General features: G+C 44.9%; 5 protein-coding genes across 5 annotated transcripts; 4 read left to right on the top strand and 1 right to left on the bottom strand.

Moving 5' to 3' along the window:
• The first annotated feature begins 7204 nt into the window (after window positions 1-7204).
• On the top strand, window positions 7205-28046 carry RND2 (Rho family GTPase 2). Its single transcript, XM_082495130.1, has 5 exons — window positions 7205-7393; window positions 7471-7558; window positions 21463-21572; window positions 25543-25677; window positions 26591-28046. The coding sequence occupies exons 1-5, from the start codon at window positions 7292-7294 to the stop codon at window positions 26837-26839; spliced, it is 684 nt and encodes a 227-aa protein (XP_082351256.1). The 5' UTR covers window positions 7205-7291; the 3' UTR covers window positions 26840-28046.
• A 32285-nt stretch (window positions 28047-60331) lies between these two features.
• On the bottom strand, window positions 60332-85733 carry BRCA1 (BRCA1 DNA repair associated; the record flags this gene model as incomplete). The annotated part of the gene is made up of 22 exons (XM_082494770.1): window positions 60332-61505; window positions 62584-62644; window positions 63176-63249; window positions 64463-64517; window positions 64940-65023; window positions 66269-66309; window positions 66812-66889; window positions 68399-68486; window positions 69143-69462; window positions 70041-70207; window positions 70382-70514; window positions 72853-73027; window positions 74668-74747; window positions 75396-78764; window positions 79265-79407; window positions 79838-79883; window positions 80832-80940; window positions 81626-81771; window positions 82688-82776; window positions 83280-83360; window positions 83689-83742; window positions 85654-85733. 22 exons carry the CDS (start codon window positions 85731-85733, stop codon window positions 61402-61404), a joined length of 5577 nt encoding a protein of 1858 aa, XP_082350896.1. The 3' UTR covers window positions 60332-61401.
• Window positions 85734-86812: 1079 nt separating this feature from the next.
• On the top strand, window positions 86813-106745 carry NBR1 (NBR1 autophagy cargo receptor; the record flags this gene model as incomplete). The annotated part of the gene is made up of 21 exons (XM_082494784.1): window positions 86813-86971; window positions 89375-89437; window positions 90946-90964; window positions 91353-91375; window positions 92230-92448; window positions 93023-93097; window positions 94232-94449; window positions 95482-95646; window positions 96140-96346; window positions 97671-97830; window positions 98313-98600; window positions 99047-99199; window positions 99669-99744; window positions 100212-100322; window positions 100811-100999; window positions 101114-101248; window positions 101835-102198; window positions 102483-102577; window positions 103150-103228; window positions 103986-104091; window positions 104450-106745. 21 exons carry the CDS (start codon window positions 86813-86815, stop codon window positions 104624-104626), a joined length of 3081 nt encoding a protein of 1026 aa, XP_082350910.1. The 3' UTR covers window positions 104627-106745.
• A 1769-nt stretch (window positions 106746-108514) lies between these two features.
• On the top strand, window positions 108515-117906 carry TMEM106A (transmembrane protein 106A). Its single transcript, XM_082494970.1, has 7 exons — window positions 108515-108817; window positions 109446-109509; window positions 109911-110070; window positions 110581-110721; window positions 111279-111322; window positions 111962-112015; window positions 117452-117906. Exons 1-7 carry the CDS (start codon window positions 108613-108615, stop codon window positions 117570-117572), a joined length of 789 nt encoding a protein of 262 aa, XP_082351096.1. The 5' UTR covers window positions 108515-108612; the 3' UTR covers window positions 117573-117906.
• Window positions 117907-118894: 988 nt separating this feature from the next.
• On the top strand, window positions 118895-135220 carry DHX8 (DEAH-box helicase 8). Its single transcript, XM_082494929.1, has 23 exons — window positions 118895-119005; window positions 119406-119491; window positions 120119-120191; window positions 120650-120735; window positions 121354-121463; window positions 121571-121882; window positions 122180-122324; window positions 122884-123087; window positions 123612-123699; window positions 124028-124125; window positions 124641-124788; window positions 125254-125435; window positions 127024-127218; window positions 127421-127606; window positions 128112-128322; window positions 128642-128823; window positions 129576-129716; window positions 129997-130152; window positions 130916-131053; window positions 131473-131601; window positions 132665-132861; window positions 132998-133177; window positions 133740-135220. Exons 3-23 carry the CDS (start codon window positions 120158-120160, stop codon window positions 133957-133959), a joined length of 3342 nt encoding a protein of 1113 aa, XP_082351055.1. The 5' UTR covers window positions 118895-119005; window positions 119406-119491; window positions 120119-120157; the 3' UTR covers window positions 133960-135220.
• Window positions 135221-142347: the final 7127 nt, after the last annotated feature.

Raw genomic sequence — 142347 nt, 5'->3', positions numbered from 1 at the left:
TTAGCAAACCCCAGTGTTTCCAGGGGCTTTGTTTGTGACAGCAGTCCTGCTTGTTACGCAAATGCAGTCTGCTGACTGAGGCCAGCAGGAGTTTTGGATGAATGTGGCCTTGTCCTGCAGGGCTGCGCTCCAGGCTGGGCTGGCGCTGGGGCCGTGCAAGCCAGGCGGACTTGGGCAGCTTAGGAAGCGCAGCACAAAGGCAGGAAAGCAGCCAGGCAGGCAGAGGCCTGGAGCGAGCTGCGCATCGTCTGGCTCTGCAGTGTGGCATATTTATGGGTGTTTGGGTGGCTGCAGTGGGCACAAGGAGAAGGCTCATGTCCAGTTGCACAACAGGACCGCGGTCTGGCTTGGGCAGTTACTTTACACCTTTCTCTGCTGTTGCTCAGCTCTCAGAAATAACGGATCTGCCTTCCTGATGTCTGGGCACCTGCCACACCCAAAATCAGGAAGGAGCAGTCAAAGCAGTCCTCTGTCTCCTACTGCTCTTCTGAGCAGCTTTCCCAGCATTTGTCCTCTCAGTGATTTATTTTCACGGTTGCTCTTGTGGTGGATGAAACATGCTGCCCAGGAGGGAGCCCCCCCAGACACCTGAGATACGGGGACGGCTCCCAAAGGCTCAGAGAGCAGTAGATGAAGGCAGTGGGTTTTGGGATTCAGACTCCTCTTCTGCTAGACTGCTCCGGCTGTATGCAGCTCTAAAGCAGATTAGATAGGGCTATTTTTGCGTGTTGGTATGTGTGTTTGATTGGGTGGACTGCTCTTGCTGCCTTTGTCTCTTTTGTGCTCCTGAGTCAATCTTTCCTTATCAGCTCAGTTTAGTAACATTTCCCCTGTAAATCTTACTTTAGCTGGTTCAGTTTGTGTTCTGCTGTGGTAGTTTTTCCACTGTATTTAAGGTGCAGATTTAAGAGGGACACTTCTGGCTAGCTGCTGCTCTGCCCGCGTGCCGGTGGGGTGAAGCGCTGCCATTTGCTGGAGCTGACGGGGAGATGTGGGGGTGTGTGCACAGGCCGGGCGTTCGCAGCTGGCATGCTCTGATCTTGCCGATATGCGGTCCCCAGCACAGCGCGGCACCTGGCTGTGCTCGCCGGGGATAGCACACTGCCGTGGGCTACCAAGGGGAAGCATTAGCCAAATAAAACAAGTTTTCCCAGTGGAATTGGTGCTCACTCCTCCAGCCCGTTTTTCAGCAAGCTCTCCAAACGAGGGCTTTCGCTGCATAGGAGCATGCAGCCGAGGTGCTGGGGCCTTCAGAACGCGATGACTTGTGACTTACAGCCAGAGGTAGGCACAGGCCACCAAGGAAACTCTTCTTACAGTCTCTCTTCCAGATGCTCAGCCCTACACCTCGCGCTCAGCTCCCTGCCTGCTGTTTCGCAGCCTCCTGCACTCCCCCGAGCCTCTGGCAGGGCCCAGGAGAATGTATCATCTGCAGCGGGAGCTGTGCCAGCCCACCCTGCCCGGGTCTTTGTTCCACCTCCCTTTTTTCACACAGGGCTCTAGCGGTCCCTCTCCTCTGCTCCCAAGGACACTGAACAATGAACAGGCTGGAGATAAGAAAGCCTGGCAGGGGTTTGCCGGTCAGCAGCCTGTGGGAGCTTGGCCTTGGCCCCAGGGCTTGCTCAGGGTGGACCCGGGAGCCCACAAAAGCCTTCCCTTACCCGGCGAGGCTGCCTGAGACCCCGCTCGGGGCCAGGAGCTGACTGCCCTGCGGCTGGCTGCCCACCATGGGGCATCTCCACACCCAGCCGCAGGCGAAGCACACAGAGCTGTTTCCCACTGCCGCTCAGGCCCTGAGCTGGTGCTGCCATCTCCCTGCTTCTCTCTGCTGGTGCTGCCCACACTTCCCGAGACCACCCGCTCCCAGTCCCCCCACTGCAGACTAGCACAGTGGCTCTGGAAGGGGCTATGGGGCTGCAATCAGACCCCGTGGGGTGCCATGGCCCACAGGGATGTTTTCAGGGCTGTATATTTTATCATCCTGGGTCTACAGCAGCTGTTGACCTCGATCCACCTATCTGGGTTTGTCGGGAACTCAAGAAAGATTCCTCCCGCCTCTATTCTGCCTTTTCCCCACCTGTGTGCACAGGGTGTTGGAATGTACACAGAGGCAGACAGAGAGATCTCCCAGCTGCATCACACGTCCCAGGAATGCTGTGCCTCCTGGGTGACACCATGCCTGTATCACAGTAAATTACATTTAGATTTGACAGGTAGAGCAGTGGGTGGAAGAGATCTGACACAACCCCTCAGACGTACCTGCCACTCACAGCCACCATTCCCTGCGCTGCTGTTTTGATCACAGAGACAATGGAGGTGATTGTCAAGTGGTAACTGATGCTCAGTGAACATCAGTTCACTCCTCGTGGTGACAACAGACTGAAGAAATCCTCCCAGCGCAGAGTATTGTTCCCACAAGGAACACTGCCTGAGTGGGGCTGAGGCTGCTCTGGCACCGTCCCCCGCACAAACCCAAACAGCGGAGCCTGAGGGAGTGCAGCACAAAGCAGCAGCATATCTGGTGCAGGGCTGGTTTCCAAGTGTGCACAGAGCAGCATCCCACCATGTCCTCCTCTGGAGGCATGCACCCTCTGTACTGCGGTCCTTGGAGCAATCCTGTGAAATGAGAATCCTTTGCCTTAACTTCAACCTTCCACCACAGCATCAATAATTTACTGACAATCATAGTCCCGAAATTACAGGCTTAGCACATCCACATGCTGTGCACCCATTAGAAGCTGATTATTTGGTCAGCATGTCTTCCCTCACTGAAAAAACACAAACTTCCCCTCATGCTCATCATGGCTTTCAAGGGACCAAGTAACCGCATGGCATGTAGGACCGGGCAGCACGGTGTGTGCAATGCAATGGGAGACGCTTTTCTCTGCACCACTGAAAACTCTGCTGCTGCTTAATGGCCATGGTTCCGGCACGTCCCCCCACTGCAGCGCACCAGCAGTGCCAGCTGCCCATCATTCCCCAGGCTCATGGCTCACCCCGGGCACGGGAGCTGCTTTGTGAGGAAAATCAAGCATGGTACCTAAATGCAGCAGGGTGCAGCAGCGCAGCAGTGGAGCCCGAGCCCCCCACCAGCACCCAGCCCCCGGGGAAGCCCCATCCCCCAGACCACACGGGGACCTTCCCTCCAGCCTGCAGCATTGCTGGGTGTGAGGGAGGGACTGGCCTGGCCCCGGCACACGCAGCCTGTAGGATGCTGCCTCGCTGCATTGGGCCTGCTTGAAGGAAGACTAAAAAGAAAACCATTTTTCCCCAATTTGGGTTCGGGCTATGCAACTCACATATGAAATTAAGTAGAAAATAAACTGAAGTTTTGAGGGTTCATTTCTGTTCATTCCCTGCCCTCCTCATCTCCACAACTCTCCACATGAAAAAAAATTGCAAAACTGAAAATATTTCATTTTGACGAGTGGTGCAAACACAAAGGTGGTGGAGATCCCTCCTACTGCTGGAGAAACCGTTTCCACCGAGCACCTCTGCCAGGGAGCATCCAGCTGGGCTCGCCTCATCACCCCAACAGCAGGTGCTGTGTGCCGCAGGCGCCGGCAGGCCCCGCAGAGAGGGCGCGAAGGGAAGGACCGCGTGCATGCCACACGGCCTCCACCCAGACCAAGGCAACGGGAAGGTCAGCACGGCAGTGGAAGCTGCATTTCAAGTGGCTGGATCTGGCGTGGGAGGGCATGTGTGTGACAAGGAGGTTTCCACACACAAGGGGACAGCATCAGCGAATCAGCCATTTTCCTCCCCCCACCCTGGTCCCCTTTGTGTGCCTTTGGTGCTGCGAGTCTCTGCCCCTCCGAGGAGCCTCCAGTTCCCTGCAGGAGAGCCATCGCTCTGCAGCCAACCGGTGGAGTCCCCCAGAGCCTCACCTGTCTCCCCAGCTGGTGCTGGGCCTGATGAATCATAAGGAGAGATGTCCTGAGAAGAAAGGGAAAAAAAGAGCTGCTGACCCCCAGAGGAGTGTTGCAGAGGCTCCAGATCACTTTCTCGGTACAGAGAAATCCGCTGCAGTGATGGAGGTATTGTGCCTCCTCAGCCTGCAACACACGTGCTCTGACTGCAGTCTCTCCAGCAGAAGCCTTGTCAGTCGAATGCCTCCGTGCTTTAATCCCCCAGATTGCTGAAGGATGCTGCTTTCATCTGATAGCATTTATGGACTGTTATAATGAGCTTTGGCTTGCTGAGATAAATTAAATTGCTCATCCAGAGGTGCAAACTTCATTAATGCCAGCAGTGAGTCAGATCACCGTTATTCTAGCACAGAATGTAAACAGGCTGGACACATGAAAGGGGATTTGGCTGGGATTTTTTTCTGTCTTTTAACCTTCCTAATTGCTGTTGATTTGTATCTTTTTGCTGTGTGTGTTCAAACTCTGCTGCTTCTCCACCTCTTCATCTTCTAGGAGGAACCATCAAATAACACACCATTCAGGACTGAATGATTTAACTGCTGAGTGTTAACAGTTAGCAATACTCTCTGCAGTTTTGCCTGACAACTTTCTAGGTCTTTCACATATTTGATAAGTCCAAAAAGATACTTAAGACTAGAGCTGATGAGAAATTAAAGTGTGTCCCTTATTTCTGTCCCAGTTTAGAGGCTTACCAGTAGAAATAAGATGTTGCAGACTGAGACAAATGGCACAGAAAAGATAGGTGTGAAGTTAACAATGCACACGCCATAAAAATCCAGAGAACGTGCCACTGCATAATGCAATGGGCATGATCTCTGTCTGTGTCCTAAGGGGCGGCACTCAGGCACTGCTCATTTGGGTACCTGTGCGCATCTTGCAGGGCTCACAGCCATACAATGGAGTACAGGAGGTTCCTCGCTTGTTACATTCACCCACTTCATCGTGTCTAAAATTGGGTCCAGAGCCTGCGACTGGCTGTAGAGGACTGGACCTTGAGGCTCTGTGCAGGCACAGGAACAAGATGTCACAGGCTCCAGGTTTCAGGCTGTGGGTCCTTCAGTAAAGGCTAGTTTCTCCCAGTATATCTCCCCAGTAGAGGTCCTGAGGATGTATTCTAGCTTCTTTGTACAGGAAATACATATGTACAAATACAACACAACAAAGTTAATTCATAACAGCAATTAAAATCCTTGGGAGCATGGATCAGCCAGGGAGGATCAAGCCACTGGAGACGCATTTTCAGGAGCAAATGTGTGGGAGCCATCTGTTGCCTCACCATACGTGGTGATAGTCACAGCATGTCTCTCTCTGCGTCCTATTCTGAGAATTTACACCGTGGCTGTAGGTTGCCTAACATATTTTGCAAGTGTTGCCTGCCAAAAGGTACAATGCAACCAAATGGGACACCAGGCTCAGCAGTGACAGTCCCCCAAGTGGCTCTGAGCAAAAGGCACTCTCGGCTGCTCTCCCTCCCCGCAGGAAGTCAAATGCGGCTGGTGGGTTGGCAAAGGTCTTGAGCATTCACCACAGAAATTTTCCTGCTTCCTCTGAAGCAGGGTCACAGTAATCTGTCCGTTGGAAGAAAAAAACTTATCCCTATTGAGAAATATGGTGAAAAGCTCTCAGAAAAAAGGTATCGGCCAGGGGAACAGCTTGCTCCAGGTGACACCTATGGCCACCCAACACTCTTTCACCTGCACAACGAGCTTTTCTTTCCATTCCTCCACATAAAAGCTGAGTGATATGCACGTGTATAAGAAGGCCAAAAACCCTACAGGGATTACAAAACATGATACAGTGCTGCACAAGCTCCTTTCCCTGGTGAGGATGGAAGGAAACAAGCATGTGACAGTTACTCATCACATTGCTTAAGGCAAGACTGGGAGGCACAGAGATGCTGCAGCAATAGACATCGCAATGGGTACAGAATGAGGAATTGACTGACAACAGTTTCCTGGTCCAGGTAATGCAGGAGTCAGAGCAGGCAAGGACGTGAGCTATGCTGCCGCTCCGTGATTCCAGGACAGCCTCCTCCCCTCGGCTCTGAGGTCTCATCTGGTACATGATGTTAAGATGAGGGGGGACCCAAATTCTTGTTCAACAGGCAGAATGTGCTGAGGACACACCTTCAGCCCTGCTTGCACTTGGCCCTGCCCCGGGGATGCACCCCAAACATGGGACCTGTATGGCCCGTGGCTGTGCTGAGCAGCGCCGGCAGTCAGCTCTACGAAGTGCACGCTGACCCGGGCTGATACATCCCAGCCCCTGCGTGCTGCCAGGCCCAGCAGAGAGCACAGCAGCACTCAAAACCACTGGGTACCTGTGTGCCTTGCAGCATGGCTCTGCTCCTCACTCATGCCACTTGATGCACAGCACCAATATTTATATATGAAAAATGGCTGCGATTTCAGCAAAAACAAACTGCCCCCTCAGTCCATTAATAAATCCAGTTTCACTGCCAAAACATTTTAATTTCCACTTCTTCAGACTTGCTTTCTCTTCACTGTTTCTATTTTTACTGCAGTTTGTGACAGACAGCTTGTCTCTGACAAATTTAAGTTTGCCATTACAGTAAATCTTTCTGCAGTGTGGCCAGCAAAATATTAGCGGTAGAGGAGCCTTTCCTTTTTCAATAGTTCTGCTAATTAAAATCACTGTCTGTAATTTATAGAGGCACTGTCCGTACGCGGGGAGGGATGGGGAGCAGAGTGCTGTACGAGGGCTGTGCGGCCGGGCTGGGGGTGCTCTCCCGCCCTCCCCACTGTGACGCGGGCACCGGCGCTACGGGTGTTAATACCCGCGCAGAGCTCTGTAAAACTCCGAATGTTTCCATTTCTGCCAAATTCCCCGGGGAAACGCGCCCCGCTCCAGCAGTGCCGGTGCCGGGAGGCCCCGGCGGGGGGGGGGGTGGGGGGAGCACCTCCCGTGCAGGGAACGGCAGCCGCTGGGCTGGAACTGCCCCCGCCGGTGCGGGGCCGTGTCCTGCCGGGGGGCGGGTGCCGGGGGGCGCCGACCGGGTGCGGGCTCCGTCCGCCCCGGGCCCCGGACCGAGGGCTCTGGCCGCCATGCGGTGGGAAGTGCGGGGCGGCGGGCGGGGGCCGTGCCCGATCCCGGGGCGGGGAGAGGGGGGGAGGTCGCGAAGAACAGCGGCTGCCGGCGGTGGGGGGGACGGGGACACCCCGCCGGGCGGCGGGGCCGGCGGGGGGCGGCTCCTGGGGCCGCGGCCGGGGGCGGCGGTGGCGGCGCGGCCCTGCCCAGCGCCGGCGCCGCTCCGCGCCTGGTTGGTGCCGGCGGGGCCGGGGGCGCGGCCAGGCCGGGGCCGTCCCGGTAAAGCGGCGGCGCGGGCGGCGCGGCCCCGCACCATGGAGGGGCACCTGGCGCGCTGCAAGATCGTGGTGGTGGGGGACACGCAGTGCGGCAAAACGGCGCTGCTGCACGTCTTCGCCAAGGACTGCTACCCCGAGGTGCGGCGGCGGCGGCGGGGGGGGCCGGGCGGGGCGGGCCGGGCCGCGCTCACCTCTGCTCTCCCCTCCGTCCTCAGAGCTACGTGCCCACCGTCTTCGAGAACTACACCGCCAGCTTCGAGATCGACAAGCAGCGCACCGAGCTCAACATGTGGGACACCTCAGGTGGGCCGGGGGCTGCGCGGGGGGGCGGCGGGGCCGCGCTCGTCCCTCCGCCCGAGGGTCTCCCCCCTCCCGGGGCCGGGCTGGGGCTGCGGCGGCGCCCCCGCGCTCCGTCCAGCGGCCTGCGGGCAGCCCCCGCCCCCCGGGGGGCTCCAGGCGCGGTCCCGGGAGGTTCCCGGGACGTCCCCGTCCGTGTCCCTGCGGGGACGGAGCGGAGTCAGGACGAGGGCAGCGGCGCGGTGGGAGGTGAGGCCGGGGGGGACCGCGGTGGGGGCGGAGGATCGAGACCTCCCTCGGGGGGAATGCGCTGTGGGAATGCGCTGTCCTTTCGTCGCTCCCTGGCAGAGCGTCTGGGGCTCTTTGGGGATTTTTTTGTTGTGTTTCCATTTTGCCTCTTTGTGTCCTCCGTTGTGATTCTGCGTGAAGCTGCAGGCACAGCTGTCCCACCCCACCGAGACCCTTCCCAAACTTAATGTGCTCTTTCTGGGGAGGCGCGAGCTGCAAGTGAAGTGCTGGATGCAGAGTTAATAAAAATATCGGCACCCAGCAAAGTTCATGTGCACCTTCCCATTTACCTCTGGCAACCTTTTTGGACAGCGGTGTACTCATGCTGCAGCTGAACGCTGTGCTCTGTCGGTATAGGTACATCACAGGCTTGCTGATGCTTCTTCACCATCATTTCTGGAGTCCTGATGACAAATGAAGTCCTCTCAGTGTCCAAGAGCAATAGTACATTAAAACATGACCTAGGACTTTCTTTGCTCTTGTACAGTCAAATCCCTTGCTATAATTTTACATTCATCAAATTACAGCCGTAGGATCAGCACAGCTCTGCCTAGAGTAGTGGCTTTGCTGAGTCTTGGACTAGCTCTAATGTGTAAAATATGTCTGTTGACTCTGCTCTGGAGCTCCCTGACACCAGAGATCTTGCTTTTGCTGCTTTTTATTCCCTGAGACAAAAAGGAGTCTTTTGCTTTGCCCGCACGATGTGTGCCGTGATGTGAGCTATGGGGATGCTGGCTCTTAGCGCAGCTCTTGGTGCTGGAGCTGTGGGTGAAGCATTGGCTCTCGGCGCTTGACTGGGAGCTGTGCTTGAAGCACAGCATGGTGGCTACAATGTGGAAGCCATTGCATGGTGGATGGTTCTGGGCTGACGCGTCTGTGTGAAGTCCCTCAGCCCTGGTAACAGCAAAGCCATCCTGGTCGACCTGGGGGCCTTCCCTGCAGAGGGTTTACTGGAGCTGCTTCTCGGAGTGAGTCAGGACCAGGGTGTGCTGAGAGTGAGGGGTGGCCGACCCGTGTGTCACCGGGGTGCACTTGTGCGTACACCCGCAGCTTGGTCGCCCCTATGGCTGTGGGGGGTTCCAAACTGTGGATGTCAGCAGCCTGCGAAAAGGGACTGGGTGGGGTATCTTTGAGCACTGAATGGCTTTGCCATGAGTGTCTGTATTTGACATGAAAAACTTCACCTTTTGAGGGTGCGAAAGCACATTTGATGCATTGTCTGCTTTTTAGGAATTCTCCAGAATGTTTGGCTTTGATCTTACAAATGTTAAAAGAAAAGGACATGATAAACAGTCTTTAAAGCTGTGTATATGTATCTGATACCTGCATCTGATGCTGTCACGCGTTCATTTTTACCCTTTTCAGCAAAAGATATGTTTGTCTAATATTTATCTCTGTAGACAAGAGGAGGACTCTTTCTGCCTTCTCCTTATGAAAAATGTAAGACCTTTTTAACAGCTTTGTTGTAGATAGAGTTCACTAGATAGTTTTCCAGATGAATTCCCTTCTGTTGCATCTTTGATTTGAAATACACAGGAGCTCGTTCTTCAATAAACAGTCCTGCAAAGCAATACACAGCAATTTTCCTTGGTAATCAAACCGATGTTTTTAGCTGTAGACTGCAAGCTGCTGTTGAATTTCCACTGCCCTTCGGAGATGCTTGTAAACAGGAGCTTTGGTAAAAGAAGTTTTGCACAATAGTGAATTGAACCAGCTGAGCTAAAGGAACTGAGAGTGGCTAATTGCCCTCCTCATGCAGAATGACAGGCACTGGGGTGCACTTTCCCTTGTCTCTGTGCTACCTCCTGTCTCTTTTAAGCAGCTTCACATGCAGGGGCTTATTGTGCACGATAAATTCCATCCCAGCAAGAGTGGGAAGGGGGGTGCTGGGAAACTACTCCCCTCCTCCTGTCAAGATCGCCCTTTGTATTTCAAACACTCACCGTCTCTTATCTAAGTAACTGGAATTGAAGGTCTCCCACAAGTCAGAAAAGAGACCTGGACAGAGGAGCTGACTATTCATTTTTTTTTTTTTTAATTTTTTTTTTTTTATTTCCCCCTGCCCTGTAGTTAGTTGTGAAAGTGGTCGGAGACTCTGGAAGCTGTGCAGGGTGAGCTGAGCATCATCCAGCAATGGGTGCTGGGGCAAGAGCAGTCTGCCTGGAAAACTCCCTTTATTATGACTGAGCGTGGCCACAGCCTACATGGCTGCTCAGAAGTCCTGTTGGTAACTTCTGTACAAACCAGGATGTTGTCTGCTCCCTGGGGCTTGTAGCACTGGCTGATACAAATGCATTGGAAAACGCAGCCTTTCAGGGTGAATTTGCCCCTCCTGCTGAGTGGCAAATGCAGGCAGGGACATGAGCAGCTGGCCGGCAGGTAGTACATCTAGCTAGAGAAACATTGCAATAGGGTGGACAGAAGTGATGGAGAACTGAATGGCCCCCAAATTGTATTGGGACCTCTGATTTCCTTTAAATGTCTTTTAACCCTTTGTCCACTGATTAGTTTTTCTGAGGCTGCAGGGTGACTCCGGCAAGTTTCCAGCACTGAGAGTCCTTCACAAGTGTGAAATCTGTGCTGCTCAGACAGGGCAAACGCAAGGACCCTGCACTGTCTGAAGTGCCTTAGATCTTGGAACCTACCAGGGAGGAAGGTGAACCAAGTTTGACCTTGACCCCTTGTCCATCATTTGCAGGTGCTGGTTGGCTTTCATGTTTGTTTCTGGTTAAATTAGTCCCACCTCAGCACACACTGTGGGAGTGAAATTGCTTCAGGTGCCATTTTACAGCACAGGGGGGGTGTCCCATTCCTCCCGTTCCCCTGAAAGCCTGCACTACACACCGTTTTCTAAAGCCTCCATTAAAAAGCAGTTTGACATCTTTGTGCGTGCGGGAAGGGGTGCAGAGCCAGCCTGCCTGACAGGGTAGACAGGGCTCCAGCTCCGGGGGGCTGCTGTGCGCTGGCACCTCTGCTCGTGAGCCTTACAGAGGACACGGTGCTTTGCTGCTCTTCATGCTTCCGTTCTGGTAAATTCTTTCTTTGTTGCCTGTTGGCCAAATGTGCTCGGCACAGAAACAACTCTGCATGGCGCCAGTATCCTGCAGTGGGAGGAAACTCCTGTTCGACGGGATGCCTGGTGGCTTGGGAGTGCTGTTCCCAAAGGGCTGGGTGCCTCCCAGACCCGCCGTGCCGGTGCCCCAGACCATCAGGAAGAGCTTTCTTCTTCGTGGCCAAGTGGAGGAAGGGTGGATGGTTTTGTGATCACTGGTAATGCTTTGCAGAGAGTAGGCGAGTTTCACTTCCATGCTTCAGAAGTGTGAAAGGGCGTGCAGTTACCACTAGGTGTGCACCAGGCAGGTAGGTTTCCCTCAGCGCTGCCATAGCTGTGTTCCCTGTGGGACTGGGGAGTGTCTGTGGGTCTGCCGCTTTGGGAGGTCTTGTGCCTGGAGTGGAGCCGCTGCGGTGCTCAGCAGGTCTGCATTGGCAAGAGCGTTCAGTGCCAGCCGAAATCCTTCCCAGGGACTGGCTCTCGGTGCGTTCCCGCAGTGACTTGGGCATTGCCAGTGGACCCACTGCCCATGATTCCAGACTTGCCCAATGCCCCTGCTCGTCCCGCCGGCCACACTGGTGGCCCCGCAGAGCAGAGCCCCTTCCCTGGAGCTGGGTACCAGCAGGGGAAGAGATGGGCTCAGGCAACGCTGCTGCCCAGTGCCTTGGCAAGGCCAGGGTGCTACAGCACCAGTGCCAGCAGGTCCAAGGGTTTGCCCTGTACCTAGGTGGGGTTTTCATTTTGTTTCCAGTAATAATGGGGAGGAAGCCACTCTGTGTATGGCAGCGTGGGCTCAGTTCTTTGCTCTTGGTTTATGCTGGAAGGCTCTGTCTGCCCTCTGTGACTGTGGCCTCTAAGCGCGGGCAGGCAGAGCAGCAATGTGACCTGAGGCCATTTATCTGCTTGGTGCATCTTTTGCTGATGCAGTTCCCGGTGCAGCGTAAAGCTGCCCGTTTCTGGTAGGGGCATCTGTGCCATCTGTGCCCAGGCCTGGCAGTGTGCCCTGCACATGATCAATTTCTTCTTGGAGAGCTGCTGGAGAGGACTTTTCTGTCCTTTGTGGACCAGCAGGATGCACTGCTGCTGAGAGGCGCGGTGTCTACCACAGCCCGCGACACTGCAGCGATCAGTGCCCACAGGTTCAGCAGTGACACTTTGTCCCCTCTGTGGCAGCTCACAAGAGGGGCATTGCACGGCTGCTGGTCCTTTGCCGGGCTTCTGTCTCTTAAGCAGATGTGCTTTCAAGACAAGAATAACATTGTGAGTTGCAAATCCCCCTGTGCTCAGCAAACAGTCTGCCTTGGGATGGCCTGTGTGGGAACCTACAGGCTGCGATAACAGATCCTTCTTTAGGGGAACTGCTGAGGAATGTTGATGAGATTAGAGAGCTGAAAGAGGCTGAGTTTAGTGATGGCATCTCCATGGCTGCTGAGGCTGTCTGTGCCTGGATTTCCAGCGTGCAGCTCCAGGATTGCCATGGCTGCCTCTTCCAAAGTGCAAGAGCAAGTTCTGTCTTGGGAAGATTTCAACGCCACTTGCACTCTGAGGCAGAGAAAAAATGTGGAGCTGCCCTTTCCATACCAAAATAGCTCCTCCCATGCTCCCTGTTGAGGCTGGAAGCCCGAAACCAGCATACTTGTGTTCTGCCTCAGCACAAATACGTAGTTAAGCCTAAAAATATGTGCAGCTGGGTCTCATTCTCGGGCAGGTCAGTAACCAGTTGGACAGAAGTTTTAAAGAGTTGCAGCGGAAACAGCATCAGAAATGCTTATGCTGGTGTGGGTGGAGGATGGACATGACATGACATGACATGACATGACATGACAGTCCCTGGGAGGACTGTCTCGCTGGGCTGGGCATAGTGTGTGAATGCTGCGATGCTGTGTGGCTCAGGGCTGGAGGTTGCTTCTCCTGCACCTCCCCGCAGCAAGGGCAGCATGCCCTGTGGCAGCATCCGTCCTTTCTCCCCTGTTGATCTGGGAGGCTCAGCCTCTGCGGGACTGTGGGGTGTCCTGGGAGTCATGGGGGGTGCTGAGTAGGAACATGTAAGTGACAACCAGCCAGCCCTGCTGGCTGCTGTGGCCTCATAGGCAAAGAAAGGCTTTCTGTGGGGTGGGTTTGTTCCCAGCTCTGATGCAGAGCCCTTTCCCACAGCGGGGAGTTGATCCACTCTCTCCTGTGGGCGAGGATGGCACTGCTCTGCTCTCCCCGTTGCTTCTGCCAGACTGGCTGCTTCATGGCACCTGTGGCACCTCCAGATGCTGCTTTAATGACACTTTAATGCATGTTTAGGGCAAGTGGAAGCTGCTTATCAAGGTGGTTGCAGAAACTCCCCAGTGCAGGGCAGTCACGCCCCGTCCTCTGCCTGTAGTGGCTTGCCTTTCTGATAGCCCTCATGCCGTGTGGGGCCAAGGATGCCCCTCTCGCCCCACCGCGCAGTGCTGCTGTGCTTTGGGACAGCTGATGGGGGACGGCAGGAGCCTTTGTGTGAGGGAGAGCTCTGGAGGAGCCGGTTGCCGTGTGCCCCAGGCCCTGTGCGTGCGGTGAGGACATGGATGCAGCTTTCCTTTTGCCCCAGATTCTGAAGATAGAATCTCCACTTGATGAAACTTCACAAGTGTACAGGCCCAGCCTTCCCCTTGGGGAGAAACCTTATCTGGTAGCCGAGCAGTCAGGGAGGGATCTGCTGCTTATGCGCAGCAAACCTGAAATGTGCAACATTGCCTAAAGATAATTGTGTTTGTTCAGCCCTTGGACCTGTTCCCCAAAGCCGAGCGTGTGCTGGCTGCGCTGTGGGAATCTGTGGCCACTCCTGGTCCTGTTGTACCCGTAGAAGGGATGACAGGCAGGCTGTGGCAATGGCAGCTGCCCTCGTGACATGGCGAGAGTGCCAGGGAGTGACTTCTGGCTCCCATTTGTCTCCCTTGTCAGCTGCCACAGGCGTGATTCCCAGTGCGCTTGTGAGAAGCCCGAACGAGGTACCCGGGCTGCCCCTGCAGCTCCAGCCCTCCCGCCCTGGCACTCAGCGGTGCCCCTCCAGAGCTGCCTGTCGGGGCTTCCCCAGGGAGCTCCCAGAGCTGCCTCCCAATTGCCAAAGCAGGGTGTGCACCTGAGCGAGCTCCTTGGGGCCCCCGTGGGCTGGTATGTGCGATGGCACCGAGCTGGGTGAGGCAGAATCACCCCATGCCTGAGCTGGGGGTTCCTCTGCCCGTACACCCAGCAGAACAGCCTCCTCCCAAGTGACGGGTATCCAGTAATAAGGTCTGGAGAGGGGTCCAGAAATGCCACCTCAGCCTGTGCAAATACCATTCCTTTCATCCTGATCATGTCTGTCCTGAATGTATGCAGCTGGGCTGTTTGGTAATTTACTCATTTTTGTATGTGTGTTGTAAGAATTAGGAGCACAGGTTCATTGTCCAAGCTGATTAGCTGTTCTTTCAGTCATGCATTTTCCAGATGATGGCTTGTTCCACATCGTGTTTTCCTCCTTTCCTACACTTCCCTGCACTTCAGGGGTTTGCAGTGATGTTGCACAAGCAACAGACGTCAGGGTCCAGCCATGAGCAAAGCTGTGAAAGTCCCGGGGCCAACAGCCACGCTGCGTTCGGTGTCCCTCGTAGCAGTGGCCAGCAGTTCTCTCTGCTGCTTTGCTCTCCCTCCAGCCCTAGTGGAATGCCTCATCTCTCCTTGTTTTTCCCCGTTTCTCTCTGGCAATCAGAGCTTTGTGCCATTTTGGGACAGCTCTCGGGCCCTGACCTTGCTGCCTCTCAGGGTCAGATTTGGGCCCTCCCCACGGTGAGGCTCCGCCATACCTGAACTTCTGAAGAACAAACCGTGGCCTTCACTCGGGTAAAGCCTGTCAGAGGCCCTGCCTGTCCGGATGACGGGATGTCCCTTTGAGGCGAAGCCTGCCATCGGGGGGCTTCTGTGAGAAGGCACAGGGGACGTGCTGGTGAGAGCTCTGCCCCGTGGGCTGCAGTGGAGATGACCTCTCGGAGGGCACCGGCTGCCTACTTTGCCTGGCTGCGGTGGTGCTGCGGGCAGAGCCAGGGTGGCGCGAGCTGCACGGCACACCTCGTGCGGCCGGGGGTGGTGGTCCGTGCTCGTCAGCCCGTCAAGTGGAACTTGGCATGATGGCGGCTCCATTGGACTCTGTTTCACCAGGTCTGCTTTGCTCTTAGTGCCACTCACTTTAATGTCACTAATTGCAGCTTCTTTCATAATTGTGACCCCAGAGTTGTCGGGTCTGGGCTTCAGACTGTGGTACTGCTGGAGCCTGTCGCTACCAGTGTCTCTGAGCCACAGCAGTGCTTTAATTCCCGTCTCTGCCATTTGTCACTCTTCTGGTCTGGACTCTAATGAGCACTATATTAGTGTCAGAAACATGTTTTTTGTATCGGTGGGATCTGCATTATCCTCCCCTTCCAGACAATAACCAGCCAGGCAGGGTCAGGGATCCTTAACCCGTCTCGGGGCCCTGGCTGAGCAGGAGCCTGCAGGGTGCTCAGGAATATTGCTGCACTTTATCAATCTTCAAACAAAAAAATCCTCTGATTTTCTTTTAGGAGAGAGGGTCTGATTTCACACTGGGAGCATGAAGCTGGTCTCAGAACTCGCAATGGTTCAGATCATTGTCTCCCTGATGTGCCGCTATTGCAGTCTGGGAGGCTTCAATGGCCAATTTCCCTGTCTCCTGTTCATAAAACCCATCAGCACTAATAATACAGGGAACAAGGAGGGCATTTGCATATTCTGGCCTGTTGTATGCCAGGCACACTGAGCTACTGCTCTTCAAACATTGGCTTCTGCCTTTATAAAGGCAATAAAAACCTTGAAGGCAGGGACCCGTGTCTGCGGAGTTCACCATGCGTGTGGTTCCTCCTGGGTGAGAGATCGTCCCTGAGGAGCTCTTCATCGTGGGGATGCCTGTGCTCTGGCTCCAGCCCTGCAGGGGGAGATGGCTGGGGGATCCCGCAAGCGGGATGCACCCGCAGAAACCCTGGGAACTGCGGGAGCCATACTGTGGGCCACGCTGGAGGTGGAGGTGGCCGTGGGCACGACGGCCGCCAGCAAACACAAGTGACGTGTTTTGTCAGTGTGGGCAGCTTCATCCTTGAAAGGGCGATGTGAGCCTGTGGTGTGCTCAGTTGGGGAGCTCTAGGGCCAGGTCCATCACCTGCCCGTTCCCACGGGTGCTGGCTGGGCCATTGTATGGTCGTGCTGAGTTGAACAAAAGGACCACGGAATTAAAATTTCCTTTCTAGTCTGCCCCCAGTAAGATAAAGGGACTGGGCGTGACCTTTGGGGCTGTTTAATGGCCGTTCTTCAGTGTTCCCTAGGGCTGAATTCCTCTTCACCCTCCACTGTGAACTCTGCCATTGTTTCTCTGGGCTGATTCCCCTTTTCTAGTAGTGGGAAATATTTTCGGGTGACTCCGTGCCCTCTTGTTGCATCTGCAGAGGAAATGGCAGCTCTGGAGCGTCCTGGATGTCTCAGAAAACCAGCCGAGATTTTTGCGGGCTCACCATGGGGACTGGCCTCTCCGCACCGGGGTGTCTGGGACAGCTGCCACTTCTGGCCTTTCATTCGCGGCCAGCGTTTCAATCCAGCGTTTTTATGCCTTCCCCTCGGTGGGCCCTGGGAGGAAACAATGGCCAGGCTGTAAGGGGGACATGTGCCTTTCTGATGCTAATGGTGTCTGCACCGGGAGCAATGCTGGCAGCCCCCCCTGGCCCCACGCTCACTCCCGCCGAGGGGCTCTGGCCGCGATGTCCCCAAGGCTGCAGCATCCCCACGGCTGCATTGTCCCCTCGGCTGTGGCATCCCCACGGCCACGGCGCTGTCCAGGGGCGGCTGGGTGGGTTGTCCCTGCCCAGCATGTCTGTGAATTGGCCAGAGATTTCATTTTCAGTCTTAAAGGTGCGATATAAATAGAATATATTATTACTAACAACTTCATCATCTGCCCTGGCAGAGGAACGACTAATCGTGGAAGCCGTTACATTCACATGCACCTCATGGCATATTGACCAGTTCTGGAGTGCTGGCATGGGGAAAATGTGTGGTGATGGTATGGGAGCATCCTGCTCCCATACCAGACCCGCTGCGGCTGTGCAGAGCAGCCCCTGCCCAGCGCGAGAGGGGAGCTCGGAGCCGTGACTGCATGTAGGGCCTTTGCTGCTTGTAAGCGGTGACTCAGAAAGATTTCTCTGCAACAAAAGGCCACTTGGAGCTGAGAATTTCCAGAAAGCTCTGCTTAACCCCAGGAAGCGCTGAGCACATGTGATGGTGCACAGCAGCTCCAAAGGGTTTGAGCCCCCGTGTTGGGAAGCGCTGGGAGGCCACACAGCTGGTGAAATTTGGTGATTTGGACCCCTGGCAGTGGAGGGTATGGTCTCTCATGTCTGATGCTGGCTGAGAGGTGGTACCAGCTTCTTGCCATGCATGGGGAGGGTGCTGAGACAGCTGCACCTTGGTCCTCCTTTGACAGCTTTGTCCTCCAGACAAAGGCTTGGCTGAACTGGTGGTGGGATTCATCTAGCAAAGAAAACATCCTCTGTAGTCTCTAAAGGCTGCTGCTCGTCTGGCAACCCGTAGCTCTTCAGGGTTGTCTATGCAGCACTCCAGAAAGCTGGGATGAATTTCTGCTTCATTCTGTGAAGGATGTTCTTGGCTGTCTCTGCAGAAAGCAGCGTGCGCCGCAGCGTTGCTGGCTCTATGGGGAGGGTTTACAGTGAGCCCTCCAAGACAAGTGCAATGCTGAAAAATTTAGGTCTTGGCAGTGCTCGTCTCTGTTTCAGGCCAGCGCTGGCTGGGGCTGCGGGAGCCCCTTGCGGAGCAGATCATGGCTCTGCATGCATATTTGCTTTCCTGGTTTGTAATGTGCTATTGTTGGATGGAGGGTGCCTGTGTGAGGAGTCTCATTATCACTCAGAACAGCTAATAAGGAACAAATGAAGATTAACACTATGTTGGTGTAGATGAACCAGCACATTTCAGTCCCCTGCCCAAGAGTTGCATCTCTCACACAGTGCCAGGCATTTTGAGGGGCTGCCAGCTGGTAAGAAAGAGGCTGTATCTGCCCCCAAATTTCAGACAACAACCGAATGGATTTTATTTTTAAGCTGGTTTTTGGCTTGCTCCAGTTTTCTCTCTTTAATCATGAACATAGGTCCTCTTTCTTGCAAACTTGGGTGCCAAGTGGGATAATGACTCATGCGGTAAAGGAAGGCTGAATCAGCAGACACGTGAGCTTTGGGTGCCTGTGTGTTCAGAAGTGCCAGACTCCGGGTCTCTGGGGTGTCTTGCTGGAATATCGGAAAGGTGTTGAGTGCTCAGAATCAATAAAGCTCAAGACATGGAGTTGAGGGAACTGAGACTGTTTTGGTTGTGGTTTTGGTTTGTTTTTTTTTTTTAATTGTCATACTCAATGAAAAAGTAATAGATGCAAAAACTAGAAGAATAATCCCCCAAACAGGATTTGCTGATTCAGTAGGGACATCTCCAAAGAAAGAGGTGTCCTAAGTTTGATTACCTGAGCTGGAGATAACCTAAGTTTGGAGCACAGTAGCCCTCTTGCCCTGCTGGGCAGCACTGACCGTCGGTTGCCATCAGTCTCCTGGCATGGGGCAGAGGCTTCTGCAGCTGGGGCCGAGAGTGCTGGCTGTTACCCACTGCCGGAGCAGTTGAACTGCCAGCAGAGGTGCCAGGGGCTGTTCCTGCGCTTTGGAGTTGGAGCACAGAGTTAATGAATGTGAAGGCAATTTTGATCTCATTAAGAAAATGAGGTTCTTGACCTCATGCTGGTGCATCCCTTCCGTGAGGCTTCCCACCAGCATGGGAGTCTCCTCCTGTGGTCCCAGGTGTTTGAGGGCACGATTCCTGGCACCAGGGTGGGGACGGTGGTGGTGGTGCGGGATAACTGAGGGGCTTGTTGGGCTGTGTGCGGTGCTGCAGGCTCTCACCGTGGAGCTGGATGGCTGTGGAGGGGAGCAGCAGGTTGCTATGATACAGTTTGCTGTGGCAATGTCTGTACTGAATGGAGCCAAAACCACCTCTACAAAAGGAGCATTCCTGGGCTGGGAGGGGGCAGATTTATCTGCAGTGTTTATGTAAAACTGAGGAGCTGCAGGGAGAGGATGTGTGTGGGAATGCTTTCCTCCAGCCTGCGCTGGGGGCCCTTGTCTGGAGGCAGATACCCTTACGTGCATGGGTGGCAAGGCACGGCGTGGATAAGGGACCCAGCAAATCCATGTGTGCAGACTGGTGCTGGATCTCACGTCCCACCTGGTAAACCCACACCAGGAGCGAGACTGAAAACTCAGCCCAAAGGGGAGCTCGGCACCTCTGAGCTTGGTGCTGCCTTCAAAAGCGACTTCGTCCCCAGTGGGAGCTGTGTCACCTTGCGGCACTGCAGGAGCACGGGGGAGCGGTGTGCTGGCGGCAGCTCTGCCAGTCATGAGCTGAAGCAGCCTGAGCCCCGAGCGAGGTCAGAAAGGCCTGGGACACAGGGTCGCCCAGGCTCACTGTGGCTCCTCGTGCAGCAGCCTGCAGAGCCAGCCGAGGCACCACAGGCACTGGCGCCTTTCCACACAGGAAATGTGACTTTCCCTTTAGGAAGAGGACGTGCTCTGCAGAGTTTAGGGTCTGTTTCCTCTGTGCCAGATCCCAACTGCTGCTCTTCCTGGTGTCTTTGCAGGGACAGACCCGGACTGCGGCTTTTCTCGCTGGTGGGAGCAGGGGATGCAGGTGCCTTTGCTCCCGCAGGCTGGCAGCAGTGTCGCTGTCTGTAAGAGCTGGAGATACCTGTAGATGATTTTGCTGTGAATCCAAATGTGCATCGAATCCCTGGGTGCCTGCCGCTGGCTCCGTGGGGGCTGCGTGGGCACGGCCGGGGCTGTGCTGGTCGGAGCATGCCCTGAGCTCCGTGCTGTGGCAGTCCCAGCGGGGGCTGCCCTTGGTATGGTGCTGTAGGCAGGAGTCAAGGGGAGAGTGCATGGCCATTCTCGGGAGCTGGTTCGGGTTTGGACAGACAACGCATCTGAGCCCTCAGCCTGCGCTGAGTGGACTCCGGGCAGGGGAAGGAGCGGTCACGGCCAGGTCTGCTCTGGCTGAGTCTTGCAGCGGGATCCGGGGTGTTTGCAGAGCTCCTGGTGTGCGGGGCTGTGCCGGAGGGTCTGTGCCCCCTCTGTGCCGCACATCAGTCGTGAGCCACCCTGCAGACAAGAGCCAGAGCTGGAGCCCCTGCGGAGAATCGGCCTGTTCTCCTCTCACACTTATCCCAGGCAGATTCCTGTCCTCCCGGAAACATAAGCCACTATCATCCATAATTCATCAGGTGCTGAACTTCACCAAGAAGCCACCTGACAGCCGGGCTGGGTGCTCCACGCTCTGCCCCGGGTGGGAAAGCACTGGGTCCGGGCATCCCGAGGGCCAGGGCAGGATGCGCGTCCGGCTTCCTTGGCCTCAGGGTGGGCGATCCTTCCTTCAGAGGAGGCAGATTCAACAAGGACGCTGGTGTCTCTGCTTCTCCTTTTCATAAATAAACATCTGCTTCTCATCCCTCCAGGAAGTTTAAGCCATTGTAAAGCCAAATATAAAACTGAAACACTGTCTTTAAGTAGCAAGGAGCTGACTGCTCCATTACTGTTTACTGAGGCATCTACAATTGCACACAGAATGTACTTCAAAAAAAAACCATTATGGGACAATGACTTCAATGCCTGAAATTTGCATTGAAGGTGTGCATGTGTGCGTGTGCATGTGTTTGGCAGAAGCTGTGCAGGATTCAGGCTGGGCTCTCTGCCTGCTCACTGAGAAATCCTGCAGAATACAGAATCGTCCCCTCCAATTTATAGCTTGCTCACCAAATCCTGTCACATCTTTTATGCACCAAAAAGAATCCATCTGACTTTTTCCAGCACAAGTCTAGAGCAAAAGGCAATTCTTTTTTTACCTGTCTTGAATTCTCACAATTCATGTGAGCAAGCTCTCCTGTATAAAGATAGCAAGAGAGGATAAAAAATAGCAGCAGCATTCCCTGTCTTCTCTCAGCCACACCTTTCCCCCGTTAGTGGTACAGCAATGGCATGACAAGTAATACAAGGATTCATATGCAAGTGGTGGAGGCATGTGCTGTGCTACAGCACCGCAGCCCTTCCAGGCTCTCTTTTCTGCAGCGAGCCAGCGTGTCCTGGCAGCACAGATCCACCACCTCTGGCTTGCCAGGTGCTTTCTAGGGAGGGAGAAGGGGGCAAAACTCACGTTTATTTCCACTATGCAAAGGGATAAAACCTCTGACTTCCACGCCTAAACAAAGGGACCAAATCCTCTGCAGACTAAACTCTGCTGAACCTAATGGTGTCTGGTCACTGGTCAAAAACTTGGGGCGACATCCTTTACTTCCAACAGAGTGGTTTGCATCATGTGGCAATGTCCCCAGTTCTTACTGGAATTAATGATCTCTCTGCCTGGCAGAGCGGGCTGGGGTCCCAGCCTGCCCCTTCGGGTAAAAGGCAGTCGGTGGGATGGGACCTGCTGCTCACCACGCTCCTCATGCTCCTCTCGGCAGGCTCAGCTTATTATGATAATGTCCGTCCCTTGGCCTACCCAGACTCGGACGCTGTGCTCATCTGCTTTGACATCAGCCGCCCAGAGACCCTGGACAGCGTGCTCAAGAAGGTGAGTGCCCTCCGGTTTGTGAGGTGGGTCACTGCAGCAGCACATGGAGCTGCCCTGGGGTTCCTACTCCCTGAGGCTGTCACTAGGGCTTAAAGCTCTGGCCCTGTGGCCAAGCCTTGGCTGGAGTTTGCATACTCAGATGAGGATGGTCTGCTGCTGCTGCTCCCTACATGGTCTGTGCAGAAAGCAAGGTGTTACCATTTGAAAGGAGCTCAGAGAATGGTGTAGCTCATGGTAGCTCGCAGCGTGTCTGTGTGTATGCACACATACAAATGTGAGGACAGAGAGGAATGTAGGGCATTTGTTCTGTTTTTCGTGAAGACCTTGGAAAGTGTTGTGCATCTCTCGTTAGCACAGCCACCAGCAAATGTGCTGTGCATTGCGTGCAGCAGTTGGAAGTGGCCCCTGGTGCCTGTTTCCATGCAAGCACAGAGCTCAGTTATTTGGCTGTCCCTTCAGTTCAGCATCTGCACAGTAAGAAAGACAGCAATCGGTTCTCTATAGCGTGACAACAAGAATAATGAGCTGTGGCACTGAATTTCAAGCCCATGAATGAAAAAAATGAGATGGCACAATGCCACTGGGCTGAATAGCACACAGGACCCTGAACACCATCTGCCCTGCAGAGCTGGCTGGCCATGCTCTCTGCCTTAGCAGCTGAGGGTCTTCTACTTGCAGGTTAGCTCCTTTCAGCAAAGCGGACTTTTCCAGCTGGCAGGTCTGGCCGTCCTGGAAAGCCCTCCCAGCAGGTCCCTGCCTGCCATGCTCTGGGGCAGTAGGTGGCACCCAGGGAGAGGTTTCCACGTGAGGCTGTCCTCCGAGATGGCATGAAGTCCAGCAACTCGGGATGCTGCTCAGGGGAGAGGGTAAATGGCCGCACGCATCCATTGGTTCTGGCCGTTCCCTGCCTCCTTCCATGACATTTGGGGAGCTGTGGTTTCAGTGAGCTCTCACCGCTGTGCAGCAAAGCTGCAGAGAGCTCACTGGTGGCTGCATCCCGCCCCAGAGGCGAGTCTTGGCTCGTATCTCGTTTGTGAAGCTCTCTGAGACACCGAGGCGTGAAAAGTGCTACAGAACAGTGATTCCTGGTGCTGTTCTCCCCAGTGAGCCCCAGGCTGCCGGCGCTGGACTGGCCACTGCCTGAACAAGTCATATTGTGCTGACTGCCCTCTTGGCCTCTCCATATTTTGCCAAATGTTGTGCCGAAGCAAGTGCCTCTTACTCAGCTGCTGGGAGGGCTGAGAAGTGGGTCTGTGTCTCGGAAGTGTCCTGGTGAGGGGACAAAGACCCTTCAGATAACTTGGTTAATGGCTCAGTGTTCATTTCCAAAGCAGGTCCCGGGTACCAGGCGTGATGGGTGGAGGGAGGCGTGTTTCATGTGGACCAAAAGAATTCGCTGCTCAGCTTGGGAGTCAGCAGAATAATAATGCAAGCAAATCACTTGTACGTTAATGAGATGCAAACCCATCTATAATTAGATGGGGTTGGGATTTGTTTATGTCTCTCTGCATGCTCTTCATGTGAGCCTGCACTGCTCAGTGCAAGGTCTTCCCTGTGCAGCCTCGCAGATGCTTTGAGTACTGTTAGGCAATGTCTTTTTGATACGGTAACTTAAAATAAACCCTAAATCACAGGGGATTTCTTAAGTGCCTATGCATAGATGCCTTGTTTCCTTTTGTACAGGCTTGCAGCCTATGGAGGTGAGGAAAATTTCTAAGAGAACATGAAGTTGAAATGGGTTTTAGCATTTGATATCAGGCGAGTAAGGAAACTAACACTCCCTATTCAAGCCTCAGGCAAAAATGCTAATTCAGCAGAGGAAATCTTTATTATTGCTGCCCTTCTGATGCCGAGGCTGCCTGTACAGCATGTACAGTTCAAGGGAAGGAGCCATCTGAGAGAATGCAAACAAGCAGCTCTTCATTTCATACAAAGCGGGTTTTTGTGGGGTGGTGCCCTCATTCTTACAAGCCTTGATAGCTCAGCAAATCTTAGGCTCCCCAAAGAGTCAGTTGTGTGAGAAGAGGGTCACACCTCTCTCCATAAACAGGGGAGCCCCATGTCATTACAGACAGCCGTGACCTCTGCCTGGTAAGAACAGACCCTATAGCTCAGTCCCTTCGATGATTTTCATCCTTCAGGTAAATTAGGATGCTTGCATTCCAGATCCAAAAGCACTGCATCATGCTCTTGTTGCGGGTGTGTGAGCCCTTGATGTTGTGTGGTTGTGACAGCAGAAATCTCCCAGAAGCTGTGCAGCCTGGTGTGATGTCCGGTGCCGGGGAGTTGTGGGAGTGCTGGTGGACAAGGGAGGTTCATCGTGAAGATGCTTGAGCACATCTCTTGGTGGAAAATAAGATTTCCATGTTTTGTAGTTGCTTTGGTGTGATACTCGTTGAATGAAATTTGGGTTGTTCTTGGTAGTTCCTTTCCCCACCAGGTTATGGACAATGGATTGTGGGGTTGGTTTTCTTTCCCCTTCTAGTTGCCTAGGGTATGCGCTTAACCCTCAGCATAGCAGGGAACTGCTAATTACAAGTGACATCTTTAGCCAGGGATAATCTCTATTTATCATCTGCCTCCTACTTCAGAAACTCTAGATAAGTAAACAGAGTGTTGACACACTGATGGGGCTGTACAGGTCTGCCCTGGGGGAGGTCACAGGTGATGGTTTTATTTACTGCTGTGGACACTTTGCTGCACACTGGGCATTCATTTTTGGAGCTCTGAAAGGGACTGTTAGTGCAAAGGAAGTGGATATTTGCCCTGGCCTTCTCCTTCCATTGCTTCAATTCTTCATCTCCCTGGCTGTAGCTACACTCTGAATGTCCTAATGTTTTAGCATGTGGCTCCCAATAATACACAAATAATGAGTGTGCTGTGCAAAGAGCTCCCTGCTGACCGTGGTTCAAAAGGTCCAGCGAGGTTGACCTTCGGTGCCCCAGATGTGTGCACCAGACCATGTGGTCATTATTTTTCCACAGTCATACCCAGGAGTGGTGTCCCCTGTCCTTGCGCCCGGGACTGCAGCTTAGATTTAGTGGGTTTGCAGGGCATGTCTGGAACATGCAAGCATAAAATTATCCGAGAGGCGCTTTGGCCATTGCCGTCCTTGCCTGTGGCAGTCATTAAAGTGCCCTGATGAGCTAATCAGTCTCGAAACAGGTGTGACCCCTGTCCAGAAAAGCCCCACACACCAGCGTGCACAGTCTGAAGCCTGCTTTCCAGACATGATCCCATTAGACCCTCATGTCGTATTCATTCACCGAAGTCTGTCCCTGTGCTTCCCCTCTTCAGCTCAGCCTCTAGAGCTGCTCCCGGCCTGTGTCCTCCCTGGGACCCCCCTCACTGTGGTGACCACCATTGCCTGTGCCCTGCATGGGCGCGCAGGCTGCAGCAGGGCTGTGGCCGGCCCCACTGCTGGCACCAGGCACCGCAGGTCCGAGGCAAGAGACCTAAAAGTGGCATTGTGGTGGCTGCCGGTAGCAGTGCTGGGACCCTGGCTGGTCCTGTGGCAGGGACGAGCCAGCCGTGGCGGCTTGGCAGTGCGTGCTGATGGTCAGGAGGTGGTGGGACCCCAGGCTGCCTCAGTCGTCATCCCGCTGTGGCAGAGGGAAGAGCCACTTGCTGGTAGGAGCAGGAGAGGCTGTGCACTAGGCTCCTGGGCTCTGCTATGGCGGGGAGGCATTTAGCTGGATGATGCTGTCTGGTAGGAACTGGTGGCACGGCTCTCCTGGCCTGTCCTTCCCTCCAGGGCTGGGAGGTCTCGCACAGGGCCCTTGGCCTGGTTGGACGGGTGTTGGGAGTGATGAGCTGAGACCCTGTGATTGCCTTTGTTATTGCAACCTTGACCCTTTCACAGGCTGCCTGCTGCCAAAATTAACTTGACCTGGAGGTGCTGCTGGACCTTTTGACATGTCTGGTACACCAGCAGCCCCCGAGCACGTTCTCCCTCTTGTCTCCTCTGCAGTGGCAAGGGGAAACTCAAGAGTTCTGCCCCAATGCGAAGATTGTGCTGGTCGGTTGCAAGCTGGACATGCGGACAGACTTAAACACACTACGGGAGCTTTCCAAGCAGCGCCTCATCCCTGTGACACATGAGCAGGTGTGTTTCAGCAGCCATCCCTGTGGGGCTCAGGGAGGTGAGGTGGGGACTTTTCTGCAGGACCTACTGCCACAAGGAAGCTCATTGGCAGATGACCCACTGTGCCCGGGTCTTGGTCTGAAGCTGGTTTGGTCTTGGCTCATGGACTCTGAGCTGCTCATGCTTACAGCACTCTTTTCCCCAGCTCTGGCAGACCTTGACTTGTTCCTGATGTTCCGCTGAACAGCCTCCTGGTTAGTAGTTGAAAAGTCTCTCCTCAAAGGTGGTGGAGATGCCTGATTTGACAAGTTGGACTGGCTAAAGGGGAGTGTTGTGCTCCTGCATCTCCTGGTTCAGGGCAGCTCTTTCTGCTCTGAGTGACTCTCCTGCTCGGGTTCTGTGTTGGGGCAATACTGCCAGGGGGGATAAGCCACAGCTGGGGGGGTCTGAGGGTCTGCTGCCGGGCTGCTGCAGCTGCTGGTGGACCAGCAGTGTCTCCAGGCTGGCCCAGGGACGCAGTCTGTGTGGTGCAGTGCGGAGGCGGCTGTGCTCTGGGCTGCTCTGTGCCTGGCTCCGTGTTGTGCAGAGCTGATCCCAGATAGCTGTCGTGGTTGTCCAGGCCCTCAGCTGCAGGGGTGGCTCCACGTTAGTGCCAAAGTGCAAAGGATTTGGGGTCCAGCACCCAGGGGCACTGTCTGCTTGGGAGGACACCCTCACGCCCGGTGCTCTCACAGATGCTTGCACTTTATTTACAGAGGAGATGAATAAACACTGTGAGGGAGTCGCTGCTGGCTGTGCCACGGTGCTCTGATAGGGCTGCCAGCACAGACAGTGCTGACGGTGATGTGAAAGGATGCTCCTTGCAGAACACTGGTGTCCTGGTGTCGCTGGTGTCCTAACCTCCCCTTTCCCTCCCACTCTCTCTGGACTGCAGGGCAGTGCGCTGGCACGGCAGATTGGGGCAGTGGCCTACGCAGAGTGCTCCTCCAAGGTCTCAGAGAACAGCGTACGGGATGTGTTTCATGTGACCACGCTTGCCTCGGTCAACAGGGCGCACAAGAACTTGAAGCGCAGTAACTCCAAGCGGGGACTGAAGCGGGCATCACAGATGCCTGGCAGGACGGACTTACTGAATGACACAGAGATCAGGAAAGACCGAGCCAAGAGCTGCTCCATCATGTGAAAAACAGGCTGTAAATAATGTGTGTGTGTTGTCCATTTTGTACAGTAACTGGCTGAGACTTGGGCATGGTGCTGGCTGCAGGAGCCAGCCCGCCTTTTCAAAGCCTTTCTCTCAGTCTCTTGGGCTGAGAAAGGTCCCAGCTGCAAACGGGGGTGCACAAGTTGCCCCCACTGTGGAGAATTCTGGGTTGGCTGCTGCTGTGTGGATTGCTTGGGGTGAAGGAACCACTTGGCAGGGGAGTATTCAGGTGTTGGAAGGTCTGTGACTGGGTGAAACAAAGTAAAAAGGAGCGATCCTGTGTGTGTGCCACCCTCCCGTACCCACGGCCCAGCCTCTGCGCCTGTGCGCAGCTGTACAGCACGCACAGCGTGGGGCAACGGGCTGTGTGGGATCTGGGCTGGAGGGTGGGAGGTGGGTGGAGGTGCTCACAGCAGAATGCAGTCAGGAGAAGGTATTCTTCCAATCTTCCTTTAGAAGACAAATGATGTTTGAGGTGGTGCTGCCTTCAGCTAGGCTGGATAGTACGTCGCCACGGAAGGTGCAGAGCTGGGAGGGAAGGAGCCCTGGGAAGGAACCTTAACCTGTCGAGACACCACGGTAGACCACCTCCTGCGAAGAAAATAGGTGGCTCTTACCGGTGCTTTAGATACTTGAACTCCATATGAAATGCAGCAGAGTGGATCTGCTTCCAAGGGAGAGGTCTACCCCAGTAGCTGCATCCTGAGAATTGTGGTTCCCTTCAGCAAGCAAATGCTACTCGGGAGTGTGTGTCCCAGCTGCTGACAGCCTGGTTACCCATCAGACTGCTCCCTGCCATGGGCAGCTGCACTTCCGAGGAGCATAGCGTCCAAAAAAGCAGACTGCAATAACTATCCATATCCTGCTCTCCACCTATTTCCAGCTGCAGATTGTGTTGCATGGTGCTGTGTTTGTCTGGTACAAATAACCAAAAAGATGATATGCATATCTGCACCCTGTCTCCACTGTGGTGGTGGGAGGGAAGGTGCTCCCTGCCCCTCTTGCCCTGCTGTACAGCCTCCTCCCAACATCTCTCATTGCTTCTGCTGCTGCCCTCTCTAAATGCCTTTGACTACAGTGTTAGCCTTGACTTAATGTCACATAGACACTTTAAGGAAAAAAGAATCTGCTCCATTGCCAGACCCAGCTGTGTCAGTGGGCTAAAGAAAACAAATAAACATCGTTGGAAAATGCACAGTGCTTGACTCTGTTCATTTTTAATAGTCAAACCAGGCATCCTCTCAAAATGTCTTACTGCCTAACTTCTATTTGTGTCCTAATGTATCTCTCTAGCTCTTGAAATACACTCACATATATACTTGAGTGAAAAACGCAGAGGACTTAACTGCATGTATTCCTTTTGGAGCTGAAAACACCTGCCTTGAATAACCTCTCATGCTATCCTGAATCCTTAAATACCGTGGAGCATTTGCAGGTTGTCTGTGCCCGATCCACCAGTCTGAGTTGACACAAGCTGCCCAAGTCCCCACTAAATAGCTGCAAGTGAGGTAGCTTTTGCCTTAATATTTTGTGTCTACTTAGATGTCAGCTGCATCATGAAGGCTATTTGGGTAACTGGAGCAGCTGAGTTACTTGCACAAGAAAAGCTCAAGTGATAACTGAATGCTGTTGTGCTGGATGCAGGTTGCAAGAGCATGAAAATGCCCATCTGCAGTCTGGGAGGAAAGAAACTGAGCAAGGTGCTATGCCAAGAACAGCCTTCAGCATCAAGATACTTTTCTCTTACTCTGCACGGTCCCCAGAGCTTTTGCAAATGTTACTGAACAAAACCATGTTCCTGCTTGATCAGTAGGAATCAGTGGCTCACAAGTGTCACTACCAAGTCCTCAACCCACGTGCATTTGTTCTCATCATCCTCACGTAATATAATTACTGTGTCTTCCTTCTCTCCACATAAGCACAACAGTATTTGGCAAGCACATCTCCTTTTTCTATCATCTAGCATCTTTTAGGCTTTTGAATTTAATCTGGCAGTCTATACAAATGCAGTTTCTGATCCACCAATTAGTTTAAACTCCCAGTGGCTCTGTACCAACTTCTTAGCTCAGCCTATAAGCAAATCTTCAGTCATGGGTAGCAGTTGTCAAACCTGAGCTGTTCCGAGTATAGGTATATGGAGGAATGGGCTGTTGCTACAGGAGGTGGCTGTAAGCCTCACTGGCATGTCAGCTGGGGGCCCGTTCCCCTCCAGCTCCTGCAGAGAGAGGTCTGGAAACATGCAAGAAAACCAGCAAAGCCTGCAGAGGCACTGCAGGCGTCAGGCTGTTCAACCAGAGTGGAGATGAGAAGAAGCGGCGATGGCTGAAGTATGTGACAGACCCAACAGAGTTTGGCAGGAGAGAGAATACCCCATTTGCCCCCACAGTGGGCTGGGGAGCCGCAGAATTGAAGTGCCAGGCACTAGCTGGTCTCCCTGCCTGGGCAAGGGCTGTGACACCACAAACCCTCCCCTCCCCCGGTTCGGGAGGAGATGCTGCTGCCAACAGTGCTGGGCTGCTGTTTGGGCAGAGCTGGTCCTCGGTGTAGTCAGGCTTGAGCTGCCTGGCAGCTCCCCGCAACGCTGTCCTGTTTTCTTGGGGCGTTGGTGTGGAAAGATAACTCAGTCCCTTGGCTGCGGCTGTTTGCTCTGCTGTGACCACAGTGGTGCTTCCCCTGCTGCTGCAGGGAATTTCTCTTTGTACACAGACTCTTGCTGCTCAAATGGCCCTTGGGGATGGAGTGTGTCAGTGTAAAGGCACACATCCCAGCAGCACCTCTGGAAGAACCAGTCAGAATTAATGGCAACCAAAACCTCTCAAGAGACTAAGGGAAGCAAAACAGTCTCTGAGACCATTTATCATGAAGTATCTGAGCTGGATCCTTGGGCGGGGTGAAGCAGAGATGTTAAAGCCCATGGAGGCAAGCCCTTATATCCTCAGTTTCCAGCAGCAGGCTCCTTTCCTGCAGACATGTGAGCATTTCTGCTGCTGCTCGTGGCCCAGGTACAGAGCCTGGGACAGCTGAAGGTATTTTAAGGTGCTGACCTCTAAGGAAGTGGTTTCCAGGAGGATGGAGCATTGCAGTCCTGCTGTGTCAGTGCATTTACTGCATGGTACCCGGCATCTCTCCAAACCCACTGGGCATTTGCCGTGTGCTGCTGGGAGCACCTTCATGTGGGACCAGGGCTCTCCTCATGCCTTCCTCAGGGGCAACAGCCTGACGTACTCCAGCTGAGGGATGTGGTGGGGCCGGAGGCTGCGACTGGCAAACTCAGAGGGGGCTCCTACAGCCCAAGGCTGCCCAGCACTACACGCGCTGGAGGCCACGAGAGAAGAGAAGGGTGCCCCCCGCTCAGTGAGGGGAGCTGTCAAAAGGCACTACGGAAGCTCTGGGCTCACCTTTTCCCTCTAGAAGCATCTAACTGTGGCACCGGCTGCTCCAGCGGCAGGTGAGCGGTGCCAGAGGAACAGAGGCGCTTGGGTGGGTTTGTGGTGCTGGTGGGGTCTGTCTGGCACAGCACAGGACTGTGCAGACCCGCACAGCCCGGCCATCCCCACCAGCAGAAAGCCACCAGCACCAGAGTGCTGCGGAAACGATCTATATGGTGACGAAAGCCTGCACAGATGGATTTGATGGCCATAGCCTACACTGGGGCCAGTGGTCAAGGTTAACAGGCCCAGGACCAAATGCAAACTGACATCCATGAAGGGTTCCCCCTGCGTACTGGAAATGCGTGGAGACATGGCTGGGTCACTGCTGACAAACAAAGCTTTATAGATCAAAAGCACAAGGCAGGAAAGAGCCTGACCTCTGAATCGGGGACGGGGCTGAGAGGGCAGAGGGCGCTGGGAGCCAGCAATAGTCACAGCTTTCACACAGCAGCCTGTCTTCACAGCCACAGGAATGCAGAGAACTAAGGATGCTGGTGGTCCTTCCCACCTAGTGGCATGCAGGTGACACTCTACTGCTGCCTCTACCTGTTTGCCCTCTAAGCGGGAGAGAGCGGGGAGGAGAACTGTGGGGATGTAGAGGAGGGGCCATCAGGCGAGAGAGCATTTACCGGGCATCTGTCTGGGAGCCTGAGCCCCCGAAGTCCCTCAGTGCTGTCTTGTCTACAGGCACCGTGTAGTGCCTGAATACGTTACACCAGACAGAAGGGATTAATGACTCTTGCTGTGTCAGCTCTTGCCCCTGTGCTTTGCCTCGTCTTGGGAGTGGGAGGAGGGAGCAGCATCCACCACCGCAGTACTCCGAAGCAGCCTGAGCAGGAACAAACACAGAGGTACTTCCACATGCTGGAAGTGATGGTAGGGCTGTAGCAGGGACGCCGTCCCCTGTGAGCTGTGAGACACACAAAGGGACAGCATGATGCTTCCCAGGGTCTGTCCTGAGAGAGCGTGGCTGTGCAGGGCAGCGTCCCCTCCACAAAGGCTTTAACCACAGGCGTTGCCGCAGTGTTTGCGCAGCACGCCAGGCTACACCTCCCAAAGCACACCTTGTGGAGACATGGACGCCTCAGCATCGCCTGTTTCCATTTACGGAGCTGTTTCTCCCATGTTGGCTGCCGTGCTGGTGTTGGCATGGTGTTTACAGTGCTGTCAAGACTAGAGAAGACAGAACAAACGCGCTGATCAAGACTTGCAGCTCTGCAGTAGTGGGCTGCATGAACAGGGTTCGTTACAGTCAGGGGAATCTACAGTGCCCACTCCCGCTATATCCCCCTAAGTGAGGGAAGGAGGACATGAAACTCAAAATTGCCTCTAAGAAGTTGCAGCTGTATTATATATGGTCTTCCCTCTGCTTTCCACAAGACACATTCAGGTGACATCTCCCAGCCATATTCAGCACTCAGCACTGCAGGTGAAACTGCAGTGCCAGAAGAACAGCTGGTGTTTGAGGTTACACAAAAGTGACGGGATCTTTCTTGAAAGCTTCTGATTCTGGTTTTGTGAATCTATTTTCTGCACTGAAGGGAAATGTCATTGCTATCCCCCCACTCTCCTCAGTGTAGCTCTAACTAGCTGGAAGCCTGTGGTATAAAAATAATGATATTGAAACGAAAGTAATTTGTGCCCAGCTGCTTCTAGAACAGCCAAAAAAGACTAAAATGAAAAAACATGTACCAGCCAAAAAATGTGCATTCTGCCAGAAAGAGCAGGACCAGAGCTCAGATGCAGATCTTGCCGGAGCAGAGCTAGACACAGAAATGTGCAGTCTGCTCGAACCTAATGAAAACCAAACAGTAGATGCTGCCACGGCTGAACTGAACCCAAACCACACATCTGCCACACTCATGTACAACCCAGACATCAACTGTTTGGGGTTGTGCCTTCAGAGTGGGATTGAATTCTGGGCAAACGAGTGTCCCCGTCCCCTTCTCTCCCCCTCCTGAGAGGACTGTAAGGGCTGCGCTTTGCAGTCACCATTCAGCATGCAGCTTAATATTCTGGCACTCATTTCTCCACCAGCTTGCTTGACTATAAAGAGTATTTGGACTCCCACAGTGGTTCCTTTAACCAGACTTTTCAAAGGAATCCCTCTCCCTCTCCCTCACTCTCCTTCTCTACAGAGGAATAAACAAGATAAAACAGGAAGCAAAATCAAAGGAAGTAGAGAAAAGGCAAAAAAAAAAAAAAAAGAAAATCTGGAGGAGGAAAGGAGAGCCACTGACAGAGACCAGACCAAGTAAAACCATTGTTGGGTCCCTACTCTTCCAAGCCAATCCAGCAGCCAGCCTAGGAGCAGTTTGAGAGGTTTCTTTTTTATATATATAAGGGAATAGATGGAAATGGAGACAATGAAAGTGTTGTGGGTTTTTTCCCTTTTCAGCATGGGAACAGCTCCAAGGAAGCTGCTGAAGTTAATGGCAGGTAATTTTAGAGTAAATAAAAGGCAACGATACCTCTGCGTGCGGGATTTAACACTACCCAGCAGTCAGGGCAGCTGTCACCGCAAGTCTCTTAAAAAGCGATGTTGGCCTGGCGCACCCGCTGCATGGAGCGGTTGGACCCTGCAGTGTGGGATTCCAATTCTTGGCTGCTGCAGCCGGGAGAAACACACAGGGACCCCGACCTCAGCGCGCGCCGCCATACAGACGCACGGCAGGTGTGCGCTTTCCCACCTTCACCTGAGTGCAAAAGGAGAATCCAGCACGCGTGAAGAGGGCAGGAACCACACTGACTGGGAGCTGGACGACCTCCTGGTCAGGTGGGGACCGGGTTAGCATAGGAGACTAGATACAAAAGACTCTGCATCGCCAGTGGAGGGAATCGGTTTCCCCAAACAAATGACTGAAATCACCAAAGCTAGATCCTGGTCTGTCACAGCCGAGAGAGCTCTTGGTCAACCAGGCGTGCAGGACCTTGCGGAAGCCGCCTATAGCTGACATGGCGTGAACTCTCCACTCCTTCAAGGCTGCCTGAACGTCGGTTCACACCTTGCCTGCCCAGTCTGGCTGGTGCAAATCTCTGACCCACAGGCGCAGAACAGAAGGGGCGACTGCCTCCACCGCTTGCTGCAGGACCGCGGCCACCGGCCACCCCAGGCATCTCCCGACACGCAGACACACGCGGGCTGTTGTCGGCCGATGAGTCAGCACAGAAAAGAGAGAAACAGAAAAACAAGCAGATGGAAGAAGTGGAACTGACACATGAAAGACATAGCAAGCGAGGAGGACTTGAGGCCTCTAATTAGTGCCTGCAGAAAAAATAATGAGCAACACTGCCAGTGCAGGTGTCTCGCCTAAAAAAGCATTCCATATCCATGGGGTATGATGAGCAGTAGCTGACTGGGACAGACAGCCCTATCAGTCTGGATCGCGACAGAAAGACATTCTGCTCCTGTGAATGGTAATTGATAATTCTGCTAAAGCCCAGATCTCTCCCAGGAGAGCTTTGCACCAGCTGCTGCTGCAGGGATGGAGCCCCATCATCAGGGCTGCGGCTTCCGAGGAAGGACGCAGGTGTCCTGCACCAGCAGGCAATGCCCCACTGGGGGAGGATGTGTTCAGGGAAAGACGAGGTCTGACAGCAAGGCCGGGTGGATCTGCGGGCCAGTGGAGGGGTGACTCAAGTGACTGATGTGCAAGGCACAGGCGTTGCAGAGCAGCTGCTTCCACATCCTGCACTCCCGTGACTAACGGCAGTAATCGCAGGGCCATGGGAGGAACGGGTGCTTCTTGCCAGCCTGCATTAGTAACCTGTGTCCTCGGCTGCCTGCCCATCTCCACAGGAGATCTGTTTTCCTGTTGGGCTGGTTTCTGGATAGCCACTGTATCTAGGAGTAAGTTAGCTTCCTCACAAAATATGTTTATACCCTATGTACATAACTCTCTCATTACTCCTGTCGTTAGGATCTTTCTACAGGGAATAGTCACATCTCAGAAAAATAAGGCAAATCAGGTCTGCTAATGAATAGGCAAGACCCTGCCTATAGGAAAGGAGAGGACATCTCTCCCGACAAATGCACCATAACTGTTAACATCCCATTATTAAGAACACCTGAAAGGTAAGTGGATTCCTTTCTCCTCATTATGTACCACTACCTTATATTACTGACCATCAATATTGATCTCTGGAATTTTCACAGTCCCAAGCCTGCAAATGAATTAGTGTGTGCATCTGTATATGTGCAAACAGGTTCTTTCCCTAAAGCCATCCTCTCTTATAAAGATATAGAGACTTGGAGGAGTTTTAGTCTATGTTAACAGAACCCTGAGGGTCCAGTCTTTCTTGATGGATCTGGGTGAATGTTCTCCTCTGGTGTTTTCTGTATCAGCACAGAGACGGATCCTTTAATTTGTTCTTAAAGCTGTTGGAACACAGGTAAGTCAAAGGTGCTTAACACTGCCAAGCAAAGGAGGGGCATTTCCACACATACTGATAAACAAAGAAGTAGTTGCAGAGAGAAAATCTGATTTCAGGTCACGAGCACGTGTATGGCAGAGCTAGGAAAGGAACGCTGTCCCCAGAGTCATCCCTCCTCCACCCAGCACAGTGCCCTGGGGTTTGTTACTCCTGCGTATGGCTGAGCCCCCGGCAGCATGCCCTGACGCCAGCAGGCACAGGTACACAGTGCAGCAGAGACGGGCGAATTTTAGGCTGATCAGTGGTGGTGCTTTTCTGGGAGCCCTGATCTCCACCCAGCGCTATCCACAGAGGCTTTTTGGAGCACAGACTGAGCGCTCTGCAGAGCTGGAAGCCCCGAGGCTGTGGCTCGGCCCAGGGACAGACCTGGCACAGGGCCACTGCACCCACAAGTTCCCAGGGCTTCAGCACCGAAGCACTTTTACCAGACACAGAGCGTGCTGCTTCTCTCGTCTCGTAAGACTGGCAGGTATGTAAATAGATAATTCTTGAAAGTCACGGGAAGTCTGATGTGGGAAATCTGCACCGGTCCCTCCTGCACAGAGAGCAGAGTCCCCACGAGATAACAGGCATTTGGCTGTTGATGAGCAAAGGCTGCAAAGTTATCTCACACGCTGAGAAAAGCGCATTTGTGTGCGCTGGATTCATTCACAACAGCACTACTGTTTGCAGCCCTAAAGCCCAGGCTGCCATAGCTAATTAGCATGTAGAAATCAGCATTCTTGCTCTACCCCTAACGTCACCCCGGGAAGAGCGACACACTGCAAAGCTGCTTCCCAGTGCTGTGCCTGCCCCCAGCAGGGAACCAGGTCTTTTCTCTCTGCATTTGTGCAGGGTTTCTTGGATTGTTATCCCTGATGCAACACAGGAGCTCCTTATGCATGCTAGAGGCAGGTTGATTAGGACAAGCCATTGGTGCATCAGAGACGGGATCACAAAGCAGCAGAGCTGCACCCCAGACATGTATCGCAGCAAGCAGGACGAATAGGGAACCTCTAGCCCGTGTTTTCCCTTCACCAGTCCACTGCCATTGACAACCCAACTCTTAGCAGACATCAGAAAGGGTGCTATACCCCAAATACGTTCCTCTTTTATCCTAACTGCATTCTGCTTATTTAGCCTCTGCTGGGGGTGCAGATACCCCAAAAGAGTTGATACAGCATACCATCACCTATAAAGGCTTACCATTGGATTCAGAAGCTGGCAAGGTCACAAGAAAAGGTTTTTTTCTTCCGAAAAGAGAAGCTCCCAAACCTCCACAAACCAGTAAGAAACTTGCAGCTCCAATTAAGCATTAGGCTAGTATTTTAAATATTTTATATTTTAATATTATTTAATATATTATAATATTTTAAATATCTTATGTTTAGGCTAATTCTGACCCTCTCCATTAACATAAGATTTCTGAAGTTCCCTTTACCAACCACCTCTTCCCACAAGAGCCCCGAAAGAACTAGGAGGACACGTGACAGTTCCCAGAAGACCTATGCTGCAACCCGTATATTTAATGTCAGAGCAGCTGCAAGGCATTTTAATTGCAAAATCAGGTGATACTGATTTTCTTAGAAACTCAAACAACAGGGTTCCTAAGGGTTTACAAATACCTTGATCATCATCATCTGAGTTCCAGAAAACCCTGGGCTGAATCTTAAGTTTTCTGTCTAAAACAGAGTATTTTTTGAGGAATTCCCAAAGACAGCAGCCTACCTCTCCATTTAAAAGCAAAGGAAATCAGCCCCCTTGTCTGTAGTTGTGCCTGTAAGGCTTCTGCATCGACAGATGCATCACATATGCAAACCCTTTTCCAGGAGTACCTTCTTTGCTGTTCACAAGCTCTCAAAGTATCTTTCTTTTACCAGAATCCCCAAGGGTCTACCAGTATGGTTCAGAGTAATACAAAACTATTTTTATCCTACAGAAAAAATAGCAAGATGTTATGAACAATCAACAAAGAGGTTGTTTTGATCCATCTGGTTTGGACTAGTAAATAAAAGGTCATAAGGACAATTAAGTGTATATTCCTGACACACAAAACCACCAAACTTCCTAATCGTGTGTCAGCTGATATGATAAGGAGAAACCCATAATTCTGGCTGACATCCACAGCCTGACTGCTCATTAGGAAGCCCCAAATAAAAAATAATGGATATTTCTTTCAATATTAAAGACCTACGATACATGTTGCACAGCTAAATCTGCCCCTAATAATGAAAATAGAGATTTCAAAGAAAAAGAGTTAAATCAGTGGATTAAACACCAGAGATATAGTTAAATCTGACACAATGTGGAAATTGAAAACAATTATTGGATTATAAAGACACCGTGCATGAGTCACCAGGAAAGATACTACTGGAAAATGGTAATAAATGATAGGGACAGCATTCCTTTGGTGAATTCCAAAAGCATTTTGAAGGAAAACTCTAAAAGAATCCCCATTCCCTTGAAGTCCAGAAAAGTGGTCTCTCAATTAATCTTTTGGTGCCAGTTTTCAGTTGCCAATGCTCTATCGACAGTATAAAATACATCGTCAGTCTGTCCTACCCTGTGGTGTGACCAGGGTGCCAGCCGGGGCGGGGGTCACTGCTGCCTTCTGGGGTGCCGGTGCTCCGATTGGGTGCACTGCTGCTGCCAGGGGCACTCCGGGACTGGGCTCGGATCGGGGGTGGCAAGAACGGAACAGCTTCAGAGCCAGTTTGGCCCATGCGGTTCTGCAGTAACAAACAGTTCAGAGCACAGGACGTGCAAAATGGTTTTTGTTTGCTTGCTTGTTTCGTTAGCACGCAGAAATGTTCAGCTACAAAGAGCGCATCCATCCTCAAGTGCCGCAGGTGTGCACAGCGGCTGGCACAGCCCAGGGCCACTCAGACGGGCCAGCGGCAGCCCCGAGCCGGGCAACGGACAGCGTCCCCAAGGCCGCCTGTGCCCGGGCCCACTGCGGCGCCATCGGGGGACCAGACTCGTGCCAGAGGCTGCCCGGTGCTGACAGCAGCCTCCCTCTCCCTTTCCTCCCTTACCAGTGTTTCTGGAGCGTTTGCTGGTGCAAACCTGGTGCCGTCACCGCGCAGAGCGGTGCTCCCCGCCGGCGGATCTCCGACGGGTGCGTCGGCTGCTGCGCAATGGGACCCCCGACCAGTGTGGCGTGGGCTCTCGGGGGCCCCTCACAGCTCAGGAGAATTGCTTTGCTTTGTCAAAATCTTCCCTTGTCAGTGGCCTTCTCAAACAATCAGTGTGAGAGCAAATGAAAAAATAAGAACCTTAATATGGCAGAGTGGCAATATGACGTATAATGCATTTCCAAGGCTCAAAATGTTGCAGTTTCTTGGTACAATGTGGGACAGTTCCAGACCCCACGTGGCTGGTGCGCACGCCAAAATGGTATATTCGCTTTCAGGAATCAAGCTGAATTTTGCCATTAAGTTCAGTCAGGCCTAAGAACGATCCCATGTGTCCAGGGTGGGATGTCTTCCACTGCAGCCAATGCTGCAGCAAAGAAACCGCAAAGGTTTGTCCGGAGTTAAGCTGCCATTGTTCAAAAGAAACTGTGCTTTAAAAGCCAAATATCATTGAGTTAATATTTGACAAGAATATGTAAAATACAGGTCTAAAGATAATTTAGGACTGTAACATACTAGAAATACTTTTCACATGTTAGATTTCACTGTTTCCATAGACTTTGGAGAAGGTGATGTAAAGACACTGATTCAACAATTGGGGCTTGTTAAAAGAAGGCGTCTTCCCCATTTTCAACAGGGTTACCTGTTTTTAACTGTTCTGGGCACTTGCTGAAAGAGGTTATAAATATAACAGGTTCTTTGATGTCAAGGTTAAGTGCAGTTAATGAATAATCACATTCCATGATAGTAATGGGTTTTGTCTGCAGGGCCCCAGTTGCTTGATGATTTCTTGTATGGCAACATTTTTCTGGCTCATGTCTAGAATGTGAATTTAAATGTCAGAGCAGCTCTTGAGCTGCCACGTGCACTCGGATTCATTCCCTGTCTGTGCACCCAGTGCAACTTACCCTGTGCAATTAATTGTACAGGATTTAAGTTTGGCCACAAAAGCCGTGCAAGTGATTTCTCCACTGGAAAAGGCAGAGGAAAAAAAAGCAATTCTCCATGGTTAGCATGCACAGGAGTGAATGTGACATTAAAATTTGCTTCGATAAGCCCACATTGCTGTTGTGAAGCCCTCCAAGACCTCATCTAACTGTGAAGTCCATCAGCAAGAGACTCAGAGCATGCCTGTCGTGAGTTTCTCAGGACTCCAAGCTTTCCTCAAGGACAAGTTTATGGTCTCTGTAATGAGGAGATCTTTACTTCTGATGGGAAATGCCGATTTAAGTCAAACAGCACGGGGTAAAGGTTCCTTGAGCTGCCTTGGGGCTCCTGCGGCCTGGGACACCAAGGTCCTCCCCAGGCTTAGCTGCAGCCTGACTCTGCCCCCCAGAAGAGGCAGCCTTGATGTGCGCAGGACGGGCAGCTGCTGGAGCCCCACGCTGCGGGACGCTGCAGGGGGATGGGGCAGGGGTGAGAGCCGCTTCTGACCCCTCGGCGAGGGCTGATGAGAGGTCTGTGTGCAGGCAGCACCGGGTTGTCTGCTCCACAACTGTCCTTCCAGTCACGTTGCTGACGAGAGATAATTAATCAGTATAAGTGAGAACGGCAAGAACTATAATAAAACTCTGTTATGATTCCAAGTTGGGTTTTAAGTGGTAATTAATGGGCACCTTCCAAGGCAGGGTAGCGTTACAGTGACAATTTCCTGTCAGCAATCCCATCTTTACTAATTAATCTGGTATTTAGTGTGACAGCATTGACCATAATGAACTTAAATTATTGAAAAGAAATATATAAAGCCTTTACTAATCATTAATAGCATCTTCCTGGTGTATTATTTTAATAAAGTCCCATGGCTTGTAAGATTAACAATCAGAGGACCCAGAGGAAAAGGAAGTTGAAGGGATGTTCAAATAGAGAGAAATCAAAAGCATTTGAAGAGTTCACATCTTCTGTTTCAATTTACTTTCAGGCTCATGAATTGCAGTAGGGACATAAAGTCTTTCCAGATTTGCCCACTACGTTAGGGTCCCATTGCATTAGAAGGAGGGGCTGCAGCAGGATTGCTGAGACACAGCACACCTGACGTCTATTTGAATATAAAATGTCTTATTTAATTTCTGACACTGAAGTGAAACTCACACCAAAGGCTCTTCAAGTGGAAATGTATCACAGCTCACTGCACGCAACGTCTGAAACGGACCGAGAGAAATGAAGGTTGTGTGCGGTCAGCCAGGCAGGGTCCCGTGCAACTGCCCACTTCAGGCTGTTAGCCCACGTCCTAAGGCGATTGCCAAGGATGTCGTTGTCTGGAAGGGAAGGGTTGCACGGCATTTCCTCACAGTCTTGCACAGCTATTCTGGAATAAGGTTTGGTATCCTATAAACGATGTATTGCCATTCAAAAACATCACCTGTGGTATTCCAAAAAATCTGCTCCTTCCTACATGCCCGGGGTGGTCTTAGAGGCTTGTGCGGATGGGGCACCACCAGAACTCTCACTAGATGCTTTGACTGGCTCTGGACAAATCAAGCAGCGTTCTAGTTGCCTTACGGCGCTGGCTGTCAAATTCTGTCACAACTGCAGCCTCGGCAATCTAGAAATGAATGTTTGGAGTGTATATACTGATAATGGCACACATAGCCAAATCTAAGTCGTCCATCTGACATCACACACATAGCTCTATTGCAGATCTTATGTTTTAAGCATGTTATTCTTTCAGTACAAGAATGCATTTGCCTTCAGTATATTTTGTAATGTTTATATCCACTTCCAGACTGTTTAGACCTCCGCCCTTCCGGGAACGAAATGAGATCATTTGCTCCAAAAGCATCAGCCTCACATCTTTTGCTCTGGTTTGACCTTGCAATCTCCAAACTCTGTTATTCAATAATGTATTTTTCAGTAGTCGCAATATGAGCAGATGCCCACACTTCTGGGTACATGCATTGCTGTGAATTTGTTTTTACTAGTCAAATTATGACAATACCTGGACAAAATACAGTCTTGTTATGTGGTGTACCAGTTTTTCAACTTTTGCATGGCAAAGTGTGCATATTTTATAAAAGCATATTATTGTTATTTCTTTGGAACTGTGTCGTCTCCAGATAAACGTAATAGTGCCTTTATCTTTCCTGTTTGGTGTGCTTAAAATTTATGATTTTTGCTCTACCTCTATTAGGCATTCTGCCTCTTTTGGAGCACTAGTGCACTTTTGATTTAAACACTTTCAACTTTTAAATATGCAAGTGTCCAGGTTCCCCTAAGGTAAGACATCTGAAAAACCACCATGTTTTCAGCACCCACTGGCCACCTGCCCTGCAAAGTCACATTTTGATTCAGTATTCCTCTCCACTTTGCCACTTTGCAAGGAATTGCGTCATGAAACGTCACATTTCAGTGCTGCCCTTTGCTTACTGACTGAATGATCCAATTTCCTTTGGATTTGGCATTATCTTGCTGTGTAAAAATTGACTACATACTGCTGTTTAACAGACAGATGTACAGTGCTTTTACAAAGGGTAAACAGAATGGAAATGTTGAATTCTCATAGTGTTTAAAAAAATCAACAGAGAGACAGGAAAACAACCGATCAGCACAGAACGCAGACGTGCTTCATGCTCAGCTGCCTCTGGACTCACAAGTGAGGAATAGATAATTACCAACAATCTTTGTCTCTATAAAATATTTCTACAAGTATATCAGGAGAAAATAATCTCTGACAATCCATTCCCCTGTTCGCTTGTCTTCTCCTTTAGGACCCAACTTCTCTCAAGCCCATATTCTCTGACTTCAAAACCTATATGCGTCCTCAACCACAAATTCTCCAGCACTATATGCATCTGAAGTGTTAATGTGGAAGCCTTGGGTACAGAGGAAGAAGAGGGGGGTCAATTTTGTTGTTGGTGTGATTAGTACAGCAGAGTCTGTCAGAGACAGTCTCGTCCATGGAGCGAAGACCACACAGGAATCAGTCAGCTATAGGGAGTCTCGGCTATAGGTAGTGCCAGCGCTTTGCCAGTCTAAATGGTCTTCCTCCTTCTCAAAATATCTCACACTGCTTTACTAACCTTATTTGCTGAACCTTTGCAGGAAAATTTATTCATCCCCAGAGATCCCTCCTTGCTCCGGTAGCTGAACCACTTTGTGGTGACCCTCACTTCTTCCTGGGATGAGCTGTGAGATGATGAGACGAGGTGACCGACCACAGGCCAGGTCTGTGCAGGACATCGCTGTGCTGGAGGACATCCCCTGCGCCTCTGTTGCTGGCTGCTGTCATCGGGAGCTAGCTGGTTCTCAGAGGGAAAGTTCATGGCTTGCTACCAGGTGTTTCTCTGAGCAGTGTCAGTGTCTTGTGATGTTTGCTGCTTAGCAATGACTGAAAGTGATGAAAACCAACCAGGTATACACAGAGGCAAGTATGTCAATAACTATATACAGCTCGAAAGCTATGTATCAAATATGTCCAACTTCCATGCATCAAGGTGTGCACAAGGGAATGCACATAAGGCAGAAGACTTTCCTAATGTGTCTTGTTCTACTTTGTAGTTGACTAAGAGCCTTTGACCATTAATGAAGGTGAAATCCCTAACTATGAAGACCAATGCCACACCGGTGTGGCAGGAAGCGATCGGCAAGACCGGGCAGCCCAGTGTCACGGCATGGATTATCGGGGCGCTCGCAGTTTTGCTTTACTCCGGCACAGCAAGAATGTACCGCCAGGCAATGTTTCCTGAGCTTCTGCATAGTTAAATCTGCGTCCCCTTTCACAAAATCTTCCATGCAAACCTGTCTGAGGTGGGACTGATTTTCTCTGACAAATCGTGTGGTGGCAGAAGGAGAAGGGGCAACACAAAAAGTCCGGTGTTTATTAACGCTATTACTACTCACACAGTCCGTGTATGCCATAACAGTGGTCACTGCACCATTTCTATCAAAAACTTCAGGCAATAGCAAAAAACAAAGCTTATCTGCAAGGAAACAGGGTGCTAGCAGAAAGGCTGTAAACACGATGCCTTGTGCTAAGGAAAACCTGGTTGTGTGCCTGGATTCTCAGCTGGCACCAGCAAAACAGCTCCCAGTCCGACTCCACGATTAAATGGGTTTGTTCATGGGCCTTTACTTCCCTGGGGAAAAACTCCGTCTGGGTGATATATACTTGAGCAGGGTGCCTAACGGGAATGATGTATTGCACTAATCCATCAGCCTGGCAGCCTGCCGCTCTCAGGGATAGATCTTTATAGGAGTATTTCTCCAATGAGAGCGCCATGCAGCAACCAGCCGGCCCCAGACCAGAGTTGGAGTAATTCAGATGTGACAAAGCTTTCTCACACAGAGACACAACCGGGTATGAAGCAGAGACATGATACTGTTGTGCTTTTCTGTCTTAGGGACACCTCCTGGTAAGTCAAAATTCCTACTTCTGCATTGTCCCCAGGCAAGTTGTCTATAGCCAGAGCCATTCCCAAACTGGCTTTTCTGGTCTTCTTTTGTGTAGACAGGCTAATTCCTGCTGCCCCAAGCCTAGCCTTGCGACTCTGTCACCATTAGAAAGAGTTTAGCTTTAGATGTGTTAAAATACAGCTGGGTACAACTCAGGGCAGTTATGTCTCTAACTGGCAGGAAGCTCTCTGTCGGTAAGATTCGATACTGAGAGCTCCTACAGGCTCCCACAGGCCGTGAACTTCACCATCTTTCTCTCTCTGACCATCTCCATTCTCCTGTCTGCTTCCCCTCCTTCCCCTGGGCCGGGAGTTCCTGGACCGCGGCACCCTCTTCCCCTCCACAGACGCAGCACTGTGCAGTAAGCTCTGGGCAGAGGGGTGCCAGGGCTACCCCAAAACAACATTAAAGTCACACAAATATGAAAAAGGTAACTCAAATTTTAGTTCCTCTGCCTCCTTTGCTCTGTAAGCTTCTCTCCCTTCACAGTTTCATGGTTTTGATTTTCTCGGACCCTTTACACCTCTTTACACCGCTCTCCCTCTTTTCTCACACTAATCTACTGGAATGGGGTGGACTCTTCCACAGATGTACCCATTCCCGCAGTTAAGCTGTACACTCAGTGAGAGGTGCCCCTATTTGTCCTTGAAAAAGAATCTTTGTAAGGAGGAGCTCTCCGGAGCCACACACGCTCTGATTTCCCACAAGAGCCCATTGTTCTTAGGAGCCGAGAAAGTGGAGGAAGTGATGGTTGAATCATTTGAATTTAGGGAAAAACCACACCTCTCCAGCCACAGAAGGAAAACAACAGAGGGAAAACTCTGCTGATGGAAGGGAATACACAGCAGTAAGAGGCAGCAGGGACAAAGAAGTGAGACCCTGCTCCCCGAGCTGACTTACCAGGAAAAGATCAAAACCACATCTCAATATATTCAAGCATACTTTGTAAAAATGGAGTTCTGCTCTCCAAACCTCAAGGACTGATGTGCCTCCCAATAGAAACTTAATTTGAGGACCAAACTGTGAATGTGCAAAGTTCCTTTTTTCCCTACATTTTAAGACATACTAGATGAATCACAAATGCAAACATTAATAGTTTACCAAAAAATCAGGGTTTGCAATTGCAGCTATTAATTTTTAGTTATTATTTCATTTTTTTACCCCTTTTATGCTTTTGTTGCCATAAGACTTCTATGAAGAAATCAGATACTTGTGCTTGTAGTTTTTGGAAGCACTTTGACTGAGCGTCAATCTGATTATTTAGTGGTGTGCCTTCAGCAGAAATTAGCACAAGAACATGCAAACTGTTGTATTTCAAAAAGGAAAAAAGAAAAGTTAGATATGATACACGTATGGAAAAATGTCTGTCCATTTTCGTAAGCTGCCTTTGGAATGGAACCAAACAATTTATAGTGGGGAGTTTCCGTTAGCTCTTTGATTTGACAGCTGCTAGCAATGTTTATCTAATATCTATTGGAAAAAAGTAATTATATTTTGAGGTGACTCTGCATGATCTATTCTGTCTAGTAAATATTTGCCTTAAACACATTTAACAAGAGTCTTTTCCAAGATGATCAATCTGTGTTTAGACTTGCTGATGGAGGCAAACTTGAAAGTGATCCCAGCACAGATCACAAGTACAAGAGAATCCCCTGAGCCTTCAGCAGAAGAGACCCCGGGGGGACAAGAGCCAATCACACACCGGGTCACCAACCTGGGCAGATGTTGTGGTTCAGCCCCAGCGGCAACTGAGCACCCCACGGTGGGATGGGGAGAAGAATAGGAAGAAAGAAGTAAAACTCCTGGAGTAGGATAAAAACTGTTTAATAGAGCAGCAAAAGAAGAAAAAAAAATAGCAATAACACTGATAAAAGAGTATACAAAGCGAGTGACACACAGCGCAGTTGCTCACCACCCAGAACCCCATGCCCGGCCCGTTCCAGAGCAGCGATCGCCCCCAAACTGCCCCAGTTATATACCGAGCATGACATCATATGGTATGGAATCCCTCTTTGGCTACTTTGGGTCAGCCGTCCTGGCTGTGCCCCCTCCCAGCTTCCAGTGAGAATTAACCCAATCCCAGCCGAAAGAGGAGAGCAGTGAAGACGCCCACCCCACAGCACTGTGGGCGGCTCACTGGGCACGCCGTCCTGCTGCCGCCCACGTGCAGGGCAGAGCAGCTCCCAGTGGGAACAATGGCAAGATCTAACTCTGCCTGAGATCCCGATCTTCTTCTAACTTAATTCAAAGAGTCGGGGCACCAAACAACTAACAAGCCATTCTTTTTTCCCTCCAAGAATATATGTCTCCATTGTCCCACATTTACAGGCAGGAATGAAATGTCATTCCCAAACTGGAAATACTTTTTACTTTTGTCCAGACTTGTTGGATCAGATCCAAGCAAACCGTTAACAGCATGTGTGCCCACAGCACACAAATAACCACATCCTCTCTCACAGGATTTCCACCTCCATCCAAAGACAAACAGACCTGTCACATTCCACAGAGTGGCACTGATGATGCAAACCTTTGTGCCCAGCATGCATGTTCAGTCTTCCTCACACAAGTGGAAAACAACCAAGGCATGACATTTCCTCCCTGTCAGTCTCCCAGTTTATATTTCATTGGCATTTCTCAACAAACTCCAAGCACATTAATCAACAAGCCAGATACCTGTGGAGAGAGGGCGCATGAAACACCTCTCTAGCCAGTGGACCATCGATAACATCCTGTGTGGATCGATGAATATTTTCCATCAGTGTCAGTCAGCCTGTGACGAGGAATGGAAGGGGAGCAAGGATACTGAAATTATTTTCTCAAGCAGTATGTGGCACAGAGCATTGCTGAAGGGCTCTCTCCTTGCTCAACGCACTCACCATGGGGCCGCACAACAAGGAAGACATTGAGGTGCTGGAGCGTGTGCAGAGATGGGCAACGGAGCTGGTGAGGGGTCTGGAGCATTAGTCTTGTGAGGAGCGGCTGAGGGACCTGGGGGTGTTCAGCCTGGAGAAAAGGAGGCTGAGGGGAGACCTTCTCGCTCTCTATAGCTCCCTGACAGGAGGGTGTAGTGAGGGGGGCGGTCTCTTCTCCCAACTAGCAGGCGATGGGACAAGAGGACATGGCCTCAAGTTGCGCCAGGGGAGGTTTAGGTTGGATATTAGGAAAAAGTTCTTCACAGAGAGTGCTGTCAAGCACTGGAACAGGCTGCCCAGGGCAGTGGTGGAGTCGCCATCCCTGGGGGTATTTAAAAGACAGGCAGACGTGGTGCCGAGGGACATGGTTTAGTGGTGGGTTTGGCAGTGCTAGGTTGATGGTTGGACTCAATGATCTTAAAGATCCCTTCCAACCCAGACAATTCTATGATTCTAATTCTAGGAATGCAAAGACAGCATTGCATGGCAAGGCCTGGGCTCTGCTCACTTCAACAGCAGCTATTAGGTTAATCCTACACGTTCTCAGTCCATAGGCTGTTGATTCTTTAATAAATAGCTTATTCATGCTCACGAGGTCTGCATCTTCTTTACAAGAGTACCGGGAGTGAGTCCCCTGACAGCCCCACCGTGACATAGCCTGAAAGGAGCACCCCAAGGAGCCTGTTCCTGCCCATTCCCACGATTTCCTGGGGATGAACACAGTGCAGCTCTGTTATTGAAAGCTCAGGAGCAATTAAATTACTGGCAGTAATTTCAGCTGGAGCAGGACAGTGTAGACCGGCACAGAGGTGGGCACAGCCCTTTTGCTATCTAGCTAAGGGTCTAGTTACAGAATGAAACAGTTGAGTGTCATCACTGAACCTGTGAGTCTTGGAAAACCAAATGATCCTTGTCCATTGTTCACTGCCGGCGCTGCTATGAGTTTTTAGGGATGAAAGGACTTTCTGGCAGCCCACAAGTCCCTTACCAGAATGTCAGAGTTTCAGCCTTCTCAGAGAGAAACCTGTGCCAGACTTCTTAATAACTGTGACCTTGCAAATCTGACCTCCACTGCTTCAGCTTTGATTTGGGTTTTTGGAATGATACCATGTCCCAGAAAGGCCAGAAATTAACAGATTAAGAATTTTTCACAGAACGATGAAATATTCTCATGAAAAGAAGTTCATCAAATGTACCAGAACCTCAAAATACTTGACTTGAGTTCTGTTTTTATTTTTTTTTTTGCCTTGGGAATGAAAAAAAAAAGTGTTGTATCATGCCTGTTGTCACTTGGCACTAAAATCACAGTATTTCTTAATAATTTTAGAAATATACACCTAAAACCTACTTTGAACCTCTGAAAAAAATCCTCATGGCACAATTTTGTAATGACACTTTAGCAAAATTCATCTCAGGAAAAACCAACTGTGTAATATCCTGTGCTGAAGCATATTTTTCTCATTCTACTAAATCCTGTTCCGAGAGTCCAAAGGGTCAGTGAAAAAACTTACTACATCATTTCCTCTAGATATTTTGATTTGAAATCCTAATAAGTTACTCATCCTGGCCTCAGGTTAACACATTCATGTATTAGATGTCACCGTTTCTATTTGACAAGGAGATCACAAGAATGAGAAATGGAAAACCTAAAGACTTCATTCTTAAATACACTAATTCCTGCTTACGCTGCTCTGACATAAACCCACATATAGCCCATCTGAGCCTCTGTTATTCTACAGGAGGGCCAAAATACAAGTGTAATTCAGACCCTGTTTGCATCTAGCCTACCTTTGCTGCTGTTGCAGACATATGCCGCTTTAGTTTTCGTGTGTTGAGGAGAGGTGACTACATTTTGGGGACAGCTGCACAGAGAGGTTACCTCTGCAGCGAGAGGGCGGTGTAACGCAGAGCAGGTGCGAGCTCATCCACAGAGCACAAGGTACCCTCTCTGCATTGCAAGGTGTGCCTCTGAAAACATGTCAGCGATTCGGAGGGCAATATTTATTATTGTGGATTAGCACAGCAAAGTATATGCAGTAGTGGTCAAACAGCAAAAATCGCAGTCAGAGGACTCATAATTATTTGCCTGTGAGTTGTTTGCTGTATCGCTTTAGTTCATAAAAGAACAGCCTTTTTAGCAGTTTCCAAGTGTAATATGCATCAGTAGTGTGCCTTGGTCAAAATACAAGAAAATATAACTGAAGGCAGACCTCCCTCTGCATCCCACTCATATGGGCTCCCTGATAAGCTTTAATTACATATTCGACCTTGGTCTTTGTCTGAAGAAGGAATATAAGTATGAGATGCTGTGTAATTGCTGCCAGAAGTGGTTTAACTCATTAAATGTCTAGATGAGGAACCTTCTTCAGTTCCTGATGTTGCCAAGTGGGCTTTAAGGAAATTAAAACCCTTGGTCTTTGTAATCAGCCTTATAGTCAGTTGGGTGATAATTAACGAACATATCTGACATCATTAAGCCAGCACATATTCCTCTGCATCACTAGTCAGCATTAACTATAAGGGTGGCACAAAGAATAGCGCTGGAGCATTTGAGGGAGGAGCTGCTGGAAAAAGGAGAGCGGAGGGCTGCAGATATCCCATGGACTGGAAAACCCCTGGCACTTTCTGCTGATAAATACACAGCTTCCTCCTGAATGTATCCAAATCACTGAATTTATTCACAGGTGTCTGTGGCCCCTGCTGCTGACCATTGCAAAACCATGAACTTATGCTCACAAACCACCCTAAAGGTGAGGAAATACCATTTTCTGTGCCTTACAAGTGGGAATGGAAGCACATAAGGATGCGTTCAGGGTCAAAAGAAGAATTGGTGTAAGAATTAAAAACAAAACTCTGATTATTTTTTTTTTCCACACAATTGAAGAAAAGTGCTCCCCCCTGCCCCTGCAAGCATAAAGCTGGTTTCAACATGAGATAAATTTTAAGCAACTTGCTTGAGACCTTTGGAAAGTACCCAGAGATAACAGTGAAGAGTGGTATAACAACCTGAACAGCATCCCAGGTAACTGTGCTGTCCACAAGACTAATCTGATTTTACTCACTGCTTGTTTGATCCCCCTGGGTGCAGCTGGTACACTCAGCAGTACGCTGCAAGTCTTCAGTTCACGTGTAGCCGCCTATTTGGAATCCCTAGGAATAAGTATGGCCCGGGCCTTTCCTTGTACCTGTTATGCTCACCGGCATCACGGAGGTTTCTTGACGGTGTAGGCACACCTGCGTGCCTGCCCCAGTACGTAGTGAGTGCAGTCTCAGAGGGTTGCCTGTAATTCATTAAACCAAGAGGTGTGGTATTGGATCTGACAATCAGGAATAACATGGTGATTGTTTTTATACAGTAGCTTGGAAGCGAGCTAAATCAAAGAGGATTCTGACACAGATTAGGTGATCCCTGAGATAATTACTGAATACACCGAACAGAGTACTGTTTACCTGCATATTAATGTGTCTGCCCATATATTTATCTGTGAGATTATCAGACACTCTCGCACTGCCCTCTGCTTCTTCTAGGTTTGTGCCTGGAAGTTAATGTTTGCTCATTATGCAACTTCTCAAGCTGGACTTTTACCTTTCCACCCAGTCTACCCTAGGACTTAATTCTGGGGTTAAGGTCTCTAATTAGCCAGCAATAATTTCACATTTGCATTAAAGATGCCAAATTCTCTATCAGAAAGAAAATGTCCCTATTCCATTCTAGTGGTAGGAAATCTCTGCAGGCAAAGATGAGCATTGCTGAGGTTCCCACTCTTACAATTCATTTCACGGGCCCTTTGAGCACTGGGGCGGTTCTCACTGCCTTTATCCCTGACAGCCAGAGCTTTCTACTTGTGGAAAATGACAAGTACAGAGAAACCAACCCAGCTGCCACCCACAGGAGCAGTGTGGCTCTGCCTTAGCTTTGCTGCAGTAAGATGATTCTGCAAACTTTGCCAAAAGTCATGGTTTCCGGCAGCTGTCTTGATTTCAGTGCTCCTGTTGTGTGGTCGGTTTGCCCCTTAGTTATTCATCTCTCCTGTAGATGTTGTCAGAATGAGACCCCTTCCCCTGGAAACCCCTGTCACTTTAGTAACAAATATGCAAATCTTATCAGTGATGGACTTTCTACTGATTAGTTTTCCAAAATTATCCAGACAATGATCAGTCAGTCCTCTTAAGATGGGAAAGGTAGATTGGGTTGAATGGGCTTGTATCCTTCTCTGCTAAAGTGTCTGTGTGTGTGTTTGTTGTTCCCCCATTGAAGAGGTATTTTCACTTTGGAGCTAGCACCGCAGAATAGTTTATTATCCCTGAGCAACTGAGGGAGTTGGAGAGGAGAGTCCAGCTAGTCAGTAGGTCAAACCAACTTGTGAAAACATAGGTGCCACCCTGGTTGGGTGCATGTGGGGAACTCCATCTATTCTCCACCTATTCCTGAATCAGATGCTAAGCACAGGACTAGTTTCACCTATGTAGTGCTCAGAGGAAGAGCAGGATTAGCACACCAGGAGGTGCCACAGCAAGAAGGCAGCCTGTGGACAGAAGTGGGCAGAGGGGCTGGTGTGACGCTGCGGCAGAGCGATGGAAGCAAGACTGGAGCAGTGTCAGCACGGCAGGGCAGGGATGCAATTTGTGTGTGAGTGTGGGTGGGAAGAGATGAATGCAAGAATCTAGCATTGTTCTCAGCTCTGACCAGTACCATTAACCTTTCATAGTCATGGCAAACAGATAACACGAGAAAGGAATTTCTCGTTCAGAGCATGGATCTGAGGCCAGGAGAAGCACAAAGATACTGGGGTTCCTGGCAATAGCACTGCTTTGTTTTTCAGTGAACAGTGTCTGCCTCTGTTGTAAAGTTCTTTCATCTTTTTTATCAATGCACTGTTCCAATAAAGTCCTCAAAATCCCCATATCTAAGAAATGACAGAGTACCATTGATCCGAGGTGAAAAATTGAACTGCGAGTGAACCACTTGTCTTTTCTATGTGTTTACCCTGGCCCCATCTGGTTTCTACAACTGTCACTTAATTATTCATCTTACTTCATTTAATAAATCAACCCATTGTAATTAATTGCAATGCATGTACGCAAAATGGCAAATCCTTCTCTCAGGAAGGGCCTTGAGGGAATGTGCTGCCAGCAGCAGTGCTCTGGAAAGTTTGTTCCATTTATATAAATGAAGAAATACAAATGCTGATGACTTCATTGCCTGAATATTAATGCAGGCAATTAAACATGCTTATTCTGGCAGGTAGCAGCATGCCAGGCCCTGGCCTGAGAAGGCTCCATAAACAGAACCTCTTCTTGCTATTGCCTGTGCTGCATGAGTGTATTCTTGGCCCCTGACTTTATCTCCACAGAGGGATGGTACCCGGGAAGGGGAGGCACAAAGGCAGTCAGATAGGAAAGATAATGATGAGCAAGACACAGGTGAAATTTCCTCCTTCTTTTTGAGCCAGCTTGTTAATATCTAGGTAGTGGAACAAGCCTGGCACATTGCTTTGAAATTGTAACTGAGGCTGAAGAGTGGCTCCTGCTGCCTGCTAGTGCCCATCCTGCATGGATGTGTTACGACCATTGGCAGCAGGGTAGACTCTGCCCCTCCTTGCAATACACTTCTGGCGGTCTTTCCTGGTGAAGTCTTGCCCTGAAGTGAAAGCAGCAGGACTGGGCCTGAAGCACGCTGCCCGAAACAATCCCCCGGACCTCTGCCGCAGCGCCCTGCTGCGGTGCTCCCTTGGGGGGAGCGAGGCACAGCCTCCAGCCGCAGGGCAGTCAGCTCTCAGTGGGCAAGGGTCGGTCTCTGCTGCAGGCTGTGGAACCAGGCTGCATTGCTGCGGTTACTTTTTCCTTCAGGCCCACTTTGCCACCTCTACACCGTGCTGTGTTCTGCAACAGCAAGGTCCCCAGCACCTCATCAGACATGTCCACCTCCGCTCCAGCAGTGCCTTTGTCCCAGCTGCTCCCCGCAGCGAGCTCTGGGTCCAGCCACTCTGTACTTTGCTCTTTTAGAGTCATGAGCTTTATGATGAATTTTGGATGTTTCAGGGAAAGGAAAACCTTTTTAAACAGTTGGCAAGACTCTGACCCTTAGGAAAACCATCTCTTATGTCACTCAGGAGCATATTTCCCTCCTGCCACAAGCCCACTGAAGAGTTTCTACTTGGAGTCAAGGCCAAGAAGTGTGTCCAGGACATGTTGTTGCAAGAGAAAGTTCACATATGACCCAGTTATAGTGCTGAAACCATTCCAGTTGGTGGCTATCCTTTTCCTATTCAGCAAATCCTTATCCTGGTTTCTTTTTGACTAAATTTCCTTATCCTTCTACCTCCATTTAAAGGATCAGTTAGAGACAGTTCACTTAAAATCTATGGAAACCAATATCTCTATCTGATGGAGGTATGAGAAAATTACACTGTGCCTCTCTGTGTGGTTACTCCCAGGACCATGGCTTAGCCTTGGCTTCTTACAGGTCTTTTTGTTGTAATCCTCCATAATTGTGGAGATTTAAAGAAATGCTCTGTAGGTCAGGTATAAGTCCATGTCTTTGCCTGTTTACCTGTGCATGCTTTCCCCACATCTAGCCACATTCTCAGCTGCTTGGTTTTCATTTACAACAGCAGAAAGTGTTGTACTTGCTATGGGACTGTGGCAGCAGAAACTGCAACCCCTGTAGTCTGGTTGCCAGAGTCAAATTAAGATTAAGAAGGGGTCAGTGGTTTTTAGAAAACTGCATGGTGATCAGCAAAACAATGAGCTGCTCCTGTAAAACAGAGAGTTTGCTGGGCAAGCCTCTGCCAGCAGTGCTTTGATTAGTATTGCCAGCACACACTCGCACAGATGCACGTCTGGTTGCTTGGCTAAGGGTAGAGACAATTCAGCCTTCTTTCCCCTCCACTGCAACTCTCAAGAGGAGCATTAACAGCAGGACACACCACACAGACTTCTCAACAATTCACTGACCATACGTAAAATAAAATCATTTAATAACTTTAAAATTAAAATTAATATTTCTGTGCCCAGCAGTTCTCAAGGAATGGGCACAGAACTATGTATGACACACTGAACAGTCTGCACCCTTCATAGGGACTCAGCACTGAGTTTTCTTCCTGAGACAAAGGAAAATAGGTTTCCTTCATCTGCTAATCTAGAGCAAAAGCCTGGTGAGGAAAAAGGGCATCCAACAGGCTATAGGATCAGGTGCACTGAACACAAGAACTTTATTCCCGAGACCAGCACCAAGGTGGCAAGCCAGACCTGATGCCTTGAAAAGAGCCATCAGCCTCTGGAGTTCTCTGTACGTCAAAGCCCTCCAATCCAAGTAAAGGCTTTAGTTCCCTGCCATGACAAATGATCACAATCATCAGGTGAGAAACAGGTCATAAAAAATTCTTAGAAGATTTCCCTCACACACACTCAGTTCTAGCCACAGTGACAGTCCATCAGTACTTGGCTGATGGTGAGGCTTTGGGCACCAATTCTTCTTCCTCTAAAAGTATAAGCTTTTGGTCTAATCCTGGACAGGTTTTAGGTGTTCCTCACCAGTACTGATGATTTTCCCTGACAGATTACTTAAGAAACAGGGCCTCAGTGAATCAAAAAGTCCTCCAAGCTACGAATGAGAAACATGTGAGAGTGGAAGCAGAGGGGAAAGCCTCCACACACGTCCTGAGAAAGTTTCTGGAGAGGTTCTTATGAATAGGAGAAAATGAACAAAGGAATTAAGAGCTCATGGGAAATGGTTGACCCAGCATCCCTGCAGGTGTAGTATAAATAGCTGCCCTGATTCACTGCACTCACACTGGATCCATCTGCCCTTTGTCAAATCTTGCCTGGTAAATGCTTGAAAAGTATCTCAGCAGCAGCTCTGCCAGCTTCAGGAAAAAGCTCAGTCTTCAAGGTTTCTTCCTGTTCTGCACCTCTCCACCAAATGAGGTCCCGTAGCCTGGCTGAAGAGCTAAGCCTGACCCTAATACAGCTGATGCTGTTGGCAGCGGTGCACGATGCAAAGGAGCTCGCTCTGAGTAGCCACAGTACAGTGTTGCACACTAACACAAGCTTGAGCTGAAATGATGCTTTTATCTAGATTACAAACCGCATTTCAGCAGGATTCATTACCAGGACACAGCCATATGCTGATGGCTTTTCTATCTTTCTATCACAAATCCATGCCAAGCCTATCTTGAGTTGCATTCAGATCTCCTACTAAGGGCTCAGGGCTATAGTTACTCAGCAGGCACGGCAGCGAACAATGTAGACAGGAGAGCCTGGTTACTGATCTGACGGGGTACATGAAGATATGATTGCTTTGCACCCTGCTTTAGAGAAAAAGACTTTGTATTCTGCTAAAAATTTGAACTTTACAGTAAATCATCTCCCCCAAACTTTTTCTTTTTAATTTGATGTTGCAACAGCAGCACTACTCAACACATCAGTGAGTCAACCTGCAGAATCTGCCCTCCCTCATGTGCCTGTGAAGTACCTGTTGCCTGCCAAATACTATCATTCCAACATTCTCCACATTAAAGGCTCGGAGCCTGATGAGCTGTGATGTCCTTGCTCCACAGCAGAACAAGGAACTGCTTTAGAGAAGTGCGCTTTACATCAAAGAAACAAGCAAACAAGAATTGATGTTTTTCAAGTCTAAGCTAAGGCTTATAAGCTGCTGGTAGGCACATAATAAATAGTACGTCCTTTCAAATAGAGAAGAACCTGCATAGATGAGTTCAGAATCTAATGTGTGCATGACTTGAGAGCGACTGTACCACCACCCTCTATTCTGTAAGCTCCTGTCTCAGACCCTGGCCCTTTCATGGACTGCAGGGAATCAAAATTCATCTTCAGCCCTTGTTTTACTGAAGGCGGGCTGTCTCCAGGCTTTGGGCAAAAGGCAAAGCAAGAGACACTCTGTTACTCCTATCCAGGACAGGATGAAGAGATTACTTCACACACAAATGCTTGGAAGGACTGTCAGCACCAACTGCTTCTCTGCTTTCCTTGAGTGACTCCTGAATTCAGACCATTACTTGTGGGAGAGGTGGTTCAGTATTGATCAGCTTTCTTTGTGTGTTGGCTCTTCTATCTATTGCGGTGGCCCGAGAATCAGATGGGCAGCACAAGTGACAGTCCACAGTTTTGCTTTGCTCCAGCAGCTTTTACAGGATACAGTCACACTGGCACCACAGAAATCAAGATTTCTCGACCTTTGGAAAGCACATTGCTGCGCTTCACAGGTGAATGCCTTGTTAAAGCAAAGCCCTGATTGCAGGCATTCTTATACGAGTCTAGCATGGCACCTTACGAACCTACCTCTGAACTGCAGAGCGGTCATCAACTGCCTCTGCCGCCCCAGAAGAACAGAGCCTGTGCTGCACCCCAACCTCACCCCGCAAGCAGCCCCTGCACACGTTCCCCCACCTGTCTGAGTGCTGCATCGATTCCATAAGCACGAGTCTTGAAATCCCTGCTGAAAAGCCCTTCTCACCTCTTTCTGGGAAGGTGTCTGTTCTTACTGCCTGCTCAAGAAAATCTATTCCCTATAACTTCAAACAATTAACATTATATCAAATTCATCTTCTTCAGCAGACTCCACTTTGATCCAAGCCAAATGCTTCACATACAGCTTCAGCAAAGAATGGCATGTAGTGCAGCTTGCAGTAAAGAATCCCTGTGCAAAACCTGGAGAGTCTGAACAGTCTTTTCGCAGCCTCAGGATCTCAGTTAAGATTCTAAAGGAACCAGCAAACACCCAGAACAATGCAGGGAGAGGAGGACAAAGCCCTTACCTTCACTGCTTAGCCTCAGTGCGCATCATTTGTCCTGTGAACCAGGTGAATTCATGGGCATTTTCTCCCATTTTATAGATTATGCACAAGGTTTTTATTCATAATATCAGCAAAATAAAACTGACACCAGACCCAAGATGAAAACAATCCAGCAAATCACCAAGAATAATTATAGGAACATACTGAATATTTCTTTGATTTACCATTAACTCTAGTAATGAGTCAGACAAGTCTTCTAATTGCATCCGTGAATAAGCTGCTCTCTGATAAATGGCTTCAGATCTGCAAGGAAATAACAGTGTATGGATCCAAATGCAGAGGGAGGATTTTAAAGAGCAAACTACTTCAGCAAAAAGCTATACATGTAGTCATGCTGGTCTTCAGCAGTATTAGGTCAGGTACCGAAATTGAAAAAGGAACTCCAAATTTAAAGCACCCACAGAAAAGCCAGTCTAAGGCAGCAGAATAAAGTTGTTGCAAGAAATACCTTTGTTGAACAAACCTCTACCACCCCAAGCCACAATCGAGCCCTTGTCAGTCTCCTTTCCCAGGGAAGGAGCAGTTGGTGTGGCAAACAGACACTCTCCAGGACTGGGATGCCTCCAGCCTGCACACAAAAATGCTCCTGATCTGCATCAGACCAGAAACAACTCCAAGCAGGGGCAGTAGTATCTTGCCTCAAGCAGAAAGGGAACGCGAGAGAAGGATCAATCATATCTGTGAAGTGTTTTGAGATCCACCATTTAATGTGACTGCTGTGGGACTGACGCTGTAACCCAAGCAGTGCCAGCACAACATAGCAGAGCCTACGGTCCTTGAGCCAGCTTGCACCAGTTCCAGGGTGGAAAAGGCTCAGGCACTCTCTATAAATCAGTGAAGTCTCATGAACCTTTGCTCCGCTGTGAGGCTGTGTAGAGAAAGACCATAGCTGGACGATGCTGCAGCCCCACCGGAACCTGACTTTCCCTTCTGGAAGCTCTGTGCCGCAGCACTACACACACCAAATTCTGCCATCAGTGCCAGAAGCAGGGAGCTACTGCTCCTTTGAGGGAAGAAAGTTGGAGTTCCAATAAATTAAAGATGCATTTTTGCAATAAAGTCCCTTTCCAAACAATAACGACAAAGTGAAACAGCAAGCACCGGTGAAAGAGCTCCCCCCTGCCCCAAACCCCAAGAATGAAGGCAATCTCAGTACAGCCCAACCAGAATGGAGCCTGTGGTGGGAATCACAGCTGCCGTCTTCTCCTTCCTTTGTCTCCTACATATGTTAAATGGATTTGCCACTAATATTCTTTTAGAGCAAGCCTCAAAGAAGCTCATTCATAATGACTGCAAGGCTCTGCCAGTAGATGCATTTAAAATCTCTCTGTTAGAGCACAGACAGCAAGTCCCACCTCACCCGCTCTTTGAGCGGAAGCTGCCACCCATAACCTACCAGCAATGTAAAGGGGGCTCCCCAGAAAACAGCCACCACCAGTTACCCCGTGTACTGAGGAATCAACAAACCTGGGTGCAGAGTGCAGAGAGGTGCAAAAAGCAGTGTGCGGGCACCATGCTGCACGTTGAGGTTGTAGTGAAAACTGATGTAATTCAGCAACTGTAATAAAGGGGACTCTCAATTATACCCCACCCCCTACTGCTTTAGCCTTCTCCAGGCTAAATAAACCCAGCTGGAATTTGCAGCATGTGGACTCTTCCAGCATTTCATTCTCCAACACGTGTGCCATGCAGGTGTTTCCAATAGCAGCAGCTGCGGTAACTCCTGAATGTTAAGGAGTTCTGAGCGAGGAACCAGACCAAGGAGGGACAAAGAGGAGTGACAATATGGTTCAGTCTCACCCCTTATGTGGGACGTGTCGGGGATAGCAAGGAGAAAGGCATCAGAGACACTGCACAAATATTTTAGGTACATGTGTGCTGCACCATGTTCCAGGACAAAGTCTGCTGTGTTGTGCTCTTTAGGACCGGAAACTCCCTTTGAAGAGCAGTAGAATCTTACATCAAAATTCAACATTGCCAAATGCAAAGGGTTTTTAACTATTGAGTAATATTTTTATTTTGATGATTAATTATCCCCTTACAGTCGACAAAACCCATTGCTTCAGTCCGCAGCCTCCACAGTAGCAATGAAGCAAACAGCAATTACACATTTATTCCAACATTAGTGTTATCCTGAGTGGGCTCTGTCAGTGCGTAACTCCGTGCTGCCCAGCAGCGAAATGTGAAGGACAGTCCGAATTGATAACAGGCTGCTTACTCTCTGCTGGCCTCCACACCAGCATGGCTGATAACGATGCAAGATAAAGCTATACCTAATTAACATACATGAATTTTAACCAGGAATCCATTCCCATATATAAGAAAATAAGCCCCCCCATGGCTTGTTAACGGTTCCTCTGGTAAGATAAGGCAGAAATACTCCAAGTGGTGTATCTGGTGGAGCAGAGCCCCAGAATACCTCCACAGGGACTGAGGCTTTGGGCTGCGCCCCATCTCACATGCTGCAGCGGACTAGAACCCGTAAATGATCCCGATGAGCCCTCCTGGTGCCACAGCTGACTCCTGCGCTACACGGCCGAAGGCTTGGTGAAGTAAAGAACAACAGAAACTGCACAGCACAGCCACACATCGGCAACACCCGTTACCCAGAATCGGATGCTACGGATCCTCAGCAGCACCTTAAGGGGAAAAGGGGTTGCAGTGACGCTGGTGCAGCGGCTGCCAGACAAGGCAGGCCCATTACCGCCCCAGCGCGAGGTTCACTCTCATCAGCACAGGGTGCGCTTTGCTCCCCAAAAGTAGCAAACTCCTCTCCTTTGCATTACTTGGCATTTAATAGCCTGGAGAAATGGGGAGGGAAAAAATTCAATTGCGGCACCCCCTCATGTAGTTTTGAGACCTGCACAGTAAAGCATCTCTGGTGCTCCAGCTCCCGCCGGCACAGAGCACAGCCTGAACACGGCGTCGAGGATGGACTGACCAGAGGGACGGACGGGGTCCCACTCTGCACTCAGTGGAGCTCTCTGGCGCCCGCAGGGTGTGCACTGAGCAGCAGAACTCACCTTTCTTGCAAGCTGACCCTGATGCAGCTGCATCAACAACAGTGCCCATTATGTTACAAAAGCAGAGCAGTTTTAATTACACATATAGCACTTACCTGACAGGAAAGCCTCAGGCAAACCCACAGCACGTACCAGCCATTCCTCTGTTTCTCCCCTCTCTCGTGAGCAGTGCAAAAGGCACACGCTGCTTATGAGGACAGTTTGTACGCAGCCCCCTTCACTACCTGTCTGTTCAACAACGTTTGATTCTGCTACTCATTGCCCTCAGGTAATCACTGTAAAAGGCATAGCATGGCCTAGTCATGTCTCCAAAACATGTTCACCTCAGAGGCTTCCTACCCTGGGAAGCACCATAAAGCAAGCTGCTCTTGCAGGTGAGCAAACGGGGGAAATGCTGCTTGCTCTTCATGTACAAAATAGCATTTCCAACCCACGTAGTGGCTGTGAAGCTCCAAGTGGTGCGACTTTATTACTGAAGCTGGAAGTCAGACTAGGGAAGTCAATATGGATTCCATGATGGAGGCCCCATCAGCACCCCTCAGACTGTCTGCTTCTCTGGAAGCACATCCTCCCTTCACCTGACCATCTGTTTATTCAAACTGTTTCACTTCATCCAAATGTTAAATGAGACACGGGTTACTACAAAAGCTCACAGATGATACCTACTTAATTAGAAAGAGTTTCCACAGATGCAGTCTCGTCACCTCTGAGGAGGGGACATGTCACAGGTGCCATGCCTACAGATCATTCTCTAGCCAGATCCAGTACCGAACCTGTTGGAGAGGACAACCTCTGCGTCGAGATCTGAGGGACAGTTTCACAATGGCTGATACAAAACCGATGCTGGACCTTTTACTCACATCTAACAAGCAGCATTTAGTCCTTCACCCCAGCTACCTTTTGAAATGTAGATTATTAAAAAAAAAAGAAACCACACACACAAAAAACCCCGAACCAATGTGGGCTCTAGAGATAAGAGGAGCACCAGTCTGAAGGTGAGGCTGCGTTGAACAGCCTCGATAGTTATGAAATAGTCACATAAAAGAAAACAGCAGTGTATGTCAACTAAGCAAATGCTTGCAGCAATTACACTACCAGTGGCGATGCCTACTTAGACTACATTTGCCTCTGCTTGGCAACTGCAAGACACTTGATAACACACTTGCTTCTCAGGTTGATTGAAATGACAATTCTGATTCCGCCTCTAATTTACATTTTTTACCTCCTCCAGCAAGTCTCCACTCCCCCCATTCCAGGAGACTGGACTCCAGGTATTTTTTCATATATGCCTCAATGCAGAGACTGAGTGATTGATTCACAGAAGAGCTAAACAATTAAATAAAATACTTGCCAAAATAATTTTATTTCCTTTGAGCATTCCAATATTTATAAACACACGATACAACCTAGCAGCATCTGGGCACCAAACAATTCGCTGAACTTAGCTACGTGTTTTGTTTTTTTTTTTTAAACAACAGCTTTATGAAAACAGGTTCTTTTTCTGCTCTGAAAGTACAAAATTATTTATGAAGTTGAATTGCTTGGCAACAGAAACAAGCAACATGTTTTCTTCCAGAAAAGGCAATTTATTTTCTTTGCAGCTGCATTTTGCAGGCAGGGACTATTAGGAAGCAGATTCTTACAGGGCTTATTATAGGTCACTGGGATACTAAAGTGCATCTGTTTATTATCTCTTCATAGGTGCCACATATGCTTCTCAGAAATAAGACTGACATAGCACTGGTATAGGCTTGTGGTTTTAAGGATTGGTTTACATTGAGAATCAAGTGTTGGCTTTTCAGGGGCTGTACTTGTGGATGATTTTCCTGGTTAGGGCAAGTTGGCACTTTTGTATACGATAGGAGAGCTGCTTGAATGCCTAAGACTAACCAGGCTGATGCATTCGTAATCACAAAATAATATTCCATTGTATTGGTATACACAATTATTCAGGGTATGTATTTATGCAAAATGAAAATACAGAGGTTACTTGGGAATGCAAGTACATTTTAATTCAAGCCCTGGGCCCAATATTACTCTTTTAAACAACTGTCCCCAAAACGTCCTCAAGCATATAAACAGGAACTGGCTGCAATGGTACATAATACATCACTATTTCTTTGAGGAGGCCATGTTCTACATTTTCTAAGTTTTTAAATTTGTTTTATATTAATTTAAAGGACTATTTTGAAATTAGAAATGTAAATCTTTAAAGAACACTGGGTAATTCCATCTTCATATGGTAATGCTCTTTAAGTAACTTTATTGTTAAAAAAAAAAGTAGTTATTTTATTCTGAACAAGAACACTACATGCACATAATCTCTGCATAAGTGACTTAAAAATTCTCAGTCCTTAAAATAATTACCAAACAATCAGCACTGGTGAGAATTTCTGAGTAATGGAAAGAGAACTACAGATCACCCTTAGGACACAAGGTAAGCGTCAAACTCCTGGCACTCATAGCAAGCAACACTGTCCAATACCCACTCGCGAGTCACCATGGCAACATTGTTCTTTTGCTGGATTGCTGCAAGACAAAGACACAAATGATAAAACTGTTATCCATGAGTCAAAGCAAGCTTAAGGTGAGCTTACTGATGTCCTTCTAAAGCTATTTGCTTTATCGCTGACATTTTGAAGGCCTTGATAAAAAAGAAGAGTCTAAAACCAGCGATGTGGCACTACTACTCGTTTTAACAATGCTGATAATATTGTTGCTCCAAAAAGAATAGCTGCTTGGCAAATGGTCAGGCGGGAAGTTATGAACAGTACAGAATAAACACTAACAGCAAAGAGTGCAGGTCCTTGTCATCTTCTCATTTAGGACCTCGGTGACAGAGCCTCAGTTCCTGTCTGCTCAGGCATACCCAGTGTGTGACAAGCAATGAGTCTCATTGAGTAGCAACAGAAAATTACTGAAGTGCTTCCAGACTATTATTCACCATTTCATGGTCTTTTTCTTTATTTTCTCATTTTCCCAGTTCCATGGAAACAGCTGTTGTTTTTACACCATCCTCCTGCTCCATTTTTTTGTTGAACTCCGCTATTGCTTAACTAGCTCCCATTCATCCCACAACTCACACTATCTCATCTAAAAGTTAGTCCGGAACACTTGTACTTTCAAAGCCTCATGGTTTCTTGGGAGCATTTTGATTAAAAAAAGAAAAAAAAAAAAGAAAAAAAAAAGGCAAAACTATAACAGTTAACACCTTGTAGCTAGATATTCCTTCCAGACCAAGAGAATCTTGTCCCATCTGAGGCTTTCTCCTAGATCTTACTAGTCCAAGGGCATGCTTCCTCACCTTTTAGAAACTGTCTGCTATGAGAACAATTTCTGTAAAGCACAATTTACACAAGTGCACAACTGAGTCAAGACTAGGATTCACCTGCCAGGCTACCTTTTAAGACTCTATTGCTGATTCTTGAGATAATATACCTTGTCCTTACAGATTTTTCTTCCAAGACATACCTCCATCTCCAGATGCAGTAGGATTTTATTTCTATTCCTCTACAAACCTATCTGATATTTAACTATTAAAAGGATTGAGATGATAAAGACACTCAACGCGTACCATAAAACAGTTCATGACCGTGTGTCATTTTACCTCTACAATCCGTGTTTTCCATCCAAGCATCGGGCTGCACAACCACGACAGCAGTAGAATTCTAGGATTTCAGGATAAGAAAATAAAAATGCCACTGTTATCTGTCTGTCATTAAACCACTCCCACACCTACCTGCAGAGAGGGATAACTGGGCTAACTGCTTCAACGCATTGCTTGACAGAGGACTGTAGGTAGTAGTAGAGGGAGAAAGACATTAGTTCCTAAGATTTTTTTTCTCTGATTTCTCTTCAGGAATGTTGTGACTAAGGTAAGGCACTAAAGGCTTTTTGCACTGGAAAGCGAGGCTTGGAGCTGATTTCAAGAGAGATCAGCTATCCAGCCTGTGCAGAGTACTCCGATCAGTCTTCCACTACAAGTTAGCCTGTCTCCCAATACAGCCTGGCCGGAGCCTAGAACACAAGAACTGTTGCCATGCAGTTTGGCATCGCTACTGCGCAGACAGTTCTCTCTAACATACCTGCAGGCACCAGTCTTTGACAAGCCCACAAAGCCCAGTCAATCATTCAACATGTTGTGTATTACATAACTGTAGATCCTCACTATGTTAAGCGTAATGCTCAGGAGCACTTACTGTTGTGTGTGTGAACAGATGAAGTTGCTTCACTACAGAGGCACCACAAAGCTCCACCATCCATTCTAGATGTTCTGAAGAAATCAGATAAACAGTCTATTACTTCAGTGTTTTATATCACATTGAAACTGATACTATTCCCTAAGCCCTCATGTGTTTGTTCCAAGATATAAACTATCATCATTTGAAAGAAATGTAAGCCTTAGTAGAGAGCAAGTCCTTTCACTTTCTAGCCTGCTGACGAACATCAACTCACTCTCTTCCCTCACCCTCTAGTCAGGACTAAACAAAACAAACCACAAAACCCTGAAAACGCAAAACACTACACCCCCAAAACTTAGAAAGTCACTAACAATTTATGTCCTCTTATCATAAGGAGGTAAGACATGAAATTAAAATTAAAAATCAGAAGTTAGAACCATGATTATGTCTCATTAAAAAAAACTAGCCAAAGTATTTAATTCCCACCAATTTGTTGAATCGATAGTGAAGAAGATAAACAAATCTCTCAAATATAAGAGCCATAATTGACAATCACTGCACAGGTGAAAGCACTGCATCCTCTGTAGCAATTACGGTAAATGTCAAGAGATGTGAGGATATTTCACCCAGACAAAAATAAAGTTATATTGGACAAATCAGAAAGTACCTGCTGAATAAGCCATGAAAATGGGAAGAGATGTACAAATATTTTAAGTAGAAAACTTCTAGCTTAAATTTTCAAAACTTCTACTATACTTTATTCAATTTTAAACTAACAAAAAGAAGCTATCCTGACCAGCTTTTTCTTTGTATATAAACTTCTGGGTTTGTTGTGTGCTTCACTTTTAACATCTGCTGCTATAGAGAGAAGATTACACTGAGGATGTGTCAACTGTTAGAAAAACCATACTTAGGAACTGTCTACTAAGACGGAAGAAAAAATGCTCAAATATAAATGTTTAAGATCATTTAAAGCAGTTACCAGACAGCATGATATTACTGTTTTTTCTTCATTGCTAGAGAATCAGAAATCAACTAGATAAAAGGCCTGTTTTGAAATACAGTAAAATTGCCAGAGGACATCCAAATATAATGGAAATGATGTTCTCTTCTTTCTGAAGACAGAACCGGATAAAGTTCTTTACCTACACTATACCTCATGTAGGTATTTTGAAAGTTTCAGAGTAAAAGAGGTACAAGAGTGTCCAAGAAGAGGCCAAATGTAAAACTCTGGTGAATGCCCATATGCTCCCTCCAAATATTTTTTATGCTAAGAGTTCATTTAATTCCTCTAAAATGACACACCTGTAGTCATATCAGTGAAGGGACCATAGCAACAGATCTCAAAGTCTTTAAAGATCTGAAAAACAAGGGACACGTTAATGGAGTATATATGGTATCTTTAAAGGACCATACTTAATATGCCAGTTTAATTGCAATTCTAGGACCGGTTATCAAGCTATCACTGTTTCACAACGTATATCAGAAGTTCTTTGTAACCTACAAAACAGAATAATATCAGCAAAATCCCCCAACCCTGTGCTATCCTATACTGATGTTAGAAAAACATAGCATTCACTCTAAGCATAGTGAGTCACTTGAGCACATCTGCTCTGCGGCTGACAGAGCTCACCTTTCATGTGTAAAAATGCTTAATTTGTACAACTCTGTATATACAGAATAGCAGAGAAATTGGAAGAAGTTCCAGACATTCAGATAGCATAGCCACATGTCTGAAAGAGTCACAGCACGACAGGATTTTCATCCCTGATGTGCTCATACCTTTTGAGTCAGAGACTGTCTAGCCCTCTTAGGACCTTGGTGGTTTCTCCCATTGATTACATCTCCTCTAACTTCAAAGTTCTCCTGGAACATAACATAAACAAGCAATCAAGTTAGAGACTGAGAACACTTTTCTGGTCAGAGTTCTGCATCAGAACAGGAAGAAGTTATCAGATTTCAGAACTGGAAACCTTACAATTAAGCATGTGCAGAAAATGAATTAAAAGGTTTTTCAAGAAAAACAATGGAGAACAGCAATGAGAACACTGCAGCATCAGACAATTTATAAAGAAACAAAATTATATTCAAACTGTATAGTAGTCTAGCAAACTGTATAGAAGGGGCACATTCCAAGACTATAATTAACTTACCAGTAAAGTCTCATTTGATAGAAATTAATTATCAGTACATACGGTCTAGATCTTCTATATCAATTTATTTCAATGCATTCATTTAGTAGCTTCTCCAAAACTTCCATGCAGTCTAACCTGCTACAAGAACAGCTGCACATTTTCAATTTACTTGAAAATAAAATTGGTTTACATTATAATTGGAGGCTCTTCTCCTTGCTTAAAGCAACGTGAGAGTGTATGACAATGTTAACAGCTGTCCCATATTCTAGCACTCCCAGTCAATCCTGTGGCAACTTCCTCCTTTCACCCCAAGTGCAGGAGGGCCTTTAAAACCCCATCCTAGGGCCTTTTTGGGGCCAAGATTTCTCTTCTTCACCCTTGCCTTGACAAAAGGGCACATGGATTTCATACCAAAAAGCAGGCATTCCTGCTCATTAGATATGTGAAATCCATACTGCGTCACTAATGTGACATTCTCCAAAAATCTGTACTAAAGAATGAAAATCCAAATACTACCCAGGAATACAAAAATCCAGTTAAACTGGGGTTATATCAAATAAGCCATTTCTACTAGGAAAGGTAGTAAATGCTGGAATGAGTTTTGGTAGTTGGCTATTCTAAAGTTTAAAACCAAAACTATATATATAGTTATGTTCCAACATTATTTCCTTAAGCAAACAATAGATAGTTTCTTTTATGCTGTAATCCATCAATATCGGTAGGAACACACAATAAACCATGCCTATAACCTCTTCCAAAAAATAATAGGGACCCATTATGTCTTCAATAACAATGAATACATATAGGTTAAGTGTGGCTTTTGGTCCTAGCATTGGGTGAAACTAGAATCCCAGTTTTCAGAGCCAAATTTCCATATATTAAATGTTTAGACAATATCTGAGACTACTAATAGGTTTATCAATGTAACAGCACTGCTTACGCATTTGACGTTTCACTCTGAAGATAAAAGACCTACCTCATCCAGTATCCTTCCTTCTTTAAAAGACTGAATTACCCCTAAATAAAAAGAGCAGAACAGGACAAGTCATTTTATCCAGCAAAATTGTTCTTCCACTGCCAATAGTCTGACTATGTTGTTATATTAAATTGAAGGCAGTTGTACTAAGGTAAACTGAGTATGGTATGATGCCTGAAAGACCTTAATTTTTTTTTTTTACTTTTTATAAATAATATTAATTTTGCACTAAGTCATGCCATGCATCTCAAAGATTTAAATTAAGAAGGAGGAAAGGCTTTTGTCAGGGTGGGGAGCAATCCAATGTGGTTATTTGAAAGCAGGAAAAGTATTCAGAAGAGAAAGAAGCTTGATGTTGCTGTTTGTTTGGGGGGGTTTAAATGTTATTATTTATTTAAAAGTATTTAGAAGAAACTGCAAAACATCAGATTCCAAGACATGAAGAGAATTTTTTATTATTTTTTTTTTTTACTGGAACAAGTGAGGAGTATATTTGTTGTAGAAGGGCAGAGACCATTTAGCTCCAGAACAAGTTATACTTACACTGATAACTAACTACCCATTTTCTTCCTGCAATACCCAGAAAGTACTTCAGTGTCCGTTCACACACCAGCTCCTTATCTGCAGAGCAAACAAGAATAAGATCTCTTTCAGTTTTGCCATTAGTGAAAAAAAAAAACAGCTCAGGTTATTTGTACCTAAAAGCAAAAGGGTTTTTTGTTAAGTGCAGCAGCAAAATATCAAGACCATCTATAGAAAGTTTCTGAAATTCTAGTGTCCCAATTGTACTAAACTGAAGGAAATGAGCAGAAACTAATCAGATGTACAACTTCTGAACCCTTTTTAGTTATTCAGTAAAGAGAAGAGGCAAGAAAAAGCATGAATTCTAGTCAAGACAGGACATCAACAGTAGGATTCTGTGCCTAAAGTTAATATAAACTTTCAGGTGACTAGCAATTTCAGATCACCTTCTACTCTACCAGAACAGGCACAACTTCAGAAGGCAGTTTATCCTCTCTGTATTTGTATGAAGACCAAACAATCTACCTCTCCAAAACCACATGGTTATGGTGTCTATGATACACTTCCTGAAGAAAAAGGCAAAAGTCATGTCCACAGAATTGGAGTAACAGGATTTTCTGGCTCCTTTCCTACGTTGGTTTTCAAAAGCAAGAAAGGCTGATGCGATCCAAATATGAGCCAGCTAGAAGTGCTTCTATGAAGCTAAATGCAAGCACAGTATACATCATACCCACACCCAGATTTGGCTCAAAATATTTTGTTTTTTAAGAAAACGTTGGTTAAAAGCTAGGTGGTAGGTTCAGTAGAGAGCTTAAATATAACTTGTGCCTAGACACAGCAATATAGTAAGTTAATTTTACTGATGAATGTTATACTTTTCTGAAGTCAACATAATACCATCTCTTTCAGAATGCATTCAAACTTGAAACTGTATTATTGTACTGAAGTTTCTATAAAGTTCCTTCAAGCTTTTAATAATGGAATTCTTGAGCTCTACCAAAGAGCAAAACCTAATTTAAGTACCTTAATGAAGCACACAAATAATAGTTATGATGAAATGGTAGTGCTGCTTTGTTCCTATGGAAGCACATCTTCACTATCAACTACCATCAGTTATACATACAGTTAAGTCCCACTTCCAGTTTTCCATTAAAGATAAGTTTCTGTCAAAAATTTACAATGAAACAGCATTTATAATCCCTGCAAGGAATTAGGAAACAAAAATAGCATCTTATTTCCAGAATGTCTGTATCCCATTTCTTTAGGAACTATCTTGCTTTCTTTTTGTTTGGTTCTTAACTACTTCATATCAACATGCTGTAAATGCTTGAAAATGGTGACCAAACAGCTGGAGGAAAAAAAATTAAGTGACATTAACTTCAAATCACACAAGGAAACAAAACATACCCTCACTCTAATTCTGTGAAATAGAATAAGAAATATTCCCAAGTTTAAACAAAAAAAATATGATTGTAAAGAAAATAATTCATACCTTCTCCTCAAACTTATTCAAATACATTGCTGAACTGTCTGCTTATTGGTTAGCCTAGAGTTAAAATTCTACACGATGCATAAATATAGGATTTGTTCACATAGCTCCCAACAAACCTGTTTTCATTATGACATGGGTTGTTTCTTCAGTAATGTGATTAGATAAAGTGCTGTGAGTTTTTCTTGCAAACTTCTGGACCACCAACTGAAAAGTAGTTAAGAAAATTAATAGCTAGCAAAACGGATTAAAAAAAAACAACTCCAGTTTATAGGAGTTTAACATAAACCATTACTTTAAAGTTACTATCTTATTTATTTGTGTTGGCACACAGAATGTACATTTCCTTAAAAGTCAATAGTTTTGGCACTATTCAACAGGCTACAGAGCTCTTGGTCAGTAGTTTATAAATCAAAAGCCATATCCTCCTGGAAATGGATTGTAGAAACAGGTTTACTACCAATTCAGAATCTGTTAATTATAGAAATCCTCACTATTGTTGGAATTTGGGTAACAAAGCAGCATCTGAGAACATTAAGGGAACCAACCAACCAACCAGTCCCCTCCCCTCCAAGCTCCAAGGGTTTCTAGAAATAAAGTCTTCTTGCTTTGGAATAATGTGTTTTTCCCCTAGACAGTAGGCAGTCATTTAAAAAGTTCAAACTTCATTCTGCTTAATAGTGCTGTTTACAGGCAACATTCTTCATATTTTCAGGAGTGGAAAAGTTTGACTTGAGTTGCTGTATGACTAATCCTGTAAGATTGCAATTCCTGTAAGATTATACTTAGATCTATGTTGATGACTATAGTGGTAATCAGGAACAATTAACAAGTGATCTCTAAAATTTATGAAATATACTTACGTGTTCACTTTGATTCAGACCTGATGCCACAATCGACATCTCTTTCCTTTTAGTCACAACTGGACTTGTAGCATTTTCTTTCCCAGCAGTGTTGTGCAGAACAGATATAGGAAAACTTTTCTTCGATTTACATTCCCAAGCACAGCTTTTATCAGCATTCTGAGCTCCAACAGAACTATTTGTTGCTTCCACAGTCCAAGGGTTAAGAAGCCTTACAGAGGAGGAAGAGTTATTTGGACTCCTGGTCACATTTCCAGAGAGATTTGATAAGACAGATGCACTGTTTAGCCTGGTCCCAGATTTCGGCTCATCTGCATTTTCTGAAGGAAAAGAGAAATCACTTGCTGTAGGTGACCCTGCTCGGGCAGGGGGGTTGGACTAGATGATCTCCAGAGGTCCCTTCCAACCCTGACCATTCTGTGATTCTGTACGATTCTGTGATTACTCCTTGAAACAATTTCATCCTTCCTGTAGGCATGGTGGAAGGCTGTTGCTCTACCCTTCAAGTTAAAATGCTGCAGTCACTTCCTCTCCTTATTTGTTCATTACTTCAACTTTGACTCTATCATTACTTTTTCCTGATCTATAGCTGAGACACTAGAATATCTGTGAACTTTTAGTAGCATATCTGTCAAGAAGTGGCAATTTATACATGAGACAGATAACTCCCATTACTGTCAAAATACTGTCCAACCCAATTGTGATGGGCAGCTATACAGTTGGGCTACCAAACAGACCCAACCAAACAAGAAGTATCATCTTTTTGAATTGGCCAGGAATATATAAATTAAAATCCTTGATTTACAAGAAAAAGTTGTAGTTTGCTGATATGTGAAAACATAAAAAAATCAGAACAAGAGCAGAAATCAAAATGTGTTGGATCCCTCTTAAATGTTACCTGCTTCAAGCTGACACTGACTATATTCTTGCACTGCTTCCTGCACAGGTTTTGTCTTTTCAGAAGGAGCTTTGCTCTTCAGAACACTGTCACACTGAAAGCCTTTCTCTGAATCTGGTCTCTTTAACAAACAGGTTTTAGAAGATGGAAGCAACAATTCTGGAGACCTTGAGAGAGGGAAATTGGTTTTAATACCTTTTTTACTCTTCCAAGTATCAGAAACACGTAGCAAACTTGAGAGGTACTTATTTCAAGATTTTTGGTGATGTTTTCTTTGTTTGTTTGTTTTTTTAATACAAAATTAGAAATAAAAGTAACCCCCCCAATCCAAAAACGTTTACCTTTCTTTTTCTAACTCTTTGATTTTACTGTTGAGACAGTCACTTGGCACAACATGTAAATCATTGGCTGAAAATCCGTGTGAGCTTCTGCATTTATGATTTTCAAAATTTCCTTCTGAGGTTGACTCTGCCCCTTTAAAAAAGAAAAATAATTCTTAAAACAAGCAAAATAAAAGGAACTGTTCCTAATTGTTAAAGGTAAGAAGTCAAGCATGTGAATCCAGATACACTTTAGAGAGGCAAGTGTCCCAAAATAGAAATCTACACAAAATACTAAGCCATTTGAAGCATGGCTAACAACTACATTTTATTTCACATATTAAATCATCTACAAAACTAAGATGTCAGCTATGTATTAGGTGGGAAAAGTAGGATATAAAATAAGCTGAAGTCAAACTTACACTATTTATTGCAGTTTGTTTATGAATCCCCTCAACACATTACTGTACCTCTGTTCACAAGCAGAAGCATTTATTTGATAGCTAGATGCCTGTAATTTTTAATCAAAACATCAATAACCTTAATCAGTTTAAGTTTTTACAAGTCAGAAATCCATATTCTAGCATAACAATGTAAACATGCATTGTATTAATGAAATTATTTTAAGTAGTTTTCCCATCTGAATGAAACTAACCATTGATTTGCTGACTTAATCTTCAAGCAGTCTATTCATAGTTATCTCATTAATTTGGTCTACTGGGCTTAGAAATGTCACATTTCGAAGTCTTCTCTATGAAAAAATATTCTCAAACTGTAGTAAAGGTTAAATGCCATGCAATTCAATGGGCTTTGTTAACTAAGCACGGACTGTAACCAGTCTCAGTGTTAAGTATACTGTTAACGTTTTAACGTCACAAGGTGTCTGAAAGATGACAGAGAGAAGGCTGACAACAGAGTGCAGCTGTTAAATACATAACACAAAATCAGAGGAGGATTACAGTGAGTTTCTTCCACAATAAATGGCCCTGCTTTCTTATCAGGAATCCAGGTATCAAAGGAGCAGCCACAGTGGGGAAGGATGCTGTTATTGCAGATTTTTGGATGAATTAAACAAACCACTGTGTACCATTCAAAGGCTCAGCATCTTCACTTTTGCTGTCTTAGCTCATTTTCTCCATGAAGGAGCTTCCTGATGCAGACTACACTCAAACAACAACTAACTTACTAACACACAAGAAGGCCATATTGGCTGACTATTGCACGTTTGGGTTTTTTTTGTGGGTTTTTTTTTTTTTTTTAAGATAGAAGTTAACCTAAAGGTCTCACATCTCACACGGCACAACACCATCATTAAGATCAAAAGCGATCTACAGATCATATTGTGATATTTGACTAGCATCCCCAGCAGTGATGAAAGCCTTTGAATTTAAATAGAAAAGACTCCACAGTGAAAACCATGCACAGTAAAGGCACAGATAACACACTAAATAACTTTGAATTCCAGGATGGGTAGTTATTCTAGCTGTCTTCAGAAAAGAAAGATATCTGACTGAAATAATATTACAGAATTAGAACTAAATTTTTAGCAGCAAGTAGGAAAATAAAGCACTGGTGTCATTTATCTAAGAGTTCAATAAGTATTACATCTTTGGAAATCTTTAAATCAGCATTGTGTGCCTTTCTAGAACACTGAGAAGTTCAACAATGAACATCTGGACTTACTGTAGGCTTTGTTCAAAGAATGCTCTATGCTGTGTTGCAGACAGGTTGTCTGAACAGTAATCTCAGTATCTGTCTTGCCTTAACAAAGAAAAATCTTAATTAAAGCCCTCTCACTATTACTTACGTAGCTGGCAGCAACTCACTTTATCCTCAACATACAATAAGCCTTTGGTGATTACTAAAGTATTCTTCACCATTATCTACTGCCTTGTGCGCTTTCCAGCTAGGAACTTTGTGTTCATGTCCTGTTCAGGGGATTTACACACCACTATAGGTATTCTCCTCTTCTTTGCCCAGCAGCAGCCTGACCTGTACTTTATTACTTTTGACAGCCAATATATACCTAACCTAATTTCTGTCTTGTTCCTCGAGATGCTCAAGTACAGTTTCTACCATAGCAGTAGAGGCCAAGTCCCAAAGGGTGTTCAGCCACCTTCCCAGTCCCTTACCCATTCCAGTGAAAGAAAACAAGAGTACAATTAGAACTGACAGAACAGCAACACAGATTAGTCCTGCCAAGCCACAAGGCCTACTCACACCATTTATACAATTACACCATGGAATCTCACACAGATTTGTAGCAGGAGGGTTTGGGGTTTTGGGTTTGTTTTTGTTTTTTTTTCAGACTAAGCGTAGTACCTAAGTTATAAATAGAACACGTATGTCTCACTGAACAGCTGAATTTCGGTACAACTCTGCTAATGTATCAATTTTAAACTAACACTATAATTTGTGGTAGAGGGGAAAAAAGAATCGGTAATAGTCACACAACTGTAAGAAAGCCAGGAAAGGGTTTCGTTGCTGTTTACCTCTTTCTTTTCTCATTTGTTCCATTCCAAGTGTTCTTTCACTACTAGAATCGGGTAGTCTCCTATGCATAGGCAGAAATTCACAGTCCTGACTTCCATGCTGCTTTAGCACTGCTTCAAGTATAGCCATTTCTTGCTGAAGTTTTTTTAGGTTATTTTGCATAGCATTCTTCTGCTGCAAAGGATACACAATTATGCCAACATTAGCAAAGTCAGTTTTAAATAGAAAGATTAATTTAACAAGCTCTTGAAAATTAGAAACAGAAAAATTATTATGAATTAATTTTTACCATGTGCTCAAAAAGGGACTGTGGTTCTTTCACGGTAACAAGTAATGCACACATGCTACGTCAAAAGGAAAAAAAAAAACAAACAAAAAACAAACAACAACTGCATAGTCATTTTGCTGTTCAAATTATTTCAGTTTAGATGGCTCAGAGTTCAATCAGTCAGGGGGGAAAAAACAGAACTTCTGCACAGATGCCTTTAAAAGTCGTTTTGCTCCAACTGCATTAGTTTGCATTAGCCACTTAATTTAAAATTTAATAATGACAATAAAGTATTGAGCCTCTGCACTTTCCACCATTACCAAAAGACCTAAAGATTGTTTAAAAGGAATAAAATATTTCATCCTACTCTTCCTTACTTTCTCTCTCAAAAATATCCTCTATTAAAAACATGCCATATACACCTCCTTGTCAGAATAGCTCAGGGCTTCAAAGGATCCTTTTAAAAAACAAAAACCTTCACCATACAGGATAAAGCAGTTTCCACAGCACCAAATACTACATTTGTAGCTCTAGCACTGGCCCCATGTGGAACTTCCTTGTTACTGAATCAACAAAAAAAACCCCAACCAAACAGAAAACCACCACCACACAACAAACCAAACCACTTCCCACCAAGCCATACTGCCACTATTCCATTCAATCCAGGCACATCCTAGAATGTCTATCAATGAAGCTACACCAGGGAGCAATGTCCTGCCACATTTTGCACTGATGCAGTAAATAGAACCACCACCCATAAAGCACAAAAATGAATTTCAATCTTGTTTGACATACATTAAAACCCATAGGGCTGTTAATGCTGAAGAGAGAGATTTGGTGCAAGACCTACCTTCAGGTTACAAAGGACGAAAAAAAAACCCCACAACATAGCAAACCACAACAAAAACCCACCAAAAAAACCCCAAAACACAAAACCCACAACAAAAACCCCCCAAACCCCCAACCGCAAAGACCCCCCCAATAACTCCATACATAAAATCAGGCCATTAAATAATAACCAGGAAATTAATAGTAGAGAAAACATACTGTGCTAGACGCACCTGCCATAGGACACTGCCTGTTGGGTCTTAAATCTATAATATTTTAATACAGAATGATTTGATTTGATTTAATCTTTACCCTTACAAGGCAAGTCTCCATGCTTCTAAATATCATAATGTAGCAAATCCAATCCTTATCACCAATCATTACAAATGCCTATCAATGGAAGCTGTTAAATACAAGCAGCTGAGATTTCCAGCATTGGTCAAGTGTGGAGATTCATTAACTAGCATCTCCCACAATTAAGCACTGTAATCAATACCACATAACAAGTTGCGGCCATTACCATAGAAGGCAAAGTTGGACAAATAATGGCATAGAAGCAGTTCTACAATTCTTCATTAATTATGCTCTTGGAAGTAATCTAGTGACACAAAGAGTTATGATTAAAGCAGTTTCCCACTAGACTGACTTCACAACTTTCAGGTATTTGCTTATATCCTAGAACCCAAACTGTTAGAACTTGGTGCATAAACTCACTTACCTGTGTAGTAAGGATTTCACCCTGGGAGAATGGTCCACATGCATCTTCTACATTACTTGTTTCACTGTCATATGCTTCACCTTGAAGAAGGTGGAAGAAAATCCAAGTTAGTTAAAGAAAAAAACCAAACCAACAAACATTATCCATAATGTCTTACCACACAGACCTTTTAGCCAACTGTTAACTATATAATAAAGTGACAAGTTTCGAAAACAATGAAGTTAGAAGCAGGGAATATTTTGAACAATACCATGTCACACCTATAGCAAAGTAAACAGAACTCGAAGTGTTACAATAGTGAGGAGAGAGTCCTAAATATTTATGAAAGCCATTAAAAGGTCAAAATAAGCACTACAGAATTCTACAGCCAATTTCAACAAACATTTCATCTGGGGAACCAGCCTAGGTAGGCGTTATGAAATTTTGCTGATAGACGCAAGTATCACATTGCAGTAAGAAAGCTAGCATTTCACTCAGGAATTAATCCCCATCAGACACAGTCCAGCCTCTTGTGCCCAATTTTCACTCTGAATAAAGAATACTGGGAGAACTTAATTTTCAGGAAATAAACCACTGAGGGTTTTTTGTTTGATTGTTTGGGGCCGATGCATTCCTTTAAAAGAGGAAGCACCACATAAATAGAGAAGAAAGTTCCCATGCAAACACCAAAACCCAAGATGCAATGACATTGCAAACACAGCTACAGAGATAAAAATCTTTTTTTGTACCTAGGTTGCCTCCCATGTTTGGGTCTTCTTGGCATTCATCTTTGAAGATAGTTTTGCTTCTCTTCAGCCCTCCATTACAACTTTGAAAAGTTTCTTTACTCTCATTCACATCGCTCACTTGTTTGGATGAATGAACTTGTATTAAAGGTTTCTTCAGCTCTTGTGCTCCATCAACTGATTCTTCAGATACATTGGACTGGGAAGAAAATAAGTTGACAGAGCATTCTGACTCCTGGCTTGGTGAAACACACCCATTACTTAGGGCAGCTTCAGGCATTTTCCGCATATTATTGTCATCATGACTTCCATTGTGAGGAAATGGGATAGGACTTACTGACGAGACTACCACAGATGTCCCTTGTTTACTGATCTGCAAAGGCGTGCTTATTGATTTGCCAAACATTAAAGTCTGAAAACATGGTAAATCTTCATCCTCGCTAGATTCTTCATCTGAAGATTGCAGTTTCTGCACTCTTCTTCGAGGTCTTTGAATACCTCGAGATCTTGGCTTAGAACTAACATTTCTATTGTGTAGTTCTTTTACCAGGGTATTGTCACTTCTTTTTACAAACACAGCAGATCTCTCTCTATCAGTTTCAGAAAAACTGTTGTTCTCTTCAATATCATCATCAGAGCACAGTAAGCCATCAGGGGTTTCAGACAAACCTTTGAGAGGTTCTTCTAGAGCCCCTGTGACTAAACACTCGGGCATTCCTGTGCTAGCAACTTGGGTTGCTTGTTCCTCTTTCCCCTTTACTTGTTTTCTTTCTCTTTTGCTACTTTTTTCCCCAATGACTTCACAGATTAATTCAGCAGGCCTTTGCTGACAAGCGGCAGGAGAAGTCATTGAACTGGACTGAAAATGTAATACTGGTCCTTTGCCACCAATAACTTTGGCCTTTCCCGCTTGATTGCTTTCTGAACTGAAGCATATTTCCTCGACTGTGTTTAAATCAGTTATTTTGAAAATGTGCTCCTCCGTATTACTCTGATCACTTTGGCTTCTGTTACTTTTGATTGGATTCTGTCTCAACTTGCTTTTTATCCCTATGTCAGCTGACACCGTCTTTTCATTTCCCTGCTCTCCTTCTTGCGATCTGTTTTTGTCCTCAGTCCTAGCAGTATCCGTTCTTACTGGTGTAAGATTCCCTTGATTTGCAACCTGTGAAACACCTTCTTGATGTTCCCCTATGTGCATGCATTCTGTGCTGCCAACAAAGCAAGTAACAGGACTAACACAAGCAGATTCATAGGTCTTAACCGTCTCTTTCTCACAAACCCAACTCAAGCTTTCAGCAGTTGTTTTCTCTTCTTGCACGTTTTCTGTTTTTAAATATCTGCTATGCTTATTTTCTACCTGATCAGCACACGGTATCTTTAAAGTTTCAGAGGTAGCATCTTCTACTGCGCGTGCCTTCACAGGAGCAGGATAAAGGCTAAATGATAGGCGTTTTGAATGCCGAAATATATTTCGCAGATACTGTGTGTCTGACTCACTATCTTCAGCCTCCTTGGCCAATTCCAAAACATTTTTAGCCATTGGTAACTTTTCAGTTCTGAAGTCCCCTGGAACGCTTTGTTTATCCTGTCCATTATCCTGGGGAAAAGTAGTACATGATTCAGGCATCTCTTCAGCCAGGTGGGAAGCAGTTTGCACAACAGTCACTGAAGGAGACTGTGGGAGGAAAGGGCTAGCTAGTATTTCACCTTCTTGAGAACCTTCATCAGGTGCAAAGGAACTACAATTTAAACTCTGACATAAAGATGTAGGATTGAAGAGACTTCTTCCAGTTTCTGCAGTGTCAGATGAATTCTTTAGACGAATCTGTATTTCATTTGCTTCCAGATCACCACCCTTCAGATTAGTGAGTGACTTGTAACTCAGCGTCCCCTGGGACTCACATGGGTCTTCACATTCAGAAGTGTGAACTAACACATTCCTTTGGACTCCAAAGAAAGACCCTTCATGATCACTATCATACTTTCTTGCTCCCTTAATTACTACTCCTCTTCCTGTTTCTTTTGTCATTTCTTCAGAAAGTAACTGAAGCCTCCTGCTGTGCCTGACTTGTTTTTGCTCAGAATCAGCTTTCCTTGGCTCTTCACTGCTTGGATAGCTATCAATCTGTCGCTCAGCTGGATCAGGTGAAACAGAGTTTCTATCCCCTACTAACTGTAGAGCACACATGGTTCTAGCAGAACGCCTACACCTTTTTGACACAGAACTTTTTTTAGTGCTTTTCTGTTCACAGTTATTCAGTTCTAGCTCCCCATCACATAGCTTGCCAGTCACCTTTTCAGTAGCTTTTTTCCATATGGATTCTCCTCCTTCCTCAATTTCTGATAGTGTATTATTCTCCCTGTTCTCAGAGAGGTGACTCTCACTAAGAGCAGAGCTTTCATCACATCTTCTCTTTTCAGCATCTTCAAGGCACATTTTAACACTTTGAGGGCACCCACCTGCCTCTTCTATATCTTTTTTCTTAATGAAATCCTCAGGTTGCAGGACACGGGCAGTCTTCCTTTTTCGTTTCAGTCTGCCTTTGCTGGAATTATTCAAGCACTTGTCATCAGCAGTCACATCTTCCTTTTTTGTAGTAGGTAAAATGTCTCTCAAGATAATAGGGGGATTTGTCTTCCTCTCTCTCTTGTATGTTTTCCCAAATATTTTGTCTTTGATGCTATCTGCTGTTTGTTTTGACCATCTCTTATTTCCTTCAACCACTGCAATTTCCATGGAATCTACCATAGGGTCAGTCTTTTCTGAAATACAGGAATCTTTATCTGATAAACATGTATCTCCTTCACTTGAAACATCAGTTGCTCCATCAGAATCATCCTGGGAAGAATTGGAAGACAGAATCTCGTTGCTTTTTGAAAACCATTCATTGACTTTCTGAATACTTCGCTTCAGTCTCTTCCTAGAGACTTGATTCAGGGCAGCAGTAGCACAGTGAAGTGTCTCTGGCTGAAGTAGTTTCTCCAGAGGAAGTTCATTTTCATGGAAAGAATCATTCTCAGGTTCACACTTTTCCACAGCTTCAACGCTTTGTACAACAATAGCTATTTCTTTGCTTTTATCCAACCTGCTCTCTGAGCTATCTTTTAAGTCAAACTCTTTGCTTTTACGATTGCACTGAGTTTGCTCTGCATCCATCTCTTGTGTGTGCTTAAAGAAAGATGTGTCCCCATTCCTTAAGGGATTGGCATTACCTATTCTGTCACACTGCTCTGCGAGTAGGTCTACAGCAAGAACATTTAAAGCAGAACTCTGGTATTCGGTCATATTCACTTGGCCAGGTTTGGCATGTTCAGTGACGGTCCGAGTACTTTTCTTGCTCAAGCCTTCCTTTGAGAAATCACTTTCACCTGAAGATTTATAGGTATTATAAATTATTAAGCTCTATTTTACAAGCACAATAATAATGACAAGCTTAATAGCTACTTTGTTTTAAAAGAACTGTTCTTACTTCCCCCCGAAAAGTAATATTATACTGCACAAATCTCCCTCTAGAGAAAAAGATCAAATTGTATACAACATATGTTCATCCAGCTTCTTATATGAATTACCAGATAGTGCTCTCAACTTGTATTATAAGGATCATATGGCTTACATAGAATAGAATAAGTTTTGCACTTAGATCAAGTTACTTTTCCCCCTTCTGTTCCTGTGCACAGAACACCCACATTTTAAGCATCTAGTCTACAGGTACAGTCTTGTATTATACTGACACTAGCTTTAGGCATAAACAAAACTGCAATATACAAGACTGCAAGTATATATATATTTAATCGTGCAAAACCAAAATGTTAACTTGTGGTCTTTCTTTCAAGCTTAATCATTTTTGTCACCAAAATAACAAACACACCTCTGACGTTTGGTAGAATTACTTCTTTAGCACCCAGCTTGTCAGGCTGTGTACTGCAAGAACGTTCATTCCCCTTCTCAGCACTCTTAAGTTGTTCTAGTTTTTCTTGAGATGAAGTCTGAAGTGCTTCTTTGTCTTCTAACCTGTTGGGATGGGAAATCTACTTTCATTATGAAGAAAATCACAATCTGAAATAGCTTTTAGAGAAGTCAGGCTGCGTGATTGACTCTCGCCACCACTAGACTCCTTCAGAGCTTCAGACCATTTCTTTAAGACATCCCCTCTCACATTCCTGAATTCAACATTTACTTTCTAAAGCATAGTACGTGCTTTTCTCTTGAAGATCTAATGTCTGTGTAAGCAACAAAACATTTAGAAAACAGCTTTAAAACATATTATATGACAAACTGATGGGAGTCAGCTACACATTCTACCCTGATGCCCTCGAAGTTGAAAATCACTTGACAGCTTGAAGAATTCTATCAGTCCACTGCTAAGACACAAACATATAAGAACGAGAATACTGAACTACTGTCTTTAGAAAATATGAATACCTTAATCACCTCTACTTACCCAGTATTGCTTGCCTGTTTAAAAAGCTCTTCAGATGAATCAGAACCTAAAAACAAATCAGCTGTTACTCTAGTTGAAATGATTCAGAGAAAGACTACTTGCCAGATTCAGTGTTCATTATCACAGAAGCATGTATGCTTAGTTCTTTCTAGAGGTAGATGCTTTCAACTTTTATGAGATGAAATCAAGTTCAATTGGGCAGTATTTTACCTAATTATAACGATTTCTATGTATAAATATCTACGTGGCTCCAGCATAAAAGTCTGTTTAAATACAGTGACTAGTAACAGAGAGCTACTAAGAGCTCACTAGCTAAGAGTTAGTTTCTAATTTCTAAATTTACACGTGAAACAGCTGCTAGTATTTAGAATTTTGAACTGGAATTCAGAGCAATATATTCAAATATCTGTTTCAGATTCTTTGATTGACCTTGGCAGAGGCAATAAGGAAAAAAGGGAAGCAATGAACGCTATCTGTTAAAAGGAGCAATTTCTTCCTTAAAAGAACAGGGAGAAAATAAACTATGCACAGCATCTATCTTGTTTCTTGCAGCAGTCAGCACCAACTAAAAAGGGAGTTCTGGAAAACTAGGATAGAGAGAAATTAAATATTATTTCCTCAATTAGATTTCATTCTTACCTCTGGTTATTAACTAGACCCTCACGCATTGATGACAAGGCTTAATATTCTTTAGAAAACAGTAGTTATCATTAGTTATAACAACTTTTTTCTGTAAGCATCTTCTCTTCTTTGGATCTTGTACACTGAGCCTTAAAGGTTTACTACAGCAGTGTTATTTCCTACAATATAATAAATTATGCAAAAAACCTCTTTGATTTACCAACTATGAATTGTGCATTATTTGCCCCTTTGTTTTCATTTTGGAGGTTAAGGAGAAATTAGTGTTTGTAAGGACTTTGAACTTCATCACCTCTCATTACTTTGCAAGCATTATACATAAGCTCAACTAGTATGGATCTACAACAGATCTTACCAAACTCTATATAAATCCCTTTTCCAGAGTCACATTTCTGGGTTTTGTTTCTTAGGGAACACCTTTTGACCCCAGTATCTGTAAGCCGTGTATCCACATTAGCTTCCTGCTGACAGGTGAGTAGAAAGGAATAGTTATTTATAACAGTAGGCTTCTTCCCAAGAAATAAGTAGTAATTACTTAAACTACAGCAGGGGGTGGGGCTGATACCTATGAACTAGGTATTTAAATTTGCAGCCTCTATACAAAAATCCAATACATGTAATTTATCACACTGATATCAGTACTGGAATGCATTAATAGAAACAATTATCATGCATTTAACGGCTCAAATCATTGACAGTTTTATCTTAATTAACATTCTATTCAGCATCAAGCAGGTGAGACAATAAACATACCATAAACAAACTCATACACACAGCAATCACCCTAAGTTGGGTAATGTCTTAAGAATTCTTAATACATATTCACAGTCTTACCACTAAAAAGTAAAAAGCCTACCAATAGTTAGACAGCCTCATTAAACAAGCAGTTGCAATCCTAGTTTCAGCAACAGAATATATTATGGCAATATTATCTTTAAGTTCAGGTCATTTTATGCAAATAACGTTTTAAAGTAGGTTCGGAAGACAAAAATATTTAGATGTCCTTGTCTGGAATAATATTCAAGTCAAACAGTGATCTGAAAGCAACCCAAAACCTCCCATTCCATTCATTTATGTATATACATGCATATCTATTCCAAATAAAACACTAAACAATGCACAGAAATAAATTAGGGTGGGGGGAAATACCACAGTGCAGTTTTCTCGTCCGTTTTCTTCAGCACTTTTTTTCCTATTTCTGAAGCCCTTACTTTGGATGACAGAACTTTCTTTACACAGGAACTCAGCAGCAGTGGCTTCTGTGGATGTTTTAGGAAAGTGATGACTGTTTAAAACTGAAAAAATCAACAGGAAAGAAAAGCAAAAATATTTTCTTACACTGAGCATGACAACGGGTATTACATATTATTAAAATAGCCTTGCACAGACCCTATGCAACTAGCACATATACAGCTAAAATACAGTTATCACAGAAAGAAATCTGATTGAATTACTAGTCTAGTTGTTCTCTATGAGTACTTTTCAAGTATTAAGTAAAATCTTGATCTTGCCAACTAATTCTCCCAACCAATTTTGCTTATATGGCTAATCTAAGAAGAACAGGATCTAATAGTAGTGATTTTAGAATGACTGAACAAGTTGAAAAGAATTTGAAAAGAAAGTTTATTTTTTGTAGCACAATATACAAAGAGAAACCCACAAACCAAAACCCACAAACCACCACCCATCCCTAACAATATCTAATTTCCCAAAATATAAACAAGCATGTATTTGCCTTGCCAATACCCTTTACAAGGCACTAAGTACTAGAAAGAATAAATTTGGATACCAAAAAGATATATCTGAATGGAACAAGTTAACATACACTGTTACAGCACTTGCTAATTCAGGCTCTAAGACTGTCCAAGAAGTTAATGCTGCAAGGGTAGGCATAACCAAGAGCAGGACTTTGCCACACAATTATAGATGAAAGATTATTTCATAGACATTCAGCGCTATTTCAGGAACTGAAAATAAGATTGGTTGGAGTCATCAAATGCACAGTGAAAACCCTTAAGACTGTTCAAGATTTTATTATAGGAAAACCTTGGGAACTTAACGAAACTTAGGCTTCTGCATCCAAGAAAAAACTTGACAATTCTTCCCATATTGAGTACTGCACAGTAAATGAGATACCCTGCAAATAACTACTATACAAATGTCAAAATTGCACTAAAAAAAAAGTGGGGAGTATACATTCACAACACTTACACTTTACTCCAGTGTCAAGTTCAAATGCATTGATAGTTTCAAACAATCCTTCGATTAGTTGCTTAAATCTGGAATTTTCCTTCAGACTTCTGAAATAACATCACCACATGAGTTGTTTTAAGACAAATGTGCGGGTCAACTACTATCAGTTCTCCTAGAATTTAGGCTGAACAAAAAAAGAAGTAAAACTCCAAAGTGGAACATGAGACAATGAGAAATTGTTGCCAAGGAATAACACCACAATTACCCAAAACAACCATTACTATGGGAATTAAAACAGTCACAAGGTGAAAAATTCCTATTTTTCCTCATGTAGGTTTAACACAGAGAAATCAGTTGCACTGACTGAACAATAGTATAGTCTATACTTCATAGCACAAAAAGAATGATGTCTTCACCTGGGATCACTTGAAAAAAGTTTATATTGATGTAAGGCACTAAAGCCTTACTCCTTTAGAAACTGACAGTTTACTTAATAACCACCTTTTCTTGTTTATTTCAGTCTTCCCCTAAGACATTTTTGAGCCAATGATTAACTTTTTCTTAGAGTTCAAACTTCTCATCCTCAAGCCCTCTTGCAAAGATGCATTACCTCTTGGTAACTTCAGTCTTACACAGAGGACACTGTATCACGCCTTTTTTCTTTTTGCTGAGGAGTTTGAACATACAGAACCTAGGAAAAAAGAACAATCACAATGGTAACAAAAGGGAGGATTTTATTTTCTTTAAAACTGCGCCTAGGCATGCACCATTTGGTAGAAATCCTTCATTATCAAGTTGAATGCCTGAATTCTTGTTCTGCTGTTGTGATGAACTAATCAAATCCCTTAGACACATCTGTGAAACTGCAGTTATTTCTTTTTCAGAATTGATTTTTCCCCTAAAATAGCTACACATTAAGTTATCAAAACACAGTATACATCAGTAGCACTAAAGAGAAGCATACATAGAGAATAAGAACAGACTGACTAAGCATTGCAATCACAAATTTTCAAACCTACCTGCAGAATATGTGATCACATTTAGTTGAAACTGGCTCTTTTATCACATCCAAGCTACAAAACGAAAAATGAAGGAAAACAAGAACATAGAAGTTACATATAAAATAGGAGCAACAAAGTAAGATTCAGAAATATTCACTTTTATGAACTTTAAAAATTGGTGGGGAAGGGAAGTAGGACACATTTGACAATTTTTCATTTGAGAACCTGGTACAGTAACAAATACTGTCATTATGTGATATATACATATCTACCAGCTCTTCACAATCTTTGTCTACCTCTGGCAAAAAGACAGAATTTTCTGGACATGCCAGTTCAGCATGGCAGGAAACTTGGTGTTAGAATACTAATATCGTCTTTTTCAACACTGACCTCCCCTGGCAAGAGTAAAGGAGAGTGTTGTTCTGTTGGGTTCAGCCCACTGGTCGCTTACTATGTTTGTATAAGCCAAATGTACAGATGTGTCAACACAAAGAAATATTTAAGTTATTCCTTCACCCCCCCACCCCCGGGGTTTTCTATTTTACACACATTCCTGTCCAGCACAGTGTGAAAACTAACATTTAACTTTACACTAGGGCTTTTAGAAAAGCTCTAACAAATTCAATTGTTCAACTCACCTTAAAATAAAATCTACTTTGAACACATACTAAAAACAAACAAAAAATCATTTTAAAAAATACTGCTCTAATCTAGGCATACATTGTGTTACAAACCCTAGTTACATAAGAAATGTTTCATGAGTTTCATAGACTGTGTATGTACTTAAGGAAGCCTCCCTGTGATTGTGTTCTGTCTACAATGTAGTAATAAGTTTATATGATTCCAATTAAACCACCACAACAACATAACTTGGATGAAAACAGTCAAAACAAATATAATGGTATTATTGTGGAACAGTCTAACTTGCGCCTATAGCAAAATACACATCAAGAGCCAAAAGCAGCCTCAGCATTACTTTTGCATGCGTATCTCATTCCCCAATCTCATTAATTCATATTTTGGGATATTTTAATATTTTAATTTGCCCTAATAGGAAAGAAAGATTATACCTTTATGCCGTAACGTCACATACGGAAATGAAACGAGACAGGCCGAGCCTCACCATATTTACAACTTTGTGCCCAGTTAATAGTTACCAACAAAACTACTTGGTGCATTAAAATACTGGGTTTGAACTGCCATTCGCATGTCTTGCTACTTAAGCTAAACAGTACACACTTTCATGATCTTTCTTGAACAAATACAAAAGAAGCGGACATTGAAAATCTCCATTCCATGTTGAAGTCAGCTTCCTCCCATCAGTCAGCAGTACCAGACTGTGTAAAATCACTTTCTGAGATATTACATTATTCCATCAAATTCCACATGCAATAAAGAACAGCAGATGTAGGAAATAGTTTCTATTCTAGCCCTCGCAACATTGTTTAAGTCAATGAATAACCAAGCCAACCATCCCATACCTCAGCAAAGAGCATGCTGCCTTTTCAGAAAAGTTTGGATGCAGGTTTTTGTGTAGCGCTACAGATATTCTATGCTTTCTGCTCTTTGCCTCTGTAACAGATGTTACTACCAACACAGAAATTATTTGGGTTTTCAAATGGCAGTAAAATAAAATCTTTCCAAATGGATTTAAAATGTAAGGATTTAAAAACATTTGCCACGATAGACAAAATAAACTTCAGCAGCTATGTTTTTTCTAACTGGATTGAGGACTGACACACTTAGGTTGTAATAGAAAAGCAAAAATTTACTAGAACATAAGAGCAAAATAGATGCTCTGTCTTCCTCTTTCTCACTTGAGCCTTATAAAACATCAATATACGTAGCCTTAAAATATTATTCTTTTTGCTTTCTGATAACCCATAGAACTGACAAAGCATTTGAAAAGAGTGAAAAGAGAGAGAAAAACAAGACACTCATTAACTATACTAATATAAAGTCCACATTATTCTCCTGGCATACCATATTGGGCACTCCAAGTTCTTCTGCATAGCTGAAAGCACATTTTCTACATCTCCAATGGCAATCACTGAGAAGTCCATCCTTCACCTCCAAAAATACTCTACAGGGGGAAAAAAAAAAAAGTAATCACTTTCATTTCTATTGTTGCATCCCGTGACCATGTTTTCTCCTGCATGGCTTTTCCATAACATGCTGAGCAGTATCTAATACTTGGCTGCTATTTCTTAAGTGAGGCTTTGACAACAGTGTTCTTACTCTGAAAGTTTACAGTTAAAAGCTGTCAATTCTCTTGTAGTCAAACGGGCAAACCGGAAGGGTTTACAGAAGTAGCATTCAGCAGAAACTCAGCAAGGGCACACACAAGCACAACAGCGAACAAAAAGGAGATTTCTAGGCGGAAAAGGATGTAAAGAAGACAGCAGACGTGCTTATGCCAAGGCCCTGGGAACCGCCTACGTCAGCCAGCACAGGCTGGCCCTACAGCAAGTAACGCAACCCCGAAAATACAGAGAAACCTCTTGACCTTTACGCGGCGGCAGGTCGGGAGCAGGGACAGGCCCCGCCGCAAGGCCTACCAGCCGGAGGGAGCGAAGCGGCCCAGCACCCAGCTCTTCACGCTCCAGCCGCCCGGCCCCGGCCGTCCCACCGCCGCCGCCGAGCCGTTCGCCGCTGATGCGTCCCACCAGGACGCTACCGAGGCAAAGGCCAACACAAGCACTCACCCGCCCACCCTCAGGAGCCGCCCGGCGCCATACGCATTTCGCGCCCCTTCCACTGTCCCGAGACACGGCGCGCCGAGCAGCCAATCGCGCGCCCCAGCCGCAGCACGTGAGCAGAAAAGCGTCCACTTATTAGTTCCTTTCTGCCGCGGCGGGGCAGCGCAGGGCTGATTGGTTCTACTGCTGCCGCCGCACGTATTTCCTCAGAGTGCGCAGGGATCGGTGCGGGGCATTGTGGGAGTCCGTGGCGTAGCCGCCGAGGTGCGTGTCTGCTGGCGGCGCGTTGCGCGCACCCGTGTGCGCGCTCTCCGGCTCTGTTTGTTGTTGTGGTTCCACGGTGTCTGGCTCCGCCCCCGCTAGCCAACCAGGGCGGTGAGGGGGATGAGTGTCAGGCGGGACCGCCAATAGTGTCGCGCGGAGCCGGCCGTCTTCGGTCCGCCATGTTAGGATCGTCGGGCTGGCTGACAGGGCTTCTGTTGCCTCCTCAGGAGCGCGGCATGGAGCCGCAAGTGAACCTCCGCGTCACCTGCCGTGGGGAGACACAGAGTTTCCTGGTGTCAGACTCGGCGCACACGACGTGGGCGGACGTGGAGGCCATGGTGAGCGCTGCCCGTCCTGTCCCGCCTGGCCGCGGGAGGCGGCGCAGAGGGCCCGCCGCGGGGCAGTGCTGTCGTAGCCTTGGGGAGCCGTCGCGGTGGGGCGCTGGGAGTGTAAGCGCCTCTCCGAGGGCCCAGCATCTTCTCTCTCGGCTTCCTAAGCTGTGTCCCCCGTTGCACAGGCTGTTAGAACTGGTGTTTTATTCTGCTGCGGTCTCGGTTTTGCTTTTAGCGTAAACAATAACTCTTACTCCTGTTACATACTTAGAGTGGCGTGAAGAGCCTCTTTTGGGTAAAGCTTCTTATGGGTCACTTGTTTTTCTGTGTGAGCAGGTAGCCTTAGCTGTGTGCTTTGCTCGTTCCACGGTTACGGATACTTGGTTTTGGCACTGTACCTTTATAGAGTACAGTCTGTGCCTCTTATTTCCCATTCTTGTATTCATTGAAGTAGATATGGTGAAGCCACATGCTTCTGTTTCTTATAGAATGTTTTCCTGAAGACTTATCTTTGCTCTCTGGGATACTGAGTCACTAACATATGTTTTTGGTTTCTTGCTTCCTTGTGTCTTGTGTACTAGTTTGGATATAACTCTTTGTTAGTGGGCAGTGCATGCATAGATGGCTGTTTATGAGGGTGCGTATATCACTTGGTATATTGAGGAGGTTTTGTGTGGATGTTTATTTCCAGTGCTATTTAGTGAAAATTCTTGTAGTGGCTGAAGTTGAAATTGTGTAGTAAGGATTCCCTTGGCTATGATGAAGCTGCAGTGATTTAATTTAATTTTATTTTTAATTCTGTAGCAACTGTTGTGGTGGTTTTGGTTTTTTTTTTTTTTTTTGCTTAGTCTCGATGTTACATCTTAAGAGATCTTGCCAGTATCTTATTTTCTCTGTTTCAGTTCTTTTTTAGCCACCGTATTTCAGTGTACCTTGTAGGAGGTTCTTGTATTGTGAATTATTCAAATTCAAAGTTTGACTAGCATCATCTTCACTCATTGTATTTAAGTCTTCTAGAAGAGGTGCTAGTTCAGGCTTAAAATACTTGTTGGCAACTGGACTCTGCAGGAATGTCTGAACTAGTCAGAATCCTACTTGCATCAAAGCTGGAAGCAGATTGCTATGTAAGCATGGTGTTGCCCTTAATCTTAAGTAGTCTGAGAGTGAGGGTGTGTTTGTTCAAGGTGTGGTGTTCAATAATGAAACAACAATGTTTCTCTAAGGAAGGTAGTATACCACTGTGTGTTTCTGCAGTATGTTTTGTGAATTACTGTTTCAAGATAGTATCAGTTAAGCTGTGTCTTTCCTGTGCTTTAGCGTACTATTAAACATGTCTGATGTTTATAAGGCATAACCCAATCTCTGGTTCTAGCTTGAGTTTTAGGGGAACAATCTGTGGTACTAGATGATGTAGATACAGATCACAGCTGCTTCTTGACAAGCTGAGTTGGTTCTCTTGCTGCACTCCTAAAATTAAATTGGGATATATCACTGGAAGAACCTGCCTGTTGCATGTTCATTGCAGAATGTATGTAGCTATGCCATTGTGCTCTTGTGGTGCTACATAAGTCCCAGCCATTGACTGTCTTCTAAGGCTGCTAGTGTTCTTCTGTTGGGTCCAGGCTAGCAGAATGTGTCTTGGATACAGCAGTTTTTCAGAGAGAGTTTCTGCTGAGAAAAATACAGCTTGTGTTGGTAAATGATACAAAAAAGCACATGAGCATCAAAGACTGTTATTCAACACGGGGAGACGCCTTCATTTACGGTTAATTTGATGCCATTCATTTTGCCCTATTAAGGCAAAATACAAAACAATCGCTCAGATTTATTCTCTTAATTCTGATCTCTATAATGTTTTTATATGTTCAAATGCACAGTGCATTAGCCAGTGAGTAGTAGAATTAGATACTTTTTTTAGTACTTGGATTAATCCTAGTTTCTCAAAACACAAATAGGTTTGTGGGGGGAAAAAAAAAAAGGCTGATCACCTATGTGAGCTGTCTTCCTGGTGCTTTTTTAATGTAAAAGTTAGCATGTGGTGATTGTTGGCTTTAGCCTTTCTATATTGCAGTGTTTACTGTGACTGAGTTCGTTAACCCTGAGCTAGTCCTCTTATAATGGAAAGGTGGTTATGATTTATTTTGGGGTAAACATTAACTAGGGAAAGTGAAACAGGAAAGAAATGAATTTATTTTCTTTTCGTTATAGAAAGTTAGTAAAGATTGGAGGTCAGGCACTGCAGAGAGTTGTTCAGAAAAATGAATTTTTGTAAAGCATTGTTTATTTCAACTGAGAAATGGGAGGGAGGGGTGGAAGGGTTAAGATACATTTCCCTACTAATAATCACAATTAACTGAAAACTGCTGTAGTCCTGTCCCATTGTGGTTTTGTATTCTTTTTTCCTTACAGGTTAAAGTTTCATTTGACCTGGACAACATTCAGATCAAATACATTGATGAGGATAATGATGAGGTAAAATACCCGTCACCCTCCCAACAGGTTTACTAAAATACAACTGGTGTGAGCCTCTCTGCTTCTTGATAATTTGTAGTGGGTTTTTCAGGAGTATCTATTATGTGGATAGGAGGTGATGGTTTTGCCTGTTTGATAAGAAAATAGCTATTAGTCTTGTGGTTTCACTCTTAATGTAGCGTATTTTACAATATTTTTTTAGAAGCTACTGCTTTTTTTTCCCACCCCATAGAAACAGCCAGTGGCTCTATGTACTCTTGAGGGAGGGATGCTTCTGTTGAGGAACTTTTTTATTTTTCATTTTATCAGGATTAGGTCATTGTAACTATTTGTGTTTGCAACCATGGTAAAGCTCTGTCTCTTCAATCTGCACTTCTTCCTCTGAAAAATGTAGATCCCCTGTCATTAGCACATTTTTACTTCAGTGGTCTGATGTACTCAATCCTTTGCTTGTTTTATGCAAATGCTGTAATCTCCAAACAGATTACTGGCTGGGAAAACAAATCGGTTACTTCTAGTTGTCCTTATTGAGTAACTTCCTGCTTGATATAACCTCACCCACTCATGTTCTTTCTGTTTATCTAGAGATTTAGAGTAGAATGTAGCTCAAACAGAATGTAACTTTTGCAAACTTTGTGTTCCACTGCTTGGTTTGTAGCTCTACTAACTGCAGAAATGGGCATCTTTGTTTTGTTGTGGTGTTTGTTTGGTTTTTTTTTCCCCGTAAGGGGAAATGTCAAGATGCTTCCTGGAACATTTAAGGGAAAGACTCTTACCTTATTTTCCAGCCTGCAGCTGTATAAATTTATAGATGCTTCTGTTAAAGGTCTTTTTCAAATACTGGTAGGCTAAATGTTGTTCAGAATCATGCAGTGCTGTAGTGATTAAATAGCTTCTTGTACTAGTAACTTCTGTGTGCAAAATTGATAAATGAGCACCTGTAGAAGATGGGCTTGGCTTGTATCTCAATCAAAAGAATCATAGAATAGTTTAGGTTGGAAAGGACCTTGAAGATCATTGAGTTCCAACCCCCCTGCCATAGACAGGGACACTTCCTGCTAGACCAGGTTGCTTGAGGCCACATCCACCCTGGCCTTGAACACTTCCAGGGATGGGGCCTCAACAACTTCTCTGGGCAACCTGTTGCAGTGCCTTATCACCCTCAAAGTGAAAAATTTCTTCACGTTGGGCATTAAAAGCAACTGAGTCCAACCTCTGTGTACTTGTATAGTGAACCCAGTGGTACCAGCACCGGCTTACTTCCAGTAGATGAGACCATGCTTGTTCTGAATGCTAGTAGGTGCCAGAGACCTTGCTTATTGTGCAAATCTAATAAAGAACAGCACAACATTGATTAATGATTAAACATGGCAGCAACAACAAATATCTGAAGAAGTGGTATTTTAGAAACTCTGAAAAAAAGTACATTTATTCTGAAAGCATGTTAATTTTAAGAGAATCGCAAAAATTTTTCAGTGGCTATTACTCACTGTTATTTCTCTTTGCAGGTCTCTGTGAATAGCAAAGGTGAGCTGCTACTTTACTGAAGTGAAATCAGTAAAGAGACCCCAACTGTTGTTCGTGTTTTTGGAGAAGTAGTTGAGAATGCTTGCTTTTTGATTTTTGAATTTTATGTATGGTTGGGCATCAAATTCTTCCCAAACAAAGGAGGTTTTGATCTATAGGAACAGGTTGGAAATTATTAAATTAATGGGATATTAAATCTCTAGGCTGTGAGAACATGTTTGCTTGTTGCCATATATGCAACTTCTTTCTTCAATACCACTATTTTAGCAGAATTTACTGAAGTTATGGGAGACACTCCCTGGTGTAAGGGTCCCTAAATACTATGTGCTAAATTTAGATCTATTGTTTGAAATGGGGAAAATTCACTTTTCTTTCCCTTTTTCTTTAGAGGAATATGAAGAAGCTCTGAAGGTAAATGTTCTTTTTTACTTTTGTCAATATATTCATCCTTCTGCAATGAAATTTGGTGTAGCTGAGGGGGAAAAAAAAACACAAACCAGCATTACCTAGCCCATGGGAATCAGAAGAGCTCAATTTCTAGCTTTGGACGCTAGCTTGAGTGTTTTGCTACATTTTTTTTCCATCCAGGCTAGTCTTGAGTTGTATAAATTAGTTGAAATAGGCAGTTGTGTTTCAGGGCCCTGAGCAGCCAATTCATTGGTTAAATCACTGGCTTTCTCAAACACTTAAACAGTAATCCCACGTTTGGAGATACTGAGCTCTAATGTGATCCCTTTAAAAATCTTGCTACGTAGACTTTAATGTTGTACTCTCTGGTAATAAAACTTTAATTGGTATTGATGCTTAGTTACTTTACAAGCAGTTAATTTTACTTAGACAAAATAAGAATTGTGTTCCTTTAAATTTCAGTTGTACTATACTAATGCTTCTGAACTTTTTGCTTATGGTCTGAATTTCAAATCTGATAATAATTTGAAAATAATAATAAATTAAAACTTAGTGTAAGTTCCTGGACAGAATCTCTGTTGTTTACTGACTCATATTAACAGCTTTGTTGCACACTGAAAAATTCCTGCAGGATATCTGGATAGCTAACCTTTTGCTTGTAGTAAACTTTCTAATAAGCGTGTCACCTTTACAAAAGGCAGAATAGCCTCTTAGCTGACTGTACCTTGGCATTTCTCTCAGTTTTTCTTTTTGTGTGTGTTAATGTTTTTCCAACCTCTCCAGTGTAATGCTGCATTTTTACTGGATTTTGTATGTTGGTTGTGCAGTAAATATGTATGTATATACTGTTTATTTAGATTGCAGTTAAACAAGGAAATCAACTTCAGATGAATGTGTATGGAGAAAACTCTTCTCTGAAAGAAACTTCGTATTCTTGTTCTTCACAACTACCTGAAAATAACGTGACAGAAAAGTTAGCACTTCTTAAAGAAGAGAAGAAATATCTTTTGCACTATTCCATGCTAGCTCAAGGGTTAGAGGAAGACTTAAAAAATGAAAAGGAGCTGACAAATCAGGTAGGATGCAGAGCTGAATTATATATTTATTAAAACAAAGAACTCGTAAGTGTAGTTCACTTTATAGACTGATCGTCATCTTTACCCGTACATAAAAAGTCTAAGTTCAGAAGTTGGTCTTTATTTTTAGCTACCTGCAGCCATTGAAGCTTGCAAATTTGTTTGTCTTCAACAGAATATTTTGATGCTACATCTAGAAATACAGATTCTTTTATGTTGACACTTCTTAAGTATTGGTCTCCTAAAGCCCTGATTGCCATCTAGTAACTTCTAGTTGATTTCTTCAGCTTTGATGTGTAATTACACTCAAATGCTAATAAGGTAGAAATCTTTCAGGAAAATGTCGGTGACTTCCTTGTGTTGCATTTCCACTGTTTTCCAAAGAACTTGATTTTTTTGTTGTTGTTGTTTTTTTTTTTTGTAAAGACAGTTGAGGGGAGAGCTGTTTGAAAGTGGTTAACTTGCTGTATTGAAGTTTTTTGCAGCTTTGCATACTTAAGATTTGTGACCTATTTTTGTATTTTTGTGGTGTGGTTTTATTTGTTTTGTTTGTGTTTGGTTTCCCACCCCCCAGCAAAAGTTAAATCACACTAGAACAGGAAGAAAAAATGAAAATCCTCCAGAATGGTTTACTAGCTACTTGGAAACAGTAAGTACACTTTCTTCTGAATTTTAGTATTCTTAAAGGAATATGTAACAGACTGGGTGGAAAAGATACCTGTGATGCCTAATTATGCATCTGATCACACTTGCTCTTAGTAGTTGTGACCAGGATCTTAAAGGTCGTTTAGGCATCTAATCTCTTTGCTTTTGTGGTGATAAATGGAAACTAGATGTCTAGCTATGACTGTGTAGGTGTTACATTAAAAAAGTTTGATACATTCTACTTCTTGTCAAAAGTGGATTTTTTGGTTTATGGACTGGATTGGCTTGAGCTTAGTTTTAAGTAGCTCCTGTATTGGAATCCTTGTTGCACTCCAGATAGTCATAAGAACGTCAGGGTACTCATGATGAGAGTGAGCATGAAATATGGTGTTGCTGTTGGAGACTCTTGTTTGACTGGTTTCAGTAGGGTAATCCTTGGGGTTTCCTGAGATTTGAAGCATTTGATGACCTTGTTTTTCTTGATTGTTCATATTAAGAAAATATTTTCAGGAGGCCAGTGAGTATAACCTATAGATTAATAAGATGTGGGTGTTAACTTGTTCTGAACAGCTAATAAACATCACTGAGAAGCAGTTAGAAATTAATGCTAAGAACTAATTAGCTAGTGAAACCTCTTGAAACTAAAAGGTACAGTGGTGCAATAGTATATGCATTTATCTTGAAGCTTTTTTTCCCCTATCATCTCCCTTTCTTTGCCACCTCTTTACACAAAGTAAAGGTAGGGGAACTTGATGGCTGTACTTAAAACATCCCTGGTGGACAAAATCGGGACTTGATGATAGTGACTCCAGAAGGGTTTGTTGGGAGTTGTGTTAATTGTCTCAGAGATTAGTTTCCTTCCTTTTGTTCAAGGTTATGGAAGAACCTTAATATTGTAAACATGAATATGTAATTTCTAGTTTGCCTTGTTAAAACCTATGGGCTAGTATTTTCTAAAATACAAATACTCTTTGAGGAGTGTGATGCTTGTTTAGTTTCATCTGGAATGTGCTGGGGGGTTGGGAAGTGGATTCCAAGCTGTTTTATGACTTATGGTTTGAGAGACTTGGGCCAAGTAATCGACTTTTGAAGCCACGTGGGTGGGTCTCATCCATGACTACTTTAATTTTTTTTCCAGTTCAGGGAGCAAGTAGTTAAGGAAACTGTTGAGAAACTGGAACAGAAGCTGTATGAGAAGCTTGTTCATCACAATCAGCCTCCAGATTTTTCTGAGAGCTCTATTACAGCAGCACCTCCAACTTCAGCGAGCCAATCAGGGAATGGAAACCAGTGTGACTGGCTGATCTCCTGCTGCAACTGCCAGGCCCGAATTGTTGGAGTTCGCTACCAGTGCAGGTAGCATATGCTGAGAGATGGGAGTGTGGGAAACCTGATGTGCAGGGCATGGGAATGAGTCTGAGAAACTATCTTGATGTCATAGACTTCTAGATCTCTAATCTGCAGCATGCTGTACGCTTCAGAACCTCTATGTGTCTCTCACAAACCTCATGTTCTCTGCTGTGGTGACTAGACCGTATCTGCATAAGAGCAGGATTAATACTATTTTGAGAAAATGTGACTGCTAAAACAAAGCGAGAGAACTTCATAGCGTTTGCTATAGTCTCAAACACTTTTTACCTTTTTTGCATATAACATGCAATAGTTGTAAAGGAAAATGCTTCATTTCAGTTCAGTTAACTAAAAAGAGCAAAACTTATAACCACCGGTCTGTAATAGTCCTTTATTTAGTTCTGACAGTCAGTGAGACTAAGCAGGTGATACTTTTTAAAAAAAGTATCTTACTGTTGTCAGTTTAGTAATATGAAATAGGTTTGAGTGTCTCAAATGAGGTGTCAAAAGTGAGGTTTTTATTTGAATGAGGCAACTGCTGCAAAGGTAAGTATTTTAGGACTAGACAGCAGTAGTGAATGGAATGCCAACAGGGGTTTTTCTTCGGATGTTTATTTTTCTTGCTGGCAGAAGTTGACAGTTGGTTTTTTACTAGTCCTGTTCCTGCAGGAGCAATCTGCTTTGCATCCCTGAGTACTTCAGTTGACTTATCTTCTGCATTTTCATAAGTATGATGCTGTTTCTGGCATTGGATTTCAGTATAATGTTTTATCCTTTATAGCAACAATTGTTAGTCACTTGTGCTAAAGAAAGCATCAGTTTTTTTCAATGTGTATTCAAGAAGGAAGTGAGAACTGTGCTGCAGTTTTATAAGTGAGAGGACCAGCTTCTGTTTCACTCAAGCACTGCTTACAATGGTAGTATGATGCAGAGTTGTTTCTCTGCAGAAATATAAGGATTAATTATTCTTCAGTGTCTTTCTAGTGCATTAATTCTTTGTCTGCCTCTTGGTAACCTTCTGCCTTTTCTGCTTTGCAGCCTTTGTCCAGCCTACAATATCTGTGAAGAGTGTGAAGCAGGAACATATGCACATGATCCTAATCATGTCTTGTTAAAGCTGCGAAGACCTGTACTATGTACTGCTGAGAATTACAGTCTTGCAGAGTTTTCACCTCGCCTGCCTGCTACTCTGGAGCAAGTTAGGTACTGACAGATGCCATGATTTACCTAACAAGATTATCCTTATAGCAAAGTGGAAACACATGTATTGGGGTTGATGTTCAGCTTTTATTTTAAATTTAGAGATATCAAGAAATGGAAATGGTACTCAAACTTTACTGTGAGTAGCTAAAAATAGCTATATACTTACAAATGACCAAAGTAATAAATCTTGCAGCATTTTTGATAACAAAGTAGAAAAGACAGAATTTTGTGCCATAGGTGGGTAGCAGACTTTGAGAGCTTGCTTTTTCTTTGAGCATACTCTAATCTGCCTTTAAGTTTGCCCTTTCACTGAGACCATTCAAAATAACTTCATGTGCAACTATGAAGATGTTCTTTTAAAATCACCTGGTATCCAGTCTAAAAGCATGAGACATTGCCTGGAGTGTTCTCTATGAGACTAAGATTGTCTTGGATAAAGCTAAATTCTAATCAATTTTATGTATTGTAACAAGGTGGCTTATTCTCTCTGCAGGCTCCAGAAACAGATGGACAAAAGATTTCTGAAGGCAGAAAAGCAAAGATTACGAGCAGAGAAGAAACAGCGAAAGGCAGAGGTCCGAGAGCTCAAAAAGCAGCTAAAACTGCACAGGAAAATTCATCTGTGGAACTCTGTCCATGTATTGGAAGCTAGTGGCTCGCCCACTTTGAAATCTGAGAGTCTTCAACCTAATACCTTCCTGTAAGAGATGTTGTTAGCTGAGCATTCCTTAGTTGTGCTGTCTGTCCTTTAATGATGAGACCAAGTTAAAGTAATGTGGAAGGTTACAAAATTGCTCATTTGAAGTATCATTTGTCATTGGACCCTGTGAGAATTTTGTCTAAATGGAATTTGCAAGGCGGAGTGTTTTTATTGTTTTTACTTGGAAAGAGAGTAGGGGAAGAAAAAAAGCAACTGATGGTTATTCCCAGAAACTTACAGACTTATATAGATTTAGGAGGAAGGAGAATGCCTAGGATTATGTATATATGCATACAGTGTAAACTAACATTACTACCAGTTTTAAAGTCTGTATCTTCCCGCTATATTAAGCGTCTCTGCATAAAGTCAAGCACATTCTGTGTGCTTATGTTCATTGCTCTTCTTTTTTTTTTTTTTCCTCCCCTTTTTTCCTTTTTTATGTGATCTTAGGCTGAGACACACTAGACAGGAGCCTTTGCAGGCAACCCCTTTGTATTTTCTGTTCCCTGTGGTTTTATGAATGTACAGGTGTAAAACTTGTGTAGTTCTAGTTTCTTGAATTCATCCCTTCTGTTTAGGGCATTTAAATGTCAAATTAACATTAATCGCTTACTTATATTTATGAGGAGCTTGAAATAGCTGTCTTTGCTTCCTTTTTGCTGAACAGGCATTTTGCTGAACAGGCATATTACAGGTACAAAACCAATGCTAATTTAGGTCTGATATAATTTTTTTTAGGTCTTTTAAAGTCAGCATGCATATGAGTTGCTTCACCAGTCCCCTCTGTGTGACCAAATTAACAGTAAAGCTTTGGATTAAATCTCTTTTGAGCCCTTTCCAGGAAAAAACTTGTATCTTGCTGAAAAATGTTGATAGTAAGGCCAAGTAAGACACTAGCATTAGATTATAGCACAATCTTTTTGATTCAACGTCATAAAGATAGTAACTTAATTCTCTAGCAGAATAGCATAGCCCAAAGTTCTATCAGACTAAATCAAATCAAGTAAAGAACAGTGAACTCTTCTCTGTTAAACCTGAGTTCTGTAATTATAAAAACATTCTTCCAGATAAGCAAATCTTGGTTTTGTGTGTTTCTTTTTTCCTTAAGCAAAGGAAAGCAAACTGCTATGTGCTGTTTAGACTTCAGATGAAAACAGTAGCTAAAATGTTAGGTTTCTGAAGCACTTGTAGAGATAAAAGAAGAAAACGAACTAAATGGCCTCCTCCATTTTTAGCCAGTGAAATAGCAGCTGAAGAACTTCCTCAATTTTGGTGGGGTTTTTTTGGTATATTTGTTTGTTTGTTTCCTTCCCTCCAATCCCAGGAGTCCTAGTCAACCCTTCCAAGCAATTGTCCCAACACTAAGTGCAGTGTTTGTGGATGAGAATTTGCCAGATGGGACTCACTTGCAACCAGGAACAAAGTTTATCAAACACTGGCGAATGAAAAATACTGGCAATGTGGAATGGAGCTCAGACACAAAGGTATCTTTCCTTTGCTATTACTTTTACATACTAAAATAGTTCTGGAAGATAATATTTGTATGCATTGGGAATCTGAATCCTCTGTCAGAACCCATTTAGGATTTCATTTGGCCTGTTAATTCACAAGCTGGGAATTCTGGGGCAATAAACTCTCTAGGTACTATTTACAACTGTGGACTATAGGAGGAAAGCAATCAAGATTAACATCACTAGTGCTGTTACAATGTTACAGTTCAACCTTGTTTACAACCAATGTGTTGCTTTTCTGACTTCAAAAAGCTTTTTGAGTGACTGAGTTCATGTTGAAAGATGAAAGTTGTGGTGATAGTGACTAATGTGAGAATGTTTACTAGCAGCTTCTCTTCTCCATGCCTAGCATCTGCAAGGCCTTTCAGCAGAGGAATTTTAAGTGCTCTTTACTGCCCACAGTTTGCAGAGAAGCTTGTGAAGTTAACTTTTGCTTTTTCTGTTGTGTATTTCAGCTGAAACTTATGTGGGGAAATCTGACCTTGGCATCCTCTGAGAAAAAAGATGTGTTAGTACCATCCCTTCCATCGGGACAAGTAGGAACTGTTTCAGTTGAGTTTGTAGCCCCTAATATAGAAGGAACTTATACCTCTCACTGGAGACTGTCACACAGAGGGGAACAGTTTGGGCCCAGGATCTGGTGCAGCATTGTGGTGGATCCCTCCCCAGCTACTGACTATCTAGAAAGCAATTGGAAGGATTCTGACTCCTGTCAGAAGGACAAAGCTTCCAGCACCAAACAGGCAAGTAACTCAAGTGGTACTTGGGGCAGTTGTGAGTTGCCTAGTAGAAGGAGCAATGAATATTGTTTGGTGCAATGGTGTAGTGTCCCTAACTATATTGATTTCCAGGGGATTCTTTGGGTTGTTTGCTTCTAATTTTTATTTTTAATAGAAAAGAAATACAACTTTTACTGCATTTGTAAGTTTTAAAATGGTCATTCTTTTTGACAGGCATGGGACTAGTTATGAGTCTGCAGCTATTTGTCTAGTTCTTTGAACTGAAACACTGCAGGATTTCTCTTTATGTTAAATTTTCTTTTTGGCTATAAACCGCGTTGAATTAAATCTCTTTTCAAGTCACTTATGTTCTTATACACAATATTCAGGCTTTAAATTTCATGTAATTGTTTTATTTGCTGCCTGCCTAAGGAGCTTCTGGGGTGTTTTTTTTTTTTTTGCTTTTTCAGGATGCTTCTTTAAAGACAGAAGCAGGTGCTCAACTGATGGGTGAAATCACGGGGCAGGCTGAAATACCTCTGCCAGCTATTCCTTTGAAGATCAAAAATCTGCCAAGTGAGAGAGAATTTTATATCCCATCTGTTGATCTCCTCACTGCACAGGTAAAGTGCTAAAATTCAGGTAGAGATAAACCACCTTGAGTTGGATATCTGACATCCATAAGAATAAAAAGCTTCTGAGCTCTAAAATAGCCGCTGTATTTTCAGGAAGAGTATATTGCATTTTATATAGCAGAACTGTTTTTCCAAAGCAGTATCGGGGACTGTCTCTTTATGGAAAGTATGTGTAAGATAAACAAAGATTCTCAGTAGCATCACAGGGTTGGGTCCTTCTCTGGCCCTTAGCAAGGGAGTACTTAGCTTTGCCTCTTGCTGACATAATTTGTGTACCATATTCTGTGATGTGGATATAAGTTACAGGAAAACTGACCTCTGTCTGAGATCATGCTGGGTAACTAACAAAGTGGAGTAGGCTTATTTGTAAGTTAATGGGATCTGATGCTGGAAAGTACAGCATAAGATTCCATTTCGGGGTTTGCTGATGAAAACTGTGTGGTGTTTCTTTATGTAGGATTTGCTGTCCTTTGAGCTGTTGGACATTAATATTGTGCAGGAATTGGAGCGAGTGCCACATAATACTCCTGTTGGTAAGGTTCTTCTCATATTCTGTCTGCTGTCTCTAACATTCAGAGTTAACTGTTTACCCAATAAAAAGCTGAACTTATTTGTGCAGAAGGCTTATTTGCTTTTCAGGGTAGAGTATCTTCCCAGCTTTTCTGTCTTTCCATTTAAATTCTTGCTGCAGCCTTAGAGGATGTATTTGATAACTCTTTGTATCCTCTGTAGTTTTCAGTCTTGGCTTCTTTTCAGCTTCACGTCCCCAAGACCATAAGACTGCAAACATTGAAGAAGGCTGCCATTTTCTTTGCTCAACCAATGCCAGTGTAATGCAAAGCTAGTTGCTTATTTCGCTAAATTATCCTGTAAGATAACTGGGTTTCTTCAGTCTTAGAAGAATATCCCTAAAAAAGGAGAACTTAAGAGGTTGCCTTCTAGAGGAAGGAAGGTTCTTGCTCCTTTAGTGCTACTTATCTTTGCTACCTTTGTTTTTCAGACATGACTCCATGTATGTCCCCTTTGCCACATGATAGCCCCTTGCTGGAGAAACCTGGTTTAAGTCAGATAGAGGAGGAGAATGAGGGCAGTGGATTTAAACCAGTGCCTGGTAAGCAGTAGTTGTGGGGAGCTTGGGGGTGAGGGGAGGAGGATGTTGTCACTTTGGTGCGGTCAGCAGTCTTGGTGTCTAAAAAGAATTGGCACTTCTGTCTTTGCCTTCTGTGGAAAACTAAACAGTTATTTGTCTCATGAACCTGTATTCAGATGCTGCTCTCTGATTGTAGAGGCTAGAGCATGATATATGTATACTTCAGAAATACAAATGCTTCTCTTGATTTGTCCAACTACTTGAATTGTTGGGAGAATTGACAATTTGCCTCTTATAGACTAGACTACACTCAAAACACTCTAGGTGTGGCTCCCATACTTCTCAATCACTTTCACATTCAACTTCAACTGAATTCCAAAATCTTTGTCTCTACATGTTAACTCTTTTTAAAAATTCAATATTAGCCTTGACTAGCCTAAAAAATTCTTCTTATACTTACATTTCCTTGTGGTGGAGTTAAAATAATCTGTTATGTTTCCTTTTCAAAGGAATGACAGAAGCCTGCTTTCCTGCAGATACTTGTGTGGTGAAAGTGAAAGCTGAACATCCGTTGAACCAGGAGGAAGGGGAAGAAGATATGAGTGGGACTCAGTTTGTCTGTGAAACTGTAATTCGCTCTCTAACTCTGGATGCTGCACCTGACCATAAGCCCCCACAAAAAAAGAAAATCCTCCAAAGTATGTACTGTCTTTAGCTGGCTTCTGTGGTTTTACTTTTTAGCAGTCAGACATTGACCACAAGCTGCCCTGCACTGCAGATAGTGTAACTGTTTCTCCTGATTGTTTTATTAGACTCTTTACAAACGTTGCAAGACACCTTCAGTTGCAGTATGATAAATGAAGAATCTACTAGGATAAAAACTAATTCCACTTCCACAAAGGAAGCAAAGAGTCATCAGTCAGAGGTGATGACAGAAATTGACTGTGGTAAGTAAAAGAGGTTTGAATTTAAGATAAAGCTGTAATAAGGGCTATAAAGAAAAAAAGGTGTAAAAAGATGTGACACTGTTCTAGGAAATTGTTCCTCATTAGTTCAAGAGAATCATTATTACGTCAGAAAATTGATGTCAGGACTGTGAACAAGCAGCTAGTTTAACAGCTGCTTAAAAAAAGGTGAAATTGAGAGGTAGATGTTCCAATGGGGTATTCAAATAAGTGCTCATATGTTGTACATGGCTGGTGCTTTTTCAGAGTCGGTGCTTTGAACTTTGTGTTGCAAGTAATTTAGGAGCTGAAAACTATTGTTTAAGTTCTCAGTGTAGCTCTCTTTCCTGTTTTTATTATAAGCATTGGTATCAGCAGCATTTCTGTGTAGGCTTAACAGTAAGATCTATTACTCTTTCATATTGCACCCCTTCCCTCCCCCCAATAGACAATACTATACCATTAATATCAGCAGCAAAGTTTTACTGTTGTTTCTGAATTCTTGTATTGTATCTGGGACAATACTGTCTCTGCTGTTATCTGTACAAAATGGAAAATTGTTAATGCTTTACTGTACTTTTCCTGTTAGGGGACCTTCCACTGTCTGATGAGAGAGTAAGCCCCTGTAGTGATACTGGCAATTCTGATGAAGAGGAAGATGATGATAAAGATGATGTTCAAAGTCAAGGCTCCTCTGCTTCATCAGAGGATTATATCATTATTCTCCCTGAGTGCTTTGACACCAGTCGTCCTTTAGGGGATTCTATGTATAGTTCGGCTCTTTCTCAGCCCACTTTGGAAAAGACAGGAGAACCTGAAGCAGGAGCAGAGAATCCAGAAGGGAGAAGCCAGCCACAGATCAACAGTGTCAGTGATATTTTGACAGTGTCACAAACACTGGCAGTAGTACCACTAACCCCAGAGATTGCGGACACCTTACCCCAGGCACAAAGGTATGCTTCTTGGACAAGAACAAAATGGTTATGTTAGGGTTGCTGTAGAGTCTGAAGGGCGTTGTGCTTAAGTTCAGTGTCCAGACAAAGTGTTGCAACAAAAGCTTTGTCGCATACTGGAGTGAACATCCTAAATCCTGCAACACTCTGATTAGGTGAGTGCGAGAGAGGGAAAGAAGGGAGCATGTGAAGGTTTTTTTCTCTTGACTGATGACCTTAACTTAACTACATGTGTACATGTAGAATAAAAATAATAAAAGTAATTTTTTGTCTTACATTCTCAGGAATCTTGCATCTCTTCAGAATCGTATTTTCCAAGAACCAAATATATCAGCTTCAGAGAATATCTCTTCCACTCCTCATAATCAAATAAGAGAAGGTATTGACAGTACTTAATGAAGGGCGCATCCACAGTTGTCATCACTTATTTCTTATGCCTAGTATTGGATTTGATGTCTTGTTATTCTTGAGGAGAGCAGAAATCTACCAAGTAATGACTGTTTGTTTTTTTTCTCTGGGCGTTGAAATTTTGCTTTACAGAAGATTTGGATAAAGAAGTAATTGGCTGTGTGGAACAGCTAAGAGCATCTATTAATTAGAAATTGTAGGAGGCTACTCGGAAGTATTTGTAGACATCCAGAAAATTACCTCTCTCTGGAATTAACGAGCTATGTATTTAAGCTGCTGTTACAGTCACTGGGAGCTCAGACAACAGTTCGTGTCATGTTAAAATAAACAATCCACTGACTAATCAGCCAAATGACTTTGGAAATTCTTTTGATTGTTCTGACTTCAGTGAGAATCCTATACCTAGCTTGTGTCTGGATGACTAAACTTGAAAGTATTAATTTTGATCTGCGTCCCACTGATTTCCATTTATGTACATGTTGTATCTCTTCAGCTTCTTGTGAACTGCACATGTTGATATGATGTTTTTACTTCCTGTTCCAGAACCCAGTGGTGAAGACAATCATGAACCAGGATCTTCTGGATTTCTAACTAGTAAACAGATGTGCTCAGAATACCCAAGGTAATGGAGCTGAAGCTGTGACTTCACAAATACTGTTTTAAACTAAGAACTGCTAAATTAGTTATCTAGGAAAAAGCAGTGGCTTACAGATGTAGTCAATATTTTGGTAGAAAGGCCTCCCTTCTTAAAGGAAACATATGCTGAATTATGTGATGCTATATTTTCATACGACTTTGGTTTTTACTTACACATGAATATGAAGGATGCAGAATTGGCAAGCAAAAATGTATGAAGAGCTTAAGCTGAATCCTTCTAAAATTCTGTGATTTTCTTCTGGAAAATCTCAGGATTCTTAAAACAGGGATTTCTTAAGTTAGCTACAAAGATAATCATCTGAAGATACTGAGACTGAAGGAATAGGACAAAACATTGAGCAGAACGTTAAGTGACTTAAGAATTGATGGAAAACAAACAGAAGTTACTCTGGCCTGAATGGATGTGTCACAGTGCACACCTTTCAGGTATAGATGTACTCTTCTGGGTCAGAATATGTAATTCTTTACAAACAGCCATGTTACAGAAAGCAAACTAATGTACTTTAGCTCAAACCCCCAATTTAATAGAAGGTATCAGGAAAGAAGGAATGAGCTTCCTGGATAGCTCAATTCCCGAACAGCAATGATTCCTTTGGGTCATAGGTTGTTCTGTTCAACAAGAACTACATCTCAGTTGGCACATGAAAGGGAGAGACTTGCATTTCATGTGAAAAAAACACTTGGCTCTACTGACCCTAAGATAATACCTGACTTCTCTGCAGATACCCTCAAGGAAGCAGCATTGCAGGAGAACTAGTTAAAGGAGCTTTGTCAGTTGCTGCTTCTGCCTACAAAGCATTATTTGCTGGACCACCAATTATAGAACAGGTAAATGTCTTTCCTGGATGTTATGTGAGTTTCATAGAATGCTAGCCTTAAAATTATAGGTCTGTTTTTTATAAAGTCAATATTCTTTATAGGACTTCATGCAACAGTAAAATGTTAAGCTTGATGGGAAATCAGCAGATAGGGAAATCTACCACAGGGATAGAAGCATGTCTCATAGCATCATGTAAGAATAGTAATTCACCTTTGTAAGTTAACAGTGAAAGTGAATATAACCAGCTAAATTGTGTACAAAAGGGCCTCTGTGCCTTTAATGTATTCTAGTATGATGCAGGACCACTGCTTCAAGCAGCAAAAATAAATTACCTTTTTGTGTCTTGTCTCTATCTTTTGTTTTTAGCGGCCAGCAGCTACAGAAGAGCACACTGCCACACTTCTATCAAGTCTGTGTGAGATGGGATTCTGTGACAGGCAGTTAAACCTGCAACTGCTGAAGAAACACAACAATAATGTGGTTCAAGTGGTAACTGAATTGCTTCAGATCAGTAACAGTGACTGGTACAGCAGTAGATGCTGAACCTTCCTGATGGAAGGAGGAATCCTCCTCTTTGAGTAAACTTGCATTAAACACTGCAACAGAAGCAGGCTGCTTTCTGTTTGGAGGTGTAACTAAAACTTTGACTTTTCTTTGAGCTTTTGACTTTTTTTTTTTTTTTCTCATGAAAATGTCAAACAGTGCTTGTCACAACATCTTAGAATTGGAGACCAGAATTTCACCTGTTACTTGGAACTCGTAGTCTTTAAGTCTCTAATTTCATACTGAACCCTTTTATCAGGGAATCCTGTAGAATTACTTTAAACGTCCACCCAGATGAAAACTTCCCCTTTTATTGTGTGTAAATCTTTTATTAATTTTTTTTTAGGCAGCTGGAAACTTGTTCTGTTGACTTTTACCAAGCTTTGGAATAGGAACCAATGTAAAATGCTGCTGTAAAATGTAGTCTTGCCTAACTTACAAGAGATCCCCACAACTAGCAAGTTGTTTCTTCTGATATGATTTAGTAATTGATTTGTCCAATGCATGATAGTAATGTAACAGACTTAAACCTTACAGATGATTCCTAGAAGATAAAAGATTGCTCGTACATGAAAGCCATCTTCAACCATCAAACAGCTTTTGAAAAGTCTGAAAGTGTAACCGCTTTTAAACTGATGAATACCAGGAAAGTCACTGTTTCTTGTAGCAGAATGAAGTAGGTTCAACTGCTGCTTGTAAATTCATTCTCCATCTCTTGTAATGACATATCTCTAACAGGAAAATATAGCCTACATAAAATATTTTGTTAAAAATTGAGTGTAAGGGTAGGAAAGATCTTTCCAAGAATCTTTACAGGCTCTTTGTAAAAATACTACAAATTTGACTACTATCTCTTTTTCAGTATAGTGCAAATCTCTTCTTCTGTTAAAACCACATAGAAGAATTGAAGAATGTGTAGAAACCTAGACTTGAATTGGAGTACAAATTCTGTTAATGTTTAGGAATGGGAAGAGTGCTTGAGGTAGGGATTGTGTGACTTACATTATAGTTTGAAAAATGCATTAACTGAAGTAGTGTTAAGTGTACAGGCTCCTGTGATGGTTCTAGCTGCTCCTGTGTTTCCATGGACACATCTGTAGCATTAACTTTTCTCACAAGATTTTGCTTTAGATGCCCATATTTTAATTTGGAAATCTCAGAATTCCCGTTCAAGTGTGCTGAGAGAGATTTGATTCTGAAGAATCACGAGAAACGAGCAACATACCCTGCTGTGCAGTGGTGTATCCATAGATAACTTTTCAGAGTCCAGTCCCTCTGACAGTGACAGCAGTGTTGGCTACGTTCTTACTTTCAAGCAAACTTTTTTCCTTGCTGCAGTAAGAGACCATTGATCCTAAAATAACTTATTACTGCTGCTTCAAACTAAGGTGTTCCTGTTTTGTCACAAAGTAGCTGAAGCAGTATCAGTATTGTGACTGACCAGGTGATCAGTAGTAGTAATTTTTTTTTTAAAGACATAATATCCTTAGAGATAAGATACCATTAAAATAATTGAAGAAAAAAAATGTATCATACCATTTTTGGTTTAAACCTATTTTTATAGATTGTGGAAGATATACTCTTAAATGTTTATTTTGAAATACAGTAGAACTATCTTGCAGTGTTTCCCATCCCCCTGTACACCAGTACAACTGTCTGCTGCGGACCAGATAAAGAACTTCCTGTAACGTGATCAACTGTGTTTTTTTCCTCACCTGAACTTGTGCGTTCTGCTTTGAGTACCTTTTGGCTTGTGCCTCCTCTAGAACGAGGAGGAGAGGACGTGGATGGATGAAGTACAGGAGCCGGTGAAATTTCCAGGTGTAGCATGGCTGGCTGCAGTGATCTGGGCTGCCCAGCAGGACACGTGGTCTTTCTGTGTGTACCTTCACACTGGGAATGTTAATGTGTTCTATAAATTAACAAAACACTAAAACGTTTGAGGAGGAACACTTCATTGCAGGTTGAAAGGTGAAGTGTGAAATGCTGTTTTCTTTAGGTTACTTTTTACTAGGGTTTAGATAATGTATGCCCAGGCTTAAGATAGATATATTTGTCAGCTTTGTATATTTTGTTAATGGATGCATGTTATAATTTATAATATATTCTATAGCGCATATATGACCTCTGTATCCTATTTGAACCTCAGCAGTGGTGAGGGGGGAGGGCCGTACAGTGAAGCCGGCTGCCCCCGGGCTCTCTCCCGGCGGGGCCGCCCCGCTCCCGCCCCGGCCCCGCCCCGCCGCGTTCTCGGTTCCTCCTGGCGCGGCAGCTGCCCGCGGCGGGCGCCCGGTAAGGGGGCGCGGAGGGCCCCGGGCTGTGGGCGAGGGCAGGCCCGGGGGAGCGGGCGGCGGGGCCGGGCCGGCCCGGGGAGGCAGTGGGGCGTCTGTCGCGCTCGAAACTCGCGTCAGTTGTGGCCTTCGCTTTCTGCTTCCTGTTGTGCACCTCGAGGCTGCCGCGGTGGTAGTAGTGGCACTTGGGGCGGGCGGGTTATGGTGAACCTGAAAGTGCCCAAGGGCTGAAACTTCACCCGCTGTGCCGTTCCCCTGGTCTCTCTGGTGCCCACTCACGCCTTTCCCAGCTTTCCTGGCTGGTTGTCCCAGTTCTGTGAAAGGCTGCCACTCCTCCTCGCTGCTTGTTTCTGAAAAGCTAGAGAATGTCAACTGAGAGCATAGGTGAAGCTGCAGCCTCACTGCCCAGGACCCTCAAGAGGCTCCAGAGATGGGGACGTGTGGTACAATGTAATAAGGGCCTTCCAGTGTTAGAAAAGTGCAGATCCTTGAAGCATCTCTGGCCTGCCCTTGCCCTTGGCATGCTGCAGGAGGGTGGGGAATGCTGAATTACCTGGAGCCTCCCTGCAGTGTCCTTGCAGAACTGCATAACTGGGGTACTGGGCTGCTGCAAGGCCACTCTGGCCCTCCAGGGCCGAACAGGCTGTGCTGCAGCCACGTCCACCTCTGCGAGTTCAATGAGATCCCGGCTCTTCCTTTGTGAGTGAGGAAACCAGTAGCTGCCTCTGGAATTGGCTCATGCCCTGCAATTGTGGCCCAGGTTTGTGGGCTGTGGAATGAGCCCTGTGCTCCGCAACTCTGCTCTGGCGGTTCTCCACTGCCAGACGGTGACTTCCATCCCCAGTGTGTCTTATAACAGAGACCTGAGCGTTTATTCACACAAAACTTCTGGATCATCTGCACAAATGTAGAAGCAGCTGTCTATCAAAGCTAAACATCCTCCCTATATTTGAGTTGCTGAAATGAGACTGCCTAGAGGAGAGACTGGCATGGGTAGGAAACTGCATTCAACTGATGTCTTTGAAAATACGGTTGCTTTTATTCAGCTTGGTATTGTTAATGCTTTTGGGAGGATTACTGGGAGCTGATGTAGAAGTTTTTGATTGTCAAAAGCCTGGGAAAACAAGTTCAACTGTATTTTTAAATTTAAAAAATAGACTATCATTAGATTCTATTATTTTATTTTGCCTACTTTTAGATTCTGTTTGCATGCTATTTGATTTTAGTCAGGCTACTGTTACTGTTAGTAACACTGTGCTCGATGGGGATTGCCAAGGCCTTGATGTTCAGGTGAGTTTCCTGTTGGATGTAGGTGAATAGTGACCAGTCAAGAACTTGGCAGTTCTGCTTCTGGGCTGTGTTGTCATCTTAAAACCTTCAGGAGCTTTGAGTTGGTGTTTGCCTCTCTTACCACATGCTATGAGATAAAGATGTATCTGGTATGCTACCCTCTAGAGCGGCATTCTCCTGCAACCAGGGTATCTAGAAGATTGAATGTTTAAAAGGGGGGGTTACTTGCAGTAACTCATCTTTTAAAGCAACTTCAGATCTGTGCTTTTAGGAAACTTGCTAAATGTTAGGATACTTGTGATCTACTACAAATGCTAATGGTGCTGCTCTTGGAGGCTGGTTCACAGAGACAATTTTCTTAATGCGTTTTGTGTTGGACACGTAGTGAGAATTCTTCCTTCAACCATGGGTGGAAAACTTTCACAGTTCTGGAAAACAACTGATGAAAAGGAGAGTGAAGACAAACTCATCTTACCCAGGCAACTGGATGCTGAAGATGAAATTGCCGATTATGCTAGTATCACCAACACTGATACATCCTGTGTGAGCATTGCACGTCGAAGCTATGTCAACTGTCCAACATGTCAGGGAACAGGAAGGATCCCCAGGGGTAAGTGATGTCCCCAAGGGTGACAGAGCACTGGCACAGGCTGCCCAGGGAGGTTGTGGAGTCCCCTTCTCTGGAGATTTTCAAGACCCGCCTGGATGCAGTCCTGAGTAATGCACTCTAGGCCATCCTGCTTTAGCAGGGGAGTTGGACTAGATGATCTCTAGAGGTCCCTTCCAACTCTGAAACTCCGTGATTCTTCTGTGTGCTGCTTCAGTGCTTTTTGAGTCTTATGAGGTTGGTACATGTCCCTTTGCCTAAAGTCCTTGGTTGAAGCAGTTGGTCTTTATTGTATTCAGTCTAGGGGTGCCCTGTCTTGGTACCTCCAGCTCACTTGTGACTGCTGTGGGCTGCCTCTAGTGGGGGAGGATGGGGTGGGAAGGCAGGGAGTGCTGTTGCTAGATAATTACCCAAAGCCCACCCTGGTGCCCCTGGAGAATTGTTTCTGCCCAGAGATGGGAATGCTCAAAATGGAATCTTAGTTGCATCATACTTGCCTTCTAATTGGACAGCATCACCTGTGAAGTGAGTGCAGATGGACACTAGGCTGCTGTGCAATGTCCCACAATGCGGTTTGCATTATTTACTTGTGTGTTTGGTGTGGTCTCTGATCTGCTGTCACCTCTTTCAGAGCAAGAGAAGCAGCTGGTGGCTCTGATTCCATATGGTGACCAGAGGCTAAAGCCTAGACGAACGTAAGCGCTGTTAATTTTTTCCCTTTTCTCATCTTTTGAATGTTTGTTCTGTGTATTAAGGAAAGGCTCAGTTCTTTATGTGTTTTGCCCTTTGTGATCTGTCTTGCAGTAAGTTTGGTGTTTACTGTGTCTCTTCAGCAATAGCAGATTTTTGGACAGTCTTCTGTGTGCTGTTGTTGAGGATCTCCAGCAATTTGTACCGTAATGCACCATGTCGGTGTGTGGGATTGTACCCCGCTTCTGCTATGATTTGGTAGCTGGCAAATAGTTCTGCACAAACCCATCCCAGTTTTCTGGCACCCAAGCTTTTATTGTCTCCCTGCTTTGAGCTGGAGCAGAACTGCAGGTGCTTGCAGGTGATAAACGAAGAGAATGATTGTGGCCTTGGTGCTGTTTTGCAGGAAACTCTATGTATGTCTTGCTGTGACAATCTGCCTGCTGATGACATCTCTCAGTATTTTCTTCCTGTTTCCTCGCTCCATTACTGTGCTACCTGCAGGGCTGAATGCCTCCTCCATTGGCTTTAATGCTACCACCACCAGTGTGTTTCTCAACATGACGGTAAGTGCTCAGTTCACACTGTCAAAGGGTGGATCTCAAGGGCTCCCTGCTTATCTCCTGTGCCATTCCACGTGTAGGCTAACTGATCACTGTCTGAAGTTAGTCTTGCCATTCCCACCATCTCCGACCACTCTATGGTTGCTTGGAATCAATGTCCAGAGTGTATTGCAGCATCAAAGGTGTGGATGGCCTGACTGTGAGTGAGCAAACCACGCAAAGTGGCTAAAGCAGCTGTGTAGAAGCAGCATTGTGAATAATTCTGGGAACCCGTTTTCTTTTGCATCCTTGAGGTGCATGGTTGTCCCCTTTTGACTGTCATGGGAGACACTGCAGCATACGTGCCTTTGTGGACAGGCTGCATGTACATCTGAGGATTTGCAAGGGCTGTAGTCTCATTGCTGTAACGTCATAGCAGGAGTATATTTAAAGTAGCTTTGCAACAGTAATGTATGGCCATGCTGCAAGGTGATGCGTGTTTTGGGTTTGTTTTCTTTTTGTTTTTCTCCCTAGAATGTGCTGAACATAAGTAATAACAACTTCTACCTAGTCACTGTAGTGCAACTGGACGTAGAGGTTTTGCACCAGTCCCTGGTAATAGGGAAGACCACCATGAAAACCCCGCTGAATATGAGTGCTTTGCAGAGTGGCCAGGTGAGCTCTGCTGTTTCTTACATTCTCTCCTAAACTAATCTGGATGTCCTGGACAGGGAGGTGCTTATTGTATACTTGATCCACTCCTTTGTTATCTGTCTGCCAAATACTCAAAGCTCTTCCACAGGCAGCTTCCCATGTCCCACTTCAGGAAGGGGTGTTTTAGGACTTTACATGTTGCTGAGTTTAAAGCTTACACATTCCTGGGCAAGGAACATCTGTCTGCTCTTCAGATAGTGGGCTGGGTTGTATGCTTGCCTTAAAATGATGGTGAGCATAAAAACAGGTTAGACAAAACCCTGTTGAGAGCAGTTTGAGCACAGCTGATCCATTCTTGGTGTAAAGGCCAGGTGTGTGGCCTAGATGGCCGTTTTAGATCTGATTTCTCATTCTATTTTCTTACCTACTGTTAAAAACAATTGTTAGGCTAGACCTCTTGAAATTCAGGTTCAGACACCTAATGAGAATTCAGTTCTCCCTACTTCAGCTCTCTGAATTGTGTACAAACATACTATAGTTCTTGTACTTCCTGCTCTCTCTTCTGTTCACATTTGCAGATCTATTATACGGTGGCCAGTAGGATATTGGACAATAACACCTAGTGAGTAATTCTTGAAGGTTTCTTCCTTTGGTTAGTAAGTAGCACTAATGCTTATAGGCTTTTCGTGGCTAGATTTCTTCTGCTGGTCCTGTCTGTAGAGCAACTCTGAGTGAGTGTCACTTTCAGTTTAATGTGTGGAGCTGATCTGGGTAAAAGTCTGTCACATCCATTTTAAACTCATTTCCTTTCCCATTTATTTGTATTCTTTGCTTAGAGTTGGCTGAACAATGTTTTCTGTATGTTCTGATAAGTGATGATACAAATTTGATGTCTAGGTTGTCAACTTTAAATGCTCCGTTTATGAGCAGCTGAAGGTACCTTGTACAAACTGCATTTCTCTGCAAATGACCAGCAAACTATGTGAAGTTCGTAGCAACCACAGCTTCTGTGCAGACAGGGTGGTGCATTGCATATTTACAAGGCCCACGATTACTAGATCCACTGTTAGAGTTACACCAGCAAAAGCATGTTTTACTGAGTTGATACTGCTGTGCTTGAAGAACTTTGCCTGCATAGCTGTTGTCAGAACATCACAATGACAGACATTTTTGGAGAAGCACAGAATCAATGGAATAATTGAGGACAGGAGACATGGTGCAGGGAGCTCCTGTGAAATTAATTCTCTCTTTTCTCTTGTAGTAACACTTGCACCTGGACTAAAGTCAAAGTTCACAATATTCTGCTGCATATACAGTAAGTGATGCCTGGTTCAGAGCTATGGCTAACATCCATGTCACCTATGTTGTTTCTCAGCTCCCTTCAAGAAGGTCTGCAGTCACTCTTCTTCGAGATCAGGACTGCCTGCAGTGTGAATGAGCTGTTATCCAGATAGGTGTGCTGAGGTGTGAGGAGGAGAGAATTCTCCAAAGCCTTAACTGTCCTGAGAAGTCCCCTGGATTCAAGCTTACTCACAGCTCAACCTGTCACTGTTACTTAAAGCAAGCTGGCCTGGCAGACTTCCTTCTGGAATACTGATGTAGCTGTTGGGAAGTAATTCTTTGGTCCAGAGCTAGAAGTACTGAGTAGTTCTCTTATGCCTGCCTACCTTACGGTGTTGGGGGCAGACTCCTTCAGCCTGGACTCTGTGTGGATGTGTGGATGACTGCCTCCCAGTGTTCTGACACCAGCTGCCAAGGGCAAGGCAGGACAAAGCAGGCTTTTCTGCAGATTCTGTTGCCTGAGACAGCTCCTGCTCAGGGGATGGACCAGAGGACCATGCTGAGCTTGACTGTTTTAGAGTACAACAGGCCCTGCTGGGAAAGCAAATGCAGGTTGGCTGTTCCTCCCTGCCAGAGAGGAAGGAGCACAACTGAAGTTTTATAATACAGCTCCTGCTGGGACAGGTTGCTAGTGTTCTGGTCTGGGTTAGAGCTAAAACTGGTGTGAGACAGGGAAGCTCTTACAAAGTGTGACAGTGCTAGAATACCTCCATGCAGCCATGAAAGAGTGGTTTTCATTAGCTAAGTTTAAGCCACTTTGGAAAACTGCAGGAGAAACTGTCTCCTTGTGTAGCCTGTGTCCACTGGAGGGATGTCCCTGCATGTCTGTGCTGACAGGCTCCAGGTTCAGTCCACTCTTGGAAGACGGACCTCTAGGTTCACCATCCAGAGTCCATGATTTCTTCAGGAAGGAGGAACTGCTTTTGTGTCGTGGTCTTTTGTGCTAATCTAAAGCTAGGGATTCACCTGCTGTATCTGGAAATGGACTGTGAATATTAGGAAAAGTGTTTGATTGAAGAAAGTATGTGGATCTCTTGGAGGCGTGCCAGGCTGGAATTCTCCCAAGTCAGTAAAGAACTGTCACTGGTGATTTTCCAAAGCATAGGTGTTTAAATCTTAGTCTTCTGTTGCAATTTGAAGGGCTGTGTTGTCAATTCTTTGGTTTATGGGTCTTGACCACCCCCCGAATCAAAACTGCCTCAGTAAAAACAAAAGATGGGCCATTGTAACAGGGGACTTAATTCTGAGGGGGACAGAAGGCCCAATATGTAGACCGGACCCGCTATATAGGGAGGCCTGCTGCCTTCCTGAGGCCCGGATTAGTGATGTTAAGAGGAGGCTTCCAACCCTGGTGCGGCAATCAGATTGTTATCCCCTTTTAGTTTCTCGGGTAGGCAGTGATGATGTAGTAAGAAGAATGCCAAGGGCAATGAAGAAGGATTTCAGGGCCTTGGGATGACTGATTAAGGGATTAGGAGCACAAGTCTTGTTTTCTTCTATTCCTCCTGTTGCAGGGAGTGATGAGGGGGTTAGCAGGCAGACCCGGAAGGTCAATGACTGGCTCCAAACTTGGTGCTACCAGCAGGGTTTTGGGTTCTTTGATCACGGCCTGGTTTACAGAACACCAGGCCTGCTGGCAGCAGATGGCAAAAGCCTGTCTTGCAGGGGGCAAAAGGGTTCTTGGAGTAGAGTTAGCAGGGCTCATTGAGAGAGCTTTAAACTAGATTGGAAGGGGGACGGGCATGTAACTGGGCTCGAGAGAGAGGTGCCTGGGGGTAGTAGCTCAGCGCTTGCAGGGCAGAGTGGTAGTATTTTTGAGGATTGGAAGGCCCACCACCCCTCAAGGGCAAAAACTATACGCTCATTGGCTTTTCTGAAATGCCTATACACTAATGCACGCAGCATGGGGAATAAACAAGAGGAGTTAGAGATCTGCATGTGGTCACAGGACTATGATCTCATTGCAGTTACTGAGACATGGTGGGATAGCTCACATGACTGGAACACTGTCATGGAGGGCTATGTTCTCTTTAGGAAAGATAGGCCACCGAGGCGAGGTGGTGGAGTTGCTCTTTATGTGAGAGAGCAACTGGAATGTATCGAGCTCTCCCTGGGAGCAGATGAAGAGCAAGTTGAGAGCTTGTGGGTAAGGATTAAAGGGCAGGGTAATATGAGGACACTGTTGTGGGTGTCTATTACAGGCCACCTGATTGGGATGGGGAAGTTGACGAGGCCTTTTACAGACAGGTGAGAATCATCTCACAATTGCAGGCCTTGATTCTCATGGGGGACTTCAACTACCCTGATATCTGCTGGGAAGACCACACAGCTGGGCATGTATGTCCAGGAGGTTCTTCCAATGCATTGATGATAACTTTTTGACTCAGGTGGTGGAGGAGCCCACCAGGAGAGATATACTACTGGACCTAGTACTGACAAACAAAGAAGGACTGGTGGAGGATGTTAAGGTTGGGGGCAGACTGGACTGCAGTGATCATGAGAAGATTGAGTTCAGGATTAAGTGCAGTATACACAAAATGACAAGTAGGATTGAAACCTTAAACTTCAGGAGGACTAACTTTAATCACTTCAAGGAATTGCTTGGACAAATCCCATGGGAGAGGGCTCTAGAGGGTAAGAGGGCTCAAGAGAGCTGCCTGCTATTTAAGCATCACTTCCTCCAAGCTCAGGATTGGTGCATACCAAAGAGCAAGAAATCAGGCGAGGGAAGGAGGAGACCTGCATGGCTGAGTAGGGACCTTCTGAAAAAGCTCAGGTGGGAGAAGGGGCTGACCACTTGGGAAGAGTATAAGAATGCTGTCAGGGTATGCAGGGAGGAAACAAGGAAAGCCAAGGCAGCCTTGGAATTGAACCTGGCAAGGGATGTCAAGGCCAACAGGAAGGGTTTCTTTAAGTATATAGGAGACAAAAGGAAAACTAGGGAAAATGTGGGCCTGCTGTTGAACGAGACAGGTGCTGTGGTGACAGATGATGCAGAGAAGGCAGAGTTGCTGAATGCCTTCTTTGCTTCTGTCTTCACTGCTCAGGCCAGTCCTCAGGAGACCCAGAGTTTGCAGGTAACAGAGAAAGTCTGGAGGAAGCAAGACTTTCCCTTGGTTGATGAGGAACCAGTTAGAGATCAGTTAAATAAACTGGATATCCACAAGTCCATGGGGCCTGATGGGATGCACCCTCAAGTGCTGAGAGAGCTGGGGGAAGTCATTGCTGGGCCACTCTCCATCATCTTTGAAAGGTCCTGGAGAACAGGTGAGGTGCCTGAGGACTGGAGGAAAGCCAATGTCACTCCAGTCTTCAAAAAGGGCAAGAAGGATGACCCGGGAAACTACAGGCCAGTCAGCCTCACCTCCATCCCTGGAAAGATGATGGAACAGCTTGTTCTGGGTGTTATCTCAAAGCACCTGGAAGAAAAGGTTATCAGAAGTAGTCAAAATAGATTCACCAAGGGGAAGTCATGTCTGACTAATCTGATAGCCTTCTATGATGGGGTGACTGGATGAGGGGAAGGCAGTGGATGTTATCTACCTTGACTTCAGCAAGGCTTTCGATGCTGTCTCCCACATCATCCTCACAGGCAAGCTTAGGAAGTGTGGGTTAGATGAAGGGACAGTGGGGTGGATTGAGAACTGGCTGACAGATAGAGCTCAGAGGGTTGTGGTTAGTGCTGCAGTCTAGTTGGAGGTCAGTAACGAGTGGTGTCCCTCAGGGGTCATTACTGGGTCCAGTCCTGGTCAATATATTCATCAATGACCTGGATGAAGGGATAGAGTGTACCATCAGCCAGTTTGCTGATGACACAAAACTGGGAGGAGTGGCTGACACCAGAAGGCTGTGCCGCCTTACAGCGTGACCTGGACAGGCTGGAGAGTTGGGCAGAGAGAAACCTTATGAAATTCAACAAGGGCAAGTGTAGGGTACTGCACCTGGGGAGGAATAACACCATGCATCAGTACAGGTTGGGGTCTGACCCCCTAAAGAGCAGCTCTGTGGAAAGGGACCTGGGAGTCCTGGTGGGCAACAGGATGACCATGAGCCAGCAATGCGCTGCGGTGGCCAAGAAGGCCAATGGCATCCTGGGGTGCATCAAGAAGAGTGTGTCCAGCAGGTCGAGGGAGGTCATCCTCCCCCTCCACTCTGCCCTGGTGAGGCTGCATAGGGAGTACTGTGTCCAGTTCTGGGCTCCCCAGTTAAAGAAAGACAGGGATCTGCTGGAGAGGGTCCAGCAAAGGGCTGCAAAGATGATTAGGGGATTAGAACATCTCTCTTATGAGGAAAGACTGAGGGACTTGGGTCTTTTTAGTCTAGAGAAAAGAAGATTAAGGGGGGAATCTTATTAATGCTTACAAATACTTAAAGGGAGGGTGCCAGGGGGATGCGAACAGTCTTTTTTTCAGTGGTGCCCAGTGATAGGACAAGAGGTAATGGGCACAAACTTGAACATAGGAAGTTCCATCTTAACATGAGGAGGAACTTCTTTACTTTGAGGGTGGCAGAGCACTGGAACAGGCTGCCCAGAGAGGTTGCAGAGTCTCCCACTCTGGAGATATTCAAAACCCGCCTGGACGCCGTCCTGTGCAACTTGCTGTAGGTGACCCTGCTCTGGTGGAGGGGTTGGACTAGATGATCTCCAGAGGTCCCTTCCAACCCTGACCATTCTGTGAATGCAGGCTTTAACTGTAATCACTGCTGAGTGATGTGAAGTTTCAACAGGTAAAGTGTGCACAGAAGCCCCACGCTACTTAAAGCACAGTAAAAATGGTGTGTTTTGGACAGCATGGAGAACGGCTCTGGCTGTTAGGGCAACTTTGGCCTTAGCTGATGCTATGGGCTGATGGGATCTTTGCACTTTCTACCTGCAAGCTCTATTAGGCAGAAGCTGAAGATAATTCCAGCTATTTCTACGATTCCTGCACCACATCTCCTCCTACCAGTATTACCCACTGATGCATTGCTTGTTGTTAGGAGAAACTACTTGATGCAAACAGCTCTTGAAGTGGCACAGAAAAATAGTGATTGAAAGATACATGCTTTTGTCTAGCTAATGCCATGAACAGCCACCCACTGTGACTTGCATTAGCTCTTCAGGAACAAGTTAATGGTAAAATGGTACAGGAGCATTATGCTGGGGTAGGAAGTCTGAATGGGCTTCTGGAATGGCCAAAGCATCTGTTGTGATGGTGGTGATCTTGTAAAAGTTTTTTTTAATGCAGTCTGAAAGATGCTTTCCCACTCCAACACCTGAAATTGAGGTGAGGGTATCTTGACTGTTGAGCTCTGGGCCTATGTAATAGCAACAAACCAGGATGGCAGCGGGAGCTTATCATGGGACATTATGAGAAACCTCAGTCTGGGACAATCACAAGTGCAGTTCTGGTCTGCTTTTGCCTTGCAGGGGTACCCTGACCTGCACATACCTGTGTCATTCAGAGCAGCTGGCGTTTGAAGACTACCAGTATGTGAACTGCCAGGGGAATGCCACGCCACCTCACCCCCTGTACCACCGCCTGCCATGACAGGGTGAGGTTGGCAGAGCTTTTGGGTGCAGCATATCCCACCACAAAGGCCAAGTCATAGGGAGACAAACCTCTGGGGCTTCTTCTCAGTCTATGCCTTAAACAGGAGGCTCAGTGTTTGCATGAGAGAGAGAAGTCTTATCCAGGAAAGACGGTAATGTACTTGGCCTTGTGAATGTGGACTCTACTGCCCTCAGACTGCAGCTTTCTTTTTTCAGTGCCTTACCATGGCTGATGCTTCAACAGAGTGACCAGTACATGGGGTGTCTCTGCACGGCTGATCAGAGTGAGCCACAATCTCTGTTTCACTGCCACTTTAGAGGCAGGGCCCAATGAGTCAGACTAACTCTAGTTGTTTCCTCCTTGCATAATTTTGCACTTCTGTCCTGAATTTAAGTATTTCATAACTTGAAAAAGGACTGTGATGAGACTTTTTGGCTGGATTGCATCTACATCACCAGAATCTAATGACACTTGCACAATCTGCACAACAAGAACAAGAAACAGAACTGATGTCTCTATCTCTCCAAGTCTTAAGAAAAACTACTTGTGAGAATGACTCTTGGGTGACTGCTGTTTTAAGCTGCCCAGTACAGCATGTGAGAATATGCATTTTTGTACATATGTATTTTTAAAACAAGCTCATCCACTAGTTGTTTCTTAATGCCATTAATTTCAGTAAGAAGAAAATGTGTTTTGTATTGTGAATCAAAAAGACTGCTGCTTTCCACCCAGTGGTATTTTGTGGCCAGCACATGCTGTTTGTATCATTTTGTTGTATGCTTTGGCACTTAATGCTTTCAACTTTGAACAAGCATGAGACAGTTCATCTCTGACTGGAAAAGTTTAGTTTGCACAAATATCAAGAAGCAGCTGTTTTGGGGGTGTGATGTTTTGGGCCTTTTTTTCTAAAGCTGCAAAATTATCATCAGCCTTCACAGGCACAACAGCCACGGCAGCCTTCTCTCATAGAATCACAGTGGTTTGGGTTGGAACGGACCTTAAAGACCATCCCACCGATGAGCAGGGAAGCCGCCGCCGCTGCAGCAGCCGGCTTTCCTTGCTCGGATCCGTGCGGCCCTCCCCGCCCGCCCCGCTGCTTCCCCGCGGTGCGCTCCCCGCCGGGGCCTGCCCCAGCCCCGCTTCCTCATCCGCCACAAACCACAGAGCTGCTGGCACAGACCGGCCCCAGGCGCGCGTCGTTCTAGTGGCCTCCGCCCTCTCTGTGGTCAGCGTCAGGGCGGCCCGTGGCCATCACGCCACTTCCGCCGCGCTCCGGATGCGGAAATGGTGTCGGGTGTGCGCGCGCGGGGGTGGAGTCATGGCGGACCAGGGGACTCTGGAGGAGCTCGCGAAGCTCGAGTACTTGTCGCTCGTCTCCAAGGTCTGCACCGAGCTGGATAACCACCTGGGCATCAACGACAAGGACCTGGGTGAGTGCGGCGGGCCCCAGCCCGAGCGTTGGGGATCTCCGTGGCGAGCGCGGCCCGGGGCGCGGCAGCGGTGCCTGTGGCGTTACAGGCCTCAGGGCAGCTATGGGAAGGGCTGTTGTAGCGTTCCTGTCTGCCAGAACGCGTTTGCGAATTCGGAAACAACCCCATGATTTTCCTCCGAAAAAACTTGTGAGCGTGAGAAAATACCTTGATCTGGGTCCCTCCAAAAGGTGTTGGGAGGGAAGCGACTGCTGTGGTGAGCAGCGTTGCAGCTTTTCCGTAGGTAGATAGACCTGGCTGGTCACTGTGTTGCCAGGAGAACAGCCTCTATCCAAACATAAAGTATTTATACTCCTTTTTAACTACTTGTTCTAATTTACTTTCTGCTTTGTCTTCACAGCTGAGTTCGTGATAAGTCTTGCTGAGAAAAATACTACGTTTGACACATTTAAAGCAGTTCTTCTAAAAAATGGTGCTGAATTCACTGTAAGTGAACGTTATTTATGTGTTTTTCTTGTTCTGGTATATTTTACAGAGCTTTTTGTTTTAAAGAGAGAGGCATGAGGATTGATTATTGGTTTTCCTCAATTGGAAAACTATGCACTAATTAACTTTTGAGTATTTTTGTCTTATCAAGCCATGCCTCTCCCCCCCTCCTTTTTAAAAAACAAAACAAAAAAAAACCCCAACCCTAAAAACTTTAGTAGTTTTTGCAAGACACCCTTCTGAGGACCTGAACTGCTTATTGTCTTGCTGAGCATATAAAATACAGAAGAAACAACTTTTCAGAAAGGCAGATGTTGTCATAATTGCTTTTATGATGTTTAGATGCTGGATTCATGAAATCTTCAAAATAACTGCAGTTGGTTTAAATAAATAAATGAAAATGACAAGTAGAAAAGTCACTTATATGGAATTATCATAGTCATTTTCAGATCCCAGTTATTATATCTTTTTAGGGTATATGTGAAGTCCAGTGATACTTTCTTAAAATGAACCTACACCTTCAGAATTGAGCTTTTGTTTTGGTCCTACTAATAAGCCCTCACTGTTGCTTTTTAATAGTGAAAAACAACGTTGTAGTCATTTCTTAAAATATTTTAAATTTTTCAGGATTCCCTTATTAGTAATTTGTTACGTCTCATACAGACAATGCGGCCTCCACCAAAACCATCTACAAGCAAAGGTATGTATAACCTTGTTCCTCTTAGCAATTCAGTGTAAAAAGGAAAACAACACTCTTAGTCTTTTGTAGATTCAGGCCATATTTGGTGAGATTGATATAGTTAGTATTCTAGTCTTGTAAGGCAAGACTTCATATATTATTGTTGCAGTAGGAGTCTCTGTTAGTGGGAGATTAGCAAAGCTGTTTAGGCCCTGAAAACATATTGAGTACACTATTTTGAGTATTTATGTATTCCATAGATTTACTAATAATCATAATTTTATTTGTAGGAAGGTAACATTGTGATCTTTGAATTAAATCTGTGTAAAATCTATATCAACCTTTGTGTTCAGATGAAAGTTAAACTTTATATTCAATTACATAAAAATCAAGGCAGAATCATTTTAGCTCTTCTAAGTTTGGGGTTTTTGTGTGTGGTTTTTTGTTTGTTTGTTTATTTGTTTTAATCTCAAAATCAGAGACAGTTGTCAAACCCAAATCGGAGAAGGAAAAGTTGAAAGAGTTGTTTCCAGCCCTTTGCAGACCAGACAATCCCAACATCAGGGTAAGGTCATAATTTCAGATTTCTTTTGTGAGTATGCAAAAACATAATTAAAAAAAAAAATCTGTTTCTCTTAGTTTCAAGTTTTTTTCACATTAATGTGAAGGGTCTTCTGCTAATGCATGGATAAAAGTGGACTAAGAGAAATGAGTTATAAAAGGGGTAGAAGGCTGGTATTATTACATGTAGTTATCAGGAATAGCTGTTACAGCAGTTGCCACGCTGATACTGTTTTGCAGAATACCTGGAAGACGAGGTTCTTGTGACTTGAAGTTTGCAGCCTGGCCTTTCTCACATAATGTTCAAAGTAATGACAGATTACAAACTAGACGAAAATTTTGGACATTCAGAACTACAAGGGACTTGCATTTTATATTTCTGTAATAATTTGAGGTGTTGAGATGAAGTTGTCTTTTGTATAAAAGCAGAATTGTCTCAATATTGTTGCAAAATACAGGAGTAGCTTTATTACTTTTTTTTTCTATATCATGTTCCGTCTGATCTTTTTTAATCTTCTGTTCCTTCTAAATAGATATGCGTGTGCTTGTCCTTTATGTAGGCGGATTCTCTGTGAAAAACCTTTTATCGGCCTTCTTACAGAATGGTTCTCTGTTCTTGCAGAATATGTTGGATGAAGATGATGTGAAAGTGGCGGCTGATGCACTTAAAGAACTTGAAGCTCTAATGCCTAGTGCAGACAGGCAGGGCAAGCAAAGGAACAGTGACCACCGGTAGGTTTCTAGTACGTCTTTAGGGGATGGTATTGGCAGTTGGTTTTGCCTGCTTGCTCTGTTCTTATGTGGAATTTCACTGCAAATATGTAACGTTTGTTTGTTAGGACAAAGAAAAAGAGGAAGAGCCGAAGTCGTAGCAGGGACGGGAGACGAAGGCACAGATCTCGCTCTAGGTCACGTTCTAGGACTCGGGATAAGAACAGGGGAAAATACAGATACCGGTCAAGGAGCAGAAGTCGGAGTCCCAGTAGGGACCGTAAGGATCGGGAGAAGTACGTAGAGAAGAGCAATGAGAGATGGAGAGACAAGCACATAGACCGTCCACCACCTGAGGAGCCTTCCATTGGAGACATTTACAATGGCAAAGTCACGAGTATAATGCAATTTGGATGCTTTGTGCAGCTGGAAGGACTAAGGTACCTTCTGATGTTCCCAATGAATCTGGTACTGTTTTATTGAGTTTTCTTATCTGCTAGTATCTTGAAGAGGTTATGAGGCTACAATAAGATATTCTGGGTTTTGATGCCAAAATGAAGGTCTGTTTCAGAAAAGTAAATTTGACAGCAGAAAATGTTCTCCTCATAAAAAACAGTTTATGAACATACACAAACAATCAGTTAACAACAAAATATTTTAATCCAGACTCTGATCTGAAGGATTGTCAGAGTAATAAAATACAACATCTCATGCCTTTCTGTTTGTTTCACCTACAGGAAGCGTTGGGAGGGCTTGGTCCACATTTCAGAGCTTCGAAGAGAAGGACGGGTTGCCAATGTTGCTGATGTTGTGAGCAAAGGACAAAGAGTAAAAGTCAAAGTGTTATCCTTTACTGGATCTAAAACCAGCCTAAGTATGAAGGTATGGAAAACATAATACAGTGCTTATAGTAGAGTTTGTGGTGCCAGAAGTTTTAAAGATTATGCCTCTTGCTGTTTTTTTTCTGGTTTTGATGAAAACTGATATGTAACCCTTCAAGTGGGAGTTAAAAAAATTGATCTACTGTTCTCTGTTTGTGACCTATTACTTTTTACGCATTTTCTTTAGGTTCTTGTTTTTGATGTGACATTCCTAACAGTTTTTTGACTCGACATATTAGCTAACTGATAAGGCAAACCTTAAGCTGTTGCTATGTTTGTCTTCCTTTTTCAGCATGAGAGGCATTTCATTTTAAATGAAATCACTGCCATTGCCAAGGCAGAGTAGAGTGTTCCAGGCCTTGGGGTGTACTTACCCTCACAGTGCCAGCTGAAAAAAAAAAAAAGCATGCAAAATAGCATTTTCTTTGTATGGACTACTGTTGGCAGTAGTCTGTCTGAGTAACCTTGTGTTTTCTCTTGTGTTAGAGAAAGCACCAATATTAATAGATAAGTGGAAGTGCGATATAGTTAGAGCTGATTGATTAATCAATCTAATGTAGGATGTTGATCAAAACACTGGGGAAGACTTGAACCCAAACCGAAGGAGAAACCTGGTTGGAGAAACCAATGAAGAAACCTCTATGAGAAACCCAGACAGACCCAGTCACCTGTCCCTGGTGAACGCTCCAGAAGTGGAGGATGATAGCCTTGAACGAAAACGCCTCACCCGAATTTCAGACCCAGAGAAATGGGAAATAAAACAGGTGTGTTTTCTATTCAGGGAAATAGGGTGTCAGTCAGTAAAATTGCTAGGGAGTTTCATGAACTAGAATACAGCTCCTTGATTCTTTGTGTAACTTATTTCTTACCTCCAAATTGCTGCCCTCTTGTGATTTGGGACTCCTAGCTTAATTCTAACTATGAAGTTAACCCTGCTTTGAGCAGGAGGTTGGACCAGGTAACCAGAGATCATTCTGACCTGGGTGATCATGATCCTTAGTTGACACTTAGCTGGTATTTTGAGTATCAGTGCAGTCCTGCCATGCATAAGCTAGCTGTCTCACACTGATGGCATTTAGAATAACAAAAGGACTATTTGCTGAGAGGCTGGATGACTTGGGGAGACATGTGCCAGAATGTAGGACCGTTCCTTTGTTCTGAAATCACAACATTCCTTTATTCCTGTTTTGCAGGTCTGGCAATAGCGTTAGAACTGAGACCTCATAGGCTGAGTTGTGTTGTGTTCATTAGTGGGGGCAAGTTCATATTGTATTCATTCTATTCCCAGATGATTGCAGCTAATGTGCTTTCCAAAGAAGAGTTTCCTGACTTTGATGAGGAGACTGGGATTCTTCCTAAAGTTGATGATGAAGAAGGTATTCTTTCCAAGTAGTCTTATTTTATTGGAAATTCCTTGTGTTTCTGGATGTTTTGATTCAAAAAGAGATGATGACATAAGTGGATGTGAAGCATCTCACAACTTGCTGTCATCTTAAACATTAGGAACTAGTGTTGCACTGGCATTATTAGTGACATTTGGATGTGCCCTGTCTGTGCGTTCTTTTTATTTGTGGTGTTTTCACTTTTAAAATTATTTGATTACATCATAATAAAAAATACACAGGAAGCACTGTTTGAAAAGGTAGTTTATGTACCTAAAAGATGTTTAACTTTGCTGTAAAAATTGTCGCTTGTGAATTTTAGATGAGGACCTTGAGATTGAGTTAGTTGAAGAAGAGCCACCGTTCCTTCGAGGTCACACTAAACAGAGCATGGATATGAGTCCCATCAAAATAGTAAAGGTAAGAGATTTCGAGGACTAAATCCAATATTTGGGAATTTAACAACCAGGTTTCCATCTGGACATTACTGAGAGCCCTGAAAAACATTCCCACTGAACTGAGGATCCTTTATTTATAAAGCTGGTTTCTTACTTTAACTAGTGACAGTGAAGTGGAATAATAAAACTGAAACGTACATTAGCCTGCAGCAGCAACCATCTCACATAAGTGTGTTAGAACATGCTCTTTCTGTTCTGCTTTTTCTTACCTTTTGAAAGTAGAAGGTGGTAGAGAAATACTTACTTTTCATTGGTTGTACCCATAATCCTTCTGACTGGACAGTGTAGGGATGCTCCATATTAGTTATGTCCATGGAATTTCATGAGGCTGGGCTAGTGGAAATATCCTGGAACTCAGAGATAAGATGCTTTACAAGACGTTAACTTTTTTAGAAGAGGCTTCTAAAGGGCAGTGGTGACAGAGATAATTGAAGCATTGGGAGTGCTTCAAATCTTAACTTTTCTCTTGCTTTCCAGAATCCGGATGGTTCCTTGTCTCAGGCTGCAATGATGCAGAGTGCTTTAGCTAAAGAAAGACGAGAACTTAAACAAGCCCAGAGAGAAGCAGAGATGGATTCTATCCCCATGGGACTGAACACTCACTGGGTGGATCCTCTCCCTGATGGTATGTCTGAACACATCTAAGTGTGAACTCTGCCTTTTTTGTGACAGTTGAGTAAGCCGGGAGAAATGCCTAGATGTTGTGTTTATCTGCTTCACACTAAAAGCGAGGCAAAGAAGAAGTGTTTTTCCACTGAAGTGGAAATAGGAATGTCAAGGGAAATGTACAGGTATATCCTGCTATCCTTCAAGGATGTATTATCCTTCAAGGATGTATTATCCTTCAAGGATGTATTATCCTTCAAGGATGTATTATCCTTCAAGGATGTATTATCCTTCAAGAAGGTGTGGTGAACCGTGAAGTAATTTTTTACATGGAAATTAATGTAGTAGTGGGGGGTATACATGCAGGATTTAAAAAAATACTTAAACACAAGTATAGAAGGCATGAATGATGGAACAATAGAAGCAGGATCATCACCTGTGCTGTGTGAATCTAAATGTAACGGTGAAAATGTTTCTTTTCTAGTGGATGGAAGACAAATTGCTGCAAACATGCGAGGTATTGGGATGATGCCCAATGATATCCCGGAGTGGAAGAAACATGCATTTGGTGGCAACAAAGCTTCCTATGGTAAGAAGACCCAGCTTTCCATTATTGAGCAGAGAGAGAGTCTCCCAATCTTCAGACTGAAGGAGCAGCTGATACAAGTAAGACTCTTGAAATGGTATTCTTGCTTGAGCAAGCAACAGCTTAAAATCATAGAATGGTTCAGGTTGGAAGGAACCCTAAAGATCACCTACTTCCACTCCCCCCTGCCACGGGCAGGGACACCTCCCACCCAGACCAGGTTGCTCAAAGCCCCATCCAACCTGGCCTTGAACACCTCCAGGGAAGGGGCAGCCACAGCTTCTCTGGGCAACCTGGGCCAGGGACTCACCACCCTCACAGTACAGAATTTCTTCCCAATATCTAACCTGAATCTCCCCTCTTTCAGCATGAAACCATTACCCCTTGTCCTATTACTGCACTCCCTGATAAGAGAGTCCCTCCTTATCTTTCCTGTAGGCCCTCTTTAGGGACTGGAAGGGGCTATAAGGTCTCCCCGGAGCCTTCTCTTCTCCAGGCTGAACACCCCCAACTGTCTCAGCCTGTCCCAATAGCAGAGGTACTCCAGCCCTCTGATTGTCTTTGTGGCCTCCTCTGGACTCTGTCCAAGAGATCCATGTTCTTCTTCTGTTTGGGGCTCCAGAGCTGGATGCAGTACTGCAGGTGGGGTCTCATGAGAGTGGAGCAAAGGGGCAGAATCCCCTCCCTTGCCCTGCTGGCCACACTGCTGGGGATGCAGGCCAGAATGCGGTTGGCTTTCTGGGCTGCGAGTGCGATTGCTGGCTCATGTTGAGTTTCTCATCAACCAACATCCCCAAGTCCTCTCCTCAGGGCTGCTCTTAATCCATTCTCCACCAAGCCTGTATTTGTGCATGGGATTGCCCTGACCCGCATGCAGGACCTTGCACTTGGCCTTGTTGAACTTCATGAAGTTTGCACAGGCCCAGCTCTCAAGCCTGTCCTGGTCCCTCTGGATGGCATCCCTTTCCTCCAGCGTGTTGACCGCTCCACACAATTTGGTGTTGGCAAACTTGCTGAGGGTGCACTCTATCCCAATATCTATGTCACCAGCAAAGATGTTAAACAGCACTGGTCCCAGTACCAACCCCTGAGGCACAGCACTCTTCACTGGTTGCCACTTGGACATCAGGCCATTGTCCACAACACTTTGAGTGCTACCGTCCGGCAAATTCCTTAGCCACCAAGTGGTCCATCCATCAAATCCTTGTCTCTGCAATTTAGAGAGAAGGCTATCATGCAGGACAGTGTTAAATGCTTTGCACAAGTCCCAGTAGATGTTGTTAGTAGTGCAGGTAGATGATGTAAATAAAAATAAATATTCTTGGTTTAGCTTGTTGGCATGTGAATAGCCAGTTGATAATTCTAAGTGCAGAACTGTAGTTCACAATAATTATTTTAAATGATTACATATATCTGTATGTTCTAATAAAACTCCAGATATTTATTGATGTAAGTCAAAATTGAAACTGATTGTGTTGGCAAGGAATGAGTCAGCTAAGCAGTTAAGTAGTTTGCTGATTTGATCGGTAGGAACACTTATCATGTTTGGTCTGGGTCAACTGGAGCAAGAGCAGTAGATGCTCAGTATAGTCCTAGATGTACTGTGTTGATTTTTTTGTTTGTTTGTTTTAAAATTTTCATGAGTGTGTCTGTTATGATCTTTTTTAGGCTGTGCATGACAACCAGATTCTGATTGTTATTGGAGAGACAGGATCTGGGAAAACAACACAGATTACCCAATACCTGGCTGAGGCGGGGTATACTTCAAGAGGAAAGATTGGATGTACTCAGCCTCGCAGAGTGGCTGCAATGTCTGTTGCAAAGAGGGTGTCAGAGGAATTTGGTTGCTGTTTGGGACAAGAGGTGAATTTCTATGCGGAAGAACGTGTCAAAATAAGCATGAGGAAAACGGGGAAAATCAGTACTGGAGCTAGTTTGCTCGTGTGTCCATGTGTCTCTTCCCTTGTAGTCTGTAAAATGAGCTTGCAGAATAATCAAACTGGGAATGAATGGTGGTAATAACTTAATTCTGTAGCTTCAGTTTCTGTGCGACTCTTCATTCTAGGTTGGCTACACCATTCGATTTGAAGACTGCACTAGCCCTGAAACTGTTATCAAATACATGACAGATGGTATGTTATTGAGGGAGTGCTTGATAGATCCTGATCTGACTCAGTATGCCATTATCATGCTGGATGAAGCCCATGAGAGAACCATACATACAGATGTGCTCTTTGGACTACTGAAAAAGGTAATGTAGTGTTTATTTTTTTTATATTTTTATTGCTTCAGTGTCCTCTGTACGTTATGTATGGGCAGGAGTGCACAGGGAAAGGCAAGGTCACACAAGTCAAGTTCATTCATGTGCTCTAAGAGTCTCTTCTGAAACAAAGCAAATGACCTTAAGGGTTTGTAGTCCGAATTTTCATGAAATAAGCCTCTGTGTGAAGGCAAAGCAAGCAAAATTCAGCAGAAACAATGAGAATTGGTAGTCCAGGATACTCAGAGGAGGAGTGTTCATGCTTTGCTCTTCCTTCTCTGACCAAGGCTTTCTGTGATGGGTGCTGCTAAGAAAGGTTTGAAATGTGACCTTAGCAGTTGATTGTTTGAAATTCTGGCTGCTGGAATGAGTTGACCCTCTACTCGGACATCAAAATGCCTGATATTACTGGTCATGTTTCTCTGACTTAAGTCAAGCTCCATATGTTAATAGTCCCAAAGGCAATAAATGACTTGAACTTTCTATCCTGCTATAGACAGTGCAGAAACGGCAGGATATGAAGTTGATAGTGACGTCAGCAACGCTGGATGCTGTGAAATTTTCTCAGTATTTCTACGAAGCGCCAATCTTCACAATTCCTGGCAGAACATACCCAGTAGAAATTCTGTACACAAAAGAGCCAGAGACAGATTATTTGGATGCCAGTCTGATTACAGTAATGCAGATCCACTTAACAGAGCCACCAGGTGAGTGGAGAATGGTCTAGGGTGATCGGTGATTTAAGGACTAATACCTATGAGCAATGTCTTTCTAAGTCATGGATCATGTATTAGTAACGAGCACAATGCTCTCAGCACTATCCTCTATTGTTTGCAAATACATTAAATGCTGAAAAAGTTGGGTGAAAGACTGAAGTATGTTGCTTCTGGCTAAGAGTTGTTGCCCAGGGGCTTGCAAAAGTTGGGGATCCTCTGCTTTAAATGGAAAAAGTGAGGGATGGCAATGTGGTAATGTAGGAGTTGTACTGAACAGAATTGATTCTATTTTAATTTACTTCCTGCGTAGGTGACATTTTGGTGTTTCTAACTGGTCAGGAAGAGATTGACACTGCCTGTGAAATCCTTTATGAGAGGATGAAATCTCTAGGACCTGATGTTCCAGAGTTAATTATCCTACCGGTATATTCAGCTTTACCCAGTGAAATGCAAACCAGGATCTTTGACCCGGCCCCACCAGGAAGCAGAAAGGTAATTTCAGCTAAGTATGGCTTCGTCTTCTGCTGATACATTTTAATAGTGGGGTGTATTACACTGCTAATCAGATGTCTTTTTCTTTATTTCTTTTTTTCTTTCTTTTTTTTTAGTACTTATGATTCTGTTAGTTCAACTTCAGAGAAAATGATGTAGTTTTGGAGAAAAGGTGTCTTATGTAGCTTAGAGCATGTTTTTGGTTGCATACGTGTCTATCTATACATGTTATCTAAGCTTTTGGAAATATATATAAAACATCTGGTGTAGCAGACCTCTGTGGGATGTTCTTGGTGTGTTCTTTAATGCTGCCTTTAAAGGACATTAACTTTAGTGAAATCCAAATACAATTCCTGTTGGATGGATGTAAATTTCCTACCAAATAGCTAATGAATATCTAGAGAGGTATTCTCTGGAAGGTTGTTCTCTTAAATATGGAATGTTTGAGTGGTAGGCAAAAATTCTCCCCGAAGTCAGTGCAGTCTGCTTACAAACTTCTAATGATCTTTCACTTGCTTTTAATTGTGGATTTTATCATGCTCTTTTCCCATATTGTCCAAATCTAAAACAAATGTAGATACTTAAAACCTGTCCATCTCTGACTGTAGCACATTCCTCCTTTCAATGTTAAATGATAGTAGTTGCATTTATAACAAACTGCTTGTATCATGTAGAATGGATTGTTTAAGTTGAGCAGCATGGTTGGCTTTGCAACCAGAGACAGAACTGGTACTGAATCAGACTGTTTGCAGGTTGTCATAGCCACTAACATTGCTGAGACATCTTTGACTATTGATGGAATATATTACGTAGTTGATCCTGGCTTTGTGAAGCAGAAAGTTTATAACTCCAAGACTGGAATTGACCAGCTGGTTGTTACACCAATTTCACAGGTAGGCATTCTGTGTTTGACGATAATTTTTTTTTTTTTTCCTGCTGGTAATGCATATCTTGATGATGTGGTGCCCAAGCACATGGAAGTAAAGCGAGGCAATGATGAAACCACATTTTTGATAACTCCTTGAGGCTGTGCCTGAGGAATGCGTACTCTCCTGGGTTGTATTGGAAATCCCTTTCTATTAATACAAGTAAAATTGTGAATAATTAATTATTTCACTTGTTTTTACCTGTGCCTGTTTGCACCTGTTCATTGAGATGCCTTGTTACCTTTAGGCTCAAGCAAAGCAGCGAGCAGGAAGGGCTGGGAGAACAGGACCAGGAAAATGCTATAGGTTATATACAGAACGTGCTTATCGAGATGAAATGCTAACCACCAATGTGCCTGAAATCCAGAGAACAAATTTGGCCAGTACGGTACTCTCCCTGAAGGTGAGTATTTCAAGCCAACATGATCATAAGTGTTTCAATAAATGAGTCTCTGCCTTTATGAGCCTCATGAAGTACTTCTGTAGCTTCAGATCCTTCTAGTGAACAGAGCTTGCTCCTGCATTTTTCTATTGAGCATTATAATGTTGAATATCCACCTAAATTACAAGTCTCAGCTGCACAGAACAGTCACAGGAGGTTTGAGAAACAGGAATCTTATGGGCAGTACATATTTCCTATGTAAGGTACACTTATGTTCTTAACACATAAGACACACTCTGAGTGGTTTTTGATCTCTAAACATGTGTACCATTCCTCTGGGAGTCCGCAAACTGGATCTAACCCGTTACATAGCAGCTGTGGAAGCTGCTGCCTTTTCCCATTTCTGTGAACAAGGGGAAAGGCAGAGACATATTTAGTGTCCATTGGAACTGTCAAGCCACACTAGTTTATAAGGTAGGAAGTCCTCAAAACCAGCATATGTGTCTCCTCAATTGAATTATCTTACTTGAGATGTATGGAACAGTACCAAAGAAACAGATTGGAAAACTGGATGGTGGGTGAAAGCCATGGGCCAACGCAGATTATCTCAAGTGAAGAAGCATAGCCACGTATTCGTGACTGCAGTCACAGTCAAGATAAGGACATGAGGCTAGGGTTGCTTAAAGTTCTGTAGTGCGTCACTGTTTAATGGTTTATATCACTGGCTGGAGTTTGGTGTCTTCCTTCTCAGTGTTTTAACTTGCATTTTCTCCACTCTGTTCAGGCTATGGGCATCAATGATTTGCTCTCCTTTGACTTTATGGATGCTCCCCCAATGGAAACTCTCATAACTGCTATGGAGCAGCTGTACACCCTGGGGGCTCTGGATGATGAGGGACTGCTCACTCGACTTGGGCGCCGGGTAGGTGAAACAGAATACTTCTTAGCCTTGTATGGGTTGTAGATATTTAGGGGGTGATATGAGAGTAGGTGTATAAGGACTTGCCTAGCACTGTTGGTTTCTTTTTTCTATTATTCTCTTGTGTTTTATTGATAGCTTTTCACTTACTGGTTTCATATCTTCTGCTTTTTAAGGAGCAGCTATTATTTCTCCTTATTCATAAGGTTACTTTTATTAATGTCTAAAATTTTCCTTTAAGTATTAGAATATTTTTATGATAGTGAACATAGACAAATAATTTGTGTCATGTTGAGTAAAGTTATTCTGGGTAAAGCTTTGGAAAGGAAGCATGGAAGAGAAGGCATTGCTCTCTTTTACACTGAGAGAATTCAAGATTTTTCCAAGATGCTGCAGCGTACCCTGAAACAGGTTTCTTGCAGATGGCAGAATTCCCCTTGGAGCCTATGTTGTGTAAGATGTTGATCATGTCTGTACATCTGGGATGCAGTGAGGAAATGTTGACAATAGTCTCCATGCTGTCAGTACAGAACGTGTTCTACAGGCCAAAGGTAAGGAATGCAGCCAAGAAGCAGCAGCGTTACGGTTTGGGTGGTTTTTGTGTGCCTGCCTTCGGTGTTAGAGTGAGCATATATGCTAAAATAAACCTGTAGCTTGGTTAGACTGTGCTCATACATTACGTTTCTGATGTACCTTTTGGGTACCCTGTAGCTGTGGGTATTGGTAGTTTCTTTGCATGTGGGAAGTTGAAAGTTAGAAGTCTCATATTCTCTTTTGTATTTCCCAGTTAACACACACAACCCTAAACCAAGTCAGTCCCGGCTCTGGAGTTCAGAATGCCTTTGCAATTTTCGGATATACAGAATGTATTTCTTCATGTCGCTCCTATCCTGTGTTGATTTCTTTTAAGTCAGCAAGTAGCTGGCTATGGTGTGGTAGGATTGCTCAACAGCAGACTCCACTTGAATCCATTATTTCTTCATTACGATGGCATGTTGCAGTTTAGTCTGTTAACTTCAATTTTGATTTATGTAGCTGCATTAGTGTGTTACCTACAGATTGGAGAAGTGGGGAGAGGTGGATAGGTCAGTCGGGTCAAAGCTGCTGCTTCAGGACCTTTGTTGATGAGTAGTTGAGGTTGCTTCTAGAGCAATAAAAAAACCTAACTAGTTCAGTGCACGCATATTCTTCCTACAGTATAAATGAGCCGTTTACTTTGAAGTGCCCTTTCAAAAATAGGGACTGAAATTGAATAAAAAGTATCATTAAAAAAAAAAGTTCATCTTTTCTTGGTCTGGTCTGTGTCGCCCATGGGAGAGTCTTTAGGAGAGTCTACAGGAGGTCAGTCTTTGTCAAGAACAGTTCTAGGCCTTCCTTTTGTACAGGCATAGTTTTGGCTTAATGAGAGCAGTCCCAGCGACCTTTAGATTCCAGTCTTTTGGTCTTTAGTCAGTCACTGCTCAAAATTTTGTGTTATCTTCTCAATCTTACATTATGTGTCTTGGTAGACTTAAAAAGTCATGGTATGAGGGACGAGGAGTCCGTGTCCTTCATGTTGCATAAGGATTGTCTCTATGATGTAGATACCTGATTGATACATATTTTATATGTTAGGATAAACAAGCACTTGCTGATCAAAAGAAGGCCAAGTTCCATCAGACAGAAGGTGACCACCTCACTCTGCTGGCTGTGTACAATTCCTGGAAGAATAATAAGTTTTCAAATCCCTGGTGCTATGAAAATTTTATCCAGGCTCGATCCTTACGCAGGGCACAGGACATCCGCAAGCAGATGTTGGGCATTATGGACAGGTGAGCATGTCGAGAAGGACAAGTTTTGTGTTCTTACACTTTAGTAGCTAAACAAAATTTGTTAATCTGATGTTGGTAGCTGCACTCAAATCTGGAGAACTCTTAGTTTTTTTTCTCTCTAACTCTTGTCTGGCAGGCACAAGCTGGATGTGGTATCCTGTGGGAAGGCAACAGTTAGAGTCCAGAAGGCCATCTGTAGTGGCTTCTTCCGAAATGCAGCAAAGAAGGATCCCCAGGAAGGTTATCGGACACTCATTGATCAACAAGTGGTCTATATCCACCCATCCAGTGCTCTCTTCAATAGGCAGCCAGAATGGTAAGGAAGGCAATATCATGTAATTTTCTCTTTCTGAACTGAAAGACTTTATAACTGAAAAGGTGGTGGAGTGCAGTATCTGTGGAGTACAGGTGAAAGTATAGGCTACTGATTTCTTGGCAATGTGCAGAGTGAGAAAAGTTTCAAGTCTGCTTTTGGCTCTTTCTGCTGCTAAAATCAGTGCCTGTGCAGAGATGAGACTTACTTTTTGAGCCAAGGCCAGGCCCAGAGGCTGCAGTTCTGTGTTTCTATATGGTGAAAGTGATTTTAAAACACTGAGTGTTCAGGGCACAGGGAGGAAGAGGGAGGGAGTGGGGAGAGAGACTTGTTTTAAATTGAATGAAGTAGTTCTGTGCTGAAGAGTAGTTCTGAAGTAGGAGAGGGAGGAAAAAAAGATAGCTCTTTTGGATGGTTGTTTTGGACCCTGCGTTGGAACTTCAAGAGCCTTATGCTGAAGGAGGGTGAAACTGAGATAAAGGGGCAAGCTTAGATACTCCGGGCCTTGCCTTGTCTCTTCTTGTTTGGAAAAACTAATTTCCAAAGTTGCTGTCCCTCTTCACAGGGTGGTGTATCATGAACTGGTGCTGACCACTAAGGAATATATGCGTGAAGTGACAACTATTGATCCTCGCTGGCTGGTGGAATTTGCACCAGCTTTCTTCAAGGTTTCTGATCCAACCAAGCTGAGCAAACAGAAGAAGCAGCAGCGGCTGGAACCACTGTACAATCGCTATGAGGAGCCCAATGCTTGGAGGATATCACGTGCATTCAGACGGCGATGAGCCTAGTTCCCTTTCGGACTCTTGTTCATTTTATATTTGTGGGACTGATTTTTGCACTGTTGCAAGTATCCTGAAAGAAAGGACATTCAGTTGGAGCTTACCTACAAAACGAAGAGAAAATAAGTATTTTCTGAGGAAAAGCACAAGGGGGCGATGTGTGCTCATGTCAGCTACCCCTCAGATTCCACAGCTGCATGACAAATGTCCCGAGTCTCCTCAGTGTGTTGCATCATTTCAGGAATGGTTCCTGAAGCACTTCATTAGTCAGTCCCCTTTTAAGAGACAAAGCCTAAGACTCAGAAATCTGGGCACTGAGCTGAACAACAACAAAAAGATAATGATTAAAAAATAGTTTTTCACTCACCTAACTGTATTCTGAATGACCACACAAATAGAGGCCAGAATAGTTTTGCCCCACTAAAAAGGATTTATTTCTATTTATGCTTTTGGACAGTGGCTGTTTTTGGGGGAGCTGCTTGTTCTCCATTTTTGCTGCTTTATGCATTTTTCTTTTCATTGTAACTACTTGCCTTTTATGCGAGCCATCTGTGGTGAAATATTTAGTATCTGTGGCTTTGGGATAAGCTTGAAACCCAGCTAGAATGTCAGTTACACTTGGACAATGGCACAGGTCAGACTGCAAGTCTTATCCTTCATGACCATCTCCTGTGTGCTGAAGGCTAATATATCAAACAGTAATTAACCAGATCCACTCTGTAGCACGGCTCTGTCTGTGAACATAAGTGGTTACAGATGTTTAGACTTTCTATACAATGTGTCATGTGTTTTATTTCCACTTACAATGTTTGGTGACATCACAACTGTTGATTTTTTCTTTTAATAGCATATGATCTTACAGCTAAAATGTCTGTAAAACATTGTGTAACAGTTCCTTGTTTAAAAAGAAATTGACTATTCAGTGTGTGCTTTGTCATGCTGAAGCTATCTGTAAATTATTTTTTCTGTTGCAGACAGATGAAACTTAATTTGACTCCATAGCTGCAGATACCCAAATTTATTTTTTTTTCCAAAGCTGGGACATTTGCTAAAATTATTGTTGAAATGAGAATGAAGTTGACCGGTTGGTTTACACTCAGTGAATTTGAAGAATGTTTCACACTGAAAAGTAGCTATATTAGAAATCTATATGTATGTACAAAGGTGGGCAGGGTTATTGTATATACTGTTTTACTATGTTGTGTAAATGCCCTGAGCTTTCCTGTGGTGTTACATCTTCATGAAATTAAATAGAAGTTCGTAAGTTTGGAGGCTTTTTTCATTATGGCATTAGGTAGAGAAGGTTGTCCTATTGAATACTCTTCCGAGCATATTCTCCTTCCACAAACTGTGCAGCTGCATCTGTTACTGTTTTCTATGAAAATTTGCACTTGACTTTCAAAAGTCAAATGAAAGATGTAAAAGAGAAAATGTACACAGTGGGAGTCCCAGTTGTGCAACATACTTTGAGATATATCTGTTCCAAATTCATTTTGTATTTGCTTCTCCAGTGTAGCCTCTTTCTGACTTACTGTAGGAGAAAACATCAACAGCAAGGATTCTTTTTTTAAGTAAACGGTTGTCATCTGTTCTGTGTGTGTTATTTCTTTCCTTGGTGTAATTTCTTCAGTAATATCCTTTAATTCGTGTACAGAAACTCTTCCATGACAACCTTAGCTGCTTGATTTGGGACTATCCAACATCCAAAACTAGCCTGTAAAACAAGAATGGTGGCTTACAAACTTGAACCACTTGCACATTTATTTAAAACAAGTTTTATCAACCTGTTACTACTCTGAGGTTTCTGAGTGTAACATCCAAATGTCTTCTACTGTTCATGTGATTTTTAGTTGGTTTATCTCATGTACAAATCTGAAAATAAACTGCCTCATCCTAGGGCAAAACACAGACTTTGTTCTGGCAGTACATACATCACTGAATAGGTATTTTAGCCCCTTACTGGGACAAGTGTTCCTTGAGCTCTCCTGTGCAAGGTGCTGGTGCAAGCACTTGCCAACCTGCCTCTGTCTAAATGAACTGCGGTATTTTAAATGGTATAAGTTGTAGATCTTCTGGTTCATTTTGACTGTACTGAGGTAATGCACTAGAACAGGTAACACAAGTTTCTTACCTAAAGGAAAAAATTCTGCCAGCAGAGGCCTTGTGTCTACTCTGGAATGTTTTTGGAGGTGTTATGTTTAGCGTAACCGCTAAAAATTTCCTGAATAATACAAGTACGTGTGTGTGTGCGCCACCTTTGCGTGTGTGCCTTTGACAGCAGTAAACAGCCTCCCTGCCTTTCACAGTTCTCGTGCTGCAGACTGTGCTAGTGTGGGGTGCGAGTTTAATATGAACGTGTCCGGAGGAGATGAGCTGAGCTTGCCCTGTCTCCAATCCCTCATGCTAGGAGGAGATGCACTTGCCCTGTCTTCAGTCTCTTCACTGCCAGCAACAGCAGCGGGCACAGGCGCTGAACAGCTTCCCCCTCAGGCTGGGGTGGCGCTCTGCTTCCAGTAATAGGTGTTGAAAAGAGGCTTCAACTGTAATTACGGGGGAAAGCTTAGGCTGCCAACGCATCGGGGTTATTCTTACACCTGCTGGCCGAGACCAAACTAACAGTAGTTAGTTACAAGTGAGCAGAGGGGAAAAACAGGGATACAGACAAAGTGAGAATAACCAGGCAAGAATAGACTGAATCATAATGAGTGCTGTTCCCACAAGAGACTGGCGATATGGCACCAGCCTACAGGGGGTGTAAATGAAGGCTCAAGCTATGGTTGGTTTGTTTGTTTTTTTTTTTTCTCCTGGAAGACCAAGGAGCAGTGTGAAATGCTGAATGGTTCCTCTGGGGGATTCCAAGCCATCTGTGAACCTCTCCTCAAATGTTGTGGATACATTTAATGCAAGTAACACGGACGAAGCGTTGCTGGTTCCTGTCCCCCCTCTGGTTCCCCAGAGGTTGATGTGGTGCCCCTCACCTAGCTGGGGACCTCGTTCTGCTTGTGGAGATGTGAGTCTTTCTGAATGGATGGAGCAAACAATCCTTTGTCTCAAACTCCACAGCATGTGCCATAGGCCAGTTCCCACGTGTTGGCTCATTGTCACAAGCAAAGGATTCACAGCAAAAGAATAACTCACACATTCATGTGTACGCACACACTTGCACACATCCAAACCTAACCTTTTGCCCTAATGCAAGAAAGATAAATACGATTTTTGCAGCCAGCCCCACATATGCTCCATCTGTTATAGTAACTACCTTAACCATGATCATTAATGGGCTTGTTACCAGAGCCGGTGTGACAGCAATGTGCTACTTACACAATGGGGGTTTTGTTTCTTAGTAATTCAGTTTTCATGAGGTTGCTGTGATAATTGCAGAAGGCTGTGATACTGACCCATTAGCAGTTTCATGGAATTTTTCATTTATGAAGGCATTGTTCTTCCAAGCCAGCTGGGAATACAGTGGGTAAGTATCTGATTTTAGCAAATGTGTTTTGTATGTGTACGTCCTGTAACTTACATAAATCCTCTGGCTGGTCTGCCCATACACTGGAGGTGGAAAAGTGGGGCTGCACTGGTCTGAATATGCTGGTTTATTTGGATCAAAAATGATCTTGTAGTTCTTGTAGCTGGTAGGCCTGTTGGGCTGTCCAAACAGCAAGCTGCACTGACAGCAGTGCTTTTTGTTGAGTGTAGAGAAGTCTCCTGTTTGAGTTCAATATTAGTTCACTCCTAGAAAAAGGGCGAGGAGGTGGAAGTGAATTGGATTGTACTCAGTCAGTGGCAGATCCTGGCTGTTTTGTAATGTGAATGCTAGTTTCTACTGTTTAGGTCTGTCACAGTGGCAGTGACTCTGCAGGCCAGTGAGGTCTCTTGGTCCCCGCAGACATAAACAGTCAGAACAGGCACTCCTTAGCCTCTGCTGAGATGTTAGTGCAGTTTGCTGTGCTGGTTTCTCACTATGTTTGTCTTAACAAAAGTCAGCAGACTTCCTAATTTCTCAGTTATGTGTTCTTGCAAGTGCTTTTTAAACACCGTGTCTGCAGGGCTGTTTAAAAGCATTTTTTTCCTGAAATAAATTTTCCTTCATGGGGTTTGGTTAATTTGTATTGGGATACTTTAATTATGTGGAAATCTTCAAACAGGTAGAAGACAGTTTAGCAGACACAGTGTCAGCCAGTGGGCCATGCCGAGGTCTCCCTGGCGGAGGGGGGATCCGTGTTTCTGTCTCACAGAATCAAAGCAAAAAGGACAGCAATGGTAGTGCCCCCAAAACATGCCTGAAGCTAATTCAGGGAAATGGAAACAGGTGCCACAGCGCAGCAGCTCAGCAAGAACGTCAGAGGCACTTCAGGTGCCATTAGCTATTTCAGCTAATAAGCTCCTCTGAGATACCTCCCTTTCTACTGCTTTGCTTTCTCACCTGATACCTGTCCATAGGTCCATAATGGCCAAGAGAATGATTATTAACTTCCTAAGCAGAGGCCCTGACTAAGCAGTGACTCTCTGCTATGCAAAGGAATATTCAGCTACTCTTTCTTAAGAAATCAGACATGGGGGCCTTTGAGCAGTTTACAGCTACATAATCTGATATCTGTCGTGTTCTTCAGAAAGAGGAGTGGGCTGCAGAGGAGCGCTGTGCACGGCTGCCCTCCCTGCCTGTGGGAGCAGAGGGGAACATGCGCTCTTTGCCGGCCGGAGGTGTGGGTACTGCTCTGGGGCAGTAATTGCCACCCTCGGGATTGACTGAACAGTCAGCCCCGAATGCTGAGGCCAAACCAGCCGAGGCCTCCATTGAGTTCAGCTGTGCTCTTCTCTGCCTCTGTGTGCAGCACACTGGCGGGCACATCCCCCTCTGCCGTCTTGTTAACGTGTCAGCCATCAAGGCATAAAGAGATCAATATTAATTGTGCAAAATGGTTTCCAACGTTTTGGCAGATTACAACGTTGCTGTGATTCAAATGCAGAGGAGGGTGGGGAGAGGTGTATAGGTGTCACTAGGGCTGATTCATTTATCAGAATGAATCTCCTGAGTAAATCAACAAAACTAATGCCGTTGTCCTTCTGGGGGGTGGTGGTGTTATACCTCCGTAAAACATTACAAGGGGACAAATGTCACAGTGTTATTGCCCTTCGAGTTACCTATGCTCCCCTGTGACTGGCTTAATGGTCTAAACGACACCCTGCTCATGTTGAGGCCACCTCATGCCCAAGCCTGAATGCTGAGCAGAGCAAGCACAGGTTCTTCCTAAGACTCTGTCTTATGGAAACCTCCACAGGAGTGTTTTACACTTTTCTATGTGGGAGCTGCTTATCTCTCTCCTGGAAGCTCAACTGTGGCAAAGACAATGGTTTGTGGTTGACCAGAGCAGGGAGCTGGTGAGTCCCACATGCTGACCCCGCACTGTAACTGACAGGCTTAGGGTGGCAAAAGGGACAAGTCCCTCTTGGGCTTAGGTTAAACATACTGACCAGACAGGGCCATGGCCAGGTCTGGTTTCCTTTACTCTGCTGAGCCTCTTAAATAGGTGTGAATGAGAATATGCTGTACACAGGAGTGTCTGTCTGGTACAGAGTGCTCGATGCTCCCACCAGGCTCTGTGTGGTGGGACAAGAATAGCACCAAAGGGGCAAAAGGGTATCTCTCCTCATCTTTTGAGGTGACACAGCTCGGTTCATGTGGCTTTTGGAGTCTTGGCCTGGCCAGGCCAGAATTCGTTCCTGGCAGATCTCATCCTGGCACTCTTCCCAGAACTGCTAGGAGTGATGCATCGCCCCTTCCAACCTGCCTGAGGCCCTAGGCACATCGTCGGGGCTTTGCCTAGCCAGATGACATCAGCTGTCTGTGTTGTATACAGCCTGAAAAAGATGAATGCACTTCCTAATAACTCTCTTGCCTTCCCCTTCAGAGCTCAACCTATAAAGTGAGATTTGGTGCTGTCCTTGTTCTTCATTATCACTATTCATACTTATTTCAGAGTATGGAGTCTGGTGATAGAAATATGTCCTGGGTTAGCCTCAGCATATTGCATCAGATAGTTCAGCTCTGCTCGGCAATACTAGGGGTAATTCCTTTACCCTAGACAGTATGCTCTAAGGGTACATCTGGGACATACTGTAATGTTACATGTTAATTATTTACTATGACCAGAAAGGAACTTTACATCATGTTCTGAATAGTACATTTATGGTGTTTTCTGCTGGGCTTTGTATCATTGATATAGCAGGAGTAACAGCAAAGTCATTGCAACAATAGCAACCACATGGAAAAAAAATTAATTCTAGAAAAAATTACAGTAGGATGACATGACTGCTGAGAATTTATTTCTGGCTGGTCCCAAAGCATCATCACATCCTGAGGAATAAGCTGCTAGGATAAATCTTGAATATAGTAAGTAAGCACTAGTAAAAAAGTGTGAGAATGTTAGGTATATTTGCATCCAGATGTCAGTGTTTGTCATGAGCAGAACTCTGTCTTTAGAGGGTTTTCCATTAAGAATTATGTCTTTCTTACCTGCCTAATGTAGAGCAAAGCCCAGCTGTGAATTTGTATGGTGAAGAGGCACTGACTTAAAGGTGCGTTACACTGGCTGTATACGCTGTCACACAGTAATGTGCACTTCTCCCCACTCAAGTACTAAAAGCATTCAGCTCGAGCAAAGACAGCTCTGCTGTCTGTGTCAAGAGTTGTTGCAACTTTGCTGTATGAACAGGAATGTGAGTGACTAGACAGCAAAGCTGAAACATCTTCTGTGAGGTGAGATGGGGCTGGCACTCTCAGGACGAGAATGAGAAATTTATGACGCTTGCCTATTACCTCCAACTTCTTTCCCTTATCAGCTGCCTCTCTGTCTTGCTGACCTGGAAACACAGAGTGTATTTATTGACTCCCAACTTGCTGATCTGGTTATTACAAATCTCTGCCCTTTGGAGGTCACTGCCCCTCAATTATGAGAACCTGATCTTGCTCATTCCCAGAACTGCTTTGCAGCTATCGATCTGTTGCACTGACTTGACAAACCTGAGTGAAACATGGAGCTAAAATTTCATCCAAATGTCAACTGGCTCCCTGAACTCTCTTTCTGGAAGGAAGATTGGCTGGAGAGAGGGTACCCCAAAGAATACTGGGTAAATGTAAAATCCTTGGGAATCCTGCAGATTGAGGTATCAAATAAAAGCAAGAAACTAGTCTTGTTCGTTAGAAACAGAGTTGCAGCACCTACATTTTGCCTCCAGAAGGCATAAATACTTGCCTTAGGTGGTACCTGACTCTCTTGGGGAAGGTGCAGTGTGAAAGGGCTCCTCCAGTTGAGGGTAACTCCCGTCCCTGCTGCAGCCTTCATGGAGCCCCCGTGGCTGGCTGTGTTCGGGCAGGGTGCTCTCAGCTCCGACGCCTGGGACGGGGTGCCACTCTCATGGCTGGGGTGCCCTGTGCTGCCCTGATCGTGTCTCCAGCTCAGCAGGCAGTGACATGCTCACTTTCCTTGCAAGCAACCTGGACATGCTGCTGCTCAAGACAGAGATGAAGCTCAGGGAAAAGCTAATCAAAACTATGGAGCTTGGCTCAGTGGCCAGTGTACCGTCAGTGTGGGAGCGTGGGTGATGTTCTCTGCAGCTGCAGGGAACTGTTCCCCTGACACCAGGTGCAGCCAGAGGTTATGTATTTCACTGTGATCTTTCAGTCCTGGTTGTATGACTGGTTGTGAAGATGTCAAGGGAGTGAAGTGTTCATTTAATGAACTCCACCAAGATTCAGAACTAAACATGCATCCCTGAATTCTCTGTATCAGCTACCCAAAGCTGCAAGTTGGTGCCGAGGAGATAGGCAAAGCAAGCTCAGAAGGTCAGGGAGGACTAGCCAGGGGCCAAATGAAGGTGCACTGGCCAAAGATATAGACCAATTTATTAATTATAGTATTTTTACACTCATAAATAGTAAAGGCAGCTTATACCAATGGACAGGTTCCCCTTCACCCTCGCTTCCAGAACACCCGGGGAAATGTGCTTGCCAGGTGGGAGACAGGCAAGGCAGGAGGGCCATGAGCTGCCAGAACACCAGGTCTCTGGACTGCACAGGGCACGCAAAGGGATCAGCAGAGCAAGATGCTCTGAGTATCTGGCCTCTTCTCAGACAGGGAGAGCTGCCTTTCCTGGCCCTCATGCCCAGGGACAAGGCTGGGAGAGCTGGCATTAGCCATGCAGGGGAGAGTCATGGGGGAAAATCAGGCTTTCAATCAATACACAGAATTTCCTCTACAGGCTACCACACTGGCAGCATTGGTGATACTCTGTATTCAGCAGCTGGAACATCAACCTGAAGCAGTAGGAAACAGGCTTTTTCTGTACAGGTACACTGTACTGCTCCTTGTCTAACTAGGCACACGGTCA

Source organism: Vanellus vanellus (genome assembly GCF_965231255.1).
Source record: "Vanellus vanellus genome assembly, chromosome: 24".
Classification (NCBI taxonomy): domain Eukaryota; kingdom Metazoa; phylum Chordata; class Aves; order Charadriiformes; family Charadriidae; genus Vanellus; species Vanellus vanellus.
This window is presented reverse-complemented; position numbering and strand designations above follow the sequence as displayed.

Coding starts and splice junctions, on each gene's coding strand:
- DHX8 (XM_082494929.1), top strand. CDS start 120,158: ATGCGGCCTCCACCAAAACCATCTACAAGCAAAG. Junction 120,736..121,353: donor CAGACAATCCCAACATCAGG/GTAAGGTCATAA, acceptor CTGTTCTTGCAG/AATATGTTGGATGAAGATGA. Junction 127,219..127,420: donor GTTGCTGTTTGGGACAAGAG/GTGAATTTCTAT, acceptor TCTTCATTCTAG/GTTGGCTACACCATTCGATT.
- TMEM106A (XM_082494970.1), top strand. CDS start 108,613: ATGGGTGGAAAACTTTCACAGTTCTGGAAAACAACTGATGAAAAGGAG. Junction 110,071..110,580: donor GTGTGTTTCTCAACATGACG/GTAAGTGCTCAG, acceptor TTTTCTCCCTAG/AATGTGCTGAACATAAGTAA. Junction 110,722..111,278: donor GTGCTTTGCAGAGTGGCCAG/GTGAGCTCTGCT, acceptor TCACATTTGCAG/ATCTATTATACGGTGGCCAG.
- RND2 (XM_082495130.1), top strand. CDS start 7,292: ATGGAGGGGCACCTGGCGCGCTGCAAGATCGTGGTGGTGGGGGACACG. Junction 21,573..25,542: donor TGGACAGCGTGCTCAAGAAG/GTGAGTGCCCTC, acceptor TCTCCTCTGCAG/TGGCAAGGGGAAACTCAAGA. Junction 25,678..26,590: donor TCCCTGTGACACATGAGCAG/GTGTGTTTCAGC, acceptor TCTGGACTGCAG/GGCAGTGCGCTGGCACGGCA.